Source organism: Carcharhinus amblyrhynchos, chromosome 2 (genome assembly GCF_965287045.1).
Source record: "Carcharhinus amblyrhynchos chromosome 2, sCarAmb.v2.hapA, whole genome shotgun sequence".
In the NCBI taxonomy this organism is placed as follows: domain Eukaryota; kingdom Metazoa; phylum Chordata; class Chondrichthyes; order Carcharhiniformes; family Carcharhinidae; genus Carcharhinus; species Carcharhinus amblyrhynchos.
Genome location: NC_137325.1, coordinates 149,314,713 through 149,436,608, shown reverse-complemented (window position 1 = coordinate 149,436,608; position 121,896 = coordinate 149,314,713). Strand labels below are relative to the sequence as shown.

At 47.7% G+C, this 121,896-nt stretch overlaps 1 protein-coding gene and 1 non-coding gene across 3 annotated transcripts; one reads left to right on the top strand and one right to left on the bottom strand.

Annotated features, from left to right (window-relative positions):
* The first annotated feature begins 733 nt into the window (after positions 1-733).
* fam83hb (family with sequence similarity 83 member Hb) lies at positions 734-60,284 on the top strand. Of its 2 annotated transcripts, none has more exons than XM_080214270.1 (5): positions 734-782; positions 19,136-19,606; positions 23,224-23,388; positions 52,178-52,302; positions 53,819-60,284. In XM_080214270.1, the coding sequence occupies exons 2-5, from the start codon at positions 19,160-19,162 to the stop codon at positions 56,745-56,747; spliced, it is 3,666 nt and encodes a 1,221-aa protein (XP_080070396.1). In that variant the 5' UTR covers positions 734-782; positions 19,136-19,159; the 3' UTR covers positions 56,748-60,284. The 2 variants fall into 2 exon arrangements, with proteins under 2 accessions (XP_080070396.1, XP_080070386.1); XM_080214260.1 differs by having other exon boundaries at positions 737-966.
* LOC145362113 (small nucleolar RNA SNORA3/SNORA45 family) lies at positions 9,994-10,124 on the bottom strand. Its single transcript, XR_013889942.1, has one exon. It is a non-coding gene; the product is annotated as a small nucleolar RNA SNORA3/SNORA45 family (small nucleolar RNA).
* Positions 60,285-121,896: the final 61,612 nt, after the last annotated feature.

The following is a 121,896-nucleotide window of genomic DNA, read 5'->3' as shown; positions in this document are numbered from 1 at the left end:
TACAATTTTATCTTTCAAAAAACATTTAGACAGTTACATGGGTACGATGGGTATAGAGGGATATGGGCCAAATGTGGGCAATTGGGATTAGCTTAGTGGTAAAAATTGGGTGGCATGGAGAAGTTGGGCCGAATGGCCTTTTTCCATGCTGTAAATCTCTATGGTTCCTCTGTGCCTCTAGTTCGGGAACCGCAGCAGGAAATTGGGATTGGATGGAATAGTGACAGGTTGGATTGGAATTTGGTTTCCTACAGGACTGAGCAAGGTGCTGGATGATTGAGTTTACATTCCTGCCACTGTGCCAGGCAGGTAACAACAGGCACCTTGGCAAAAACAGTTTGGGGAGCTTTAGAAAAACTTACTGCTGGTTTCTTGGAGTGTTGGAAACCTGCATGTCCCAGAAAACACACTCCCAATTCCCATTAAATTTCCTTAAATAATCAACATGTAAATGAAATGACACATTGTACAAAAATGTCTCCTCACCGTCCCGACAGCTCAGCACAGAGCCTGCAACCTGAATGTGAGATTACAGCCTAATCCCCAGCAGGATTGGTAAGGGTTTAATTCAGGCAGCAATGAAAGCTGGAAGAGGGGTTTTATTTGCTGTAATTTTTCAGGCAGTGGTTGTGGAGTTCCAGCAGCTTTGTATTGGGTGAAAGTTTGTTCAGAGTGAGTCCACCCTCCACACCCTTCTGGGAGGGACCAGCTCCCTGTACCGGATGTGAAGTTACAGGTTCCTCTGGAGTGGAGGCAGCTTTCCCTGGCTCTGAGTGGTGAAGGTAGGTGAGAACATTCCCTGTCGGATGTGAGCGCTGGAGTTTTGGAGCCGGGAAGCGACCCTGCGGCAGGTAGACAGACCGTGCGGCTCCCTCAGGAACAGGGGGGGCTCTCTGCAACTACCTGCACAGGAGCTACTGACCAGCGCAAAATCGAAACTTGCCACAGGGTAGAGCCGAGGGGTGGGTAAGTGACCCAGCTGTGTCTCTGTGACTGTCACTAATTCAGGGGGTTTGTGTACAGGAAAGTTCCTATCACTGCCTCTTGTTTATACAGGTCGGTGTCTCTGTTACTGTGACTTTTTATTGTTCATTTTACGGGACATGGACGTTGCTGGTAGGGCCAGTATTAATTACCCATCCCGAGCTCCCCCTTCACACAAAACACTGAAATGTTAACCACATTACTGTGAATCTGCAGAGACCTGTCAGACAGGATAAGGAGGGCAGGTTTCATTCTCTAAAGGACATTATTTGATTGGATTTATTAGTGTCACATGTATTAACACACAGTGAAGAGTATTGTTTTTTGCACGCTATACAGACAAAGCATACCGTTCATAGAGAGGGAAATGAGAATGCAGAATGTAGTGTTACAGTCATAGCTAGGGTGTAGAGAAAGATCAACTTAACACAAGTTAGACCCATTCAAAAGTCTGACAGCAGCAGGGAAGAAGTTCTTGATAGAATAGAATGATAGAACCCTACAGTGCAGAAAGAGGCCCTTCGGCCCATTGAGTCTGCACTGAACACAATCCCACCCAGGTCCTACCCTCATATTCCTATATATTTTACCCACTAATCCCTCTAACCTAAGCATCTTAGGACACTAAGGGGCAATTTTAGCATAGCCAATCAACCTAACCCACACATCTTTGGACTGTGGGAGGAAACCCACGCAGACACGAGGAGAATGTGCAAACTCCACACAGACAGTGACCCGAGCCGGGAATCGAACCCTGGAGCTGTGAAGCAACAGTGCTAACCACTGTGCTACTGTGTCGCCCAAATGTTCTTGAGTCAGTTGGTACGTGACCTCAGACTTTTGTATCTTTTTCCCAACGGAAGAAGGTGGAAGAGAGAATGTCCGGGGTGTGTGGGGTCCTTAACTCTGCTGGCTGCTTTGCTGAGGCAGCAGGAAGTGTAGACAGAGTCAATGGATGGGAGGCTGGTTTGTGTGATGGATTGGGCTACATTCACAACCTTTTGTAGTTCCTTGTGGTCTTGGGCAGAGCAGGAGCCCAGACCAAGCTGTGATACAACCAGAAAGAATGCTTTCTGTGGCGCATCTGTAAAAGTTGGTGAGAGTCGTAGCTGACATGCCAAATTTCCTTAGTCATCTGAGAAAATAACGATGTTGGTGAACCACAGGGGAGACAATGGCCTAGTGGTATTATCGCTAGACTATTAATCCAGAAACTCAGCTAATGTTCTGGGGACCTGGGTTCGAATCTCGCCACGGCAATGTTGAAATTTGAATTCAATAAGTATCTGGAATTAAGAATCGACTGATGATCATGAAACCATTGTGGATTGTCAGAAAAACCCATCTGGTTCGCTAATGTCCTTTAGGGAAGGAAATCTGCTGTCCTTATCTGGCCTGGCCTACGTGTGATTCCATGTTGCAATATAGTTGACTCTCAACTGCCCTCAGGCAACTAGGGAGGGGCAATGAATTCCAGCCCAGCCAGCGATAACACTTGAACAAACAAAAACAAAGATGGGTTTTGATGACAATCAGCAGTGGTTTCATGGTCATTCTTCAGACTTCCAGTTCCTACTATTTTTTATTGAATTCAAGTTTCACCATCGACCATGGTGGGATTTGAACTCAGTTCCCTAGAGTATTACCTTGGCTGTCTGGATTACTAGTCCAGTGAGAATACCACCACACCACTGCCTCCCCTGAGTGTCACTGATGCAAGGCTGTGTGTGTAGGAAAGTCCCTGTCAGTGTCACTGAGATGAAAATTACTTGCACTTGTGTTGTTCCTTTTACATCATGAGACAGGATTGGATGTGTGGTATGCTATCCTGCAGGTACAGCAGGTCATTCAGGAGGGAAATGGAATGTGGCTGGGATAGGGGGTTTTATAGAACAGTACAACACAGGAAACAGGCCCTTCGGCCCTCCAAGCCTGCGCCGCTCATTGGTCCAACTAGACCATTCTTCTGTATCCCTCCATTCCCAGTCTGCTCATGTGACTATCCAGATAAGTTTTAAACGATCCCAGCGTGTCCACCTCCACCACTCTGTTTGGCAGTGCATTCCAGTCCCCCACCACCTCTGTGTAAAATACATCCCTCTGATATCTGAGTTAAACCTCGCCCCTCTCACCTTGAACCTGTGACCACTCGTGATCGTCACCTCCGACCTGGGAAAAAGCTTCCCACTGTTCACCCTATCCATACCCCTCATAATTTTATACACCTCTATTAGGTCTCCCCTCATTCTCTGTCTTTCCAGGGAGAACAACCCCAGTTTACCCAATCTCTCCTCATAGCTAAGACCCTCCATACCAGGCAACATCCTGGTAAATCTTCTCTGCACTCGCTCCAAAGCCTCCACGTCCTTCTGGTAGTGCGGTGACCAGAACTGGACACAGTACTCCAAATGTGGCCTAACCAACATTCTATACAGCTGTAACATCAGACTCCAGTTTTTATGTTGGGGGGGGAGGAGTGGTTAGTGTATAAAAGTAGGGAAGCCATGTTACAAATGTAGAGAACATTGGGGAGAGCACGCCTGGAGTACTGTGTACAGTTTTGGTCACCTTACTCAAGGAGGGATGAAGCTGCATTGGAAGCAAGTTCAGAGAAAGTTCACTAGTCTGATAGCTGGGATGAGGAGATAGTTTTATGCAGAATGCCTGAGCAGGTTGGGCCTATCCTCATTGGTGTTTAGAAGAGTTAAAGGGGATTTCTGGTTCTGAGGGGGCTCCCAGTGTGGATGCTGGGAGGATGATTCTTATCCTGGGGAAATTACAGGGGACGAAAGTTTAAGTGTCAGGGGTCTGCCATTTAAGATGGACACGAGGGCTCGATGAGCTGATAGGCCTTCTCTGCCCTGTATGACTGCGAGGCAGTTTGTTCTCCAAGGGTCATTAACCTTTGGAATACTCTGTCCCAGTGAGCAGTGGGGGCTGTGGCTCATTTAAGGCAGATTTTGAGGGAGCTGAGGATTATGAGGGGACAGGCAGTAAAGTGGAAATAAAGCCTCTGTCTGATCAACCATGATCTTATTGAACATGCTCGAGGGGCCGAATGGTCTACTGCTCCTGCTTCTTATGATGCTATGAGCCAGGAAAGGTGACGTGAGCAGTCAGAGATCAGATACTCATGAGGAAAGGACGCACAAGAGACCAGTGTCAGTAGAATGCAGAGTTAATGGGGAAGGAAAGGATGTTACAGAATTACAATGGGACAAAACACCAGGCTGTAAATTTTAAATAGGAACAGGTGCCAGGAACAGATGCAAGGATAGGTGGTGAGGCTGGTCTTGGAAAGAGATAGGAGCTATCGTTGAAAGCACAGAAACCAAGACAGCGTTGGAACAGCTGGGTCTGCCAATGACGGTGTGAGCCACAGGGCAGCAACTGGACTGAGATCGGGACAATGTAGAGGTGCAAGTACACAAGCCTTGATGGAGGGAACATGGGGTCAAACTCTGATTTGGTTTGAGGAGGATGAAGTGGATGCAGATGCTCTTGTTCAGCCCCTGGCGGTGGAGAGCAGAGTGGAGATTCTTCAGAGCGGCTTCTCAGTCCCAACGATCTGTATCTCAATCAATAATACCCTTTCTTCCATCAGAAGATGGAAGAAAGAGAAGTGGCCGATGGACTTCAACACAGATAAATGTGTAGTGGTCCATTTTGGCAGGACCAATGGGATGAAGGAATACAATATCAAGGGTAGGAGTCTTAGTAGTGTTGAAGAGCAGAAGGATCTTGGGGTCCGGGTCCACAGGACTCTTAAATCGGCCTCGCAGGTGGAGGATGTGGTCAAGAAGGCATATGGTGTACTGGCCTTCGTTAATCGAGGGATTGAGTTTAGGAGTCAGGAGGTAATGCTGCAACTTTATAAGACCCTTGTCAGACCCCACTTGGAGTACTGTGCGCAGTTCTGGTCGCCTCACTACAGGAAGGATGTGGAAGCTATTGAAAGGGTGCAGAGGAGACTTACAAGGATGTTGCCTGGATTGGGAGGCATGCCTTATGAGGATAGGTTGAGGGAGCTGGGACTCTTCTCCCTGGAGAGACGAAGGTTGAGAGGCGACCTGATAGAGGTTTATAAAATGTTGAGAGGAATAGATAGGGTGGATTCTCAGAGGCTATTTCCCCAGGTTGAAATGGTCGCTACGAGAGGACACAGGTTTAAGGTGCTGGGAGGCAAGTACAGAGGAGATGTTAGGGGTAAGTTTTTCACTCAGAGGGTGGTGAGTGAGTGGAATCGGCTGCCGTCAGTGGTGGTGGAGGCGAACTTGCTGGGGTCTTTTAAGAGACTTCTGGATGAGTATATGGGATTTAATGGGATTGGGGGTTATAGATAGGTCTGGTAGGTATTGATGTGATCGGTGCAACTTGTGGGCCGAAGGGCCTGTTTGTGCTGTAGTGTTCTATGTTCTGTGTTCATAAGGTCAGAGCTGTCTGATGATGTCTGCACAATGTTCTATACCATCAATAATGAAGCAGTCAGTGCCTGCAGATAGCAAATAACCAGCTGGATTGAGGAGTGTGTGAGAGGGGGGACACTGGGACAGACAGCACATAGAACATTCCAGCGCAGTACAGGCCCTTTGGCCCTCGATGTTGCGCCGACCAGTGGAACCAATCTAATGACCCTCTAACCTAAACTATTCCAATGTTATCCATATGCCTATCCACTGACCATTTGAACGCCCTTAAAGTTGGCGAGTCCACAACTGCTGCAGGCAGGGCATTCCACGCCCTTACTAACCTCTGAGTAAAGAACCAACCTCTGACATCCGTCCTATAATTACCACCCCTTAATTTAAAGCTATGTCCCCTTGTGTTAGCCATCACCATCTGAGGTAAAAGGCTCTCACTGTCCACCCTATCTAACCCTCTGATCATCTTGTATGCCTCAATCAGGTCACCTCGTAACCTTCTTCTCTCCAATGAAAATAACCTCAAGTCCCTCAGCCTTTCCTCATAAGACCTTCCCACCATACCAGGCAACATCCTGGTAAACCTCCTCTGTACCCTTTCCAATGCCTCCACATCTTTCTTATAATGCAGCGACCAGAACTGTACGCAATACTCCAAGTGCGGCTGCACCAGAGTTTTGTACAGTTGTAACATGACCTCACGGCTCCGAAATTCAATCCCTCTACCAATAAAAGCTAACACACCATACACCTTCTTAACAACTTTATCAACCTGGGTGCCAACTTTCAGGGATCTATGAACATGTACCCCAAGATCTCTCTGCTCGTCAACACTACCAAGAGCCCTTCCATTAGCCCTATATTCTGTACTCCTGTTACTCTTACCAAAGTGAATCACCTCACACTTTTCCGTATTAAACTCCATCTGCCACCTCTCAGCCCAGCTCTGCAGCTTATCTATGTCCCTCTGCAAACTGTAACATCCATCCTCACTGTCTACAACTCCTCTGACTTTGGTGTCATCAGAAATTTACTAATCCATCCTTCTACACCCTCATCTAGGTCATTTATAAAAATGACAAACAACAGTGTCCCCAAAACAGATCCCTGAGGAACACCACTTGTAACTGAACTCCAGGTTGAATATTTCCCATCAACCACCACCCTCTGTCTTCTATCAGCTAGCCAATTCCTGATCCAAACTGCTAAATCACCCTCAATCCCATGCATCTGCATTTTCTGCAGTAGCCTACCATGGGGAACCTTATCAAACGCTTTGCTAAAATCCATATACACCACGTCAACTGCCTTACCCTTATCCACCTCTTTGGTCACCTTTTCAAAAAACTCGATAAGGTTTGTGAGGCACCACCTACCCTTCACAAAACCACATAGGGGAGAGCGTGAGAGGGAGACACTGGGGCAGACAGACAGCACCAAGGTGGGGACACTGGGACTCTCAGTGGCACCCAGAGGTGAGTGCGAGAGGAGGGGTGCTGCAGAGAGCAGTTTCAGATTCCAGCGCACAATGAGTTTTAGAGGGAAAGAAAGTCAAACAGTTTCCTTATAGGAAAACCATCCGTTGATTGGTTGGTGAGTGACTGATATTTGGGACCCATCTGAAAAGATCTGGAATTTAGGAAAACCTTACCAGCAGGAGCTCAGCCCTGTTCCTGTCTCCTCAGATACTGAAACAATCCGTGTGGAAATGCAGGAAGATCCGGACAATATCCAGGTTTGGGCTGACAAATATCAGTAACATTCCTGCCACACACATACCAGGCAATGACCATCACCAATAAGAGACACTCTAACCACCACCTCTTGACATTCAATGGTGTAACCATCACTGAATCTCCCACTGTCAACATCCCTGGGGTTACTGTAGGGACTAATCATATAAACACTGTGTCTACAGAGACCAGGACCTATGTGGAGAGTAACTCACCTCCTGACTCCCCAGGACTTGTCCAAGGTACAAGCCAGCAGTGTGATGGAACACTCCCCATTTGCCTGGATGGGTGCAGCTCCAACATTCCAGAAGCTCAACACCATCCAGGATAAAGCTTGATTGGAACCCCATCCACCACCTTCAAAGTTTGCTCCCTCAGGATTGAGACACAATGGTAGCCATGTCTACCATCAGCAAGATGCAGAAGATCCTTTGACAGCATCTTCCAAACTCTGACTAGTTCAGAGGTATTTGACAATTCATCCTGTTAATAAGAGCTATGATCAAAACATTAGTTTGGGAGGATTTTAGATCAGAAAATCAAAGATTTGGAGGAAAATGGACTGGTTGATGACAGGCAGCATGGTTTTGAATGGGGAAGGTCATGTCTTCGAATTTTTTGAAGAGGTGACAAAAGAAAATTGATGAAGGGAAGGCTGTGGATGTAGTTTATCTGGACTTTAGTAAGGCATTTGACAAGGTTCTCCATGGCAGACTGGTACAAAAACTGAAATCACATGGGATTTGGGGTGGGCTGGCCAGATGGATACAGAACTGGCTTGGTTATAGGAAGTAAAAAGTCTGACAACACCAGGTTTTAGTCCAACCTAAAACCTGGTGTTGTCAGACTTCTAACTGTGTTTACGCCAGTGCAACGCCGGCATACCCACATCTTGGTTATAGAAGACAGACAGTAGCAGTGGAAAGGTGTTTTTCAGAATGGAGACCTGTAGCTGGTGGTGTTCCACAGGGATCAGTGCTGGGACCTCTGTTGTTTGTTGTATACATAAATGATCTGGAGGGGAATGAGGGGGGTCTGATTAGTAAGTTTGTGGATGACACGAAGATTGGTGGAGTTGCTGATAGTGCTGGGGATTGCCAGAGGATACAACAGGATATCAATAGATTGGAGACTTGGGCACAGAAATGACAGATGGAGTTTAATCCAGACAAATGTGAGGTGATGCATTTTGGAGGATCAAATTAAGGTGTAAATTATACTATAAATGGCAGAACCCTTCGGAACATTAACATACTGAGGGATCTGGGCGTGCAGGTCCACAGTTCCCTAAAAGTGGCAACACAGGCGGCCAAGGTGATTAAGAAGGTATATGGCATGCTTTTCTTCATCAGCCGGGGCACTGAGTACAGGAGTTGGGAAATCATGTTGCAGCTATATAAAACATTGGTTAGGCTGCATTTGGAGCATTGTGTGCAGTTCTGGTCACCACACTACCAGGATGTGGAAGCTTTGGAGAGAGTGCAAAGAAGGTTCACCAGGTTGGTGCCTGGTCTCGAGGGTATTGGCTCTGAGGAGAGGTTGAATAAACGGGGATTGTTTTTACTGGAAAGACAGAGGCTGAGGGGAGACCTGATAGAGGTCTACAAAATGGTGAGAGGCACCGACAGGGTGGATAGTCAGAGGTTTCTTCCCAGAATGGAAGTGTCAATTACACAGGGGGACACAGGTTCAAGGTGAGGGGGGGGGAGTTTAAGGGAGATGTGCGGGGGAAGTTTTCACACAGAGAGTGGTGGGTGCCTGGAACGCAGGAGGCGGTAGAAGCAGGAACATTAGCAACGTTTAAGAGTTATCTGGATGGGTACATAAATAGGGAGGGAATAGAGGGATACAGGCTGAGTTAGGACAGAAGGGGTTTTTTTTAGCTTAGTTAGGACATCACGATTGGCACAGGTTTGGAGGGCCGAAGGGCCTGTTCCTATACTGTGATTTGTTCTTTGTTCTAAGATGTAGAATCATAACATAAGAACATAAGAAATAGGAGCAGGAGTAGGCCATCTAGCCCTTCGAGCCTGCCCCGCCATTCAGTAAGATCATGGCTGATCTGTCGTGGCTCAGTTCCACTTTCCCGCCCTCTCCCCATAACCCTTAATCCCCTCTCTTATCAAAAACCCATCAACCCGATTCACCACCCTTTGAGTGAAGAAGTTCCTCCTCAACTCCGTTCTAAACCGCCCCCCCCTTTATCTTGAGGCTGTGCCCCCTAGTCCTACTGTCCTTTCTGAGTGGGAAGAGTCTCTCCACCTCTATCCTATCCATCCCATTCATCATCTTATACGTCTCAATGAGATCTCCCCTCGTTCTTCTAAACTCTAACGAGTACAAGCCTAGTTTATTCAGCCTCTCCTCATAGCTCAACCCCCTCAACTCCGGGAGCAGCCTAGTAAACCTCCTCTGCACTCCCTCCAAGGCCAAAATATCCTTGCGTAAGTACGGCGCCCAAAACTGCACACAGTACTCCAGCTGCAGCCTCACCAATGCCCTATACAGCTGCAGCAAGACCTCCCTACTTTTATATTCAATCCCCCTCACTATGAAGGCCAGCATCCCATTCGCCTTCCTGACCACCTGCTGCACCTGCAGGCTGGGTTTTTGTGACTCATGCACAAGGACCCCGAGGTCCCTCTGCACCGCCGCCTGCTGCAGTTTTTCGCCACGTAAGTAATAGTCCTTCCTACCATTCTTCCTACCAAAGTGGACCACCTCACACTTGCCAACATTAAATTCCATTTGCCATTTCCTGGCCCATTTGCCCAGCCTATCTAGATCCTTCTGCATCACATTTAAAGAGACAATTCAGAATTATTAAAAACCTGACAACCGCGTCAAGTTGCAACAAATGTCACTAATTTGGTGACTGACTGCTGCCACAAAAAACTTCAGCCAGCGAATAAAACTAGTTTTCATTCTTCGAGAACAATAGCACACCAAAACAACAAAGTGTCAGGATGTGGCTCTTAGTCTCGTTATTTTGTCAATCTTGACTAAAGTTTGGGTGAACCTAAGAAACAGTGCAAACAATTTTGGGAGAAGCTGTTTACAAGTTACCAGATAACTGGCACCACTGGATAAATGTCAGGCACGATCTCAATCAGGAAATGTGAGAGACATGGTTTTAAAGTTGAGTTATTAGTGTCATAAGTAAGCTTGCATTAACGCTGCAATGACGTTATGTGAATATCTCCTACTTGCTACACTCCGGTTCACTGAGGGAGAATTTAGCACGGCCAATGCACCCTAACCAGCACATCTTTCAGACTGTGGGAGGAAATCAGAGCACCCGGAGGAAACCCACACAAACACGGGGAGAATGTGCAAACTCCACACAGTCACTCGAGGTTGAAATTGAACCCAGGTCTCTGGCGCCGTGAGGCAGCAGTGCTAACCGCTGTGCTGCCTGGTAATGAGGGTAATCCAGTAATCATGGTGTGTCTCAGAGTATAGACTGGGTAATTGTACATTCTGATGGATGAACTGGAGAAGGCCACTTGGCCCCTCGATCCTGCTCTTAATGAGGTCATAGCTGATCTGATCTTAACATCAACTTCGCATTCCTGCTTCTTTCAGTTTCCTTATCAAGAATTTATCTACCTCTATCTTAAAGATATTCAAAGAATCTGCCTGAACCACATTCTGAGAAAGAGAATCCCAAACACTCTCACTCTTCCGAGAGAATTTCTTCCCTCAACTCTCCTAAATGGGCGACCACTTAGTTTTGATAAGTGACTCTGAATTCTAAATTCTGTCAAATCCTCTCACAGCTTCTTCATGTAGAGATGTGGGCATCACTGATTGCCCTGGAACTGAGTGACATGTGTCAACCAGAACAGGTAACAATGACAGATTTCCTTCTCTAAAGGAACAATAATGAACTACATGAGTTTTTGTGACTTGTAATTCCAGATTTTTCCCCAGAGTTTAACTCACGGTGTCTGGATTACAATCCATTTTTTTTTATTCATTCCTGGGACATGGGTGTGGCTGGCTGGGCCAGTATTTACTGTCCATCCCTAGTTGCATGAGGACATTTGAGAGTCAACCACATTGCTGTGGCTCTGGATTCACATGTAGGCCAGACCGGGTAAGGACGGCAGATTTCCTTCTCTAAAGGATGTTAGTGACCCAGATGGGTTTTTCCGACAATGGTTTCACGGTCATCAGGAGACTCTTAATTCCAGATTTTTTAAATGAATTCAAATTCCACCATCTTCCGTGGCGGGATTCGAACCCGGGTCCCCAAAACATCAGCTGGGTTTCTGGATTAATGGTCTTGCAATAATACCGCTAGGTAGTTGTCACCCCATAAAGGTGTTATCACGGGGAGGCGATTGCCAAGTGGTATTACTGCCACACTAAGCACAAGAAAGCAGCAAAACTGGTCGTGATGCAGGCCAAGAGGGCAAAATTAAACCTCAGTACGGTTCTACTGGAGAGAGATGGCAAGAATGGCCAAACACTATCCACAGCTATCCTGGATGTGGAACAAACGGGAGCTGAATGAACCCCAGCTCGACCTGAATTTGACCTACAGCAGCTTCAGACGAAAACGGACCTGGGGCACCAGGGAGGGACCACAAGAGGAATGATCAGGATAAAGAGGAGTAGAACAAGAGCCCAGAACACCAAACTATTCCCCGAAATGGATGTGGGAGACCAACGGGTGAACCAGGACAGGGATGTGGGGGACCAGTGGAGAAACGGAAAAGGGGAAATACAAGGACAATAGGTCAGAGCAGGGGGATCTCCATGTTTACACTGAGAATAGCATCAGCAGGGAGAATCCAGGGGAAACACAGAAGGAGAAGGCAGCCAACAACCCAATCATATGGGGGCAAGGGAACACCGAAACATGGGGGGAGGAAAGTGAAGGGGGGGACGCGTTTACTCAGTATATTGGGAATTGGGGAGCACAGACAGGGCAGGGTGCGTTTCTGAATGGAGGGCTGTGACAAGTGGTGTTCCTCAGGGATCAGTGCTGGGACCTTTGCTGTTTGTAATATATATAAATGATTTGGAGGGAAATGTAACTGATTTGATTCGTAAGTTTGCAGATGACACAAAGGTTGGTGGATTTGTGGATAGCGATGAGGACCATCAGAGGATACAGCAGGATATAGATCAGTTGGAGACTTGGGCAGAGAGATGGCAGATGGAGTTTAATCCGGACAAATGTGAGGTAATGCATTTTGGAAGGTCTAATACAGATAAGAAATAAACAGTAAATGGCAGAACCCTTAAGAGTATTGATAGGCAGAGGGATCTGGGTGTACAGATACACAGGTCACTGAAAGTGGCAATGCAGGTGGAGAAGGTAGTCAAGAAGGCATACGGCATGCTTGCCTTCATCAGCCGGGCACTGAGTTTAAAAATTGGCAAGTCATATTGCAGCTTTATAGAACCTTAGTGAGGCCGCACTTGGAATATAGTGTTCAATTCTGGTCACCGCACTACCAGAAGGATGTGGAGGCTTTGGAGAGGGTACAGAAAAGATTTACCAGGATGTTGCCTGGTATGGAGGGTATTAGCTATGAGGAGAGGTTGGAGAAACTTGGTTTGTTCTCACTGGAGTGACGGAGGTTGAGGAGGGACCTGATAGAAGTCTACAAGATTGTGAGAGACATGGACAGAGTGGATAGTCAGAAGCTTTTTCCCAGGGTGGAAGAGTCAATTACTAGGGGGCACAGGTTTAAGGTGCGAGGGGCAAGGTTTAAAAGAGATGTACGAGGCAGATTTTTTACACAGAGGGTGGTGGGTGCCTGGAACTCGTTGCTGGGGGAGGGAGTGGAAGTGGATACGGTAGTGAGTTTTAAGGGGCGTCTTGACAAATCCATGAATAGGATGGGAATAGAGGGATATGGTCCCCAGAAGGGTAGGGGGTTTTAGTTCAGTCGGGCAGCATGGTCAGTGCAGGCTTGGAGGGCCGAAGGGCCTGTTCCTGTGCTGGAATTTTCTTTGTTCTTTGGAACACCCAAAAGTCAGGGGAGGAATTAAGGGACACGGGATGCCCTATTAGACAGCCTGGAATTCTGGGGAGACACAAATACAAGCTCCACGGGAACAGGGGGAACAAGATACAGATCTCCAGGGAAACATAACAGATCACAAAACCTATACAGCTCACACAGGGAAAGACCCCCCCATGGACACACGCAACCCCCAGTAGAAGACTAACCATCACAGGCCACGGGGAGGGAACACAAGAAACAAAATGGGGTAAAGATGGCTTTGGAACAGCAGTAAAAATAGCTTTCAAAATGACCCAGGCAGCACACCACCTAGTGCACCTTGAGTCGGAACCAGAGGGTCCCAGGGGAATCAGAAAATATCTAATGACACTAACTAAACCAGCAGACATAACAAGGGACGCAGAGAAACAGTGACAAGTAAATGCAGAAAATTGGACAAGATGCACAATGGAGATCCTAAAATCCGACTATGAAAATAATCGGGAAAGATGGAGCAAAGATTGGGAAGGGAGAGTATTTACAGATCGCACTGAGGGGGTCTTAGACACACCATTTAAGTGGAATAGAAAAAACATGGGGGACAGGGCGACACACACAACACTACAGAGAATCAGGGAACACATCCAACAGATTAAAAAAAATAATAATTGGATCAACGCAACACAAGAAGACACATGGGGGGAGACACTGAGAGTAACACAGTACATAACAGGGAGACAGAACAGAACGCGGCAAGGACATAGAAATCACGGTTAACACGGAGAGGGACACAACACAGGGTAACACTGACAAAATGGGACACGCCAACAACGTGGCGAAATGGGTATACAGAGAGAGGGGATGAAAATATTCCATCACTGACCATCCCACCAAACCAAAAACACCCCAATAACCCACTAACAAAAACAAACAGAACAACAACACGCGACTAGGAAAACACGGAACCCACCCCACTCAGCCCTCTGAGATACGGTCACAACGCCCCCCCCCCCCAAAAAAAAAGACCCCCGATAGAACAGGGAAACAACCAAGATAGAGACCAAAATTACAGGAACCCACAAAGGAGAAAACAGGCTTTAGGGAAATCCCAACCACCACAGGGAGAAAGAGAAGGGACACATTGAGAAAGGCAAACTCCCAATCTCACCAGGAATGGACGATTTAAGGCGATGATAAAAGAAAAATTACCGACAAATCAGAACGAAGGAAAGGGAAGAGATGAGGGAAACAGATGACTGGACAGAGGAGGAACAGGAAAGGGAATAGATAGATGGGAATTCAACAGCACGGAGCTGAAACAGGGATACCCTCACCCAGAAATCCATAACCAAACAGAAGCAAAACAGCAACACACTGACCCCTAGGAGGGAAAACAGGGACACGTGTAACACCACATGGGGCACCAACACCAGACCCGAAACACAATGGAGAACAAAAACTAGGAGGGTTAGGAGTATAGTGCAAAACACAACTCCAAATCTACATAGGGGCAGGGAGGCTTCTAGACATATAGAAAATCAGAATAATACCCCCTCCGCCCACCTCCGTGTAGGTCATAACCCAACACCCTCCAAGGAGGACTCTCAGGGAAGGAACCAGGGGGAGAGGACAGAAGAGAACCACAGCAGCCCACTCCAGCAGGGGAAGAACAGGGGGGGAGCAAACAATACAGGGATAGAGGGAAAATATATAGATAGGACCCTCCCACTACAGGGGAACAGCTCATAGAGGGAACACCAACACACAATCAAAGAAGAATGCTCAGAATGCCCAATGCAATAATAATAAGTCACCCAAACACAGACCGGAAAAACAGAGACTGGACCCTCTCACCAATAACATGGAGTCAAGATGGAGGTTTGATGTGCGGAGACCATATGATGGTTGTGGAGAGGAGAGTAAATCCAGAAGTTGCTTTGAGTTAACCTTGTGGTGGATAGCTTTTAGAACATAGAACATAGAACATTTTTGACAGAGGTTTGTCAGGAGACCATAGAACATAGAACACTACAGCACAAACAGGCCCTTCGGCCCACAAGTTGCGCCAATCACATCTATACCTATCAAGCCATAGAACTATCTGTAACTCCCAATCCCATTAGATCCCATATACTCATCCAGAAGTCTTTTAAAAGACCCCAGCGAGTTCACCTCCACCACCACTGACGGCAGCCGATTCCACTCACTCACCACCCTCTGAGTGAAAAACTTACCCCTAACATCACTTCTGTACTTTCCTCCCCACACCTTAAATCTGTGTCCTCTCGTAGCGACCATTTCAACCCGGGGAAATAGCCTCTGAGAATCCACCCTATCTATTCCTCTCAACATTTTATAAACCTCTATCAGGTCGCCTCTCAACCTTCGTCTCTCCAGGGAGAAGAGTCCCAGCTCCCTCAACCTATCTTCATAAGGCATGCCTCCCAATCCAGGCAACATCCTTGTAAATCTCCTCTGTACCCTTTCAATAGCTTCCACATCCTTCCTGTAGTGATTCTGTCTGAAATTGTCTAGCAAGTCACTTAGTTGTACCAAACTGCTACAGGAAAGTCATACCAGATGGATTACTGCAGTTCAAGAAGGTGGTTGACCAGCATCGACTAAAGGGCAATTAGGGATGGGCAATAAATGCTGGACTTTCCAGCAATGCCCAGATCACATGAAATGAATTTAATAAATAAATAACTCTTGCCTTAACCTTCTCTGCTCTGAGAACAATCCCAGCTTCTTCTTCCTATCCGTGTGATGAATCTTAGTATTATCTGGGTTAGGCCTTGTGGCACAGTGAGTAGATACCCCTGGTAAATTCTGTGTCCTTGGCATCCTTCCTAAATTGTCAATAATGCTCCAACTGGGGTCCAGTGAACGATTAGTGACTAATAAAGGAAATGCATGGCTTTCTTGTTTTTGAACTCAATATCTGTATTTACAAGGTCGTTTTCCACATTGTAATCATCTTCTCAACCTGAACCGCCACCTTCAGAGAGTTATAAATATGCACCCTGCCTGCTCCCTGAGGCACACCTCTGGTTACAGGTCTCCAGTTTGAAAAACAACTCTCTACAACCACCCTCTGGCTCTGTCAAAAAGCCAATTTTGTATCCATTTAGATACCTCCCCCTGGATCCTGTGAGATTTAACTTTATGCAACAACCTACCATGTGGTACCTTGTCAAAGGCCTTGCTAAAGTCCATGTAGGCAACATCAACTGCACTGCCCTCATCTACCTTCTTGGTTACCCCTTCAAAAAACTCAATCAAATTTGTGAGACATGATTTTCCACTCACAAAGCCATGCTGACTGTCCCTAATCAGTCCTTGTGTCTCTAAATGCCTGTAGATCCTGTCTCTCAAAATACGTTCCAACAATTTCCCCACCACAGATGTGAGGCTCACTGGCCTGTAGTTCCCAGGCTTTTCCCTGCAGCCCTTTTTAAACAAAGGCACAGCATTCACCACCCTCCAATCTTCAGGCACCTCACCCGTGACTATCGATGATTCAAATATCTCGGCTAGGGGACCCGCAATTTCCTCACTCACCTCCCACAACGTCCTGGGATACACTTCATCAGGTCCCGGGGATTTATCTACCTTGATGCACTTTAAGACTTCCAGCACCTCCTTCTCTGTAATGTGTACACTCCTCAAAACATCACTATTTATTTCCCCAAGTTCCCTAACATCCATAAGTTTCTCAACAGTAAAAACTGATGAGAAATATTCATTTAGGATCTCACCCATCTCTTGTGGATCCCTACATAGATGACCTTGTTGATCTTTAAGAGGCCCTCCTCTCTCCCTTGTTACTAATGCTAATTACTAATCAAAAGCTAATGTGCAAAATATGAGCTCATGGTCTGGGATAATCTATCAGCATGGATAGAGGATTGGCAGTCCGACAGGGCCATGATGTGAAGATATCGGCTTTGGACTTGGGTAAACACAGTAAGAAATCTCAGGACATAACCTGGTGTTCTGAGACTTCTTATCTGACAGGGAGCAGAGAGATGGGATTAATGGTTTTTTTCCAGGTGGCAACCCTGAGCCACAGGAATCAGCCACTGTGACCTCAACTATTTATAATCTACAACGGCAGGGTTCTGAGGAATGTGGAGGAACAGAGACATCTTGGGATTCATATCCACAGATCTCTGAAAGTTGCCACTCAAGTGGATAGAGCCGTGAAGAAGGCTTATAGTGTGTTAGTGTTTATTAACAGGGGGTTTGAGTTTAAGAGCCGTGGGATTATGCTGCAACTATACAGGACCTTGGTGAGAACACATTTGGAATATTGTGTCCAGTTCTGGTCACCTCACTATAAGAAGGATGTGGAAGCGTTGGAGAGAGTGCAGAGGAGATTTACCAGGATGCTGCCTGGTTTGGAGGGTAGGTCTTATGAGGAAAGGTTGAGGGAGCTGGGGCTTTTCTCTTTAGAGCGGAGGAGGATGAGAGGTGACTTAATAGAGGTTTATAGAGGATAGATATGAGTGGACGTTCAGAGACTATTTCCTCGGGTGGATGTAGCTGTTACTAGGGGGCATACCATGGTGGGAGATATAGGAGGGATGTCCGAGGTAGATTCTTTACTCAGAGAGTGGTTGGAGTGTGGAATACACTGCCTGCTGTGATAGTGGAGTCGGACACTTCAGGAACTTTCAAGTGGTTATTGGATAGGCACACGGAGCACACCAGAATGATAGGGAGTGGGATAGCTTGATCTTGGGTTTGGATAAAGCTCGGCACAACATTGAGGGCCGAAGGGCCTGTACTGTGCTGTACTGTTCTATGTTCTATATCAATGAATTAGATGCTGGGAATGAGTGAACAGCAGCTAAATTTTCTGATGACATAAAGATAGATAGAAGATTGAGTTGTGACAAGGACATGAGTTGTCTGTGAAGGGATATAGATACATCAAGTAAGTGGGAAAAATTTGGGAGCTGGGTGAATGTGTCCACTTTGACGAAAAGAATAGAAAAACAGCTGCTTATTAAAAATGGGAAGGGATTTCAGAAACCTGTGGTACAAAGGGATCTAGATAGGCTGGTTCATTCATCACAAAAGGTTAGTTTGCAGATATAGCAGATGGTCCAAGAAGGCAAATTGAATATTGGTGTTCATTGCAAGGGGAATGGAATAAAAAAGGCGGGAAATGTTGTTACAGTTGCTCCAGACGTTGGTCAAACCACATCTGGAATACTATTGGTCTCCTGATTTAAGAAAGGATGCAAGTGATCCAGGAACATAGAAGGTGAATTGTCTGATTCCCGGAATGAGGGGCACATTACAGTTTAGATGAATGAGAGGTGATCTTATGGAAACATATCTGATCTCGAGGGCACTTGACAGGTGGATGCTGAAAAAATGTTTCTCCTAATGAGAGAAATGACAACTAGGAGACAAAGCTTAAAAATAAGAGGTCTTTTTTCAAGGCAGGGATGAGGAGAGTTTATTTTCCCTGAGGATCATGAACCTGTGGATTTTTCTTCCCCAGAGAGTGGTGCAGGCAGGATTATTGAATATCTTTAAGGCTGAGTTGGGTAGGTTGTTGGCTGAGATGCAGTTAAAGGGTATGGGGGGTAGACAGGAGAATAGAGGTCAAGATCAGCCTTAATGTTATCGAGTGTTGGGCAGGATCAAGAGGCATGAACCTGAGTATTTCATTAACTGTATGGATATTTGTGTGCCATGCAAGTGGAATTTTGTAATGTTTTGTCCTTCTGTCTACTTGTGCTCCAATCTGTGTGTGTGTGTGTGTGTGTGTGTGTGTGTGTGTGTGTGTGTGTGTGTGTGTGTGTGTGTACATACACACAGGTCCTTCTATTCCCGGTTTCACTAAGTTAGCTGCATATTTACAGGTCCCTGTGTCACCCTGTGTATGTGTGTGCCTGCGTGTGGCTTTGTGTCTCCGACTGTTGCTAATTCCCTTGTGTATGAACAAGTCTCTGTGTGAGTAATTTGTATCCAGGTTGTTTTGTCCCTCAATATCTCTAACTGTGAGTTGTATCTGCAGGTTTGCTGCGGCAGTGAGTGTGAGATGGCACACCGTTCTCAATCTTCATCCTTGGGCAATGTGGACAATGACCCCAGCCATGTCCCTCCTCACTATAAGGAATATTACCGCATTGCCATTGACATCCTGACTGAGGAGGGAATCGATGCCTACTACCAATTCCTGGCAGATGAAAAGGAGGTGGATTTTCTCAGCAGCACTGAGATTGAGCACATTAATAAGCACATGAAAAAACCCGCCATAGCCATTGATGAGCTGGAGTTTATGCAAGGTGATTACACTGAATCAGACTCATCAGGAACCTACTGGCCGGTTCACACAGACATTGCTGCCCCAGCACTCGATCTTGGCTGGCCTGATGGTCACATGTGTTGGGGACCCTCTGATGTTACAATCTTTGTCCATCCACCAGCCCCGGACACTCTCAGCATCAAGGAAGAGGTCAGGAGACTCATCAGGTCAGCCACCCAGGTAAGAATATTAATGATAAAAGTGAATTACTGTGGCTGCTGGAACCTGAACAAAAACAGGAAATGGGGAAAGTTCTCAGCAGGTCTGACAGCCTCATTGGAGAGAACCAGAGCCAATGTTTCAAGTATGGATGGTAGTTCTGATGAAGGATCACCCAGACTCAAAACATTGGCTCTATTCTCTCCCCACAGATACTGTCAGAGTGGCTGAAATTTTACAGTATTTTCTGTTCTTGTTTTTTGAACAGTGAGAAGTCTCAACACCAGGGTGGCACAGTGGTTAGCGCTGCTGCCTCACAGCACCAGGGACCCAGTTTTGATTCCTGGCTTGGGTCACTGTCTGTGTGGAGTTTGCACATTCTCCCTGTGTCTGTGTGGGTTTCCTCCGGCTTCTCCAGTTTCCTCCCACAGTCCAAAGATGTGCGGGTTTTAGGGGGTTGGCCATGCTGAACTGTCCCTTAGTGTCAGGAAGACTAGCTAAGGTAAGTGCATGTAGTTATGGAGATAAAGTCTGGGTGGGATTGTGGTTGGTGCAGACTCAAGGGGCCGAATGGCCTCCTGCACTGTAGGGATTCTACGACCAGGTTAAAGTCTGTAAGAAGTCTCACAACACCAGGTTAAAATCCAACAGGTTTATTTGGTAGCAAAAGCCACTAGCTTTCGGAGCACTGTTCCTTCATCAGGTGAGTGGGAGTTGTGTTCACAAACATAGAACATAGAACACTACAGCACAAACAGGCCCTTCGGCCCACGAGTTGCGCCGATCACATCAACACCTACCAACCTACAGACCTATCTATAACCCTCAATCTCATTAAACCCCATATACTCATCCAGAAGTCTTTTAAAAGACCCCAGCGAGTTCGCCTCCACCACCACTGACGGCAGCCGATTCCATTCACTCACCACCCTCTGAGTGAAAAACTTACCCCTAACATCTCCTCTGAACTTCCCTCCCCGCACCTTAAATCTGTGTCCTCTTGTAGCAACCATTTCAACCCGGGGAAATAGCCTCTGAGAGTCCACCCTATCTATTCCTCTCAACATTTTGTAAACTTCTATCAGGTCGCCTCTCAACCTTCGTCTCTCCAGGGAAAAGAGTCCCAGCTCCCTCAACCTAACTTCATAAGGCATGCCTCCCAGTCCAGGCAACATCCTTGTAAATCTCCTCTGTACCCTCTCAATAGCTTCTACATCTTTCCTATAGTGAGGCGACCAGAACTGCGCACAATACTCTAAATGAGGCCTGACAAGGGTCTTATAAAGTTGCAGCATTACCTCCCGACTCCTAAACTCAATCCCTCGATTAATGAAGGCCAGTACACCATATGCCTTCTTGACCACCTCCTCCACCTGCGAGGCCGATTTAAGAGTCCTGTGGACCCGGACCCCAAGATCCTTCTGCTCTTCAACACTACTCAGACTTCTGCCCTTGATAGTGTACTCGTTCATCCCATTGGTTCTGCCAAAATGGACGACTACACATTTATCTGCGTTGAAGTCCATCTGCCACTTCTCTGCCCAGTCCTGCATCCTATCTAAGTCCTGCTGCAACTTTTGCCATCCTTCCAGACCATCCACAACACGATCGACCTTCGTGTCATCAGCGAACTTACTTACCCATCCCTCCACTTCCTCATCCAGGTCATTTATGAAAATGACAAACAACAAGGGTCCCAGAACAGATCCTTGAGGCACTCTGTGTTGTGAACTGTTCCCTTCCTGTTGGCGAACACTTCAGTGGTCACGGGCATTCAGCCTCTGACCTTCGGGTAAGCATTCTCCAAGGCGGCCTTCACGACACACGACAGCGCAGAGTCGCTGAACAGAGACTGATAGCCAAGTTCCGCGCACATGAGGACGGTCTCAACAGGGATCTTGGGTTCATGTCGCACTATCTGTAACCCCCGTGACTTGCCTGGGTTTGTAAAACCTCACTTACTGTCCTGTCTGGAGACAATACACATCTCTTTAACCTGTGCTTAACCCTCTCTCCACTCACATTGTCTGTATCTTTAAGACTTGATTACCTGTAAAGACTCACATTCCAACCATTATCTTGTAAATTGAGTTTGTGTCTTTATATATCCTGTTTGTGAACACAACTCCCACTCACCTGGCGAAGAGGCAGTGCTCCGAAAGCTAGGGGGTTTTACTACCAAATAAACCTGTTGGAATTTAACCTGGTGTTGTGAGACTTCTTACTGTGCTTACCCCAGTCCAACGCCAGCATCTCCACATCAGGTTGAAGTCCAACAGGTCAGTCACTTACCTGATGAAGGAACAGTGCTCGAAAGCTCATGATACCAAATTGAAGTCCTCCAGCTTTTACCTGGTGTCATGAGACTTTTTACTGAGCTTACCCGAGTTCAATGCTGGCATCTTAGAACAAAGAAAATTACAGCACAGGAACAGGCCCTTCGGCCCCTCCAAGCCTGCACCAACTGAACTAAAACCCCCTACCCTTCCGGGTACCATATCCCTCTATTCCCATCCTGTTCATGGATTTGTCAAGACGCCCCTTAAAACTCACTACCGTATCCCCTTCCACTCCCTCCCTCGGCAGCGAGTTCCAGGCACCCACCACCCTCTGTGTAAAAAATCTGCCTCATACATCTCCTTTAAACCTTGTCCCTCGCACCTTAAACCTGTGCCCCCTAGTAATTGACTCTTCCATCCTGGGAAAAAGCTTCTGACTATCCACTCTGTCCGTGCCTCTCATAATCTTGTAGACTTCTATCAGGTCTCCCCTCAACCTCCGTCGCTCCAGTGAGAACAAACCAAGTCTCTCCAATCTCTCCTCATAGCTAATGCCCTCCACACCAGGCAACACCCTGGTAAATCTTTTCTGTACCCTCTCCAAAGCCTCCACATCCTTCTGGTAGTGTGGTGACCAGAACTGAACACTATATTCCAAGTGCAGCCTCACTAAGGTTCTATAAAGCTGCAACATGACTTGCCAATTTTTAAACTCAATACCCCAGTCGATGAAGGCAAACATGCCGTATGCCTTCTTGACTACCTTCTCCGCCTGCATTGCCACTTTCAGTGACCTGTGTACCTGTACACCCAGATCCCTCTGCCTATCAATACTCTTAAGGATCCTGCCATTTACTGTACATTTCCTATCTGTATTAGACCTTCCAAAATGCATTACCTCACATTTGTCCGGATTAAACTCCGTCTGCCTAAAAGTCCTTTTTTGAAAGTCTTTATATCAGTATGTTATCCTCATCAGTCCTTCATTAAAGCACTTAATCAGGTGAGTTGATCATGATTTGTCTTCAATAAATGTGGCTGTAATTTATTAATCTACAGGTCTGTAAAGTTAATTTTCTGTCTGGTTGTTAAGTTTCCATACCATCACTGGCTGGCCTGTAGTTTCTGGCTTTCTGCCTCTTGCCTTTTATAAACAAGGTGTAACATTTACAATCTCCCATTGCTCTGTTGTGACTCTGATGCGCTCACATTGACCCACGAGAATTAATTTGCGACTTGGCATGTGATAGAATGTTGTAAGGTTAACCCTTCGCTATCCAGCGTTGTCTCCTCTTGTTGCCTCCTCTCTGCTGAGGAATGATGAATTTATGATTTGTTTTGGGTGTCTTTCTCCCACAGGTTATTGCGATTGTAATGGATGTTTTCACTGATATTGACCTGTTTGCTGAGGTGTTGGAAGCTGCGAGTCGTGGCATTCCTGTCTACCTCCTCCTTGATGAACTGTTCTCTCATCACTTTCTGGAGATGGTTAAGAAATGTAAAGTGAATCTGAGCTACATACAGGTAAGAACCAGTTAATTTTGGCTTGGTTTGTGATGGAGCGATGATGAACCTGGTTTTAAAGATCAGGGGATTGGCTGATGTACTGGTTTAGACGTGAATCTTTCACCTCAAATGAACCCAAATTTATGGGACGGTAGGCAAGTTGGAACAGCTCAGTTGGGAGTGAATTAGACTGAAGATTTAAAGGTTCCTGTTTCAGACCTGTGTTTAGGCATGAGCTCACATTTCTTTTGGGTGGCACACTGGTTACCACTGCTGCCTCACAGCGCCAGGGACCCAGGTTCAATTCCTGGCTTGGGTCACTGTCTGTGCAGAGTCTGCACATTCTCCCCATGTCTGTGTGGGTTTCCAATTTCCCCCCTCACTCCAAAGATGTGTGGGTTAAATCAGTTGGCCGTGTTAAATTGTCCGGGGCCGTGTAGGTTAAAGAGATTAGCCAGGCAAATGTGTGGGACTGCGGCCGGTGCTGACCCAGGGCAGGGGGGTGGGGCTGCGGCCAGCGCTGATTGTGGGGGGGGGGGGGCGGGGGTGGCTGCGGCCGGCACTGACCGGGGGAGGGGGGGGTGGTGCAGGGCTGCGGCCGGCACTGACCGGGGGGGGGGGCGGGTGGTGCAGGGCTGCGGCCGGCACTGACCGGGGGGGGGGTGGGGGGGGGCGGGTGGTGCAGGGCTGCGGCCGGCACTGACCGGGGGGGGGGGGGCGGGTGGTGCAGGGCTGCGGCCGGCACTGACCGGGGGGGGGGGGGGGGCGGGTGGTGCAGGGCTGCGGCCGGCACTGACCGGGGGAGGGGGGGGGTGGTGCAGGGCTGCGGCCGGCACTGACCGGGGGGCGGGGCTGCTGACCGGGGGCACACACACTTATCCTCCAGATTCAACGAAGCCTTTTGACAAATAGTCAGCAATAGTTGAGTCAATTGAGTTTTTTTTATTGTCACAAGTCGGCTTGTATTAACACTGCAATGAAGTTACTGTGAAAATCCCCTAGCCGTCACACTCTGGTGCCTGTTCGGGTTACACTGAGGGAGAATTTAGCACAGCCAATGCACCCTAACCAGCACAGCTTTCAGACTGTGGGAGGGGAAGACTTATAGTGTGTTAGTGTTTATTAACAGGGGGTTTGAGTTTAAGAGCCGTGGGGATATGCTGCAACGATACGGGACCTTGGTGAGACCACATTTGGAATATTGTGTTCAGTTCTGGTCACCTCACTATAAGAAGGATGTGGAAGCATTGGAGAGAGTGCAGAGGAGATTTACCAGGATGCTGCCTGGTTTGGAGGGTAGGTCTTATGGGGAAAGGTTGAGGGAGCTGGAGCTTTTCTCTTTAGAGCGGAGGAGGATGAGAGGCGACTTAATAGAGGTTTATAAGATGATGAGGGGGATTGATAGAGTGGACATTCAGAGACTATTTCCTCAGGTGGATGTAGCTGTTACTAGGGGGCATAACTATAAGGTTGATGGTGGGAGATATAGGAGGGATGTCCGAGGTAGATTCTTTACTCAGAGAGTGGTTGGAGTGTGGAATACACTGCCTGCTGTGATAGTGGAGTCGGACACTTTAGGAACTTTCAAGCTGTTATTGGATAGGCACATGGAGCACACCAGAATGATAGGGAGTGGGATAGACTGATCTTGGGTTTGGACATAGCTCGGCACAATATTGAGGGCCGAAGGGCCTGTACTGCTCTATGTTCTATGAAACCAGAGCCCCCTGAGGAAACCCAAGCAGACACAGGGAGAATGCGCAAACTCCACACAGACAGCGATCCAAATAGAGAATCAAACCCGGGTCCCTGGCGCTGTGAGACAGCAGTGCTAACCCACTGAAGTCAGCAGGCAATGGATTCAGTCCCTTCAGTTGAGTCTATACTCTAGGCTGATGTTGTGTGACAGTGCTAATGGAGCGATTGCTTAGGACTCTATGACAGTGCTAATGGGCTTGCCAGAGGTGCTGTCTTTGGATGGTGAAAATTCTGTTGTGTTGTTCTAGCAGTGCCTTGGCCTCCTTCCCCAGCAGCATCACAATAACTTGTTTATTCATCTCACTGTGTGAGCTGCCTGTGTGAAAATTGGGCCTGCGTGCTAACAGTACCTGATCGATAATCAATTCATTGCATGTTTGAGAATTTCCCTGATTTGTGAATAAGCTCCATTTAAATAATTTACATTGGCCGTAAAGGGCAAAAGAGTAACAAGGGAGAGAGTAGGGCCTCTTAAAGATCAACAAGATCATCTATGTGCAGATCCACAAGAGATGGTGAGATCCTAAATGAATATTTCTCATCAGTTTTTACTGTTGAGAAAAGCATGGGTGTTAAGGAACTTGGGGAAATAAATAGTAATGTCTTGAGGAGTGTACATATTACAGAGAAGGAGGTGCTGGAAGTCTTAAAGTGCGTCAAGGTAGATAAATCCCCAGGACCTGATGAAGTGTATCCCAAGACATTGTGGGAGGCTAGGGAGGAAATTGCGGGTCCCCTAGCTGAGATATTTGAATCATCGATAGTCACGGGTGAGGTGCCTGAAGAATGGAGAGTGGTGAATGTTGTGCCTTTGTTTAAAAAGGGCTGCAGGGAAAAGCCTGGGAACTACAGGCCAGTGAGTCTCACATCTGTGGTGGGGAAATTGTTGGAAGGTATTTTGAGAGACAGGATCTACAGGCATTTAGAGATGCAAGGACTGATTAGGGACAGTCAGCATGGCTTTGTGAGTGGAAAATCATGTCTCACAAATTTAATTGAGTTTTTTGAAGGGGTAACCAAGAAGGTAGATGAGGGCAGTGCAGTTGATGTTGTCTACATGGATTTTAATACGGAAAAGTGTAGAGTGATTCACTTTGGAAGGAGTAACAGGAATACAAAGGACTGGGCTAATGGTAAGTTACTTGGTAGTGTGGATGAGCAGAGAGATCTCGGGGTACATGTGCATAGATCCCTGAAAGTTGGCACCCAGGTTGATAAGGTTGTTAAGAAGGCGTACGGTGTGTTAGCTTTTATTGGTAGAGGGATTGAGTTTCGGAGCCGCGAGGTCATGTTACAACTGTACAAAACTCTGGTGCAGCCGCACTTGGAGTATTGTGTACAGTTCTGGTCGCCACATTATAAGAAAGATGTGGAGGCATTGGAAAGGGTGCAGAGGAGGTTTACCAGGATGTTGCCTGGCATGGGGGGAAGGTCTTATGAGGAAAGGCTGAGGGACTTGAGGTTATTTTCATTAGAGAGAAGAAGGTTAAGAGGTGACTTAACAGAGGCATATAAGATGATCAGAGGGTTAGATAGGGTGGACAGTGAGAGCCTTTTTCCTCGGATGGTGATGGCTAGCATGAGGTGACATACCTTTAAATTGAGGGGTGATAAATATAGGAGAGATGTCAGAGGTAGGTTCTTTACTCAGAGGACGTGGAATGCCCTGCCTGCAGCAGTTGTGGACTCGCCAACATTAAGGGCATTTAAATGGTCATTGGATAAACATATGGATGATACTGGAATTGTGTAGGTTAGATGGGCTTTAGATTGGTTCCACAGGTCGGCGCAACATCGAGGGCCAAAGGGCCTGTACTGCGCTGTAATGTTCTATGTTCTGAATGTGAGGTGATGCATTTTGGTAGGTTGAACCAGGGCAGGACTTACTCAGTTAATGGTAGGGTGTTGGGGAGAGTTACCGAACAAAGAGATCTGGGGGTACATAGCACATAGAACATTACCGCACAAACAGGCCCTTCGGCCCACAAGTTGCGCCGATCATATCCATACCCACCAGGCCTATCTATAACCCCCAATCCCATTAGATCCCATATACTCATCTAGAAGTCTCTTAAAAGACCCCAGCGAGTTCGCCTCCACCACCACCGAAGGCAGCCGATTCCATTCACTCACCACCCTCTGAGTGAATAACTTACCCCTAACATCACTTCTGTACTTTCCTCCCCAGCACCTTAAACCTGTGTCCTCTCGTAGTGACCATTTCAGCCCTGGGAAATAGCCTCTGAGAATCCACCCTATCTATTCCTCTCAACATTTTATAAACCTCTATCAGGTCGCCTCTCAACCTTCGCCTCTCCAGGGAGAAGAGACAGAGCTCCCTCAACCTATCCTCATAAGGCATGCCTCCCAGTCCAGGCAACATCCTTGTAAATCTCCTCTGCACCATTTCAATAGAGTTCGTGTTCATAGAGCTTGAATGTCAAGTCACAGGTGGACAGAGTGGTGAAGAAGGCGTTCGGCATGCTTGGTTTCATTGGTCAGAATATTGAATACAGGAGTTGGGACGTCTTGTTGAAGTTGTACAAGACATTGGTAAGGACACACTTGGAATACTGTGTACAATTCTGGTCACTCTCTATTATAGAAAGGATATTATTAAACTAGAAAGAGTGCAGAAAAGATTTACTAGGATGCTACCGGGACTTGATGGATTGAGTTATAAGGAGAGGTTGAATAGACTGGGACTTTTTTCTCTGGAGTGTAGGAGGCTGAGGGGTGACCTTATAGAGATCTATAAAATAATGAGGGACACAGATCAGCTAGATAGTCAATATCTTTTCCCAAAGGTAGGGGTGTCTAAAACTAGAGGGTATAGGTTTAAGGTGAGAGGGGAGAGATACAAAAGTGTCCAGAGGGGCAATTTTTTCACACAGAGGGTGGTGAGTGTCTGGAACAAGCTGCCAGAGGTAGTAGTAGAGGCGGGTACAATTTTGTCTTTTAAAAAGCATTTAGATAGTTACATGGGTAAGATGGGTATAGAGGGATATGGGCCAAATGTGGGCAATTGGGATTAGTTTAGGGGTTTAAAAAAAAGGGCAGCATGGAGAAGTTGGGCCGAAGGGCCTGTTTCCATGCTGTAAACTTCTATGACTCTATTCTTTAACATTGTTAGAGTGAGGGCTTTTCCCTGCGTGGTTTTGTGTTCTGGAACATTGTCATTATCATTTTGTGGGAATTAAAACAGCAAATTTTCAAATTCTAAATAGCTACAGTTTCTTGGAAGTAATGAATCACTCTGTGTGACACCTAAAATGATAAAAACACCCCAAACAAGCCTTATAAATAGGAACCCCACAAGGCAGTGTCACTAGGATTATTGACACACCTCTAGGAAACTCTGTAAATAATCTGTCACTCGGGAAATTTAAATAAACATGCAGATTCTCCGGGAGTTCCTCGTGTATCCCTTTGGGTTTGCAGCTCCTGTGTTGAAATGAGAAGGTAGACTATGAGCTGTTGTTAGTAAATGGAGGTGCTGTGTTATTATAAATTGCTTTGTAGAAATTCAGCCAGTGATCAGAGTGATGACTCACCACCTGCATTGGCCCTCCAGCTATTCCCTCCACCCAAGGTGTGTTCCCTGTCAGGGTAATTCAGTTTTAGGTGTAGCTGTTCTTCGATGAACAAGTGCTGGCACAGATTAGACCAGGAACATGCCTTTCTCATGAGAAGCAGGAAATAATTTTTGTGATACAGATGAGGTTAAATAAAAATTTCTAGAGTGAAGAAGAATCAGTTTCTAATGGAAACGAGGAATTGGACATAAAAGTAAGGGTGTTTTCCTTGAGATATACAGACTGCATCTTGAATACTGTGTGCAGTTTAGGTCTCCTTTAACAGAGGGGGTAAATGCATTCGAGTGGTTCAGAGGTGGTTTACTCGACTGATGTCTGGATTAAGCAGGTTATCTCATAGGTTGAACATAGGTTAAAGAGTTAGGCGGTGTCTTGATCGAAGTATATAAAATCCTGACCAGCGCTAACCAGCCAAACGTGGAAAGGATGTTTCCCCTGTGGTGGGGCTGGGGCGGGGGGGTGGGGGTGGGGGGGCGCTCTGTTTTAAAATTAGGGGTTGCTCTTTTAGGACTGAGATGTGGAGAAATTGTCCCATTGCTCTCTCAGAAGGTTGTGCGACTTTGGAACTCTGTTTCAGGGGGAGCTGGAAGCGGGGACTGATTATTTTCAAGGCCAGGTGGATAGATTCTTGTTAGGGAGGAAAATTTGAAGGTTACAGAATGAAATAATGTGACCAGAAGGAATGCCACATGTGCCTTTGATTCTGTCTCCATTCATAAACACAAGTTATTTTCACACTTTCCCCATCCCTTGAGTTTGTGCGTGTTAAGGCTACTTTGATACAGCTCCATTAGGGGAAGCCCAACACAGTTAGAGATTGCCATTTTAACATTCACTTACGGACTGTGGGCATTGCTGACAAGACTAACATTTATGACCCATCTCTCATTATCCTTCAGGTAGTGGAGGTTATTTGATTAAAGTGAGCAGGTTGTTGCTGAATAAGTGCCTGATGACCCTTTCCATCACTTTACTGAGAGGAGAACTGGGCAGTAATTGGCTGGGTTGGATTAGTCCTGCTTTTTGTGTACAGGACATACCTGGGCAATTGCCCACATTGTCAGGTAGATGCCAGTGTTGTAACCGTACTGGAACAGCTTAGCTACGAGTGCAGGAAATATGGAAGCACAATGACCCCGACCTCCACAGCCTTCAGTGGCAAAGAATTCCACAGATTCACCACCCTCTGGCTGAAGAAATTCCTCCTCATCGTGGTTCTAAAGGGCTTTACCTTTATTCTGAGGCTGTGCCCTCGGATCCCAGTCTCTCCCACTAATGGAGACATCTTCCCCATGTCCACTTTATCCAGCCCCTTCAGTATTCTGTTTCAAAACCAGCACAACACTTACAAGTTTATAATTAAAGTGATTTGCAGCACAGTCTGATTCATTGGTGTGTTTTTGGTTGCTATTAAGTATAGACACCTCTTCAATTCTAATTGATTTTAGTTGGTGGGGTGTGTTGGGGATGGGCTGCAAAAAGAGTGGCCCAGACGGTGAAACCCCACCAAGGTGGGGGCACTGGGAAGATCTTATTGATCAAGATTAATGTATAATAGATAGTTAATTTATAATGAAGAGGTCAGTGGGTGAAGTGAGCATGTCAGAGTGTTGTGTCTGCAGTTTGGGTAGGAGACAGGGTGATTAATCCGGATTTCAGTGTGGTGAGGAAGTTGGGAAGAGGACTGAGGTCAGGGGTAATGAGGAGCAGTTTCAGAACTGCACGCTGTTAGCCGTGGCATTTAATAAATGTTGGAAGTGGTGCAGGAACTGCCCGTCAGCTCTATTGCTTGCAGTTGGAAATCCCCTTTGATGATAAATGGTTTTTCTTTGGGGTTTTACTTCTCAGGAGTCAATGGGAATATTAGCGACACTGACTGGTTCAGTGAAACCTGGTTCCATTGAATTCTTTTTGTATGTTTGTGTTTAGATTTTCGAGGCTAAGATTACGTTGCTAGGTAACTCAGCACTGTTTAAATAGTAAACGGTTGACACAATCCCACTCTGACTAAATGTTAATCTTTAATGAGGATTCCTTTAAGGAGCCAATAGAAAGGCCACTTCCTGTGTGTAATACTTCACTTTGCAACTTCTTGGCCTCTGCCTCCTCACTATTTATCCATGGACTGTGTGACAGAGCACTTATACACAGTAAAGTCTTTATAGACGCTTGGTCAATAGTGTTATTACTCAATTCAATCTGTCTACTATTGGAACACAGGGCTTAGAAATTCTGAGTTGAAATAATATATATTGAGCCTGTTTGGCTCAACTTTAGGAAGTCAGAGATACCTCTCGATCTGGGAAAGCATCAGTATTTACAGGTTCTATTTTTTCATTAATTAACGGCATGTGGGTGTCACTGCCTCGACCAGCATTTGTTACTCAACTCCAATTACACTGGAAAAAGCACTGCTGAGCTGCCTTCACTGCCCATCCCTAATTGCCCCTTCAGAAGGTGCTGCTGAGCTGCCTTCACTGCCCATCCCTAATTGCCCCTTCAGAAGGTGCTGGGGAGCTGCCTTCACTGCCCATCCCTAATTGCCCCTTCAGAAGGTGCTGCTGAGCTGCCTTCTTGAGCCGCTGCAGTCCCTGAGGTGTAGGTACACCCACAGTGCTGTTAGGGAGGGAGTTCCAGGATTCTGACCCAGTGACAGTGAAGGAACGGCCGATATATTTCCAAATCAGGATAGTGAGTGACTCGGAGGGGAATCTCCAGGTGGGGGGTGTTCCCAGGTATCTGCTGCTCCTGTCCTTCTAGATGGAAGTGGTGGTGGGTTTGGAAGGTGCTGCCTAAGGAGCCTTGGTGAGTTGCTGCGGTGCATCTTGTAGATGGTACACACGGCTGTCACTGTGTGTCGGTGGATGGGGTGCCAATCGAGTGCCTGTTTTGTCCTGGATGGTATTGAGCTTCCTGAGTGTTAATGAAGCTGCGTTTATCCAGGCAGGTGAGACTATTCCATCGCTCTCCCGACTTATGCCTTGCAGGTGGTGGGAGCTGTGAGGGGGGCAGGAGGTAAAAATGTTCCTCAGGATTTTCAGCCTCCGTGACCTGCTCTTGTAGCCACCTTCTTTATTTTTAAAAATTCTTTCCTGGGATGTGGGTGTCACTGATAAGTATTTGTTGCTCCTCACTAACTGACCTTGATATGAATGGCCATTTCAGAGAACATTTACATACCTCATATATTTAGAAACCTGCCTCTGGGCTTTTCCATTATCTTCTCTGCCAATGATATTTTGTTGCCCTCCTTATTTCTTTTTAAGCGCCTCCCCCCCCCCCACCCCACCCACCTCCCCCCGCCCCCCCCCCCACCCCACACACCCCACCCCTGAAGGGCCTCCCCTGTTTTTAGACCTGCTGTAAGCCTTGAGCTTGGCGAAGGGCCTGTTTGTGTGCTGTACAACTCTGACTATAAAGCTGGAATTAAAAACTCATCTCGTTCGCTAATGTCCGTTAGGGAAGGGAATCTGCCGTCCTTACCCGGTCTGGCCTACATGTGACTCCAGAGTCACAGCAATGTGGATACCTGTTAATTGCCCTATCGAGCTGGTTGGGCAGGAAATGCCAGCCCAATCAGTGACGTGACATTAAAAAAAATAAAAATGGATGGGCTTAGGACGAGAATTCCTGCGGGTACAAACCTCGAACAACCTCAACGATCTTCCTCTGTTCCACCCGGTGGAGAATTTTCCCTTATTTCCATTGACTAGAATTTTCCTAGGACGCTTTGATGCCACTCTGTCAAATACTGCCCTAATGGCAAGAACGCTCACTCTTACTGCACCTCCTGGAGTTTAGCTCCACCAAGAACGTTTGAACCAAGGTTGTAAAGAAGTCAGGAGCTCAGTGACCCTGGTGGAACCCAGGATGTCCTTCCTATAGAGGGAGCACAGTGAAGGTTTACCAGGCTGATTCCTGGGGTGGCAGGTCTGTCATATGAGGAGAGACTGAGTCAGTTAGGATTATATTCACTGGAGTTCAGAGTGAGAGGGGATCTCATAGAAACGTGTAAAATTCTAACAGGGTTAGACTGGGTAGATTCAGAAAGAATGTTCCCAATGGTGGGGAGTCCAGAACTAGGGGTCATAGTTTGAGGATAAGGGATAAACCTTTTAGAACTGAGGTGAGGAGAAATTTCTTCACCCAGAGGGTGGTGAATGGGTGGAATTCACTCCCACAGAAAGTAGTTGAGGCCAAAACATTGTCTGATTTCAAGAAGAAATTCGATTTTGCTCTTGGGGCTAAAGGGATGGAGGGATATGGGGGGGTGGAATCAGGATATTGAATTTGATTATCAAAATAAATGGTGAAGTAGGCTTCTAGTTTCTAGAAACTGAGCGTGAATGGGTAGTTATTACTGAGTAGGTACTGCTTGGTAATGGTCTTAATGACTGCTTCCGACTTTACTTTAGGTAAGAAGAGTGATGAGATCCTGCAGCAGCAGCTTAGGGAGTTAGGTAGAAAGTTGAAAAGCAGGATCTCTCGGGTTATAATCTCAGGATTACTCCCTGTGCCACGTACCAGTGAGGCTAAGAATAGGAAGATGGTGCAGCTCAACATGTGGCAAAACAGCTGGTGTAGGAGGGAGGGTTTCAGATATCCGGACCACTGGGGTCTCTTCCGGGGCAGGTGGGACCTGTACAAGAAGGACGGGTTGCATCTAAACTGGAAGGGTATAAATATTCTGGCCGGGAGATTTGCTAGTGTCACACGGGGGGATTTAAACTAGTTTGGCCGGAGGATGGGAACCAGAGTAAAGGTGAATTAGCTGAAGGGGAACCAGAGAGTACATAGAACATAGAACACTACAGCACAAACAGGCCCTTCGGCCCACAAGTTGCGCCGATCACATCACCTACCAACCTACAGACCTATCTATAACCCTCAATCTCATTAAACCCCATATACTCATCCAGAAGTCTTTTAAAAGACCCCAGCGAGTTCGCCTCCACCACCACTGACGGCAGCCGATTCCATTCACTCACCACCCTCTGAGTGAAAAACTTACCCCTAACATCACTTCTGAACCTCCCTCCCCGCACCTTAAATCTGTGTCCTCTCGTAGCGACCATTTCAAACCGGGGAAATAGCCTCTGAGAGTCCACCCTATCCATTCCTTTCAACATTTTGTAAACTTCTATCAGGTCGCCTCTCAACCTTCGTCTCTCCAGGGAAAAGAGTCCCAGCTCCCTCAACCTAACTTCATAAGGCATGCCTCCCAGTCCAGGCAACATCCTTGTAAATCTCCTCTGCACCCTTTCAATAGCTTCTACATCTTTCCTATAGTGAGGCGACCAGAACTGCGCACAATACTCTAAATGAGGCCTGACAAGGGTCTTATAAAGTTCCAGCATTACCTCCCGACTCCTAAACTCAATCCCTCGATTAATGAAGGCCAGTACACCATACGCCTTCTTGACCACCTCCTCCACCTGCGAGGCCGATTTAAGAGTCCTGTGGACCCGGACCCCAAGATCCTTCTGCTCCTCAACACTACTCAGACTTCTGCCCTTGATAGTGTACTCGTTCATCCCGTTGGTTCTGCCAAAATGGACGACTACACATTTATCCGCGTTGAAGTCCATCTGCCACTTCTCCGCCCAGTCCTGCATCCTATCTATGTCCTGCTGCAACTTTTGCCATCCTTCCAGATCATCCACAACACCACCGACCTTCGTGTCATCAGCGAACTTACTTACCCATCCCTCCACTTCCTCATCCAGGTCATTTATGAAAATGACAAACAACAAGGGTCCCAGAACAGATCCTTGAGGCACTCCGCTGGTGACTGACCTCCATTCAGAAAAAGCCCCATCCACAACCACTCTCTGCCTTCTGCAGGCAAGCCAGTTCTGGATCCACAAGGCCAAAGGCCCTTGGATCCCATGCCCTCTCACCTTCTCAAGAAGTCTTGCATGGGGGACCTTATCAAACGCCTTGCTGAAGTCCATGTACACTACGTCCACGGCACTTCCTTCGTCAATGTGTGCAGTCACATTATCGAAGAACTCAACTAGGCTTGTAAGGCACGACCTGCCCTTGACAAATCCATGCTGACTATTCCTGATCATGTCAAACCTCTCCAAATGTTCGTAAATCTTGTCCCTCAGAAGCCTCTCCATCAGCTTACCAACCACTGAGGTCAGACTCACCGGTCGGTAATTTCCCGGGCTATCTCTGTTCCCTTTCTTAAAAATAGGAACTACATCCGCAATCCTCCAATCCTCTGGAACCTCTCCCGTCTCCATTGACGACGCAAAGATCATCGCCAGGGGCTCTGCAATCTCTTCCCTCGCCTCCCACAGTATCCTGGGGTACATCCCATCTGGTCCCGGCGACTTATCTACCTTGATAGAATTAAAGTAGGGGCAGTAAGATTCAGAGAAACAGCAGGCAGGGTGGGATTGCTAATCAGAGAGAGTCTGGTGGACTGAAGTGTATTTGTTTCAATGTGAGAAGTGAACAGGTAAGGCAGATGAACTTAGAGCTTGGATTAGTACTAGGAACTATGATGTTGTTGCCATTACAGAGACTTGGTTAAGGGAAGGACAGATTGACAGCTAAACATTCCAGGATACAGATGTTTCAGGTGGGATAGAGGGGGATGTAAAAGGGGTGAGGGAGTTACACTACTGGTTAAGGAGAATATCACAGCTTTACTCCGGGAGGACACCTCGGGTTCATACAGTGAAGCAATATGGATAGAGCTCAGGAATAGGAAGGGTGCAGTCACAATGTTGGGGGTTTACTATAGACCACCCGAGAGCCAGCGGGAGATAGAGGAACAGATATGTAGGCAGATTTTGGCAAAGTGTAAAAGTAACAGGGTTGTTGTGGTGGGAGATTTTAACTTCCCCGATATTGACTGGGACTCAGAGCTGGGGGTGTGGATGGGGCAGAGATTGTAAGGAGCATCCAGGAGGGCTCCCTGAAACAGTATGTAGATAGTCCAACGAGGGAAAGGGCCATACTGGACCTGGTATTGGGGAATGAGCCCGGCCAGGTGGTCGATGTTTCAGTAGGGGAGCAGCTTGGGAACAGTGACCACAATTCAGTAAGATTTAAGGTGCTGATGGATAAAGATAAGTGTAGACATAGAACATAGAACACTACAGCACAAACAGGCCCTTCGGCCCACAAGTTGCGCCGATCACATCATCACCTACCAACCTACAGACCTATCTATAACCCCCAATCTCATTAAACCCCATATACTCATCCAGAAGTCTTTTAAAAGACCCCAGCGAGTTCGCCTCCACCACCACTGACGGCAGCCGATTCCATTCACTCACCACCCTCTGAGTGAAAAACTTACCCCTAAACTTAGTCCTCAAGTGAAGGTGCTAAACTGGGGGAAGGATAATTACAACAATATTGGGCAGGAACTGAAGAATGTTGATTGGGGGCAGATGTCTGAGGGTGAATCAACATCTGGCATGTGGGAGGCTTTCAAGTGTAAGTTGATAGGGATTCAGGACTGGCACATTCCTGTAGGGATGAAGGATAAATATGACAAGTTTCAGGAACCTTGGATAATGAGAGATATTATGAGCCTAGTCAAAGAGAAAAAGGAAGCATTTGTCAAAACTAGGAGGCTGGGAACACACGAAGCAAGTGTGGAATACAAGGAAAGTAGAAAGAAACTTAAGCAAGGAGTAAGGAGGGCTAAAAGGGGTCATGAAAAAGCATTGGCCAGCAGGATTAAGGAAAATCCCAAGGCTTTTTACACATATATAAAGAGCAAGAGGGTAGCCAGGGAGAGGGTTGGCCCACTGAAGGACAAGGGAGAGAATCTGTGTGAAGCCAGAGGAAATGGGCGAGGTATTAAAGAAAGAACAAAGAACAATACAACACAGGAACAGGCCCTTCGGCCCTCCAAGCCTGCGCTGCTCACACGCCCAACTAGACCATTCTTCTGTATGCCTCCATTCCCAGTCTGTTCATGTAACTATCCAGAGAAGTCTTAAACGATCCCAGCGTGTCTGCCTTCACCACCCTGTTTGGCAGTGCATTCCAGGCCCCCACCACCCTCTGTGTAAAATAAATCCCTCTGATATCTGAGTTAAACCTCGCCCCTCTCACCTTGAACCTCTGACCCCTCGTGATCGTCACCTCCAACCTGGGAAAAAGCTTCCCACTGTTCACCCTATCTATACCCCTCATAATTTTGTACACCTCTATTAGGTCTCCCCTCATTCTCCATCTTTCCAGGGAGAACAACCCCAGTTTGCCCAATCTCTCATCATAGCTAAGACCCTCCATACCAGGCAACATCGTGGTAAACCTTCTCTGTACTCTCTCCAAAGCCTCCATGTCCTTCTGGTAGTGTGGCGACCAGAACTGGGTCCAGATGTATTCCAAATGTGGCCTAACCAACATTCTGTACAGTTGCAACATCAGATACCAATTTTTATACTCTATACCCTGTCCAATAAAGGCAAGCATGCCATATGCCTTCTTCACCACCTTCTCCACCTGTGCTGCCACCTTTAGGGATCTGTGGAGTGTGAGTACTTTGTGACAGTATTCACCAAAGAGAAGGACTTGGTGGATGATGCTTGAATCTATCATCAAGGAAGAAATAGCGAGACATCTGGTTATAAATTGTCCCATTGGTAAGACGCAGCATGGGTTCATGAAGGGCAGGTCATATTTGACTAATCTGGTGGGATTCTTTGAGAACATTACATTGTGCAGTGGAGAATGGGGAATCTGTGGATGTGGTGTATCTGGATTTCCAGAAGGCATTTGATGAGGTGCCACACCAAAGACTGTTACATAAGATAAAGGTGCACAGTGTTATGGGTAATGTATTAGCATGGATAGAGGATTGGTTAACTAACAGAAAGCAAAGAGTGGGGGCAAATGGGTGTTTTTCTGGTTGGTGATCAGTGACAAGTGGTGTGCCTCAGGGATCAGTGTTGGGACTGCAATTGTTTACGATTTACATAGATGATTTGGAGTTGGGGACCAAGTATAGTGTGTCAAAATTTGCAGATCACACTGAGATGAGTGGCAGAGCAAAGTGTGCAGAGGACGCTGAAAGTCTGCAAAGGGATATAGATAGTCTAAGTGAGTGGGCAAGGGTCTGACAGATGGAGTACAATGTTGGTAAATGTGAGGTCATCCATTTTGGTCAGAATAACAGCAAAATGGACGATTATTTAAATGATAAAAAATTGCAGCATGCTGCTGTGCAGAGGGACCTGGGTGTCCTTGTGCAGGAATCTCAAGGAGTTGGTTTGCAGATGCAGCAGGTAATTAAAAAGGCAAATGGAATTTTGTCCTTCATTGCTAGAGGGATGGAGTTTAAAAACAGGGAGGTTATGTTGCAGCTGTATAAGGTGCTGGTGAGGTCACACCTGGAGTACTGTGTACGGTTTTGGTCTCCTTACTTGAGAAAGGATATACTGGCACTGGAGGGGGTGCAGAGGAGATTCACTAGGTTGATTCCAGAGTTGAGAGAGTTGGTTTATGAGGAGAGACTGAGTAGACTGGGGCTATACTCATTAGAATTCAGAAGAATGAGGGGAGATCTTACAGAAAGATATAAGATTATGAAGGGAATGGATAAGATAGAAGCAAGGAAGTTGTTTCCACTGGCGGGTGAAACTAGAACTAGGGGGCATAGTCTCAAAATAAGGGGGAGCAGATTTGGGACTGAGTTGAGGAGGAACTTCTTAAAAAATTGTTGGGGGTAGGGTGTTAGCGTGGATAGAGGATTGGCTGTCAAATAGGAGGCAGAGAGTGGGGGTCAATGGGTGCTATTCGGATTGGCGGATGGTGACTAGTGGAGTGCCCCAGGGGTCGGTGCTGGGGCCTCAGCTTTTTACCATTTATATAGATGATCTGGAGGAGGGAACCGAGTGTAGAGTGTCGAAATTTGCTGATGACACCAAGATTGGGGGAACGGCAAATTGTGCGGAGGGTGTGGAGAGTCTGCAGAAGGATCTAGATAGGCTGGGCGAATGGGCCAGGAAATGGCAAATGGAATTTAATGTTGGCAAGTGTGAGATGGTCCACTTTGGTAGGAAAAATGGTAGAAAGGACTATTACTTACGAGGCGAAAAACTGCAGCAGGCGACGGTGCAGAGGGACCTCGGGGTCCTTGTGCATGAGTCGCAAAAACCCAGCTTGCAGGTGCAGCAGGTGGTCAGGAAGGCGAATGGGATGCTGGCCTTCATAGCGAGGGGGATTGAATATAAAAGTAGGGAGGTCTTGCTGCAGCTGTATAGGGCATTGGTGAGGCTGCAACTGGAGTACTGTGTGCATTTTTGGGCGCCGCACCTGCGCAAAGATATTTTGGCCTTGGAGGGAGTGCAGAGGAGGTTTACTAGGCTGATATCGGAGTTGAGGGGGTTGAGCTATGAGGAGAGGCTGAATAAACTGGGCTTGTACTCGTTAGAGTTTAGAAGAATGAGAGGAGATCTCATTGAGACGTATAAGATGATGAATGGGATGGATAGGATAGAGGTGGAAAGACTCTTCCCGCTCAAAAAAGACAATAGGACTAGGGGGCACAGCCTCAAGATAAAAGGGGGGCGGTTTAGAACGGAGTTGAGGAGGAACTTCTTCACTCAAAGGGTGGTGAATCTCTGGAATTCTCTGCCCGTTGAAGTGGTGGAGGCTGCCTCGCTAAATATTTTTAAGACGCGGGTTGATGGGTTTTTGATAGGAGAGGGGATTAAGGGTTATGGGGAGAGGGCGGGAAAGTGGAACTGAGCCACGACAGATCAGCCATGATCTTATTGAATGGCGGGGCAGGCTCGAAGGGCTAGATGGCCTACTCCTGCTCCTATTTCTTATGTTCTTATGTTCTTCACCCAAAGGGTTGTGAATCTGTGGAATTCCCTGCCCAGTGAAGCAGTTGAGCCTCATTGAATGTTTTTAAGGCAAGGATAGATAAATTTTTGAACAGTAAAGGAATTAAGGATTATGGTGAGCGGGCAGGTAAGTGGAGCTGATTCCACAAAAAGATCAGCCATGATCTTATTGAATGGCGGAGCAGACTCGAGAGGCCAGATGGCCCACTCCTGCTCCTAGTTCTTGTGTCCTTATCATGATGATTCTGGGGAAGGATGTGGAGATAGTTTGAGTCATGTTGAGATCAAAAAAGTGGAGGCCTTGGGGTTCTTGAGAAACATTAAGGTAGACAGGGTCTAATGGGATATACCCCAGAATACTGAGAAAGGCTAGGGAGGACATTGCTGGGGCCTTGAGAGAAATCTTTGTATCCTCACTGGCTACAGGGGAGGTACAGTAAAACATCTTACAAAAGCAGGTTAAAGGCCAATAGGTTTATTTCCTAGCGCAAGCTTTCAGGGCGCTGCTCCTTCATCAGGTGAGTGGGAGTTCTGTTCACAAACAGGGCATTTATAGACACAAACTCAATTTACAAAATAATGGTTGGATGCGAGTGTTTACAGGTAATGAAGTCTTAAAGATACAGACAATGTGAGTGGAGAGAGGGTTAAGCACAGGTTAAAGAGATGTGTATTGTCTCCAGACAGGACAGTTAGTGAGATTTTACAAACCCAGGCAAGTCATGGGGGGTTACAGATAGTGTGACATGAACCCAAGATCCCGGTTAAGGCCGTCCTCATGTGTGTGGGACTTGGCTATCAGTCTCTGCTCAGTGACTCTGCGCTGTCGTGTGTCGTGAAGGCTGCCTTGGAGAATGCTTACCCGAAGATCAGAGGCCGAATGCCCGTGACCACTGAAGTGTTCGCCAACAGGAAGGGAACAGTCTTGCCTGGTGATTGTCGAGCGATGTTCATTCATCTGTTGTTGTAGCGTCTGCATGGTCTCCCCAATGTACCAGGCCTCAGGACATCCTTTTCTGCAGCGCATCATAAGAACATAAGAAATAGGAGCAGGAGTAGGCCATCTAACCCTTCGAGCCTGCCCCGCCATTCAATAAGATCATGGCTGATCTGTCGTGGATCAGTTCCACTTTCCCGCTTTCTCCCCATAACCCTTAATTCCCCTTGTCTATCAAAAACCTATCTACCCATGACTCAAATATATTTAGCGAGGTAGCCTCCACCACTTCAACGGGCAGAGAATTCCAGAAATTCACCACCCTTTTGAGTGAAGAAGTTCCTCCTCAACTTCGTTCTAAACTGCCCCCCCTTATCTTGAGGCTGTGCCCTCTAGTCCTGCTGTCCTTTCTAAGCAGGAAGAATCTCTCTACCTCTACCCTATCCATCCCCTTCATTATCTTATACGTCTGTACCATAGCTGAATATATAGAGATAATTTCCTTAACCACTTAAACATATTTAGATGAGTGTAGGTGATTTATAGTTGTCACTTGATTTATCCTTCATTAAGGGAAGCATATTTCAACAATCTTTTAGTTGTCAGATAAAAGAACTCTGGCTTACAGGCACCTCTTTTGCAGCCACTTCTTATAGTTCTCATTTGTTTTATTTGCAATCACTGCAAATAAAATATTATATAATGTTGCTGTCAATTTACTCTGTTGTGGCCATCTCATTTGGTCACTTTATATATAATGTTTGTGCAATGAACCTTACACAGTTCATTACACAGTGCTATTTACAGCACATTTTAAATCAACCGTTTTGATTTTTACAATATTTTAATTTGACCATGGAATCCTTTTTATTTTCTCTGATCCGTATATATAGATGATCTGGAGGAGGGGGCTAAGTGTAGGGTGTCGAAATTTGCTGATGACACGAAGATGAGTGGAAAAGCAAATTGTGCGGAGGATGTGGAAAGTCTGCAGAGGGATCTGGATAGACTGAGTGAGTGGGCGAGGACCTGGCAGATGGAGTATAATGTTAGCAAGTGTGAGGTTATCCACTTTGGCAGGAATAATAGTAGGAGGGATTACTATTTAAAGGGCGAAAAGCTGCAGCATGCTACGGTGCAGAGGGACCTGGGGGTCCTTGTGCATGAGTCGCAAAAACCCAGTCTGCAGGTGCAGCAGGTGGTCAGGAAGGCGAATGGGATGTTGGCCTTCATAGCGAGGGGGATTGAATATAAAAGCAGGGAGGTCTTGCTGCAACTGTACAGGGCACTGGTGAGGCCGCAGCTGGAGTACTGTGTGCAGTTTTGGTCGCCACACTTGCGCAAGGATACTTTGGCCTTGGAGGGAGTGCAGAGGAGGTTCACTAGGCTGATACCGGAGATGAGGGGGTTGGACTATGAAGAGAGATTAAATAGACTGGGTCTGTACTCGTTGGAGTTTAGAAGGATGAGGGGGGATCTTATAGAGGCGTATAAGATAATGAAGGGGATGGACAGGGTAGAGGTAGAGAGATTCTTCCTGCTCATAAAGGACAGCAGGACTAGAGGGCACAGCCTCAAGATAAGGGGGGGAGGCAGTTTAGAACGGAGTTGAGGAGGAACTTCTTCACTCAAAGAACATAAGAACATGAGAAATAGGAGCAGGAGTAGGCCAACTAGCCCTTCGAGCCTGCCCCGCCATTTAATAAGATCATGGCTGATCTGTCGTGGCTCAGTTCCACATTCCCGCCCTCTCCCCATAACCCTTAATCCCCTCTCTTATCAAAAACCCATCAACCCGCGTCTTAAAAATATTTAGCGAGGTAGCCTCCACCACTTCAACGGGCAGAGAATTCCAAGAGATTCACCACCCTTTGAGTGAAGAAGTTCCTCCTCAACTCTGTTCTAAATCGCCCCCCCTTTATCTTGAGGCTGTGCCCCCTAGTCCTACTATCCTTTCTGAGCGGGAAGAGTCTCTCCACCTCTATCCTATCCATCCCATTCATCATCTTATATGTCTCAGTGAGATCTCCCCTCATTCTTCGAAACTCCAACGAGTACAAGCCTAATTTATTCAGCCTCTCCTCATAGCTCAACCCCCTCAACTCAAGCATTAGCTATGAGGAGAGGTTGGAGAAACTTGGTTTGTTCTCACTGGAGTGATGGAGGTTGAGGGGAGACCTGATAGAAGTCTACAAGATTATGAGAGGCATGGACAGAGTGGGATAGTCAGAAACTTTCTCCCAGGATGGAAGAATCAATTACTAGGGGGCATAGCAGTGTGGCGACTAGGGGATTTTCACAGTAACTACGTTGCAGTGTTAAGGTAAGCCTACTTGTGACTAATAAATAAACTTAAATTTGTGCTTTATAGATGGTGGACAGGTTCTGGGGAGTCAGGAGGTGAGTTACTCACCGCAGTATTCCGAGCTTCTGACCTGCTCTTGTAGCCAGTATTTAGATGGTGAATCCAGTTCAGTTTCTGGTCAGTGAGAATGCCCAGGACATTGATAATGGGGATTCAGTGATGGTAATGCCATTGGATGTCAAGAGGCGGTGGTTAGCGTGTCTCTTATTGGTGATGGTCATTGCCTGGTATTTGTGTGGCGTGAATGTTACTGATACTTGTTAGCTTAAGCCTGGATATTGTCCAGATCTTGCTGCATTTCCACATGGACTGTTTCAGTATCTGAGGAGTCGCGAACGGTGTTGAACATTGTGTAATCATCAGCGAACATCCCCACTTCTGACCTTGTTTCTCTGACCTTATGATCATTTATCAAACAGCTGAAGATCATTCTCCATATGTCAAGTTTTTCCACTCAGCTAACCTATCTATATTCCTTTGCAGACTCGATGCATCCTCCTCACGGCTCACTTTCCTACCAATCTTTGTGTCATTTCTGAGTTTGGCTACATTACACTCAATCCCTTCAGTCAATCATTAAGTTAATTTAGGAGAAATTACTTCACTCAAAGGGTTCTATATTCTTGGAATTCTCTATCCGAGAGGGATGTGGATGCTCCAACATTGAACACGTTCTCCCAGGGTATCAACAGGCAGGAAAGATGAATTAAAGGTTAAGGTCAGGCACGGTATTAGTGAATGGCTCAACAGCCACAGGTTGGAATCAGTCGTTTCTGTGGGTTTGGAGTCCAATGTAGGGCAGACTTGATGAGGACAGCAGATTTCCTTCTCTTTATAGAATCATAGAATCCCTGCAGTGTAGAAGGAGACCATTTGGCCCATCAGGACTGCACTGACCACCATCCCATTCAGGCCCTATCCCTATAACTACTCATATTTACATTGCTAATTCCCTTATACTGAGAAGCAGTTTAGCATGGCCAATCCACCTAACCCACATGTCTTTGAACTGCGGGAGGAAACCGGAGCACCCAGAGGAAACCCACGCAGACACGAGGAGAATGTGCAAATGCCACACACACACCCAAGGCCGGAATTGATCCGTGGCGCTGTGAGGCAGCAGTGCTAACCACTGTGCCACCCCTAACCATTGCTGAACCAGATGGGTCTGGAATCTGGAAGTTTCACAAGTAACAAAGTATTTATTCCAAATTTATTCATTAATTGAATTTAAATCCCCCAAATGCCTTCATGGGATTTGAAGTAATGTCTCTGGAATATTACGCCTCTGAGATACTGGCCCAGGAATATTACTAGAACCATAGAATCCCTACAGTGCAGAAAGAGGCCATTCGGCCCATTGAGTCTGCAAAAACTCTGACAGAATGTCTTACCCAGACCCCGTCCCCAACCCTATCCCAATAACCCCACTCCTTTCCCATGGCTAATCCACCTAACCTACACATCTTTAAAGTTAGAACATAGAACATTACAGCGCAGTACAGGCCCTTCAGCCCTCGATGTTGCGCCGACCTGTGAAACCAATCTAAAGCCCATCTAACCTACACTATTCCAGTATCATGCATATCCAATGACCATTTAAATGCCCTTAATGTTAGTGAGTTCTGAGAACTCCCAGCCACCTGACAAAGGGACAGTCTGTTCCGAAAGCTTGCGGTGTTTGCTACAAATAAACCTCTTGGACTTTAAGCTGGTGTTGTGGGATTTCTTTCTACTTTTGCTCCTATCCAGAATCATTTTTTCAATCCTTCCCTCTATATCCCTGGAACTTTTCGGAGGCCGATAGAAAACTCCCAGCAGGGTGACCTCTCCTTTCCTGTTTCTAATCTCAGCCCATACTACCTCAGTAGACGAGTCCTCATCAAACCTCCTTTCTGCCACCGTAATACTGTCCCTGACTAACAATGCCACACCTCCCCCTCTTTTACCACCTTCCCTGATCTTACTGAAACACCTAAACCCTGGAACCTGCAGCAACCATTCCTGTCCCTGCTCTATCCATGTCTCCGAAATGGCCACAACATCGAAGTCCCAGGTACCAACCTATGCTGCAAGTTCACCCACCTTATTCTGGATCTCCTGGCGCTGAAGTAGACACACTTCAAACCACCCTCCTGCCTGCTGGTACACTCCTGCGACCTTGAAACCTTATTCATGATCTCACTGCTCTCAACGTCCTGTCCACTCGAGCTACAATTCAGGTTCCCATCCCCCTGCTGAATTAGTTTGAACCCTCCCGAAGAGCATTAGCAAACTCCCCCCCCCAGGATATAGGTACCCCTCTGGTTCAGGTGAAGACCATCCCGTTTGTAGAGGTCCCACCTACTCCAGAACGAGCCCCAATTATCCAGGTATCTGAATCCCTCCCTCCTGCACCATCCCTGTAGCCATGTGTTCAACTGCTCTCTCTCCCTATTCCTCTCCTCGCTAGCACGTGGCACAGGTAACAAACCAGAGATAACAACTCTGTTTGTTCTAGCTCTAAGCTTCCATCCTAACTCCCTGAATTTCTGCCTTATATCCCCATCCCTTTTCCTGCCTAGGTCGTTGGTGCCTACCTGGACCACAACTTGGGGCTGGCCCCCCTTCCCCTTTAGGATCCCGAAAACAAGATCGGAGTGATCTAAGCCGGGAATTGAACCTGGGTCCTTGGCGCTGTGAGGCAGCAGTGCTAACCATTGTGCCCCTAGTCTGTCAGTGTATTACCGGTATACTACCATTTGCCAGCTTGCCTCCCAGGGTTGCACCCTCACAATGCCTCTGTGGTACTCTCCTGAAGTGTTATCCCTTAGTTTAAATTAATTAGCATTGATCTCCACTTCTCCATCTTCTCTCCACTCTCACCAGATTGTCATTTTAAAATCTTTGCTATTAATGCTCTGTGCTCATTCTACTGCAGTCTAGTTTTACTGACACACTTTCAATGTCCTATGTAAGACAACTTGTTTTTTGATCTGGCTTTTGCTGGAACAAAATGCCCGAATGTTTACAGTGTGTGTGCCTGGCAGTGAGATAGGAGAGGTGTTAGGGCAGGTGCCCCTATAGATAACCATGTCCCAGACCATTCAAATACTCAGTGGATGAGAGAAGAATTTACAGCACACAGGGGTGTGTCAGTTACCACACAGTCAGGAACCGACTTTGAATGATAAATGATTCAGCAATGAAATATTCATGGTGAATAACCCGTGGAACAAAAGATTCTGGCATTCAAAATGAACTCTCCCAGTTTAAGGTTCACATTAAGTGTTATCAAATAAGCTCCGTGAACCAAATGAGCGCTCAGTGGGAAGAGAGATGACTGTCAGTCCACAAGCACACTTGCCTGGGGTGTGAGTAGCTATGATTGTAATGTTGGCATTGTATAATCTAAAAATGGAACTCAGCGTGCAGTTTGTGGGAAGATAAAAACTTCCAGGTATTGCAAAAAAATAAAGCCAACATTTACAAACATTTCCGATTTTAAGAACCTTTTCTAAATACTCATACAATCTTGGTGACTCCCCAACCTCTGCCCTCCCTTCAATGTTGTCTTGCTAGCTACTCCCCTCAATTCATAGAATTATACAATGCCTACAGTGCGAGAGGAGGCCATTCAGCCCTTCGAGTCTGCGCCAACTGCAACCCCACCCAGGCTCTATCCTCATAACCCCATGTATTTACCCTAGCTAGTCCTCCTGACACTCGGGGACAATTTAACATGGCCAATCCACCTAACCAGCACATCTTTGGATTGTAGGAGGAAACTGGAGCACCCGGAGAAAACCCACGCAGACATGGGGAGAACGTGCAAACTCCACACAGACAGTGACCCAAGCTGGGAATCGAACCCGGGTCCCTGGTGCTGTGAGGCAGCAGCACCAACCACTGTGTTACTGTGCTGCTGGGAATCGAACCCGGGTCCCTGGTGCTGTGAGGCAGCAGCACCAACCACTGTGTTACTGTGCTGCTGGGAATCGAACCCGGGTCCCTGGTGCTGTGAGGCAGCAGCACCAACCACTGTGTTACTGTGCTGCTGGGAATCGAACCCGGGTCCCTGGTGCTGTGAGGCAGCAGCACCAACCACTGTGTTACTGTGCTGCTGGGAATCGAACCCGGGTCCCTGGCGCTGTGAGGCAGCAGCACCAACCACTGTGTTACTGTGCTGCTGGGAATCGAACCCAGGTCCCTGGTGCTGCGAGGCAGCAGTGCTAACCACTGTGTCACCGTGCCGCCATTAATAGTTCTGATGACTTTGATAAATATGTTTACATTATATATAAATGACTTGGATGAGGGAAGTGATTGTATTGTTGCTGGGTTTGCAGATGACACAGAAGATGGTGAGTGCTATTACATCCTTTATATTGCACTTAATGACAGGTGTCAAATTAACTCTGATTCCCTTTTGCATAAAGGTGTTACATTGCATAGCTCCCTGAAAGTTGGCACCCAGGTTGATAAGGTTGTTAAGAAGGTGTACGGTGTGTTAGCTTTTATTGGTAGAGGGATTGAGTTTCGGAGCCGTGAGGTCATGTTACATCTGTACAAAACTCTGGTGCGGCCGCACTTGGAGTATTGCGTACAGTTCTGGTTGCCGCATTATAAGAAAGATGTGGAGGCATTGGAAAGGGTGCAGAGGAGGTTTACCAGGATGTTGCCTGGTATGGTGGGAAGGTCTTATGAGGAAAGGCTGAGGGACTTGAGGTTGTTTTCATTGGAGAGAAGAAGGTTATGAGGTGACCTGATTGAGGCGTACAAGATGATCAGAGGGTTAGATAGGGTGGACAGTGAGAGCCTTTTTCCTCGGATGGTGATGGCTAACACGAGGGGACATAGCTTTAAATTAAGGGGTGGTAGTTATAGGGCAGATGTCAGAGGTAGGTTCTTTACTCAGAGGGTCGTAAGGGCGTGGAATGCCCTGCCTGCAGCAGTTGTGGATTTGCCAACATTAAGGGCATTTAAATGATCGTTGGATAAACATATGGATGATTTTGGAATAGTTTAGGTTAGATGGGCTTTAGATTGGTTTCACTGGTCAGCGCAACATCGAGGGCCGAAGGGCCTGTACTGTGCTGTAATGTTCTATGTTCTATTGGTACTTTTCCGGAACTTAATGATTCTTGCAACATTAGCAAAACTGGTATCAAGGGACAAACTAGGCTTACATTAACACCGCAATAAGTTTCTGTGAAAATCCACTAATTGCCACACTCCCGCATCTGTTTGGGTACACTAAGGGGCAATTTACCATGGCCAAATCACCTAACCAGCACATCTTGGCCTGTGGGAGGAAACCGGAGCATCCGGAGGAAACCCACGCCGACATGGGGAGAACATACAGATTCCACTCAGATGAGCACTCAGATCCTGCGTGGATCAGCTGGCAGGGGTATTTACAGACATCTTCAACCTCTCTTTACAACAATCTGAGGTCTTTGCCTGCTTTAAGAAGATGACCATCATCCCGGTACCTAAGGAAAACCAGGCAGTGTGGCCTTAATGACTGTTGGCCGGTGGCTCTGACATCCATCATTATGAAGTGCTTCGAAAGGTTAGTCATCTCACAAATCAATTCCAGCCTCCCGGACTACCTGGATCCACTACAGTTTACCTATCACCGCAACAGATCCACAGTAGACACCATCTCCCTGGCCCTGCACTCAACCCTGGAACACCCAGATAACAGGGACACCTATCTCAGACTCCATTGGTCATACTAAATTCTCCCTCAGTGTTTGCTTCCACAGTAACTTCATTCCAGTACTAATGTAAGCTTACTTATCCACCACACAGCACCTCCACCCCGCCCCCCCCCCCGCCAACATACACACACACACACACACACATATATATATATATATACACACACACACACAAGAAAAGATGAATATGAATGATTTTAAAAAAAGCGAAAACTCCAGGAGACGCGAAGACGACAAGCCACACTGTAAGAGTGAGACATCATAAGAGAGAACCAGGAACGGACGTGAGCCAAACGAAAACGGGCAGGCCAACAAAAGGAGTCACATCCTCCCCCTGTCTAACCCCAAATATCATATAAGATGATGAATGGGATGGATAGGATGGAGGTGGAGAGATTCTTCCCACTCAAAAAAGACAGTAGGACTAGGGGACACAGCCTCAAGATAAAGGGGAGGCGGTTTAGAACGGAGTTGAGGAGGAACTTCTTCACTCAAAGGGTGGTGAATCTCCGGAATTCTCTGCCCGTTGAAGTGGTGGAGGCTGCCTCGCTGAATATTTTTAAGACGCGGGTTGATAGGTTTTTGATAAGCGAGGGGATTAAGGGTTATGGGGAGAGGGCGGGAAAGTGGAACTGAGCCACGACAGATCAGCCATGATCTTATTGAATGGTGGGGCAGGCTCGAAGGGCTAGATGGCCTACTCCTGCTCCTATTTCTTATGTTCTTATGTTCTTATTGACTACAGCTCAGCCTTCACCACCATTATTCCCACAAAACTCATCTCCAAACTCCGTGGCCTGGGCCTCGGCACCTCCCTGTGACTGGATCCTGAACTTCCTAACTCACAGACCACAATCAGTAAGGATAGGGAACAACACCTACTCCACAATCATCCTCAACACCAGTGCCCCACAAGGCTGTGTTCTCAGCCCCCTACTATACTGGAGTTCTATGAGGATGTGTCTAGGGCGGTGGATAGAGGAGAGCCGGTGGATGTGGTCTTTCTGGATTTTCAGAAGGCGTTTGACAAAGTACCTCACAAGAGGTTATTGCAGAAGGTCAGGGGACATGGAGTTGGGGGTAGGGTGTTAGCGTGGATAGAGGATTGGTTGTCAAATAGGAGGCAGAGAGTGGGGGTCAATGGGTGCTATTCGGATTGGCGGATGGTGACTAGTGGAGTGCCCCAGGGGTCGGTGCTGGGGCCTCAGCTATTGACCATTTATATAGATGATCTGGAGGAGGGAACCGAGTGTAGGGTGTCGAAATTTGCTGATGACACCAAGATTGGGGGAACGGCAAATTGTGCGGAGGGTGTGGAGAGTCTGCAGAAGGATCTAGATAGGCTGGGCGAATGGGCCAGGAAATGGCAAATGGAATTTAATGTTGGCAAGTGTGAGGTGGTCCACTTTGGTAGGAAGAATGGTAGGAAGGACTATTACTTACGGGGCGAAAAACTGCAGCAGGCGACGGTGCAGAGGGACCTCGGGGTCCTTGTGCATGAGTCGCAAAAACCCAGCTTGCAGGTGCAGCAGGTGGTCAGGAAGGCGAATGGGATGCTGGCCTTCATAGCGAGGGGGATTGAATATAAAAGTAGGGAGGTCTTGCTGCAGCTGTATAGGGCATTGGTGAGGCCACAGCTGGAGTACTGTGTGCAGTTTTGGGCGCCGCACCTGCGCAAAGATATTTTGGCCTTGGAGGGAGTGCAGAGGAGGTTTACTAGGCTGCTCCCGGAGTTGAGGGGGTTGAACTATGAGGAGAGGCTGAATAAACTAGGCTTGTACTCATTGGAGTTTAGAAGAATGAGGGGAGATCTCATTGAGACATATAAGATGATGAATGGGATGGATAGGATAGAGGTGGAGAGACTCTTCCCACTGAAAAAAGACAGTAGGACTAGGGGGCACAGCCCCAAGATAAAGGGGGGGCGTTTTAAAACGGAGTTGAGGAGGAACTTCTTCACTCAAAGGGTGGTGAATCTCTGGAATTCTCTACCCATTGAAGTGGTGGAGGCTGCCTCGCTAAATATTTTCAAGAAGCGGGTTGATGGGTTTTTGATAAGAGAGGGGATTAAGGGTTATGGGGAGAGGGCGGGAATGTGGAACTGAGCCACGACAGATCAGCCATGATCTTATTGAATGGCGGGGCAGGCTCGAAGGGCCAGATGGCCTACTCCTGCTCCTATTTCTTATGCTCTTATGCTTATGCTTATGCTCTTATGCTTATGCTCTTATACTCCTATACACCTATGACTGTGCGGACAAATTCCCCTCCAATTGATTTTCAAGTTTGCTGATGACACCACCGTAGTGGGTCGGATCTCAAACAATGACGAGACAGAGTACAGGAATGAGATCGAGAATCTGGTGAACTGGTGTGGCAACAATAATCTCTCCCTCAATGTCAACAAAACAAAGGAGATTGTCATCATGCCCCTGTCTATGCCAGTTGGGATGTGGTGGAAACTCCAGGAGACTTAAAGTTTCTAGGTGTCCAGCTCACCAACAGCCTGTCCTGGTCCCTCCATACAGATGCTATAGTGAAGAAGTATGGGGTGGCACAGTGGTTAACACCGCTGCCACACAGCGCTAGGGACCTGGGTTCGAATCCTGGCTTGGGTCACTGTCTCTGTGAGTTTGTACTTTCTCCCCGTGTCTGAGTGGGTTTCCTCCGGGTGCTCCAGTTTCCCCCCACTGTCTGAAAGATATGCTGGTTAGATGCATTGACCCGAACAGGCACTGGAGTGTAGTGACTGGAGAAATTTCACTAACTTCATTGCGGTGTTAATGTAAGCCTTACTTGTGGACTAACGAATAAACTTTAACTTTAAAGAAAATCCACCAACGCCTCTACTTTCTCAGAAGACTAAGGAAATTTGACATGTCAGCTACGACTCTCACCAACTTTTACAGATGCACCATAGAAAGTATTCTTTCTGGTTGTATCACAGCTTGGTCTGGGATCCTGCTCTGCCCAAGACCACAAGGAACTACAAAAGGTTGTGAATGTAGCCCAATCCATCAGGCAAACCAGCCTCCCATCCATTGACTCTGTCTACACTTCCCGCTGCCTCGGGGAAAAGCAGCCAGCATAATTAAGGACCCCACGCACCCGGACATTCTCTCTTCCACCTTCTTCCTTAGGGAAAAAGATACGAAAGTCTGAGGTCTCGTACCAACTGACTCAAGAACAGCTTCTTCCCTGCTGCTGTCAGACTTTTGAATGGACCTAACTCACATTAAGCTGATCTTTCTCTACACCCTCGCTGTGACTGTAACACTACATTCTGCACTGTCTCATTTCCTTCTCTATGAACAGTATGCAAGAAACAATACTTTCCACTGTAAATACATGTGACAATAATAAATCAGTAAGCAGTGTTATTCCATATATGAAAAAGTTACTGAATGAGTGCCAGTGGAGTTTAGTGGTAGAGGTGCTGTTATTCTACAGTTCAGGTAAACAGAAATGGAGTTAACAGTCCTGTGTGTTTGTATGATGTAACCCAATAATCCCTGAAATGCTGTAGTGTTTGGATACACCCTCTCTGTTATGCTGCTGTGGGAATGCTTCTGTTCTTGTATAGCTTGGCTTCACGCCATCACTTTTATTTGTCTTCCCAGTTCCTGCGAGTGAGAACATTAACAGGATCTACCTATACCTGCAAATCTGGGATGTCCTTCACTGGAAATATGATTGAGCGTTTTATGTTGGTGGATTGTGATGCTGTCCTCTGTGGCTCCTACAGGTAAGTGACAGTCTCTGACAATCCTCTCTCTCAATACTTGTCCTCTGAAATACGCAGTGTGATTGTGCTGACTGATGCTATCTCATTCAATGCACACAGCCATCTCACAGGAACCACCTGTTTCTAATGGATAATTGAAGAGTTTACACTTTATCAATACCAATTTACCTTTCCTCAGTGCTGCTGCTTATTGGCTATTTATCTGGTCAGGGCCTCCCCAATGTGTTTATTCCTCTCTTCCCTTGAGTGGGGTTGTTGAACTGATCACCAGTGTGCAATTTGGTGCTGTTTAAAGGCAGCTCAGCTCATGGGATGAGAGTTTGCTTTAAGAATCCTCTCTGAATGAACGTGAGATGTGAGGATAATCCCTTCATAGAAATCAGCACCAACACAGTGGCTAAATCTCAAACTACAAAACTAGGGCAGCACGGTGACACCGTGGGTTAGCACTGCTGCTTCACAGCTCCAGGGTCCTGGGTTCGATTCCCGGCTCGGGTCACTGTCTGTGTGGAGTTTGCACGTTCTCCTCGTGTCTGCGTGGGTTTAGAACATAGAACATTCCAGCGCAGTACAGGCCCTTCGGCCCTCGATGTTGTGCCGACCAGTGGAACCAATCTAATGACCCTCTAACCTAAACTATTCCAATGTTATCCATGTTCCTATCCACTGACCATTTGAACGCCCTTAAAGTTGGCGAGTCCACAACTGCTGCAGGCAGGGCATTCCACGCCCTTACTACCCTCTGAGTAAAGAACCTACCTCTGACATCCGTCCTATAATTACCACCCCTTAATTTAAAGCTATGTCCCCTCCCACAGTCCAAAGATGTGTGGGTTAGGTTGATTGGCTGTGCTAAGAAATTGTCCCTTAGTGTCCAGGGATGTGTAGGTTAGAGGGATTAGTGGGTATAGTATGTAGGGATATGGGGGTAGGGCCTGGGTGGGATTGTGTTCGGTGCAGACTCGATGGGCCGAAGGGCCTCTTTCTGCACTGTAGGGATCTATGGTTAAAACGGAATGGGCAGGTGAACCAATTGGACAAGCCATAGCAAACAGAATCACTGGGGGATTGGGAGGATGCACAAAAGCCAAATTTGAACTAGTTTTAATGGCGAGAGGATAGGAGCTGAGGAGGACAAACATGATTTGGATGTCCATGTGCAAAAATGTCACCAGAAGCTCACATACAGTTTTAACATGTAATGAAGACGGTTAATGGAATTTTGGGTCATATTCATTCGTGGCAAATGCGGTAGATGTGGTTCGGACGGTGGTAAATAAGCTGGTTCTACCACACTTGTCTGTGGCCTGGTGACTAAAGATGAGGATGTAACACAGTCAGTTCACAGGTTTAGCTTTTAAATGTGGCTGTGGTACCTGTCCCCATATCCAACAGGTTTGATTGTGCTGCTACTCTGTGTTTGTGGAAGTGTTTTGGGTAACCGTACCTCTGCAGTGATTGATACTGAATGTTAATTCATACAAAAATGACTAATTTCTCATTCCTTACCCTGCAGCTTTATGTGGTCCTTTGAGAAGATTCACCGCAGTATTGTTCAACGGTTTCAGGGAGAGCTTGTAGCAATCTTTGATGAGGAATTTCGGATTCTGTTTGCCCAATCAAACCCTCTGCCAGGGGTGGAGAATCACATGCCAGATTTGGATAACTATTATACAGTGGCACCATACCAGCCCATTGACAGGAGACGACGCAAACAGAACCCAAGATACCTGCACCAAGAGGAAATACTTTCACAGCATTCGGGCTACTCCTGGGCAGACTCCGGTCCAGATCCCTTTCCTCTCAGTTTCAGGGAGAATGATGTCTACAGGCACTTCAGGGAGGAGGATGGGAGCATCAGAGGCAGCATGAAGCAGTTTACACATTTTCAGGAGAAAATTCAGTTTGATCCCACATCCAGTGCTATTCTGAGGGCAAAGAGGATGGAAATGAACACATTCAAACGGAGAAGTTATGCAGAGGGGACTTTGGAAAGCTATGACGGTATGGAACATCGATATGGGCGAATAAGTGAACACTATGATCAGTTAGATGCCAGATCCGAGCAATTATTCAGAGAAAAGATGAATCCTTTAGAGCCTGCATCAATAATGAATAGAATCAACTCCTTAAACACTCGGCATATAAGAGATGGCCAGGGAATGCTTGAACGATTTAAACAAAATAGGATAAGTAGGCAACAGTATGATGAATCAGTAGAAAAGTCAAGGCACAGATATGATTCAAGGAATTATGAAGAGACTTACCTGTCTGGTTTACCAATCCATCCACCTCAGATAAACTATGAGCCTTCCAACTCCTCCAAGGAAGTTCGGCATGGTTCAAGTGATCTGGAGGTGGTGAGTGGTGAAAGATTGGGTCAGAAAATACAGAAGCGCCCCAACATCGGCCAATCATATGCCTGCCAAAAATCTCCAACTCAGAAACAAGTTCTGGATCCAAAAATGTTTTTCACAGAGTCGAGTCTGGGTCGGAAATCTGAAGATCAGCCCACTAAACAAGGGCTGAGACGATGGAGAATTGGCTCCTATCTTAGTGCTTGTCCAGATGAGTACAGAGAACCGCTTGATGAGGGCCTTTCTGCACCCGATGAGCCTCAGGACAACAACGAGGTGCTTCAGGATTCAAGAAAAAACCCAGCCTTGTTGAGAAATCCTTCACAGAATGCAGGTTATAAACATTTGGATCTATGCAACACAAACCCCCCAAAAACTGATTTGTTTGATAGCCAGTCACCATCAGATAAAGATGGTGAGAAGCGAAATATGAAGCTGGCAAAACATGAGTCCATGCGTAGCAAGCTCAATCCAATGTTACAAAGAAGCTCTAGGCTGCGTTCTTCATTAATCTTCAATTCTTCAAAAACAGAGCAGCATAGTACACGAAAAGGGAAGATGAACCTGAGCATCAGGGAACAGGCTGAGAATGAAGAAAAGGAATCGGAAGAGATTCCGGAGCCCACAGCAGCTGCGGGCTTGCAGGAAAATACTACCAAGCAAGAGTTCAGCAATGACCAAACCAAACAAATCCAACAGTCAGTGCCTCCCAATAGCTCACCGAGCGAGACTGCCAAAACACCAGAACCAAATCTCAAAGAGGCGTTTGCTGGAAAGACACCAGGCTTGGACCTGAGTAAGCAGCAGAGTGCCTCTGGCTTGGCTAGTTGTGACCCAGATGTGCAATCCAGCACCCAACATAGGGCAGTGCCAAAATTAGACCTTCGACTGAGCAAAAAGGTGCAAGATGCCATTGATAAAATGACCCAGCGCACATCATTATCTGAAGAAATTAAACCTGTTATACAGGCAGAGAAAACTGAAAAGCAACCTCTGGAAACATTTGGAAAGATCTTTAATTCTGCATCTGGGCAGCAAGGACCCCAACCCTCTCCTCAGTCAAACCTCCAACCCTCTCAGCCAGCTGCCAGAGCTATTCCTCAACCTGGAGCCCAACCTTCTGAATCAGCTACTCCCAATAACGCTACCAGCCCCAAAGAGGTTCTGAGACACTCCACTGGTTTGATTGAAATTCAGAAAAGATCATCTTCTATGTCAACGTTAGCGGAGATTGATAGTAACTTAGCAGAGGTCAAGTGGCATTCCTCTGCAATGTGTCTGGACACAAGAGGGGATAAAGAGTATGAGACGGAAGTGGAATCTACAGTTTCAAATTTGATCTCCAAGAGCCTTTTGACAGGGAAAAGTTTACTTAACCTCCCAAGTGGGACAAAATTAAAAGAAACGTCCAGCAATATAGAGCCAGGGCAACATCTGACTCCAGCGAATGAGAAGAACCCTGAAAAACCAAAAACTGAGGTCCAAAGTGAAGCAATACCTTCCAACTCTGAGAAAGAGGACAAAGCACGCAGGCCTCCAGTCAGTTTCACAGCAACCAAAGCTTCACAAACTGTCCAGGGGAGCAGGTTCTCCACACCTACTTCCAACGCCCTGTACAGCAGCAACCTTCGAGATGACACCAAAGTCATCCTGGAGCAAATCTCAGCCAACAGTCAGAAGAACCGGGCCGAGAACATCAAAGTGCAGCAGCTTGCCATCAATGATGGTCCTGGAGTCTCAGCGGAGCAGAAAGCTACTCTCGAATCAGACAAAACAGATTCTGATAAAACGCAGCAGCTAGGTATCTCATCAAGGTTTGAAAACCTGATTAAAAACAAAGGCAAATCGCAGACATCAGCTGATCAGATAGACCCTCTGATTAAGAGAATGGATAGTTATCGAAAGGAGAAGCGGGTATACAGTAGGTTTGAAGTCTTCTATAAGAAAGATGAGTCTTTGAAAACAGAGAACACTTCTACACAGCAGCAAAGTGACATAACGCTAGGTTCCAAGGACATAGATGGTGGAGACAAAAAGAAATCTTCCAAATTTATTCCTAAGCTTCTTGATACACTCAGGAAGTTTTAATGCTCCCTGTGACTTATCAAAATAAATGTGGCTAAACCGTGAGTATTGGGACTGCTTGCTGCTGATATCGGTGACCGTTGTTTAAAGGTGCAGAGTATCGATTACTTTTCCAAACTGTAAGCAATAGCTACGCAAATAGAGATGCTTCAATTATCAAACTTTAGATAAGTGCAGTAGCATACAGCAAGGTTAGCAATATAACACTCTGCGATGGTCACTCTACTGAAAGTGTCTTTGAAATCTAACTCTAGGGCATTGAGGCTTTTTGATGGAGAGAAAAATGATGTGTACCAATATGGACCTTAAATAGCACCTTTCACTTTACAATCTCATTTGTGTGAGCAATTCATGGTGCTAGCAGAATATAAGCAATCTTATAAAGTCAATACCTGAAATGAGAGAGAATGATTAATAGCATTACAGAACACTCCTTTATCATAGCTGTGTGAGGGGAGGGAAAACTAATCAAGGAGATTGTTCAAAGGGGGAAAACAGAATATCAAGTTGGACAGAAAAGAATAACTCTTCATTTTTAGACTCACCAACCTGACTTAGAAATATATCGCCGTTCCTTCTCTGTCACTGGGTGATTATCTTGGAATTCCCTCTCTAACACCACATGGACTAAAACAGCTCAAGAAGACAGCTTGCCATCACCTTCCCGAGCGACGTTAGGGGTTGAGCAGTAAATGCTGGCCTAGCCAGTGAAGCTCACATCCTGTAGATTCATTGTTAAAAAATTTCAAGGGAAGAAGTGAGGTGCCAGTTTTCCCAAGATGCCAAACGTGTAGCAAGCCATATACAATCTTGCAGTTACAACCTGGAATTTTCATGGGGAGGAGGATCAACTTGTTTGTGCTTTAAAAATAAAAACTAGCAGTAGATAAAATTTACAATTAGTCAGACATATATAAGGCAAGCTCAGAGCTGTGCAGATGGATTGGCATTTTGTACCCAATAGTTTGTTACTAATTCCAGACTGACCAGTGTTAAAGCCATTTTTTTTTTAAACACTGACACAAGCCAGTTCATAACTTTAATTTCTCTTCCTGAAAATCAGGGGCTCATGTTTAAAATGTGACTTCGCACATGCTGGCCATTATTTTTGTCCTTCACCAGAAGCTATTATTTATCTGTAAGCTTTGACACTCTGTTATCTGATAGGCTTCATGCACGTGCACTTTCCAGCAAGTGAGATTGAATTGAGCACCCTGAGAGATTCTCTCTGCCTGAATCTCAGAACAGTAAGTAGTCTCACAACACCAGGTTACAGTCCAACGCGTTTATTTGGTACCACAAGCCACAGCGCTCTGAAAGCTTGTGGCTTATCCTACCAAATAAACCTGTTGGACTGTAACCTGGTGTTGTGAGACTTAGTGTGCCCACCCCAGTCCAACGCCAGCATCTCCACATCATGAATCTCAGAATGCAGAGGCTGAGTACTGTATCTTTGTTGTGTCTGAGCTGCAAAACAGCAGTGTGTGAGAAGCGAGCTTTACGTCTTTCAACATATATATGAAGTTTCATCATTTTTTCCCACAGAATATTTGCCATTCTTATGAAGAGATTTTGGTGATTATCTCCCATTGACAGGTCATGAACATGGTTGGATGAACAGTTGTTTTTGTTCTCAGTGAAAGTTGAATGCCAGTGTGTGAGTAACCTGATAGAGAGAATGAGAAGCTTTTCAGCCAGATTATTACTGCGTGCATTGTTCACAGTGTATATATTGTTGATATTGTGTGAGTCTGCTGCCTGTATATATTCAGAAAAGGCTTTTGCCTGAAGTAAGATGAGGGAAAGACTGTGTAATAAACTGAATCTGCTTTAATCTCCAACTCTAACCTTTACTTGCATTAGAGTAATTGATGAGACAGTGTAGAGGGAGCTTTACTCTGTATCTAACCCCTTGCTGTCCCTGTCCTGGGAGTGTTTGATGGGGGACAGTGTAGAGGGAGCTTTACTCTGTATCTAACCCCATGCTGTACCTGTCCTGGGAGTGTTTGATGGGGGACAGTGTAGAGGGAGCTTTACTCTGTATCTAACCCTGTGCTGTATCAGTTTCATACTGAGTGCCTGAAATCCCATTCTCTTGGCCAAGTTCTTCAACCGTCTCAAAACTAAGACCAGGGGAAGGAATCTATGAACTAGTAATATTGCTGGATAAGCAAATGGGGTGAAAGGTTATTGGGAATAGGTGGAAATCTGGGGTTGAAGTTAGAATCAGATCAGCCATGATCTTATTGAAATGCAGAGTGGGCTGAAGGGTATGGGACATATTTCTCCAAATTTGTGCAGATGAATGGAACAGATACTATAGCATCAGCCTCTTGTGAAATCGCAATGGAGAGCAGACCGAAACACTCAGTTTACCCATTTGTCTGGGCACCAAGACAAATGTGGGCTGAAGGGCCTGTTCTGCGCTGTAATGCTCTATGTTCTAAGACTGTCCAGGGCTCGAGGAAAGGTGTTTTTTTGTTTTGTTTTTAACCTGTATTTTTCTAACAGAAGAGAAAGAGGGCAATGTTTAAATTAAAATGATTTTAATATTGTGTGTGTGTGTGCGTGTGTATATTTACACCTAAAAGGGAATTCCTGTGGAGTTTTATTACTTTCAATGTTCATAACATTCCATGTCCATTGGACAAAACCTATTCCTCTGGGGAGATCATTTTGTGATCACTCTTATTCCATTCCCGTTTCCTGGCTCGTGTTGTGTGACTCCCCCATTGCCAAGTGCCCTCAGGCACACTCTCCAATTTGTCCATCCTTTGAGTGGATTCAAACAAACTAAGCTATAGAGGATATTGTAACCAAGCCAAAGCTCATTCAGCCACACTCGTGTTCTCCCAGACCAATTCTTCTGAGTTTATTTAGAGAGGATCTGGATGGGTGTGTGAATAGGGAGGGAATAGAGGGACTGAGTAAGGGCAGAAGGTTTTTTAGTTCAGGAATCATGATACCCACCATGATACACGCTAAGTTGCTGATACTGTGCTTAATCCAGGCTACACTGACATTAGTTTTCCTGCAGAAAGCTATGGGTAGAAGATGCCGGTGAAGCTGCCTAGTCCCTGTCTAAGAATGGACAATGATGGCAGGGACTAGGAATGCATCATTTACCCACAATCTTCAGCAGGAATAAAGGAGCCAAGTTAAAGGAGAGATCAGAGTAACCTGGCTGGGGTCATGAGAAATATCAGAGCAAGCGTATGTTTAAAATTACACTCAGCTCCATTTAATTTTTGGCCTCGAAGGGAAGCCATCCCCTCTAAGTGTATTTGTCAAGTCTGCAATAGGCGGGCTATCCAGGTTTGGAGGGGCAAGTGGTCTCCAGGGCCCAGATTACAAGAAGCAAACAATAAGGAAACTTTAGCAAATATGTAAATATTACTGGAACAAAAGTGCCATTTATTTGAAATGGGTCGGTTGATGAGGGTATTGTTCAGTTTAATCTGAGTACAATGTGTAAGATATCATTTTCTCCTGTATTTCTACCCAATGGAAACGAAATAAACAATACATGGTTTACACTGAGCCAATTCTCATTGCTTTGTGATTCTATCTGTATAAAACAGACAAACTTCCCTTCACTAGAGGGCACAGCCTTAAGATAAGGGGGGGGGGGGTTGCAGTTTAGAACGGAGTTGAGGAGGAACTTCTTCACTCAAAGGGTGGTGAATCTCTGGAATTCTCTACCTGTTGAAGTGGTGGAGGCTGCCTCGCTGAATATATTTAAGTCACGGGTAGATAGGTTTTTGACAGACAGGGGAATTAAGGATTATGGGGAGAAAGCGGGAAAGTGGAACTGATCCACTTCAGATCAGCCATGATCTTATTGAATGGCGGGGCAGGCTCGAAGGGCTAGATGGCCTACTCCTGCTCCTATTTCTTATGTTCACGTTGCATCTTTATCATAAAACCATTTTTCCATGGGGATTCATTTAATCGCAAAAACACTCAAGCTGGAGTGTTGGCAGGTGAGTAAAGTGAGAGTCCTGATGTTTAAAGAGGCAGGTCCAGAGAGTGATGCTGAAACAGATGGAGGCTCTGCTGAGATAATGGAAGGAAGGAGAGGGGTCATGTGCAGAAGGTTAGAGGAACAGTGCACTCAGAATCAGAGCAGAAGAATTATAGAATCTCAGTGGTATAGGAGGAGGTCACTCGGCCCATCGAGACTGCACCAATAACAATCCCACCCATGCCCAATCCCTGTAACCCCATGGATTTACCCTGCTAGTCCCCTGACACTAAGGGGCAATTTAGCATGGCCAATCCATCCATCCTGCACATCTTTGGAGCATGGGAGATAACTGGAGCAGCTGGAGGAAACCCATGCAGTCATAAGATACGAGAGCAGAATTAGGCCCATTGAGTCCACCCTGCCATTCGATCATGGCTGATGTGCTCCTTATCCCCATTTTCTTGCCTTCTCCCCATAACCCTTCAACCCCATTACCAATTAAAAATCTGTCAAACTCCTCCTTAAATTTACTCCCAGCATCCACCGCACTTTGGGGCAGTGAATTCCACAGATTCACATCCCTTTGGGAGAAGTGGTTTCTCCTCAATTCTGTTTTAAATTTGCTGCCCCTTATCCGAAGACTAGAATGTCCCACTGGAGGAACCATCCGCTCCACATCCACTTTATCTAGACCTTCTATCATCTTGTAGACCTCAATTTGATCTCCCCTCATTCTTCTAAATTCCAGAGAGTATTGGCCTAAACTGTTCAATCTCTCCTCATACGACAAACCCCTCATCTCTGGAATCAATCTAGTCAACCTCCCCTGAACTGCCCCCAATGCCAATACATCCTTCCTCAAACAAGGGGACCAAAACTGTGCACAATACTCCAGGTGGGGCCTCATCAATGCCTTGTATAGTTGCAGCATCACTTCCTTACCTTTATATTCTATTCCTTCAGCTATTATTCCCAACATTCCATTCACTTGCTTTAGTATCTGCTGTACCTGCATGCTGGTTTTCTGTGACTCATGAACAAGGACACCCTCTGCACCGGAAAAACCGGACGTTTTTCCCATTTCGATAATAAGTCACCTTCGTATTTTTCTGACCAAAATGCATGACCTCACACTTATCCACATTAAACTCCATGGACCTGATTTTACCATTGAGTTGGGCGCGATGAACGTGGTAAAGTAGGGTATGTGGCCATTAATGCCATCTGTGCCCGTGTCCACACAGATGCCCACTTTACTGAAACCTGGGAATGGCCGTGATCCAATTTGCGGCTGAAACGGGCACAATGCGATTTAAATACATTTGCATGTATTTAAATGGAATTAATGAGCTGCCTGCCCAACTTTACCAGTATTTCCCCCCTTTACCATCGCGTTCACCCCTGGACAGATTCAGCACAAAACAGACCTGCTCGGAAAAGGTCTGATTCCAACCCTCCAGCTTCTGAGGAGGAACTTCCAGCGGCTCCCTGACTCAGATCGGGGTGGGAGGAGAGGGAGGAGGGCCAGATCATTCTCTAGTGAGGGGGAGAAGGTGGGTCAGGTGTATCTCTGATGGGGGTGGGGTGGGAGGAGGGAGGCCAGATTATCCTTGGGGAGGTCCAGTCATTCTCGGGGGGGGGGGGGGGGGGGGGAAGAGGAGGCAGAGGGAGGCCAGATCACACTCTGGTGGGCGGGAGACCCGATCATTCTCTTGGGGGTGGGGGAAAGAGGCCACATTGTTGTATGGTGGGGGGAAGGGCAGATGGATCTTGGGAGGGGAGTGGGGGGCGCGGGAGTGTGCTGCCACTCTGCAGGATGCCCCAGGGATCTGTTCTAGGATCCTTGCTGTCTGTCATTTTCATAAATGACCTGGATGAGGAAGTGGAGGGATGGGTTAGTAAGTTCGCCGACGATACGAAGGTTGGTGGTGTTGTGGATAGCCTGGAGGGATGTCAGAAGTTGCAGCGAGACATTGATAGGATGCAAGACTGGGCGGAGAAGTGGCAGATGGACTTCAAAGCGGATAAATGAGTCGTGGTCCATTTTGGCAGGTCCAATGGGATGAAGGAATACAATATCAAGGGTAGGAGTCTTAGCTGTGTTGAAGAGCAGAAGGATCTTGGGGCCCGGGTCCATAGGACTCTTAAATCGGCCTCACAGGTGGAGGATGTGGTCAAGAAGGGGTATGGTGTACTGGCCTTCATTAATCGAGGGATTGAGTTTAGGAGTCGGGAGGTAATGCTGCAACTTTATAAGACCCTTGTCAGACCCCACTTGGAGTACTGTGCGCAGTTCTGGTCGCCTCACTACAGGAAGGATGTGGAAGCTATTGAGAGGGTGCAGAGGAGATTTACAAGGATGTTGCCTGGATTGGGAGGCATGCCATATGAAGATAGGTTGAGGGAGCTGGGACTGTTCTCCCTGGAGAGACGAAGGTTGAGAGGCGACCTGATAGAGGTTTATAAGATGTTGAGAGGTATAGATAGGGTGGATTCTCAGAGGCTATTTCCCAGGGCTGGGCACCTCAGAGACATGCTCATGACACAGTGGGCTGTGGCTGCAGCCCTCGAGTGTACGGCTCACTCTCAGAGGGTACTAGCTACGGGGATCCACATTCAGGGGCATCACTGAGGGCTCGCACACCATGGGGGTAGACACAGTTGGGCCTCCATGCCTGGAAGAGCAGCTGATGCAGAGGGCTCTGGAGCTTATTCCTGCTGTCCCACCATCCCATGGAGTCTCCCAATCAGCACCCTTTGGGGGGGGGTGAAGAAGGGGCTGGAGTGCATGCCAAGGCTGCCACCAGGGGACCCCAGCAGTCCCCAGCCCTTCCGAATCCCCCCTTCCTGACACCGGTGTATCACACCGGCAGAAGTTACATCCCAGCTTGGCTGGGGCTGTCCAGGTTACAGTCTCACAGGGGATACCCACCAACACCATCACAGAGCATTTCCTCCTCTGATACGCATCCTCGGTGGGGTGGGGGGGGTATTATACCGGTGTGCTCACCAACGAGATCTTTAAACCACCAGGATTCAGTTTTGACACAGGACCAGAAGCAGTGCAGGTTGTTCCCCCATCCCACCTTGTAGCCCTGCATAATGAGGATATTGCAGGATCGAGTCAGTGTCTGGAGCTTGGAGTAACGGAAGGAACACACAAAGGGATGTATTTCGTTAAAAACAAATGGCTGTTCCTGGATTTCAAAGGATACCAGGTGGAATTCACCTCAGTGCTCAGAAACTATCTCATTCCTGTCAGAGGAATAATAACAGAGTCAAAGAGGAATATAACAGCAAAGAGTAAACTCTAGGGTTAGTCACAAACTACAGATTATAACTCCAAATTATTGCCATCCGTGTAGTTGAGGTCAAAGCCTGAGCAGGATTGTTGAGCAGCTTTAAAGAACAAAAGCAGCCCGGGAAACAGGCCCTTCAGCCCAACGAGCCTGCGCTGCCACTTTAACACCACCAGTCCCCCCCCTCCACCCGTGACCCTTATCTAGTGTTTTATGACCATCCACATTGAGGGAAACTGACTTAGGGACAATTTATTACTTCCAATCAGCCTAACAGCACATCTTTGGGGTGTGGGAGGAAACCGGAGCACCCGGAGAAAACCCACGCAAGCACGGGGAGAATGCGCAAACTCTCACAGACACCGGCCCAAATCCACGTGTCTGCACAGCAATCAGCGATAGTCACTGAGCTGTCGCCTTGCCCAGTATCTGGTCCAGTTTAGGCACACACTAACGACATGAAGCACTAGGCCAATCTCAAACAGAGCAGTCAGATGTCACTCTCGGAGCAGCAGGATAAAGCCGGATAAACTGCATTCCGATAGCTTTCAGATACTTCCCATCTTTGTCAAAACCTCTGTGACCGAAACTACAAAATCACATGATCTCCAGACAAGGGTAAGGCCTGGGAAACTGGGTATAACATGCCCCTTCAGGGTTAATGAGTCAAGATTATGGAAGTACGGTAGCTGGTTCTGGAAATGTTTAGCTCATCCTCAGTTTGTTCTGGAGCTGGTTCTCTCCAAGGTTTGAAAGCCACAGCTGAAGAAGCTGCGTTCTCAAGAACAGGGATTCTATCCTCAGCCTCACCCGCTGGGACTCTGCAATATCAGTGCTGCAATTCTACCAGGGGATACTCCTGGAGTAACACGTGGTGTTGTTCTATAAGCTTGCCATTTAAAACTTCAGGCATATTGGCAGCCATCATCTACAATGCCTCCAGTGTCACTGGGTTGAGATCCTGTTTGTGTCCAAATCACCAGGTCGAGGACTCAGCTCCTGCTGCTTCTCTTCATCCAGGACTCTCATCACTTCACTCTGCATTTTCCCCAAAACTTAACCAGAGACCTCCCAGAGACACTTTTCACTCCAGGGTTAGGTATTTACAGGCTGCACACCAGGAGAAATGAAAGGATTAAAAGATGATTGGGTCAGAGTTCATGGGAAGGCAGCCATTCCCACTCCCACATCACCCCACCCCTCACAGACACATTCCCACTCCCACATCACCCCACCCCTCACAGACCGACCAGGTCAAAAGGTTTGCAGCTCCCAGAAAAATCGCCTTTTCTTGTAAAATGCGGTCTTTTCCAGGAACAGCAGAGACCAGAGTTGCTACATTAACACTCGCAGGTAACTTAAAACCACAAATTCTTCCAGAATGTTCTTGGTCCTTGAAGATGAACCACATTCTGTGATTGAATTGTTTCTATCAGTTACAAAGCACAATGCTGCCACTCACTGGCAGGAAAATCACACAATCACAAACTGCATTCTCCCCACTGGTGTTTTTCAGGAAAGAAAACTGTATTGTGTAATTCCTGCAATAATGCTCCTCCTTCTGGGTCAGGAGCTGCTATTCTAAACCCCACAGTAATACTCTGTCCTCACAGCCTGTTCATCTTTACAAAGCTGCTGAGGTTCGAAGGACCATCTGCTTCATTTTGGACAGCGCTGAGTCTCTCTGAGTGTGAGTCCCATTTCGGATTTGCTTTGACGAGATTGTTGCATATCCATTTTAAATTTGATTTATTATTGTCAGATGTACTAACATCCAGTGAAAAGTGTTGTTTCTTGCGCGCTTGTACAGACAAAACATATCATTCTGACTTCTGGTGCATTCTGGGTGAAATCGGACCAGCAACATTTACCAAGAAGCGGGAGATCTGGTGTCAAGGAGCGGGAAACCCCAAACACAACATTAGAGTTTCCCTCCTTCCTTCCTCCTCTTTTAAAAAATTGAAATGAAAAAAAGACATCAGCTGCTGCTGGAAGGTCATCAACTCGGTGAAGGACGCACTCTGGTCCGCCCGATACTTGCTGATCTTCCAGCTGAAAGAACTGTCCTCGACCGACTGTTGCAGACTGGCACATTCCAAGGTCCAGGACCACGTGCTGAGGGACGCGCTGAAGCTTGGGGCAGCCGCCCACAGAGGCACAATGGGGAAAGGCCACACTGTAAGGCCTTTTAACGGAAGCAGACCGAGGGCTCGGGAACAGCAGAACACCCTCGACCTGCGTAACTGTGTGCCAATCTGAGCAATAACGGCACACAGTAAAATCTGAGGCATGGATATAGTTTCAAGCAATGAAATATAATGAATTTAATATCATGTAAATCAGCTAAGTATTCAAAAAATGATTCTTTTTTGTACTATTTGTAATTTTTGGATCTGTCATTTTGCAAAAGCTTATTTGAGAGTTTTTTTTGTGAATAAAGTGTATTTTTGAAATTAAAAAAAAAGACCACTGTGAGACAGTAGAAGTGAAGAGTTTTATACATTTTCTTAAATCATTCACTTGGTGCTTGAAATGTCGGTCAGTGGGGTTAAATGATGCATTTGTGAGAAGTGGGAGATTCCTGATGCTTCCAGTCTTGGACAACTACGTCTGCAGGAATTGTACCCAATTGCAGCTCCTTACAGACAGCGTGGATTGGTTGGAGCAGTAGCTGGACGCACTTAGGAACATGAAGGTGTCGGAAAGCATCTTAGTAGGAGCTTTAGAGATATGGTAACACCCAAGGTGCAGGCAGATAGATGGGTGACCACCAGAAGGGACAGGCAGTCAGTGCAGGAATCCCCTGTGATCCTTCCCCTCTCTAACCATTTTTGGATACTGTTGGGGGGAGATGGCCTATTGGGGATAACAGCAGCAGCAGCCAAAGCAGTGGCATCATGGCTGGCTCTGTTGTTAAGCAGGGAGGGACAAAGAGGACTAGAGCAGTATTTATAGGGGACTCTATAGTTAGGGGTGCAGATAGGCGTTTCTGTGGATGTGAAAGAGACTCCAGGATGGTATGTTGCCTCCCCGGTGCCAGGGTCCAGGATATCTGTGAACGGACAAAGAACATTCTGAAGGGAGAGGGTGAACAGCCAGAGGTCGTGGTACATATCAGTATGAACGACATAGGCAGGAAGAGTGATGAGATCCTGCAGCAGCAGCTTAGGGAGTTAGGTAGAAAGTTAAAAAGCAGGATCTCTTGGGTTATAATCTCAGGATTACTCCCTGTGCCATGTGCCAGTGAGGCTAAGAATAGGAAGATGGTGCAGCTCAACATGTGGCTAAACAGCTGGTGTAGGAGGGAGGGTTTCAGATATCCGGACCACTGGGGTCTCTTCCGGGGCAGGTGGGACATGTACAAGAAGGACGGGTTGCATCTAAACTGGAAGGGTATAAATATTCTGGTCAGGAAGTTTGCTAGTGTCACACGGGGGGATTTAAACTAGTTTGACAGGAGTGTGGGAACCAGAGTAAAGATAAATTAGCTGAAGGGGAACCAGAGAGTAGGGGCAGTAAGATTCAGAGAAACAGCAAGCAGGGTGGGATTGCTAATCAGAGAGAGTCTGGTGGATTGAAGTGTATTTGTTTCAATGTGAGAAGTGTAACAGGTAAGGCAGATGAACTTAGAGCTTGGATTAGTACTAGGAACTATGATGTTGTTGCCATTACAGAGACTTGGTTAAGGGAAGGACAGGATTGGCAGCTAAACATTCCAGGATACAGATGTTTCAGGTGGGATAGAGGGGGATGTAAAAGGGGTGAGGGAGTTACACTACTGGTTAAGGAGAATATCACAGCTTTACTCCGGGAGGACACCTCGGAGGGTTCATACAGTGAGGCAAAATGGACAGAGCTCAGGAATAGGAAGGGTGCAGTCACAATGTTGAGGGTTTACTATAGACCACCCGAGAGCCAGCGGGAGATAGAGGAACAGATATGTAGGCAGATTTTGGCAAAGTGTAAAAGTAACAGGGTTGTTGTGGTGGGAGATTTTAACTTCCCCGATATTGACTGGGACTCAGTGCTGGGGGTGTGGATGGAGCAGAGTTTGTAAGGAGCATCCAGGAGGGCTCCCTGAAACAGTATGTAGATAGTCCAACTAGGGAAAGGGCCATACTGGACCTGGTATTGGGGAATGAGCCCGGCCAGGTGGTCGATGTTTCAGTAGGGGAGCAGCTCAGGAACAGTGACCACAATTCAGTAAGATTTAAGGTACTGATGGATAAAGATAAGTGTAGTCCTCAAGTGAACCAGCAGGAACCAGCCCGGAACCAGCAGGGCAAAGAATGACGAGATCATGCAGCTGAATGCATGGTTGAGGGACTGGTGTAGGGTAGAGGGCTTTACTTCTGTGGATCACTGGGAGGTGTTTAGGAGAGAAAGGCAATTGTACAGGAGGGGTGGGGAGAATTTGAATGGGAGAGGAACTAGTGTCTTAGCGGGGAGGTTAGCTGGGGTATTTTGGAATGGTTTAAACTAATAAGGAGGGGGGGTGGGGATGTGGCTGGGATAGTCAGATAAAAGGAAAATTATTAGAGAGAAGGAGGTTCCGAGGGACGCTTGTGGGTTGAACTGTGTCTGTTTCAATGCTAGGAGTGTGGCAGGGAAAACGGATGAGCTTAGGGCCTTGATGTTTGTGAGGCAGTTAGATGTGGTGGCTGTAACGGAGACGTGGTTACAGGAAGGGCAGGACTGGCAGCTGAATGTTCCTGGGTACAAGTGTTTTAGGTGTGACAGAGGAGGGTTGAAGAGAGGTGGAGGGGTGGCACTGTTAGTAAAGGAGAACATCACAGTAGTGCAGAGGGAGGACAGTATGGAAGAAATAGGGATTGAGTCACTATGGGTGGAGTTGAGGAATAAAAAGGGGGAGAGTACATTGCTAGGGGTGTACTATAGGCCACCCAATAGCCCGAGGTCAGTGGAGGAAGGCATTTAGAACATAGAACATAGAACACTACAGCACAAACAGGCCCTTCGGCCCACGAGCTGCGCCGATCACATCAACACCTACCAACCTACAGACCTATCTATAACCCTCAAGCTCATTAAACCCCATATACTCATCCAGAAGTCTTTTAAAAGACCCCAGCGAGTTCGCCTCCACCACCACTGACGGCAGCCGATTCCACTCACTCACCACCCTCTGAGTGAAAAACTTACCCCTAACATCACTTCTGAACTTCCCTCCTTGCACCTTAAATCTGTGTCCTCTCGTAGCGACCATTTCAACCCGGGGAAATAGCCTCTGAGAATCCACCCTATCTATTCCTCTCAACATCTTGTAAACTTCTATCAGGTCGCCTCTCAACCTTCGTCTCTCCAGGGAGAAGAGTCCCAGCTCCCTCAACCTAACTTCATAAGGCATGCCTCCCAGTCCAGGCAACATCCTTGTAAATCTCCTCTGCACCCTCTCAATAGCTTCTACATCTTTCCTATAGTGAGGCGACCAGAACTGCGCACAATACTCCAAATGAGGCCTGACAAGGGTCTTATAAATTTGCAGGGGCATTTTGGACAGGTGCAGGAAGAATAGAGTGATTGTAGTGGGTGACTTTAATCTTCCTGGAGTGAATTGGAAGGGGCCTAGAGCTGGGGGTACGGAGGGAGAGGAGTTTGTGAAATGTGTTTTGGAAGGGTCTGTAGAGCAGTATGTAACTAGCCCGACTAGGGGAGGGGCTATACTGGATTTAGTGTTGGGTAATGAGCTGGGGCAGGTGGGTGAGGTAGAGGTAGGCGAACATGTGGCTAACAGTGACCACAAGTCCGTCTACTTTAGGATAAAAATGGAAAGGGACGAGTGCCGGCCGAACGGGAGTGTGCTGAACAGGGGAAAGGCGCGCTATAGCAGGATTAGGAGGGAGCTGCAGGACACTGATTGGGAGGGACTGTTAGCTGGCAAGTCCACGGTTGGCAAGTGGGAGGCTTTTAAGGGCAAAATGAAATGGTTGCAGGGGAGGTATGTTCCGGTTAAGCGAAAGGATGGGAAAGGTAGGATTAGAGAGCCGTGGATTACAGGAGGTATTGAAGACTTGGTCAGGAAGAAGAGGGAGGCTTTTGTTAGGTCGAAACGACTGGGTACGGAGAGTGCGCTGGAGGAATATAGAGACAGTAGGAGGGAGCTAAAAAGGGGAATTAGAAGGGCGAAGAGAGGGCATGAAATGGCTTTGGCTGGTAGGATTAAGGAAAATCCAAAGGCATTTTATTCCTATATTAGGAGAAAGAGAGTAGTTAGAGGGAAAATTGGTCCTCTTAGGGACAAAAGTGGGGAGCTATGTGTTGAGTCGGAGGGAATGGGGGAGCTCCTGAATGAATACTTTGCGTCGGTATTCACGGAGGAGAGGGGTTCGGAATCGTGCGGTCTCTTGGAGGGAGCGGAGGATCAGTTGCAGGAAATATCTATTACGAGGGAGGAAGTGCTAGGGCTTTTAGGTAGCGTAAAGGCGGATAAAGCTCCGGGGCCTGATGGTATTTATCCCAGGCTGCTTAGGGAGGTGAAAGATGAAATTGCTGGGCCTCTGGCGCAAATCTTTGTCTCTTCTTTGGACACAGGTGAGGTCCCAGAGGACTGGAGGGTAGCTAATGTGGTACCGCTGTTCAAAAAAGGTAGTAGGGATAACCCTGGGAATTATAGGCCGGTGAGTTTGACATCGGTGGTAGGGAAATTAATGGAAAAAATACTTAGGGGTAGGATGTATGAGCATTTGGAGCGTTGCGATCTGATTAGGGATACGCAACATGGCTTTGTTAGAGGGAGGTCGTGCCTTACGAATCTTGTGGAATTCTTTGAGGAAGTGACAAAAACGGTTGACGATGGGAGAGCCGTTGATGTCATCTATATGGATTTCAGTAAGGCGTTTGACAAAGTCCCTCATGGTAGGCTGGTAGAAAAGGTTAAGGCGCATGGCATACGAGGTCAGGTAGCTAGGTGGATTGAGAACTGGCTGGGTAATAGGAGACAGAGGGTAGTTGTGGAGGGGACCTTTTCGGGCTGGAGGCCAGTGCCCAGTGGTGTGCCGCAGGGCTCAGTACTGGGACCTCTCCTCTTTGTAGTATACATAAATGACTTGGAAGAGAGCGTACGTGGTGTGATCAGCAAGTTTGCGGATGACACCAAGATGGCAGGATTGGCGGGTACTGAAGTGGAAAGTCAGGTGATACAACAGGATATAGATAGGTTGGTGCAGTGGGCAGATAGGTGGCAGATGGAATTTAATCCTGACAAATGCGAGGTGATGCATTTTGGAAGGAATAATGCAGAGAGGAGCTATGTGATTAAAGGTAGGCCGATTAGGAGTATAGACATACAGAGGGACCTGGGAGTGCAGGTTCACAAATCCATGACGTTTGCGACACAAGTGGAGAAGGTTGTTAGGAAGGCTTATGGAATGCTAGCCTTTATAGGAAGGGGTATAGAGTATAAAAGCTGCCGTCTAATGCTTCAGTTGTATAGAACGTTGGTAAGACCGCATTTGGAGTACTGCGTCCAGTTCTGGGCACCTTACTACAGGAAGGACGTGGAGTCTCTCGAAAGGGTGCAGAGGAGGTTTACCAGGATGTTGCCTGGAATGGAGGGGCTGGGTTACGAGGAAAGGTTGGAGAAACTGGGACTTTTCTCCTTGGAAAGGCGGAGATTGAGAGGGGACATGATAGAGGTATATAAGATACTGAAGGGAATAGATAGAGTGAATAGTGAGAAACTGTTCCCTAGACTAGGTACAAATACGAGAGGCCATGATTTAAGGGTGAGGGGGGAGAGGTATAATTTGGACGTGAGAGGAAGGTTCTTTACGCAGAGTTGTGGGGGTATGGAACGCGCTACCGAGTAGGGTGGTGGAGGCAGGAATGTTGGACTCGTTTAAGGTTCAGTTAGATAGACACATGAGTGAAACGAGGATGGAGGGTTATGGTAGGGGTTATTAAATAAGGTCAGAACCTCAGGAGACACCGGAAATGCAGATTTGTAAATTTACGTCTTTGTCTTTTTATCCCGCAGGTGGAGGTCCACCTTGTTGTCAAACGAGGGGCATGCACACGGTGGGTCGTGCGTGGGCTGCTCTTGGAGGTTCCGGGAGTGGCCTAGTACTTCGTGTCAGTGTGTGTGCTTGATCCTGGACCGGTAGACGGGCGCCGCAACAGCTCAGTGACTAGCACTGCTGGCTGTGCAGATACATGGATTTGGGCCTGTGTCTGTGGGAGTTTGCGCATTCTCCCTGTGGTTGCGTGGGTTTCCTCCGGGCGCTCCGGTTTCCTCCCACACCCCAAAGATGTGCTCTTAGGCTGATTGGTCTTACCAAATTGACACTATTCTCCCCTGAATCTGGCTAAGTTAGGGGTTCCAGTCGTAGACACGTAGGGTAAAATAGGTGTAGGGTGATGCGGCGGCATGGGCTCATTGGGCCAAAGGGCCTGTTTCCCGTGCTGGGTTGTTCTTTGTTCTTTGTGAAGGTGCTAAGCTGGGGGAAGGCTAATTACAACAATATTAGGTACGAACTGGTGAGGCTGCAGCTGGAGTACTGTGCACAGTTTTGGTCGCCGCACTTGCGCAAGGATATATTGGCCTTGGAGGGAGTGCAGAGGAGGTTTACTAGGCTGATACCGGAGATAAGGGAGTTGGACTATGAAGAGAGATTGAATAGACTGGGTCTGTACTCGTTGAAGTTTAGAAGGATGAGGGGGGATCTTATAGAGACGTATAAGATAATGAAGGGGATGGATAGGTTAGAGATAGAGATTCTTCCCACTTAGAAAGGATAGCAGGACTAGAGGGCACAGTCTCAAGATAAGGGGGGGCAGTTTAGATCAGAGTTGAGGAGGAACTTCTTCACTCAAAGGGTGGTGAATCTCTGGAATTCTCTGCCCGTTGAAGTGGTGAAGGCTACCTCGCTAAATATATTTAAGTCACGGGTAGATAGGTTTTTGATGGACAAGGGAATTAAGGGTTATGGAGAGAAAGCAGGAAAGTGGAACTGATCCACTTCAGATCAGCCATGATCTTATTGAACGGCGGGGCAGGCTCGAGAGGCTAGATGGCCCACTCCTGCTCCTATTTCTTATGTTCTTATGATACTTAGATAGGCACATGAGTGGGATGGAGATGGAGGGATACAGGAGACTTTTTTAAATAAGGTTCAGGAGCCTTGGGGAATCAATTGATTCCTATGGACCTTCCAACATATTTTCTGGCTCACTTGTTTTACTTTTGAGCTTCTGGGGATTCCCTTGAATGTTTGCATAAGATGTTCATGTTATTGATGTTTTTCTCTTTTAATCCACAGGAGATTCGGTCCGCCTTGTTGTCCAACAAGGGGCATACACACGGTGGGTCGTGCGAGGGCTGCTCTTGGATGTTTCAAGAGTAGCCTAGTGCTTCACATCATTAGTGTACGCTTAAACTGGACCAGCTGATGGGCAAGACGACAGCTCAGTGACTATCACTGTTTGCTATGCAGATGCATGGATTTGGGCCAGTGTCTGTGGGAGTTTGCGCATTCTCCCCGTGCTTGCGTGGGTTTTCTCCGGGTGCTCCGGTTTCCTCCCACACCCCAAAGATGTGCTGTTAGGCTGATTGGTGTAACAAATTGTCCCTAAATTATTCTCCCCTCAATCTGGTTTCCAATGTAGAGTGCCATAAGCATAGACAAAGGTCATGGGTGGAGAGGGAACTCGCAATGTTAAAATGGCGGCACGGGCTTGTTGGGCTGAAGGGCCTGTTTCCTGCGCTGTGTTGTTCTTTGTTCTTTGACCCGAGTCTTAGGGAGAGTTAGAGTGATGGCATCAAACTCTGGAAACCATGGGGAAAGTACATGCTCAGTGCAACCGTCATGATTCAGGGAAAGGGATTCCACAAGGTATTGGAGGTTTTGGGGGGCTTAAAGGTGGACAATCTCCAGGTCCGGATGAATTGTGTCCCAGACTGTTGTGGGAGGCAAGGGAGGAAATTGCAGGGCCCAAATTTTCAATTCCTCTTTGGCCACTGGGAGGTGCCAGAGGATTGGAGAACAGCTAATGTGGCTCTGCTGTTTAAGAATGGTTGTAGAGACAAGCCAGGGAACTACAGACCAGTGAGTCTCACATCTGTGGTTGGGAAACTACTGGAGAAGATTCTGAAGGAGAGAATCTATCTCCATTTGGAAAGGCAAGGTTTGATCAGGGATAGTCAGCATGGTTTTGTGAAGGGGAGATCATGCTTCTAACTTGATCGAGTTTTCAAAGAAATGGTGAAGATGATATTTGAGGGAAAGGCAGTGGATGTTGTTGACATGGACTTCAGTAAAGCCTTTGACAAGGTCCCTCATGGTAGACTGGTATGAAAGGTGAAGTCACACCAGATCAGAGGGAAGCTGGCAAGGTGGATACAGAACTGGCTTGGCCATAGAAGATAGAGGGTAGCAGCAGAGGGGGTGCTTTCCTGAATGGAAGGCTGTGACTAGTGGTGTTCCACAGGGATCAGTGCTGGGACCTTTGTTGTTTGTAGTAAATATAAATGATTTGGAGGAAAATGTAGCAGGTCTGATTGGTAAGTTCGCAGACAACACAAAAATTGGTGGAGTTGCGGACAGTGAAGAGGATTGTCAGAGGATACAGCAAGATATAGATTGGTTGGAGACTTGGGCAGAGAAATGGCAGATGGAGTTTAATCCGGACAAGTGTGATGTAATGCATTTTGGAAGCTCCAATAGAGTCATAGAGTCATAGAGGTTTACAGCATGGAAACAGGCCCTTCGGCCCAACTTGTCCATGCCGCCCTTTTTTTAAAAACAGCTTTAGCTTCAGCAAGTAAACATCAAGAAGAGATGGATGGCCTCTCTTATTTTGGTCATGGTGATTGCTTGGCACTTATGCTCAATGTATGCACTCATACATTGGAAGATACACTTGCTATACTTGATAGCACATAGTAGATGGTGGTCTCGTGCTAATGTCACTAGACTCAGAATCCAGAGGGCCAGGCTGTAGGTGGCACGGTGGCACAGTGGTCAGCACTGCTGCCTCTCAGCACCAAGGACCCACTATATGGAGTCTGCATGTTCTCACCGTATCCGCGCGGGCCTCCCGCAGGTGCTCCTTTTTCTCCCACAGTCCAAAGACGTGCAAGCTAGGCGGATTGGCCATGCTAAATTGTCCTTTCAGGTGGGACTTTACAGCCTCACTTGGGCAAGACCAGAAATTCCCACTTCGGGTCAATGTAGGTTCTTGGACACTTGCCCCATTCTGGGGTGGGAGAGATGGTAGACTTCCAGCCATAGTGTCCAAAGATTAGGTGGATTAGTCGTGAATGTGTGTGGCTATGTGCATACAGACTCTGCACAGTGAGAGGGCCTGGATAAGACAGGGGGATAAGACACTCTGTCAGATAGTCGGTGCAGATGGGCCAAATAGTCACTTTCCGCATTGTAGAGATTCTAGAGTGTTCTGGTGACTTGGGTTCAAATTCGACTAATACAGCTGGAATTGAAAAGCTAGTCTCAGGAATCGTGACCAAAACCATCCTTGACTTACATAAAAATCCATCCAGTTCACTTATGGTCTTTAGGGAAGGAAGTTTGCTATCCTTGCCTTGTCTGGTCTACGTGTGTCCCCAGAACCACAGCAATATGGTTCACTCGTACCTGGGTCTGACATGGCCTAGCAGGGCAGTTTGCTATAGAACATAGAACATAGAACACTACAGCACAAACAGGCCCTTCGGCCCACGAGTTGCGCCGATCACATCAACACCTATCTATAACCCCCAATCCCATAAAACCCCATATACTCATCCAGAAGTCTTTTAAAAGACCCCAGCGAGTTCGCCTCCACCACCACTGACGGCAGCCGATTCCATTCACTCACCACCCTCTGAGTGAAAAACTTACCCCTAACATCACTTCTGTACTTGCCTCCCCGCACCTTAAACCTGTGTCCTCTCGTAGCGACCATTTCAACCCGGGGAAATAGCCTCTGAGAATCCACCCTATCTATTCCTCTGAACATGTTATAAACCTCTATCAGGTCGCCTGGTAGAGGTTTATACTGTATAATTCCTACAATGTATGTAGGAATTATACAGTAAATGGTAGAACCCTTAGGAGTATTGACAGGCAGGGGGATCTGGGCATAAATGTCCACCAATCACTGAAAGTGGCAATGCCGGTGGAGAAGGTAGTCAAGAAGGCATACGGCATGCTTACCTTCATCGATCAGGGCACTGAATATAAAAATTGGCAGGTTATGCTGCAGCTGTACAGAATCTTAGTTAGGTCTCATTTAGAATATTGTGTACAATTCTGGTCACCACACTGCCAGAAGGATATGGAGGCTTTGGAGAGGGGACAGAAAAGGTTTACAATGATGTTGCCTGGTATGGAGGGTATTCACTATGAAGAGAGGTTGGATAAACTCGGTTTGTTCTCATTGGAATGATGGAGGTTAAGGGGTGACCTGATAGAGGTTTACAAGATTATGAGTGACATGGACAGAGTGGATAGTCAGGTAGTGGTTGGGGCGGACACGCTGGGATCGCTTAAGATTTATCTGGATAGCCACATGAACAGACTGGGAATAGAGGGATACAAACGAATGGTCTGGTTGGACCAATGAGCGGCTCAGGCTTGGAGGGCCGAAGGGCCTGTTTCCTGTGCTGTATTGTTCTTTGCTCTTTCCTTGGGTAGAAAAGTCAAGTACGAGGGGACAGATGTTTAAGGTGCGTGGGGAAAAGTTTAGAGGACACGTGGAATTATGAAATTCTAGCCATGAGTAAAACTTGGCTACAGGAGGGGCAGGACTGGCAGCTCAATGTTCCTGGGTTTCAATGCTTCAGACGTGATAGAGGCAGAGGGATGATGGGCATTGCTAGTCAGGGAAAATGTTGCAGCAGTGCTCAGGCAGGACAGATTAGAGGGTTTGTCTACTGAGGCCATATGGGTGGAGCTGAGAAATAGGAAAGGTATGACCACATTAATGGGGTTGTATTATAGACCATCAAATAGTCAGCGAGAATTGGAGGAGCAAATCTACAGAGAGATAGCAGCTAACTGCCGGAAACATAAAGTTGTGATAGTAGGGATTTTAATTTTCCACATATAGATTGGGACTCCCATACTCTTAAAGGTTTAGATGGGGTAGACAACGCCCACCCATACATCTTCACTGATCTCCACAGCTCTCCACACACACACACATGGGATTTGAACAAAAGAGAAAATGCTGGAAAATCTCAGCAGATCTAGTAGCATCTGTAAGGAGAGAGAAGAGCTGACGTTTTGAGTCCAGACGACCCTTTGTTAAAGCTGATTTGAGCGTATCAAGAGCAGCTCCCTGTATCCACAGTAAAAGCTCAGACAAGTATCTTCAAGAGAAATGTGAACAGGCCCATGCTGCACTCTGCCTGTGAAATCTATCATGACAGGAGCTGTCCTCAGTAACACAACAACTCTCTTCTACACACACCAGGATGACGATTCTTACTGCTCAGGATCTGCTGCAGACTAAACTTGGAACCAATATGAATGAAGCTCTCATGTAACCCTGATTGAGATGCCCTGATTCAGCTCCTATCTCTTAGGTTCTTATGTTCTTGTAGATGGAGTGGTCAAGTGAGAATGTGATGATATGGCTAATTAAGACGTTGTGTGGTGGGAATGTGGGAGGACATAAGAACATAAGAAATAGGAGCAGGAGTAGGCCATCTGGCCCTTCGAGCCTGCCCCGCCATTCAATAAGATCATGGCTGATCTGTCGTGGCTCAGTTCCACTTTCCCGCCCTCTCCCCATTACCCTTAATCCCCTTGCCTACCAAAAACCTATCAACCCGCTTCTTAAAAATATTTAGCGAGGCAGCCTCCACCACTTCAACGGGCAGAGAATTCCAGAGATTCACCACCCTGTGATTGAAGAAGTTCCTCCTCAACTCTGTTCTAAACTGCACCCCCCCTTATCTTGAGGTTGTGCCCTCTAGTCCTGCTGTCCCTTCTGAGTGGGAAGAACCTCTCCACCTCTACCCTATCCATCCCCTTCATCATCTTCTATGTCTCAATAAGATCCCCCCTCATCCTTCTAAACTCCAACGAGAAAAGACCCAGTCTATTTAATCTCTCTTCATAGCTCAACCCCCTCAACTCCGGTATCAGCCTAGTAAACCTCCTCTGCACTCCCTCTAAGGCCAAAATATCCTTGCGCAAGTGCGGCGACCAAAACTGCACACAGTACTCCAGCTGTGGCCTCACCAGTGCCCTGTACAGTTGCAGCGAGACCTCCCTACTTTTATATTCAATCCCCCTCGCTATAAAGGCCAGCATCCCATTCGCCTTCCTGACCACCTGCTGCACCTGCAGACTGGGTTTTTGCGGCTCATGCACAAGGACCCCCAGGTCCCTCTGCACCGTAGCACGCTGCAGCTTTTCGCCCTTTAAGTAGTAGTCCTTCCTACTATTAGTCCTGCCAAAGTGGATAACCTCATACTTGCCAACATTGTATTCCATCTGCCAGGTCCTCGCCCACTCGCTCAGCCGATTCAGATCCCTCTGCAGACTTTCCACACCCTCCGCACAATTTGCTTTTCCACTTACCTTTGTGTCATCAGCAAATTTCGACACCATACACTCGGTTCCCTCCTCCAGATCATCTATATAAATGGTAAATAGCTGAGGCCCCAGCACCGACCCCTGGGGCACTCCACTAGTCACCAACCACCAATCCGAATAGCACCCATTGACACCTACTCTCTGCCTCCTATTTGACAGCCAATCCCCTATCCACGCTAACACCTTACCCCCAACTCCGTGCACCCTAACCTTCTGTAACAACCTTTTGTGTGGCACTTTATCAAACGCCTTCTGAAAATCGAGAAACATCACATCCAGCGGTTCCCCTCCGTCTACCGCACTGGACACATCCTCACAGAACTCCAACAAATTCGTCAGACACGAATTCCCCTTAACGAATCTGTGCTGCGTCTGTTCTATCAAACCATTCCTTTCCAGGTGCCTTGCTATTTCTTCTTTGATGACGGATTCAAGCATTTTTCCTACAACAGACGTTAAACTAACCGGCCTATAATTCCCTGCCTTTTGCCTGCTACCCTTTTGAAACAATGGCGTAACATTAGCCGTTTTCCAATCTTCCGCCACTTCCCCGGAATCCAGCAAGGTTTGGAAAATAATCACCAAGGCATCCACTATCACCTCCGCCATTTCCTTCAGAACCCTTGGATGCATTCCATCTGGTCCTGGGGACTTGTCCACCATCAGTCCCTCTAGTCTGTCGAGCACTGCCTCTCTAGTAACCATGATCTCATTCAGGCCCTCCACTCCTACCATCTTTCCATCGTTAACACCCAGCAAACTATTCGCGTCCTCCTCCGTGAAGACCGAAACAAAAAAGTTATTCAAGGCCTCAGCCGTTTCCTCATCCCCCAACACTAAATCCCCCCTCCCATCCTCTAAGGGTCCAACATTCACCCTAGCCAGCCTCCTCCTTTTTATATATTTATAAAAACTCTTACTATCCTTTTTTATATTTAGCGCTAGCCCAGCTTCATAGTTTATCCTACCCTTCTTTATCAACTTCTTCATCATTCTTTGTTGATTTTTAAACCTCTCCCAATCCTCTACTTGCCCACTACTTTTAGCCACTCTAAACGCATCAGCTTTTAATTTAATACTCTCCTTTATCTCCTTCGTTATCCACAGCTGATTATCTCTCCTCCTACAATCCTTCTTTACCATCGGAATAAATTTCTGCTGAGCACCAAGAAAGATCTCCTTAAAGATCCTCCACTGTTCCTCAGCAGTCCTACTGCCCAATCTGCGCCCCCAATCTACATTCGCCAATTCCTCTCTCATCCTATCGTACTCCCCTCTGTTCAAACAAAGGACACAGGTCCAGGATCCTACTTTCTCCTCCTCCATCTGCATCAGAAACTCCACCATACAATGATCACTCTTCCCAAGAGGATCCCTCACAGGAGTCATTCCTGGGATCTTGGGCAGAGCACAAGTACAAATGGAACTGCTGAGCGGAGGAATAAACTTCTCCACAGTTGTTAGAAGTCCTTGATGTTGATGATCTGAGAAACCCACAACATTCTAACAACCTAAAAAGTGATCTAGTAACATTGCCTCACCAGGCGGCAGTGGCACAGCGGTTAGCACTGCTGCCTCATAGTGCCATGAACCCAGGATCGGCTCCAAGCTTGGCTCACTGTCTGTGAGACCTTGTACATTCTCCCAGTATATGCGTGGGTTTCTTCCGGGTGCTCCGGTTTCCTTTCACAGGCCAAAGGTGTGAAAGTTAGGTGCATTGGTCGTGCTAAATTCTCCCTCAGCGTACCTGAACAGGTGCTGGAGTGTGACGACTCGGGGATTTTCACAGTAACTTCATTGCAGTGTTAATGTAGCCTATATAGAACGTAGAACATAGGACGTTACGGCACAAACAGGCCCTTCGGCCCACAAGTTGCACCGATCATATCCCTACTTACCAGGCCTATCTATAACCCTCAATCCCATTAAATCCCATATACTCATCCAGAAGTCTCTTAAAAGATCCCAGCGAGTTCGCCTCCACCACCACCGACGGCAGCCGATTCCATTCACTCACCACCCTCTGAGTGAAAAACTTACCCCTAACATCTCCTCTGTACCTACTCCCCAGCACCTTAAACCTGTGTCCTCTCGTAGCGACCATTTCAGCCCTGAGAAATAGCCTCCGAGAATCCACCCTATCTATTCCTCTCAACATTTTATAAACCTCCATCAGGTCGCCTCTCAACCTTCGTCTCTCCAGGGAGAAGAGACCTAGCCCCCTCAACCTATCTTCATATGGCATGCCTCCCAATCCAAGCAACATCCTTGTAAATCTCCTCTGCACCCTTTCAATAGCTTCCACATCCTTCTTGTAGTGAGGCGACCAGAACTGCGCACAGTACTCCAAGTGGGGTCTGACAAGGGTCTTATAAAGTTGCAGCATTACCTCCCGATTCCTAATCTCAATCCCTCGATTAATGAAGGCCAGTACACCATACGCCTTCTTGACCACATCCTCCACCTGTGAGGCCGATTTAAGAGTCCTATGGACCCGGAACCCAATATATGACCCTAATAAATAAATAATGAGGCTCATAAATAACATGGCTAAACAGCTGGTGTAGGGGGGAGGGTTTCAGATATCTGGACAACTGGGGTCTCTTCCGGGACAGGTGGGACCTGTACAAGAAGGATGGGTTGCATCTAAACTGGAAGGGTATAAATATTCTGATAAGCTGCAGAGCTGGGCTGAGAGGTGCCAAATGGAGTTTAATGCGGAAAAGTGTGAGGTGATTCACTTTGGTAAGAGTAGCAGGAGTACAGAATATAGGGCTAATGGAAGGACTCTAATGGAGGGGTCCTTTTCTAGCTGGAGGTCTGTCACTAGTGGTGTGCCGCAGGGCTCAGTACTGGGACCTCTTCTCCTTGTAGTGTGTATAAATGATTTGGAAGAGGGAGTAGGTGGTGTGATCAGCAAATTTGCTGATGACACTAAGATGGCTGGATTGGCGGGCAGTGAGGAGCAGTATCTGGCAATACAACGGGATATTGATAGGCTGGTTGATTGGGCAGATACGTGGCAAATGGAGTTTAATCCGGATAAATGTGAGGTGATGCATTTTGGCCGGAATAATATAGGGGGGAGTTATATGATAAAGGGTAAGCCCGTAAGGAGTATAGAATCACAGCGAGACCTGGGGGTGCAAGTGCACAAGTCTTTGAAGGTGGCAGTGCAAGTGGAGAGTGTGGTGAAGAAAGCCTATGGTATGTTAGCCTTTATAGGAATAGATTCCAACATAAGAGCTGGAGTCTAATGTTGCAGTTGTATACAATGTTGGTTAGGCCGCATTTGGAGTACTGCGTCCAGTTCTGGTCGCCTTACTTCCGGAAGGACGTGGAGACTCTGGAGAGAGTGCAGAGGAGGTTTACCAGGATGCTGCCTGGTATGGAAGGACTGGGGTATGAGGAAAGATTGAAGAAATTGGGGCTCTTTTCCCTTGAAAGACGGCGACTGAGGGGGGGTCTAATAGAGGTATATAAGATTATGAAGGGTATAGATAGAGTAAACAGAGGTAAGCTGTTTCCTATGATAGAGACACGTAGGACAAGGGGCCACGGGCTTAAGGTGAAAGGGGAGAGGTATAACACAGATATTAGAGGGAGGTTTTTCCCACAGAGGGTAGTGGGGGTATGGAATGCTCTGCCAAGTAAGGTGGTGGAGGTAAACACGCTAGAGATGTTTAAGAGTAACTTAGACAGGCACATGAGTGGGTTGGAGATGGGTGGATATAGGAGATTGTTTTAAATAAGGGTCATTAGCATTGGGGCGTCCCTGGTAATGTAAATGGGTATAGTATGATAATAATGTTTTTTCTCTTTTTCATTCACAGGTTTTAAGTCAGTCCGCCTTGTTGTCCAACGAGGGGCATACACGCGATGGGTCGTACTGGGGCTGCTCTTGGTTGTTCGAGATTGGCCTAGTGCTTCATGTCGTTAGTGTGTGCCTAAACTGGACCAGATGCTGGGCAAGACGACAGCTCAGTGACTATCACTGATTGCTGTGCAGACACATGGATTTGGGCCGGTGTCTGTGGGAGTTTGCGCATTCTCCCCGTGCTTGCGTGGGTTTTCTCCGGGTGCTCCGGTTTCCTCCCACACCCCAAAGATGTGCTGTTAGAACATAGAACATAGAACACTACAGCACAAACAGGCCCTTCGGCCCACAAGTTGCGCCGATCACATCAACACCTACCAACCTACAGACCTATCTATAACCCTCAATCTCATTAAACCCCATATACTCATCCAGAAGTCTTTTAAAAGACCCCAACGAGTTCGCCTCCACAACCACTGACGGCAGCCGATTCCATTCACTCACCACCCTCTGAGTGAAAAACTTACCCCTAACATCACTTCTGAACTTCCCTCCCCGCACCTTAAATCTGTGTCCTCTCGTAGCGACCATTTCAACCCGGGGAAATAGCCTCTGAGAGTCCACCCTATCTATTCCTCTCAACATTTTATAAACTTCTATCAGGTCGCCTCTCAACCTTCGTCTCTCCAGGGAAAAGAGTCCCAGCTCCCTCAACCTAACTTCATAAGGCATGCCTCCCAGTCCAGGCAACATCCTTGTAAATCTCCTCTGTACCCTCTCAATAGCTTCTACATCTTTCCTATAGTGAGGCGACCAGAACTGCGCACAATACTCTAAATGAGGCCTGACAAGGGTCTTATAAAGTTGCAGCATTACCTCCCGACTCCTAAACTCAATCCCTCGATTAATGAAGGCCAGTACAGTTGCAGCATCATGATGCAACTGTACACAACTCTGGTGCGGCCGCACTTGGAGTATTGTGTGCAGTTCTGGTCCCCACATTACAGGAAGGATGTGGAGGCTTTGGAGAGAGTGCAGAGGAGGTTTACCAGGATGTTGCCTGGTATGGAGGGGAGATCCTATGAGGAGAGACTGAGAGATTTGGGGTTGTTTTCGCTGGAAAGAAGGCGGCTAAGAGGGGACCTTATTGAAACATATAAGATGATTAGACAGGGTAGATAGTGATAGCCTTTTTCCTCGGATGGAGAAAGCTAGCACGAGGGGGCACGACTTTAAATTAAGGGGGGGTAGTTATAGGACTGATGTCAGGGGTAGGTTCTTTACCCAGAGGGTGGTGAGGGACTGGAATGCCCTGCCAGCTGCAGTTGTAAATGCGCCTAGTTTGGGGGCGTTTAAGAGATCTGTGGATAGGTTTATGGACGAAATGGGATTGGTTTAGATTAGTGGGTTAGTGGGTTAGTGTTGTTTTTTTTTAAAAGCTGGTCGGCGCAACATCGTGGGCCGAAGGGCCTGTTCTGTGCTGTAATGTTCTATGTTCTATGTTCTAGTACACCATACGCCTTCTTGACCACCTCCTCCACCTGCGAGGCCGATTTAAGAGTCCTGTGGACCCGGACCCCAAGATCCTTCTGCTCTTCAACACTACTCAGACTCCTGCCCTTGATAGTGTACTCGTTCATCCCGTTGGTTCTGCCAAAATGGACGACTACACATTTATCCGCGTTGAAGTCCATCTGCCACTTCTCCGCCCAGTCCTGCATCCTATGGTGGTGAGTGAATGGAATCGGCTGCCGTCAGTGGTGGTGGAGGCGAACTCGCTGGGGTCTTTTAAAAGACTTCTGGATGAGTATATGGGGTTTAATGAGATTGAGGGTTATAGATAGGTCTGTAGGTTGGTAGGTGTTGATGTGATCGGCACAACTCGTGGGCCGAAGGGCCTGTTTGTGCTGTAGTGTTCTATGTTCTATGTTCTATCTATGTCCTGCTGCAACTTTTGCCATCCTTCCAGACCATCCACAACACCACCGACCTTCGTGTCATCAGCGAACTTACTTACCCATCCCTCCACTTCCTCATCCAGGTCATTTATGAAAATGACAAACAACAAGGGTCCCAGAACAGATCCTTGAGGCACTCCGCTGGTGACTGACCTCCATTCAGAAAAAGCCCCATCCACAACCACTCTCTGCCTTCTGCAGGCAAGCTAGTTCTGAATCCACAAGGCCAAAGGCCCTTGGATCCCATGCCCTCTCACCTTCTCAAGAAGTCTTGCATGGGGGACCTTATCAAACGCCTTGCTGAAGTCCATGTACACCACGTCCACTGCACTTCCTTCGTCAATGTGTTCAGTCACATTATCGAAGAACTCAACTAGGCTTGTAAGGCACGACCTGCCCTTGACAAATCCATGCTGACTATTCCTGATCATGTCAAACCTCTCCAAATGTTCGTAAATCTTGTCCCTCAGAAGCCTCTCCATCAGCTTACCAACCACTGAGGTCAGACTCACCGGTCGGTAATTTCCCGGGCTATCTCTGTTCCCTTTCTTGAAAATAGGAACTACATCCGCAATCCTCCAATCCTCCGGAACCTCTCCCGTCTCCATTGACGACGCAAAGATCATCGCCAGGGGCTCTGCAATCTCTTCCCTCGCCTCCCACAGTATCCTGGGGTACATCCCATCTGGTCCAGGCGATTTATCTACCTTGATAGAATTCAAAAGTTCTAACACATCCTCCTCCTTAATATTCACGTACTCAATCTTTTCCATCTGCTGCAAATCCATAACAAAATCTCCCAGATCAGCTTCCACTGTGAATACTGAGGCAAAGTACTCGTTAAGCACCTCTGCCATTTCTTCTGGTTCCACACAGACCTTTCCCCCCTCACCTTTTATAGGTCCTATCCCTTCTCTTCTTATCCTTTTACCTTTCACATATTTATAGAAGGCCTTGGGATTCTCCTTAATCTTACCCGCCAAGGTCTTCTCATGACCCCTTCTGGCTCTCCTAATTTCCCTTTTAAGTTCCTTCCTACAGTCCTTATACTCCTCAAGATCTTTAACCTCTCCTAATTCCCTGAACCTCTTGTACACCTTCCTTTTCCTCCTGACTAGGTTCAACACAGCCTTTGTGCACCACGGTTCCCGCGACCTACCAAAACCCCCTTCATCGGAACGTTGTCATTCAGAGCTCCAGACACGCATTCCTTGAATATCTGCCACCTTCCTTCGGTACTTTTCCCTAAGAACGCCTCCTTCCAGTTTATTTGTCCAAGTAACTTCCTGACTTCTTCGTATCTCCCCTTACCCCAGACAAACACCTTCCTAGCCTGCCTGATCCTATCTCGTTCCAATGCAATTGTGAAGGAGATAGAATTATGGTCACCATTTCCAAGATGCTCTCCTACCGAAAGATCCATCACCTGCCCTGGTTCATTCGCCAGTACCAGGTCAAGTACAGCCTCTCCCCTCGTAGGCTTGTCCACATACTGTGTCAGGAAACCTTCCTGAACACACCTAACAAACTCCTCCCCATCCAAACCCCTTACCCTAGGGATATTCCAGTCGATGTTTGGGAAATTGAAGTCTCCCATCACGACAACTCTGTTATTAAAACATCTCTCCAGAATCTGTTTCCCTATTTGCACTTCAACTTCCCTGTCACTATTGGGCGGCCTATAGAATACACCCAGCAAAGTTTTCGACCCTTTGCTGTTTGTAACTTCCACCCACAGAGATTCTGTAGACAGTCCCTCCACAACATCCTCTTTCTCTGCAGCCATGACACTGTCCCTGATCAACAGTGCCACTCCACCACCCCTTCTGCCACCCTCCCTGTCCTTCCTGAAGCACCTGAAGCCTGGCACCTGAAGTACCCAGTCCTGTCCCTGAGACATCCAAGTCTCCGTAATGGCCACCACATCACAATCCCAAACAACAATCCACGCCCTAAGCTCATCTACCTTATTCACTACACTCCTTGCATTAAAATATATACACTTCAGCCCCTCAGTCTGGACATTTCCCATCTCCACCGCCTGTCTAACCTCCCTCCCATACTGCCTGCAGTCCTCCCCTACCTGGGAGCGAACCTCCTCCGTCCCAGTTTCCCCATCACAGTTAGGCTGATTGACAGTAATACATTGTCCCTAAATTAGTTTCCCTCAATGTGGATGGCCATAAAATATTAGATAAGTGTCATGGGTGGAGGGGGGGACTAGTGGTGTTAAGATGGCGGCGTGGGCTCGTTGGGCCGAAGGGCCTGTTTCCCAGGCTATTTTTGTTCTTTGTTCTTTAGTGTTGGGGTTAGGTATGGATGGGAATTTGGTTGGGGTTGGGGTTAGGGTGAGGGTTAGGGGTTAGTTTGAGGGTTAGTGTTGGGGTTAGGCCCAGGGTTCGGGTTAGTGTTGGGGTTAGGCCCAGGGTTAGGGTTCGTGTTGGGGTTAAGGTTAGTGTTCGGGTTAGGGTTAGGACTAGGGTTAGGGTTTGGATTCGGGTTAGTGTTGGGGTTAGGGTTGGTGTTAAGGTAAGGGTTCAGATTAGGGTTAGGGTTAGGGCTACGGTTAGTGTTGGGGTTAGGGGTTATGGTTAGGGGTAGGTTAGGATTAGTCCCTCAGTACTGACCCAATGACAGTGTGGCATTCCCACAATATTGATGATCTGACAATGCGGCGCTCCCTCAGTACACTCCCTCTGACAGTGCAGCGCTCCCTCAGTACACTCCCTCTGACAGTGCAGCACTCCCTCAGTACTGACCCTTTGACCGCGCAGCACTCCCTCAGTACACTCCCTCTGACAGTGTGGCATTCCGTCAGTACTGACCCTCTGACAGTGCAGCAGTCCCTCAGCACTGACCCTCTGACAGCGCGGCGCTCCCTCAGAACTGACCCTCTGACAGTGAGGCGCTCCCTCAACACTGACCATCTGACAGTGCGGCACTCCCTCAGTACTGACCCTCTGACAGTGAGGCGCTCCCTCAACACTGACCCTCTGACAGTGCGGCGCTCCCTCAGAACTGACCCTCTGACAGTGCGGCACTCCCTCAGAACTGACCCTCTGACAGTGCGGCACTCCCTCAGCACTGACCCTCTGACAGTGCTGCACTCCCTCAGTGTGTGTTGGAGCCGACGAGGGAGCGAGCTATCTTGGATCTGCTATATAATGGGGCGGGTAGAATTAGGGAACTTGCGGTGAAGGATCTTCTTGGGGAGAGTGATCATTGTATGGTGGAGTTTCTGGTGCAGATGGAGGAGGAGAAAGTGGGTTCCCGGACACGTGTCCTTTGTTTGAACAGACGGGAGTACGGTAGGATGAGAGAAGAATTGGCGAATGTGGACTGGGGGAGCGCGTTGGAAGGTAGGTCTGCTGAGGAGCAGTGGAGGATCTTTAAGGAGATCTTTCTTGGTGCTCAGCAGAAATTTATTCCGATGGTCAAAAAGGACCGTAGGAGGAGAGGTAATCAGCCGTGGATAACGAAGGAGATGAAGGAAAGTGTTAAATTAAAAGCGGAGGCGTTTAGAGTAGCTAAGAGTAGTGGGCGAGAAGAGGATTGGGAGAGGTTTAAATGTCAACAAAGATTGACAAAGAAGTTGATAAAGAAGGGTAGGAGAAACTATGAAGCTGGGCTAGCGCTTAATATAAAAAAGGATAGCAAGAGTTTTTATAAATACATAAAAAGGAAGAGGCTGGGTAGGGTGAATGTTGGTCCCTTAGAGGATGAGAAGGGGGACTTAGTGGTAGGGGATGGGGAAATGGCTGAGGTCTTGAATAACTTTTCTGTTTCGGTCTTCACGGAGGAGGACGTGAATAATTTGCCGGATGTTAGAGATGGAAAGGTGGTAGGACTGGAGGGGATCAATGACATTACTGTTACTAGAGAGGCGGTGCTCGACAGACTGGAGGGGCTGATTGTGGACAAGTCCCCAGGACCGGATGGAATGCATCCGAGGGTTCTGAAAGAAATGGCGGAGGTGATAGTGGATGCCTTGGTGGTTATTTTCCAAACGTCGCTGGATTCCGGGGAAGTGCTGGAAGATTGGAAAATGGCTAATGTTACGCCATTGTTTAAGAAGGGTGCCAGGCAAAAGGCGGGGAATTATAGGCCGGTTAGTTTAACGTCTGTTGTAGGTAAAATGTTAGAATCCGTCATCAAGGAGGAAATAGTGAGGCATCTTGAGGGGAACTGCTTGATAGAGCAGACGCAGCACGGTTTCGTTAAAGGGAAGTAGTGTCTGACAAATTTACTGGAGTTCTATGAGGTTGTGTCTAGGGCGGTGGATAGAGGAGAGCCGGTGGATGTGGTCTTTCTTGATTTTCAGAAGGCGTTTGACAAGGTACCTCACAAGAGGTTATTGCAGAAGGTCGAGGGACATGGAGTTGGGGGTAGGGTGTTAGCGTGGATAGAGGATTGGTTGTCAAATAGGAGGCAGAGAGTGGGGGTCAATGGGTGCTTTTCGGATTGGCGGATGGTGACTAGTGGAGTGCCCCAGGGATCGGTGCTGAGGCCTCAGCTATTTACCATTTATATAGACGATCTGGAGGAGGGAACCGAGTGTAGGGTGTCGAAATTTGCTGATGACACCAAGATTGGTGGAAAGGCAAATTGTGCGGAGGGTGGGGAGAGTCTACAGAAGGATCTAGATAGGCTGGGCGAATGGGCCAGGAACTGGCAAATGGAATTTAATGTTGGCAAGTGCGAGGTGGTCCACTTTGGTAGGAATAATGGTAGGAAGGATTATTACTTACGTGGAGAAAAACTTCAGCAGGCGACGGTGCAGAGGGACCTCGGGGTCCTTGTGCATGAGTCGCAAAAACCCAGCTTGCAGGTGCAGCAGGTGGTCAGGAAGGCGAATGGGATGCTGGCCTTCATCGCGAGGGGGATTGAATATAAAAGTAGGGAGGTCTTGGTGTGGCTGTATAGGGCATTGGTGAGGCCGCAGCTGGAGTACTGTGTGCAGTTTTGGGCGCCATACGTACGCAAGGATATTTTGGCCTTGGAGGAAGTGCAGAGGAGGTTTACTAGGCTGATGCCGGAGTTCAGGGGGTTGAGCTATGAGGAGAGGCTGAATAAACTAGGCTTGTACTCGTTAGAGTTTAGAAGAATGAGGGGAGATCTCATTGAGACGTATAAGATAATGAATGGGATGGATAGGATAGAGGTGGGGAGACTCTTCCCGCTCAGAAAGGATAGTAGGACTAGGGGGCACAGCCTCAAGATAAAGGGGGGGCGGTTTAGAACGGAGTTGAGGAGGAACTTCTTCACTCAAAGGGTGGTGAATCTCTGGAATTCTCTGCCCGTTGAAGTGGTGGAGGCTGCCTCGCTAAATATTTTTAAGACGCGGGTTGATGGGTTTTTGATAAGCGAGGGGATTAAGGGTTATGGGGAGAGGGCGGGAATGTGGAACTGAGCCACGACAGATCAGCCATGATCTTATTGAATGGCGGGGCAGGCTCAAAGGGCTAGTTGGCCTACTCCTGCTCCTATTTCTTATGTTCTTATGACCCTCTGACAGTGCTGCACTCCCTTACTACTGACCCCCTGACAGTGCGGCACTCCCTCAGTACTGAACCTCTGGCAGTGCGTCACTCCCTCAGTACTGATCCTCTGACAGGGCTGCACTCCCTCAGCACTGACCCTCTGACAGTGCGGCGCTCCCTCAGCACTGACCCTCTGACAGTGCAGCACTCCCTCAGCACTGACCCGCTGACAGTGCGGCACTCCCTCAGTACTGACCCTCTGACAGTGCAGCACTCCCTCAGCACTGACCCGCTGACAGTGCGGCACTCCCTCAGCACTGACTCTCTGACAGTGCGGCGCTCCCTCAGCACTGACCCTCTGACAATGCAGCAATCCCTCAGTACTGACCCTCTGACAGTGCTGCGCTCCCTCAGCACTGACCCTCTGACAGTGCTGCACTCCCTCAGCACTGACCGTCTGACAGTGCTGCACTCCCTCAGCACTGACCCTCTGACAGTGCGGCACTCCCTCAGCACTGACCCTCTGACAGTGCTGCACTCCCTCAGCACTGCACTGTCCTGCCTGCTGAATCAAAATGCTGAAATTCAGTGGGATTTGGACACAACTTTGTGAGGTGAGGTTTTTATGAGCTGCTGGCTGTTTACAAAGGCAGCAGAATTCATTGTGATTTGTTCATAATATCCTGCTCTGCTCCTTGTCTCAGAAGTTGAATGAACTATCTGGCCGATTTCACCGGAAAATCAATCCAGCAAAACTGTTCCAGTGAGATTTCACAAGCAGTAATGTGCCAGCTCACCAAAGTGGAACCACCTGTTGTACGGTTCTTGGAATTTCTTTCCCTACCTGAGTTGCTGTGACTTGTTGTTCAAGCCATTAGGGATGGGCAATCATTGTTGTTTCTCTAGGCAGCAGAAATTGCTCAAGATGAAAGATTTTAGCACTTCTCTCATGAGCTCATAAGAACATAAGAAATAGGAGCAGGAGTAGGCCATCTAGCCCCTCGAGCCTGCCCCACCATTCAATAAGATCATGGCTGATCTGAAGTGGCTCTGTTCCACTTTCCCGCTTTCTCCCCATAACCCTTAATCCCCTTGCCTACCAAAAACCTATCTACCTGCGTCTTAAATATATTCAGCGAGGCAGCCTCCACCACTTCAACGGGCAGAGAATTCCAGAGATTCACTACCCTTTGAGTGAAGAAGTTCCTCCTCAACTCCGTTCTAAACTGCCCGCCCCCCTCATCTTGAGTCTGTGCCCTCTAGTCCTGCTGTCCTTTCTGAGCGGGAAGAACCTCTCCACCTCTATCCTATCCATCCCATTCATCATCTTATACATGTCAATGAGATCTCCCCTCATCCTTCTAAACTCTAATGAGTGCAAGCCCAGTCTATTCAGCCTCTCCTCATAGCTCAACCCCCTCAACTCCCGTATCAGCCCAGTGAACCTCCTCTGCACTCCCTCCAAGGCCAAAATATCCTTGCGCAGGTGCGGCACCCAAAACTGCACACAGTACTCCAGCTGCGGCCTCACCAATGCCCTGTACAGCTGCAGCAAGACCTCCCTACTTTTATATTCAATCCCCCGTCGCTATGAAGGCCAGCATCCCATTAGCCTTCCTGACCACCTGCTGCACCTGCAGGCTGGGTTTTTGCGACTCATGCACAAGGACCCCGAGGTCCCTCTGCACCGTCGCATGCTGCAGCTTTTCGCCCTGTAAGTAATAGTCCTTCCTCCCATTATTCCTACGAAAGTGGACAACCTCACATTTGCCAACATTGTATTCCATCTGCCATTTCCTGGCCCATTCGCCCAGCCTATCTAGATCCCTCTGCAGACTTTCCACATCCTCCACACAATTTGCCGTTCCACCAATCTTGGTGTCATCAGCAAATTTCGACACCATACACTCGGTTCCCTCCTCCAGATCATCTATATAAATGGTAAATAGCTGAGGCCCCAGCACCGACCCCTGGGACACTCCATTAGTCACCAACCGCCAATCCGAATAGCACCCATTTACCCCCACTCTCTGCCTCCTATTTGACAGCCAATCCCCTATCCACGTGAACACCCTACCCCCAACACCATGCCCCCTAACCTTCTGTAACAACCTTTTGTGCGGCACCTTATCAAACGCCTTCTGAAAATCAAGAAAGACCACATCCACCGGCTCTCCTCTATCCACCGCCCTAGACACATCCTCATAGAACTCCAATAAATTCGTCAGACACGACTTCCCCTTAACGAAACCGTGCTGCGTCTGCTCTATCAAACAGTTCACCTCAAGATGCCTCGCTATTTTCTCCTTGATTATGGATTCTAACATTTTACCTACAACAGACGTTAAACTAACCGGCCTATAATTCCCTGCCTTTTGCCTGCTACCCTTTTTAAACAGCGGCGTAACATTAACCGTTTTCCAATCTTTCGGCACTTCCGCGGAATCCAGCGAGGTTTGGAAAATAATCACCAAGGCATCCACCATCACCTCCCTCAGAACTGACCCTCTGACAGTGCGGCACTCCCTCAGCACTGAAACTCTGACTGCGCTGCACTCCCTCAGTACTGACCCTCTGACAGTGCGGCACTCCCTCAATACTGACCCTCTGACAGTGCGGCACTCCCTCAGTACTGACCCTCTGACAGTGCGTCACTCCCTCAGCACTGATCCTCTGACAGTGCGGCACTCACTCAGAACTGACCCTCTGACAGTGCTGCACTCCCTCAGTACTGACCCGCTGACAGTGCTGCACTCACTCAGAACTGACCCTCTGACAGTGCTGCACTCCCTCAGTACTGACCCGCTGACAGTGTTGCACTCCCTCAGCACTGACCCTCTGACTGTGCGGCACTCCCTCAGAACTGACCTTCTGACAGTGCAGCACTCCCTGAGCACTGACCCTCTGACAGTGCGGCACTCCCTCAGCACTGACCCTCTGACAGTGCGTCACTCCCTCAGCACTGACCCTCTGACAGTGCTGCACTCCCTCAGCACTGATCCTCTGACAGTGCGGCACTCCCTCAGCACTGACCCTCTGACAGTGCTGCACTCCCTCAGCACTGCACTGTCCTGCCTGCTGAATCAAAATGCTGAAATTCAGTGGGATTTGGACACAACTTTGTGAGGTGAGGTTTTTATGAGCTGCTGGCTGTTTACAAAGGCAGCAGAATTCATTGTGATTTGTTCATAATATCCTGCTCTGCTCCTTGTCTCAGAAGTTGAATGAACTATCTGGCCGATTTCACCGGAAAATCAATCCAGCAAAACTGTTCCAGTGAGATTTCACAAGCAGTAATGTGCCAGCTCACCAAAGTGGAACCACCTGTTGTACGGTTCTTGGAATTTCTTTCCCTACCTGAGTTGCTGTGACTTGTTGTTCAAGCCATTAGGGATGGGCAATCATTGTTGTTTCTCTAGGCAGCAGAAATTGCTCAAGATGAAAGATTTTAGCACTTCTCTCATGAGCTCATAAGAACATAAGAAATAGGAGCAGGAGTAGGCCATCTAGCCCCTCGAGCCTGCCCCACCATTCAATAAGATCATGGCTGATCTGAAGTGGCTCTGTTCCACTTTCCCGCTTTCTCCCCATAACCCTTAATCCCCTTGCCTACCAAGAACCTATCTTCCCGCGTCTTAAATATATTCAGCGAGGCAGCCTCCACCACTTCAACGGGCAGAGAATTCCAGAGATTCACTACCCTTTGAGTGAAGAAGTTCCTCCTCAACTCCGTTCTAAACTGCCCGCCCCCCCCCCCCATCTTGTGGCTGTGCCCCCTAGTCCTACTGTCCTTTCTGAGCGGGAAGAACCTCTCCACCTCTATCCTATCCATCCCCTTCATCAGCTTATACGTCTCAGTGAGATCTCCCCTCATCCTTCTAAACTCTAACGAGTACAAGCCCAGTCTATTCAGCCTCTCCTCATAGCTCAACCCCCTCTACTCCCGTATCAGCCTAGTGAACCTCCTCTGCACTCCCTCCAAGGCCAAAATATCCTTGCGCAAGTGCGGCGACCAAAACTGCACACAGTACTCCAGCTGCGGCCTCACCAATGCCCTGTACAGCTGCAGCAAGACCTCCCTACTTTTATATTCAATCCCCCGTCGCTATGAAGGCCAGCATCCCATTAGCCTTCCTGACCACCTGCTGCACCTGCAGGCTGGGTTTTTGCGACTCATGCACAAGGACCCCGAGGTCCCTCTGCACCGTCGCATGCTGCAGCTTTTCGCCCTGTAAGTAATAGTCCTTCCTCCCATTATTCCTACGAAAGTGGACAACCTCACATTTGCCAACATTGTATTCCATCTGCCAGGTCCTCGCCCACTCGCTCAGCCTATCTAGATCCCTCTGCAGACTTTTCACATCCTCCACACAATTTGCCATTCCACCAATCTTGGTGTCATCAGCAAATTTCGACACCATACACTGAGTTCCCTCCTCCAGATCATCTATATAAATGGTAAATAGCTGAGGCCCCAGCACCAATCCCTGGGACACTCCATTAGTCACCAACTGCCAATCCGAATAGCACCCATTGACCCCCACTCTCTGCCTCCTATTTGACATCGTATCCCCTATCCACGGTAACACCCTACCCCCAACTCCATGCCCCCTTACCTTCTGGAACAACCTTTTGTGCGGCACCTTGTCAAAAGCCTTCAGAAAATCGAGAAACACCACATCCGCCGGTTCCCCTCTATCCACCACCCTCGACACATTCTCATAGAATTCCAATAAATTCGTCAGACACGACTTCCCCCTTAACAAAACCGTGCTGCGTCTGCTTTGTCAAACAGTTCTCCTCAAGATGCCTCGCTATTTTCTCCTTGATTATGGATTCAAGCATTTTTCCTACAACAGACGTTAAACTAACCGGCCTATAATTCCCTGCCTTTTGCCTGCTACCCTTTTTAAACAGCGACGTAACATTAGCCGTTTTCCAATCTTTCGGCACTTCCGCGGAATCCAGCGAGGTTTGGAAAATAATCACCAAGGCATCCACCATCACCTCCGCCATTTCCTTCAGACCCTTGGCTGCATTCCATCTGGTCCTGGGGACTTGTCCACCATCAGTCCCTCCAGTCTGTCGAGCACTGCCTCTCTAGTAACAATAATCTCATTGAGACCCTCCACTCCTATCATCTTTCCATCGCTAACACACGGCAAATTATTCACGTCCTCCTCCGTGAAGACCGAAACAAAAAAGTTATTCAAGGCCTCAGCCATTTCCTCATCCCCTCCCACTAAATCCCCCCTCTCATCCTCTAAGGGTCCAACATTCACCCTAGCCAGCCTCTTCCTTTTTATATATTTATAAAAACTCTTACTTTCCTTTTTTATATTAAGCACTAGCCCAGCTTTATAGTTTATCCTACCCTTCTTTATCAACTTCTTCGTCATTCTTTGTTGATATTTAAACCTCTCCCAATCCTCTTCTCGCCCACTACTCTTAGCTACTCTAAACGCATCAGCTTTTAATTTAACACTCTCCTTTACCTCCTTCGTTATCCATGGCTGATTATCTCTCCTCCTACGTCCTTTTTCACCAGCGGAATAAATTTCTGCTGAGCACCAAGAAAGATCTCCTTAAAGGTCCTCCACTGTTCCTCAGCAGACCTACCTTCCAACGCACTCCTCCAATCAACATTCGTCAATTCCTCTCTCATCTTCTCGTACTCCCCTCTGTTCAAACAAAGGACACATGTCTGGGAACCCACTTTCTCCTCCTCCATCTGCATCAGAAACTCCACCATACAATGATCACTCTTCCCAAGAGGATCCTTCACCACAAGGTCCCTAATTCTACCCGCCTCATTACATAACACTGGATCCAAGATAGCTCGCTCCCTCGTCGGCTCCAACACACGCTGTTCAAGGAAACTATCCCGGCAGCATTCCAAGAACTCCTCCTCGAGCCCACCGCATCCAACATGGGTCGACCAATCAATATGTAGATTGAAATCCCCCATAATTATCGCCGTTCCATTCCTGCACGCAACATTTATTTGCGCGTTAACTGCCCGCCCCACCTCCAGATCATTATTTGGGGGCCTCTTGACGACACCCACCAGTGTCTTCCTCCCCTTGCTGTTCCTAATCTCCACCCACAACGATTCCACATTCTGCTCTTTGGCCCCTATATCATCCCTTACTACCACCCTGATACTATCGTTAATCATCGGTCTCACATCCTCAGTACTCATGCTCATCGTATTAGGCAGGACAGAATGAGGTCATTCACCCCACTGTCTCTGTGCTGCATCTTAAAGACCAACGTCATTCATTGCACTCTCCTGCTCATTCCGTCTAAATTATTGTTGTGACATTTATAACAGATTTAAGGGGAGCTTGTAATAATGGTACATAAAATAGCCACACGGTGCAATTCCCCATCAAATCTACAAGAGAATCCTCACTAGCTCGGTTCACTTCACATTTACAAGGGCGGCACAGTGGCACAGTGGTTAGCACTGCTGCCTCACAGCACCACGGACCCAGGTTCGATTCTGGTTTGAGTCACTGTCTGTGTGGAGTTTGCACGTTCTCCCCGTGTCTGTGTGGGCTTCCTCCCGGTGTTCTGGTTTCCTCCCACAGTCTGAAAGACGTGCTGGTTTGGTGCATTGATCCGAACAGGTGCTGGAGTGTGGCGACTAGAGGAATTTCAGAGTAACTTCATTGCAGTGTTAATGTAAGTCAAATTGTGACACTACTAAATAAACTTTGAAACTTTATCCAATTTAAAAGTTATGTGGCAATCGGAAGGAGTTAGAAAAGTGTTTCAGGAGGGATTTAGCCAGCTGTAACTGAAGCTGTTTGCGAGAGGGGATTTGGGGAGAAAGTGTTAGGGGGTTGGAGGGTTTAGGGCGTTTGGGGCGATGGGTTGGAGGGGGTTGGAGAGAGGGGGTTGGGTGTTCGGAAGGGGGGGCTTGGGGAGATGGGGTTGGGGGGAATTTGGGGAGGGGGGTTGGGGGGGTTGGGGGGATTTGGGGAGAGGGGTTTGGGGGGGCTTTGGGGAGAGGGGGTTGGGGGGATTTGGGGAGGGGGGTTTGGGGAGAGGGGGTTGGGGGGGCTTTGGGGAGAGGGGGTTGGGGGGGTTGGGGGCGTTTGGGGAGAGGGGGTTGGGGGGTTTGGGAGAGGGTGTTGGGGGGTGTTTGGGGAGGTTTGTGGTGGGGTTTGAACTGTGTTGTTGATTCACTGGGAGTTGTGACAATATTCTGATCAATCTCCAGTCCTGATATTTTAATGGCGAGGCTCAGTGCTGACAGATTAAGAACAAATCGGAATTCTGCATTCTGTTTGAAGTGTGAGGTAATTCACTTTGGTAGGAATAACAGATGTGTTGAGTATAGGGCTAACGGGAGGACTTTGAATAGTGTGGAGGAGCAGAGGGATCTAGGTGTATGTGTACATAGATCCCTGAAAGTTGGGAATCAAGTAGATAAGGTTGTTAAGAAGGCATACGGTGTCTTGGTGTTTATTGGTAGGGGGATTGAATTTAGGAGTCGTAGCGTTATGTTGCAACTGTACACAACTCTGGTGCGGCCGCACTTGGAGTATTGTGTGCAGTTCTGGTCCCCACATTATAGGAAGGATGTGGAGGCTTTGGAGAGGGTGCAGAGGAGGTTTACCAGGATGTTGCCTGGTATGGAGGGGAGATCCTATGAGGAGAGACTGAGGGATTTGGGGTTGTTTTCGCTGGAAAGAAGGCGGCTAAGAGGGGATCTTATTGAAACATATAAGATGATTAGAGGTTTAGATAGGGTGGATAGTGATAGCCTTTTTCCTCTGATGGAAAAATCTAGCACGAGGGGGCATGGCTTTAAACTAAGGGGGGGTAGTTATAGGACAGATGTCAGGGGTAGGTTCTTTACCCAGAGGGTGGTGAGGGATTGGAATGCCCTGCCTGCTGCAGTTGTAAATGCGCCTAGTTTGGGGGCGTTTAAGAGGTCTGTGGATAGGTTTATGGACGAAAAGGGATTGGTTTAGGTTAGTGGGTCATTGTTGTTTTTTTTTAACTGGTCGGCGCAACATCGTGGGCCGAAGGGCCTGTTCTGCGCTGTAATGTTCTATGTTCTATGTTCCCAATTCTTGGTGGGACTCCCTGCCTGTCTGCCTAAGGAGCTGTGGGGGGGAGAATCACTCAGACACCCAGCCAGGCTGGAAACTCTCAACTCTGAGTATACACCATCCTCAAACTGAAAAGCAACACAGGATATCTTAGGGTGGCACCGTAGCACAGTGGTTAGCACTGGTGCTTCACAGCTTCAGGGTCCTGGGTTCAATTCCTGGCTTGGGTCACTGTCTGTGTGGAGTTTGCATGTCCTCCTCATGTCTGCATGGGTTTCCTCCGGGTGCTCTGGTTTCCTCCCACAGTCCAAAGATGTGCGGGTCAGGTTGATTGGCCGTGCTAAAAATTGCCCCTTGGTGTCCAGGGATGTGTAGGTTAGAGGGATTAGTGGGTATAATGTGTGGGGATGGGGAGGGGTAGGAGCTGGGTAGGATTGTGTTCGGTGTGGACTCGATGGGCTGAAGGGCCTCTTTCTGCACTGTAGGGTTCTATGATATCAGCGTCAGGGTTAGGTTTTTGTGGTCAGACAGAGAAACATGTCCCCTCTCCTTCGTGCTCTGCCTCTTTCCTTTCAGTAAGAAGTCTCACAACACCAGATCAAAGTCCAACAGGTTTATTTGGTAGCAAACGCCACTAGCTTTCAGAGTGCTTGCTGCTCCTTCGTCAGGTGAGTGGGAGTTCTGTTCACAAACAGGGTACATAAAGGCACAAACTCACTTCACAGAAGAATGATTAGCATGCGAGTCTCTACAGGTAATCAATTCTTAAAGGTTCAGATAGTGTGAGTGGAGAGTGTTCAGCACAGATTAAAGAGACACGCATTGTCTCCAGACAGGACTGTTAGTGAGATTTTACAAACCCAGGCAAGGTGGGGTTACAGATAGTGTGACATGAACCCAAGATCCCTGTTGAGACCGTCCTCATGTGTGCGGAACTTGGCTATCAGTCTCTGCTCAGCGACTCTGCGCTGTTGTGTGTTGTGAAGGCCACCTTGGAGTATGCTTACCTTGGAGAATGCCCATGAATGCTGTCAGCAGTTACGGACATTCAGCCTCTGATCTTCGGGTAAGCGCTCTCCAAGGAGGCCTTCACGACTCACGACAGCACAGAGTCATAAGAACATAAGAACATAAATAGGAGCAGGAGTAGGCCATCTAGCCCCTCGAGCCTGCCCCGCCATTCAATAAGATCATGGCTGATCTGATAGTGGTTCACTTACCCGCCTGCTCCAGTTGTTGAGCAGAGACCGATAGCCAAGTTCCGCACACATGAGATCGGCCTGAACAGGGATCTTGGGTTCATGTCACACTATCTGTAACCCCCATGACTTGCCTGGGTTTGTAAAATCTCACTAATTGTCCTGTCTGGAGACAATACACATCTCTTTAACCTGTGCTTAACCCTCTCTCCACTCACATTGTCTGTACCTTTAAGACTTGATTACCTGTAAAGACTCACATTCCAACCATTATTCTGTAAATTGAGTTTGTGTCTTTATATATCCTGTTTGTGAACACAACTCCCACTCACCTGATGAAGGAGCAGTGCTCCGAAAGCTAGTGGCGTTGGCGCTCAAATAAACCTGTTGGACTTTAACCTGGTGTTGTAAGACTTCTTTCTGTGTTTACCCCAATCCAATGCTGGCACCTCCACATCATGACTCCCATCTTCTCTTTCAGCACATGTCCAGTCCTTGTTGTCCCTTTGGCGATTTGCTTTTATCTTCTGGCTTCTTGTCTCCTGGACCTTTTTCTTCGATACTATTACTCCAGTTCTTGTGCAGGGTGGTAAATGAGGGGGTGGGGTACCCTCGTATAGCAGAAGAAAAGGAGGGTTGTGGAGGGGAAAGGAAAGCAGGGTGCTGGTCTGCTTCTGCCATGTTTTAGGCGGTTGGGGGGAGGTGGTGTGTGTTAGGGGGAGGGGGCTATTAGGTTGGGGGATTATGTGTTTCTGGGGTGGATGTCAGGGTGGGGTGTGTGTTGGGAGAGTGTTTTGGGAGGTTTCCGTCCTGCGGAGGTTTTGTGTCTGTTGCTGAGTCAGACTCTGGTTTTTTGCGGGGTGGGGGGGAGAGGGTTGGCAGATGGGGTACGGGGGTCGGTCAGCCAGTGGGGGGCAAACCTGGGGGTTTCCTGATAGAGATATTGGTGAGTGGGTTGTGGCTTGAAGGGTGGTTTGTTGCCTTCCCATGTCTTGGCTCTTTCGCCTCCCGTGTGTGGCAGTTAAGGGAGGTGGGAGGAGATGGGGTGGGGGGGGGGCTCCTGGAGCTGGTGGGGATGGGGTGGGGTGGGGGGGGGGGGCTCCTGGAGCCGGTGGGATGGGGTGGGGTGGGGGGGGGGGCTCCTGGAGCCGGTAGGGATGGGGTGGGGTGGGGTGGGGGGGAGCTCCTGGAGCCGGTGGGATGGGGTGGGGTGGGGGGGGGGCTCCTGCAGCTGGTGGGGTGGGGTGGGGGGGGGGGGGCTCCTGGAGCTGGTGGGAGGGGATGGGGTGTGGGGGGGCTCCTGGAGCTGGTGGGAGGGGGTGGGGGGGGGCTCCTGGAGCCGGTGGGGTGGGGGGGGGGGTCTCCTGGAGCCGGTGGGATGGGGTGGGGTGGAGGGGGGGCTCCTGGAGCCGGTGGGATGGGGTGGGGGGGGTGCTCCTGGAGCTGGTGGGATGGGATGGGGTTGGGGGGGGCTCCTGGAGCCGGTGGGATGGGATGGGGTGGGGTGGGGGGGCTCCTGAAGCTGGTGGGATGGGGTGGGGGGGGGATTCCTGGAGCCGGTGGGATGGGATGGGATGGGATGGGGGGGGGGGTCTCGTGGAGCCGGTGGGATGAGATAGGGTGGGGGGGGGCTCCTGGAGCCGGTGGGATGGGATGGGGTGGGGGGGGGCTCCTGGAGCCGGTGGGATGGGATGGGATGGGGGGGAGCTCCTGGAGCCGGTGGGATGGGGTGGGGGGGGGTCTCCTGGAGCCGGTGGGATGGGGTGGGATGGGGGGGGGCTCCTGGAGCCGGTGGGATGGGGTGGGGGGGGGTCTAACCTAACAGTCTAACCTAACAGTGACCTGAGGCTGGAATCAAACCAGGTCCCTGGCGCTCTGAGGCAGCAGTGCCAAACACTGTGCCACCCAGGCAAGAACCTGCTCCCCTGTCGTCGGACAGCTGGAGATTTACACTGACCCAGATTAGTTTTTAAACCTCGTGTTTTATCAAAATTCGCTGGATTCCAGGGAAGTGCTGGAAGATTGGAAAACGGCTAATGTTACGCCGCTGTTTAAAAAAGGTAGCAGACAAAAGGCGGGGAATTATAGGCCGGTTAGTTTAACATCTGTAGTTGGAAAAATGCTAGAATCCGTCATCAAAGAAGAAATAGTGAGGCACCTAGATAAGAACGGTTTGATCGAGCAGACGCAGCACGGATTTGTTAAGGGGAAGTCGTGTTTGACGAATTTATTGGATTTCTATGAAGATTTGGCTAGTGCGGTAGACAGAGGGGAACCGGTGGATGTGGTGTTTTTAGATTTCCAAAAGGCGTTTGATAAGGTGCCTCACAAAAGGTTGCTGCAGAAGGTTAGGGTGCACGGAGTTGGGGGTAAGGTGTTAGTGTGGATTGAGGATTGGCTGTCTAATAGGAAGCAGAGAGTTGGTATCAATGGGTGCTATTCTGGTTGGCAGTTGGTGACCAGTGGAGTGCCGCAGGGATCAGTGCTGGGGCCTCAGCTATTTACCATTTATATAGATGATCTGGAGGAGGGGGCTGAGTGTAGGGTGATGAAATTTGCTGATGACATGAAGATGAGTGGAAAAGCAAATTACGTGGAAGGCGCGGAAAGTCTGCAGAGGGATCTGGATAGGCTGAGCGAGTGGGTGAGGACCTGGCAGATGGAGTACAATGTTAGCAAGTGTGAGGTTATCCACTTTGGCAGAAATAATAGTAGGAGGGATTACTATTTAAAAGGTGAAAAGCTGCAGCATGCTACGGTGCAGAGGGACCTGGGGGTCCTTGTGCATAAGTCGCAAAAACCCAGTCTGCAGGTGCATCAGGTGATCAAGAAGGCGAATGGGATGCTGGCCTTTATAGCGAGGGGGATAGAATATAAAAGCAGGGAGGTCTTGCTGCAACTGTACAGGGCACTGGTGAGGCCGCAGCTGGAGTACTGTGTGCAGTTTTGTTCACCGCACTTGCGGAAGGATATATTGGCCTTGGAGGGAGTGCAGAGGAGGTTCACTAGGCTGATACCGGAGATGAGAGGGTTGGACTATGAAGAAAGACTAAATAGACTGGGTCTGTACTTGTTGGAGTTTAGAAGGCTGAGGGGGGATCTTATAGAGACGTATAAGATAATGAAGGGGATGGATAGGGTAGAGATAGAGAGATTCTTCCCACTTAGAAAGGACAGCAGGACTCGAGGACGCAGTCTCAAGATAAGGGGGGCGCAGTTTAGATCAGAATTGAGGAGGAACTTCCTCACTCAAAGGGTGGTGAATCTCTGGAATTCTCTGCCCGTTGAAGTGGTGGAGGCTACCTCGCTAAATATATTTAAGTCACGGGTAGATAGGTTTTTGGTAAGCAAGAGGATTAAGGGTTATGGGGAGAAAGCGGGAAAGTGGAACTGATCCACTTCAGATCAGCCATGATCTTATTGAATGGCGGGGCAGGCTCGAAGGGCTGGATGGCCTACTCCTGCCCCTATTTCTTATGTTCTTATTATGTTCTTATGTGCGGGTTAGGGTTAGTGGATAGAGTTAGGGCTAGTGGATAGAGTTAGGGTTAGTGGATAGAGTTAGGGTTAGGGTTAGGGTTAAGGTTGGGGTTAGTGTTAGGGTTCGGGTTAGAGTTGGGTTAGTGTTAGGGATAGGGTTAAGGTTAGGTTTCGGGTTAAGTTGGGTTAGGGTTTGGGGTTCGGGTTAGAGTTAGAATTAGCGTTAGGGTTAGAGGTAGGGTTAGGTGTAAGGGTTAGGGGTTCGAGTTAAGGTTTGGTTTTGTGTTAGAGTTAGGGTTAGGGCTATGTTTAGGGTTAGGGTTAGGGTTAAGGTTAGGTTTCGGGTTAGGTTAGGTTCAGGTTTGGGGTTCGGGTTAGAGTTAGGATTAGTGTTTGAGGTAGGGTTAGACGTAAGGGTTAGAGTTAGGGTTTGGTTTCGTGTTGGGCTCGGGTTAGGGTTAGGGCTAGGTGTTAGGGCTCAGTGTTAGGTTTAGGGCTAGGGTTAGGGTGAAGGTTAGGTTTCGGGTTAGGTTTGGGTTAGGGGTTCGGGTTACAGTTAGGATTAGGATTAGGGTTAGTGTTAGAGGTTGGGTCAGGCGTTAGGGTCAGTGGTTATGGTTAAGGTTTGGTTTCGTGTTAGGGTTCGTGTTTGATTAGGGTTAGGGTTAGGGTTAGGTGTTTGGGTTGGGGTAAGGGTTAGGGCTAAGTTTAGGTTTAGGGTTAGGGTTAGGGCTAGGGTTAGGATTGGGGTTCGGGTTTGTGTTGGGGTTAAGGTTAATTTTGGGTTTAGGGTTAGGGTTAGGATTAGATTTAAGTTTAGGGCTAGGGTTGGGGTTCCTGTTAGGGTTATGGTTAGGGTTCGGGTTGGGGTTTGGGCTAGGGTTAACTGTGGATGGGTATTTGGTTGAGGTTAGGGGTGGTATTGGGGTTAGGGTTAGAGTTCGGGTTAGGGGTTAGGATTAGGGTTAGAGTTGGGATTAGAGTTAGGGTTCGGATTAGGGTTTGTGCTAGAGTCAGGGTTATGGTTAGAGTTAAGGTTAGGGTTATGGTTAGGGTTAGGGCTAGGGTTAGGTTTCAGATTAGGGTTAGGATTAGGTGTGGATGGGTTAGAGTTCGTGTTCAGTTAGGATTCAAGTTAGGGTTAGGGTTAATGTTGGATTAGGGTTAGTGTTAATGTTACGGTTGTGGTTCGGGCTCGGGTTAAGGTTCGGGTTCGGGTTAGTGTTTGGGTTCGGGGTTAGTGTTAGTGTTGGGGTTAGGATTAGGGTTAGAGTTGGGGTTAGGTTTAGGATTAGAGTTAGGGTTCGAATTAGTGTTCAGGTGAGGGCTAGCGTTAGGGTTAGGGTCAGGGCTAGGGTTAGGGTTGGGGTTAGGGTTAGTGTTGGTATTAGGGTTAGGGTGAGAGTTAGGGTTGAGGTTAGTGTTGGGGTTATGGTTCAGGTTAGAGTTAGTGTTCAGGTTTGGGTTGGAGTTAGGGTTCGGGTTGTGGTTAGGGTTAGTGTTGGGGTTCGGGTTTGGGTTGGGGTTAGGGTTAGTGTTAGGTTTCGGGTTAGGGTTAGGGTTAGATGTGAATGGGTGTTTGGTGTTTGTAGTTTGCTAAAGACTCCTGTTGAGACTGATTATGAAGTGTTTTTCTTGGCACTGATGTGGCAGAGCCTCTGGGCTGTTTGTGTTTTGAGCTGCTCTGATTTCTCTCTGCATTCCTTGAGGCAGGTTTGCACTGGTTTGCATCGGCCTCGCCTCCGCACCGGAATCCAAAACCTGTTGAGGCAAACTTTGCTCAAATACCAGGGCGGTGACTGCCCCTGCATAAAGCTCTAGTTCCTGAACAGACAGGGGTAGAGGGTTAGGGTTAGGGGGGCGGTGGGGTGGCGTCCCTGTCCCCCAAGGTGTCAGGTCCATAACAATCTGACTCTGTCTCCTTACTGAGCTGGAGCCTGTGACAGGCACACAAGGTGTCCAACTGCTCATTGAAGAACATGCTGGGGTCTCTGTCCTGGCTGGTGCTCTGGTCTCCCCAAGGCCAGTGCACAGACGTCTCCCTCCTCCTTCTCCTCCGCAGCCACAAGAATGACCACCAGGTCTATTGGCTCCATGCTGAAACCCATCTTTGCCCAGTGTGGAGCTGTGGGGCAGAGGGGGGGTGTAGAATCAGTCCACGAGCTTATCCATTCTGGGACCTGCATCCCATCCCAGCAATCCATGTCTCAAACGAGTGTGGACAACGGCAACCTGAGACCATCCCTGCTGCCATGCACCACCTGGATGAGTTGGTAACTATCACTGCACCTTCACAGAGAGCATATGGGTCCCCATTGGGAATTCCTGACATGGGGGGAACCAACTAGATGTCTGGTACCATGCTTTCCAGGAATGGCTTGCAGTTCAGACACATGCTGGAGACGTACCCTTGTGACTGGCACAAGATGGGTTCCCAGCAAGGGCAGCACTGCAGAGACCATCCAGTTAACACCTGCCAAACTCCATTGATTATTAGAGCAGGAGCTGACAGGTTACGGGTCCTGACAATATTCTGGCAACAGAACTGAAGACTTGTCCTCCAGAACTTGCCACTCCCTCAGTCAAGCTGTTCCAGGACATCGGACTCTTAAATCGGCCTCGCAGGTGGAGGAGGTGGTCAAGAAGGCGTATGGTGTACTGGCCTTCATTAATCGAGGGATTGAGTTTAGGAGTCGGGAGGTAATGCTGCAACTTTATAAGACCCTTGTCAGACCCCACTTGGAGTACTGTGCGCAGTTCTGGTCGCCTCATTATAGGAAGGACGTAGAAGCTATTGAGAGGGTACAGAGGAGATTTACAAGGATGTTGCCTGGATTGGGAGGCATGCCTTATGAACATAGGTTGAGGGAGCTGGGACTCTTCTCCCTGGAGAGACGAAGGTTGAGAGGCGACCTGATAGAGGTTTATAAAATGTTGTGGGGAATAGATAGGGTGGATTCTCGGAGGCTATTTCTCAGGGCTGAAATGGTCGCTACGAGAGGACACAGGTTTAAGGTGCAGGGAAGCAAGTACAGAGGTGATGTTAGGGGTAAGTTTTTCACTCAGAGGGTGGTGAGTGAATGGAATCGGCTGCTGTCGGTGGTGGTAGAGGCGAACTCGCTGGGGTCTTTTAAAAGACTTCTGGATGAGTATATGGGACCGAATGGGATTGGGAGTTATAGATAGGTCTATGGCTTTGTAGGTATAGATGTGATCGGTGCAACTTGTGGGCCGAAGGGCCTGTTTGTGTTGTAGTGTCCTGTGTTCTGTGTTCTGTGACAGCAATGTGGAAAATTGCCCAGGTACATCCTGTACAGAAAAAACAGAACAAATCCAACTCAGCCAATTATTGCCCAATCAGTCTACTCTTGATCATCAGCGCAGTGATGGAAGGGGTCATCAGCAGTGCTATCAAGCAGCACCTGCTCAGCAATAACCTGCTCAGTGACGCCCAGTTTGCGATGCTACAGTGATTCAAGAAGGCAGTTCACCACCACCTTCTGAACTAGGGATGGGCAATAAATGCCAAATTTAAGTTTATTTATTATTGTCGCAGGTAGGCTTACATTAATTTGATTTGATTTATTATTGTCACATGTATTAGTATACAGTGAAAAGTATTGTTCTTGTGCAATATACAAAGCATACCATTCATAGAGAAGGAAAGGAGTGCGGAATATAGTGATACGGTTATAGGGTGTAGAGAAAGATCAACTTAATGCAAGGTCAGTCCATTCAAAAATCTGATGGCAGCTGGCAAGAAACTGGTGGGGGAGTGAGTGGAATCGGCTGTCGTCGGTGGTGGTAGAGGCAAACTCGCTGGGGTCTTTTAAAAGACTTCTGGATGAGTATATGGGATCCAATGGGATTGGGAGTTACAGATAGGTCTATGGATTGGTAGGTATAGATGTGATCGGTGCAACTTGTGGGCCGAAGGGCCTGTTTGTGCTGTAGTGTTCTATGTTCTAAACTGTTTTTGAGTCAGTTGGTACGTGACCTCAGACTTTTGTATCTTTCTCCCAATGGAAGAAGGTGGAAGAGGGTATTTCCAGGGTGTGTGGGGTCCTTAGTTATGCTGGCTGCTTTGCTGAGGCAGCGGGAAGTGTAGTCAATGGATTTGAGGCTGGTTTGTGCGATGGATTGAGCTACATTCACAACCTTCTGTCGTTTCTTGCGGTCTTGGGCAGAGCAGGAGCTATACATATATATATTGACACTGCAATGAAGTTACAGAGAAAATAAATGCGAGGTGATGCATTTTGGCAGATTGAACCAGGGCAGGACTTATTCAGTTAATGGTAGGGCGTTGAGGAGAGTTACAGAACAAAGAGATCTCGGGGTACATGTTCATAGCTCCTTGAAAGTGGACAGTTATTAACCCCCACCTGCCCACAGTGTGAGTTATTAACCCAAACCTGCCCGCAGTGTGAGTTATTAACCCAAACCTGCCCACAGTATGAGCCATTAACCCGAACCTGCCCACAGTGTGAGCTATTAACCCCCACCAGCCCACAATGTGAGTTATTAACCCAAACCTGCCCGCAGTGTGAGCTATTAACCCAAACCTGCCCACAGTGTGAGCTATTAACCCAAACCTGCCCACAGTGTGAGCTATTAACCCGAATCTGCCCACAGTGTGAGCTGTTAACCCCCACCTGCTCACAGTGTGAGTTATTAACCTGAACCTGCCCACAGTGTGAGCTATTAACCCCCACCTGCCCACAGTGTGAGCTATTAACCCAAACCTGCCCACAGTGTGAGCTATTAACCCCCACCTGCTCACAGTGTGAGTTATTAACCCCCACCTGCCCACAGTGTGAGCTATTAACCCCCACCTGCCCACAGTGTGAGCTATTAACCTGAACCTGCCCACAGTGTGAGTTATTAACCCAAACCTGCCCACAGTGTGAGTTATTAACCCAAACCTGCCCACAGTGTGAGCTATTAACCCCCACCTGCCCACAGTGTGAGTTATTAACCCAAACCTGCCCACAGAGTGAGCTATTAACCTGAACCTGCCCACAGTGTGAGTTATTAACCCAAACCTGCCCACAGTGTGAGTTATTAACCCAAACCTGCCCACAGTGTGAGTTGTTAACTCAAACCGGCCCACAGTGTGAGCTGGACACAGGTGGACACAGTGGTGAAGAAGGCATTCGGCATGCTTGGTTTCACTGGTCAGAATATTGAATACAAGAATACAATTTTATTGGATAGGCACATGGAGTACACCAGAATGATAGGGAGTGGGATAGCTTGATCTTGGGTTTGGACATAGCTCGGCACAACATTGAGGGCTGAAGGGCCTGTACTGTGCTGTAATGTTCTATGTTCTATATAAGAGTTGGGACATCTTGTTGAAGTTGTAGAAGACATTGGTAAGGCCACACTTGGAATGTGTACAGTTCTGGTCACCCTATTATAGAAAGGATATTATTAAATTAGAAAGAGTGCAGAAGAGATTTACTTGGATGCTACTGGGACTGAGAACATAGAACATAGAACACAACAGCACAAACAGGCCCTTCGGCTTACAAGTTGCGCCGATCATATCCATACCTACCAGGCCTGTCTATAACTCTCAATCCCATTAAATCCCATGTACTCATCCAGAAGTCTCTTAAAAGACCCCAGCGAGTTCGCCTCTACCACGACTGAGGGCAGCCGATTCCACTCACTCACCACCCTCTGAGTGAAAAACTTACCCCTAACATCTCCTCTGTACCTACTCCCCAGCACCTCAAACCTGTGTCCTCTCGTAGCGACCATTTCAGCCCTGGGAAATAGCCTCTGAGAATCCACCCTATCTATTCCTCTCAACATTTTATAAACTTCTATCAGGTCACCTCTCAACCTTCGTCTCTCCAGGGAGAAGAGTCCCAGCTCCCTCAACCTATCTTCATAAGGCATGCCTCCCAATCCAGGCAACATCCTTGTAAATCTCCTCTGCACCCTCTCAATAGCTTCTACATCCTTCCTGTAGTGAGGCGACCAGAACTGCTCACAGTACTCCAAGTGGGGTCTGACAAGGGTCCTATAAAGTTGCAGCATTACCTCCTGACTCCTAAACTCAATCCCTCGCTTAGTGAAGGCTAGCACCCATCCCTCCAATTCCTCACGCAGGTCATTAATGAAAATGACAAACAGCAAGGGTCCTAGAACAGATCCCTGGGGCACTCCACTGGTGACTGACCTCCATTCAGAAAAAGACCCATCCACAACCACTCTCTGCCTTCTGCAGGCAAGCCAGTTCTGGATCCACAAGGCCAAAGCCCCCTGGATCCCATGCCCTCTCACCTTCTCAAGAAGCCACACTGTGGGCAGGTTCAGGTTAATAGCTCACACTGTGGGCAGGTGGGGGTTAATAGCTCACACTGTGGGCAGGTGGGGGTTAATAACTCACACTGCGGGCAGGTGGGGGTTAATAGCTCACACTGTGGGCAGGTGGGGGTTAATAGCTCACACTGCGGGCAGGTGGGGGTTAACAGCTCACACTGTGGGCAGGTGGGGGTTAATAGCTCACACTGTGGGCTGGTGGGGGTTAATAGCTCACACTGTGGACAGGTGGGGGTTAATAACTCACACTGTGGGCAGGTGGGGGTTAATAGCTCACACTGTGGGCAGGTGGGGGTTAATAACTCACACTGCGGGCAGGTGGGGGTTCATAGCTCACACTGTGGGCAGGTGGGGGTTAATAACTCACACTGCGGGCAGGTGGGAGTTAATAGCTCACACTGTGGGCAGGTGGGGGTTAATAGCTCACACTGTGGGCAGGTGGGGGTTAATAGCTCACACTGTGGGCAGGTGGGGGTTAATAGCTCACACTGTGGGCAGGTGGGGGTTAATAGCTCACACTGTGGGCAGGTGGGGGTTAATAACTCACACTGCAGGCAGGTGGGGGTTAATAGCTCACACTGCGGGCAGGTGGGTGGGTAATAACTCACCCTGAGGGCAGGTTCGGGGTAATACCTCACATTGTGGGTAGGTGGGGGTTAATAGCTCACACTGTGAGCAGGTGGGGGTTAATAAATCAGACTTTGGGCAGCTGGGGGTTAATAACTCACACTGTGGGCATGTGGGGGTTAATAGCTCACACTGTGGGCAGGTGGGGGTTAATAGCTCACACTGCGGGCAGGTGGGGGTTAATAACTCACACTGCGGGCAGGTGGGGGTTAATAACTCACACTGCGGGCAGGTGGGGGTTAATAACTCACACTGCGGGCAGGTTCGGGTTAATAACTCACACTGCGGGCAGGTGGGGGTTAATAACTCACACTGCGGGCAGGTGGGGGTTAATAGCTCACACTGCGGGCAGGTGGGGGTTAATAACTCACACTGCGGGCAGGTTCGGGTTAATAACTCACACTGCGGGCAGGTGGGGGTTAATAACTCACACTGCGGGCAGGTTCGGGTTAATAACTCACACTGCGGGCAGGTGGGGGTTAATAGCTCACACTGTGGGCTGGTGGGGGTTAATAACTCACACTGCGGGCAGGTGGGGGTTAATAGCTCACACTGCGGGCAGGTGGGGGTTAATAACTCACACTGCGGGCAGGTTCGGGTTAATAACTCACACTGCGGGCAGGTGGGGGTTAATAACTCACACTGTGGGCTGGTGGGGGTTAATAACACACTGTGGGCAGGTGGGGGTTAATAACTCACACTGTGGGCAGGTTCGGGTTAATAACTCACACTGCGGGCAGGTGGGGGTTAATAACTCACACTGCGGGCAGGTGGGGGTTAATAACTCACACTGCGGGCAGGTTCGGGTTAATAACTCACACTGCGGGCAGGTGGGGGTTAATAACTCACACTGTGGGCTGGTGGGGGTTAATAACACACTGTGGGCAGGTGGGGGTTAATAACTCACACTGTGGGCAGGTTCGGGTTAATAACTCACACTGCGGGCAGGTTCGGGTTAATAACTCACACTGCGGGCAGGTGGGGGTTAATAACTCACACTGCGGGCAGGTTCGGGTTAATAACTCACACTGCGGGCAGGTGGGGGTTAATAACTCACACTGCGGGCAGGTGGGGGTTAATAGCTCACACTGTGGGCTGGTGGGGGTTAATAGCTCACACTGTGGGCTGGTGGGGGTTAATAACACACTGTGGGCAGGTGGGGGTTAATAACACACTGTGGGCAGGTTCGGGTTAATAACTCACACTGCGGGCAGGTGGGGGTTAATAGCTCACACTGTGGGCAGGTGGGGGTTAATAGCTCACACTGTGGGCAGGTGGGGGTTAATAGCTCACACTGTGGGCAGGTGGGGGTTAATAGCTCACACTGCGGGCAGGTGGGGGTTAATAACTCACACTGCGGGCAGGTTCGGGTTAATAGCTCACACTGTGGGCAGGTGGGGGTTAATAACTCACACCGCGGGCAGGTTCGGGTTAATAACTCACACTGCGGGCAGGTGGGGGTTAATAACTCACACTGCGGGCAGGTGGGGGTTAATAGCTCACACTGCGGGCAGGTGGGGGTTAATAACTCACACTGCGGGCAGGTGGGGGTTAATAGCTCACACTGTGGGCAGGTGGGGGTTAATAGCTCCCACTGTGGGCAGGTGGGGGTTAATAGCTCACACTGTGGGCAGGTGGGGGTTAATAGCTCACACTGTGGGCAGGTGGGGGTTAATAGCTCACACTGGGAGCTGACAGATGAAAATTCTGAATTTATTCAATAAGCTCAGGTAAAATGCTGAGGCTTTGGAACTCAAACAAAGAGAATTGCAGCCAGAATGAAATGTTTGATAACTTAGTGATGTGGTTGAGCTGTATCAGAGAAAGTGTCAATGTGTACATTTGGCTCTCTATGGAGAGAAGAAAAATCTACTTCAATTTGTATTCCTGGCTTTTAAGATTGGAAATTTACTTTTATTCTGTAAGGTTTTATTTTAAGTCAATACATGGTATGTTTAAATTGTTTCATGTCAACTCACTCCAGTTCATATTTTGGAATGTTTCCAATAAGTTTACTGTGAAATGATTGATTTTGTTTGGGAGGGTGTGGAGATCCAATGGGTAGGATTTTAAGAATGGAGTTTGTTTGGTGCTGCCATGCTGAGAGATAATGGGTAACGCTCTCCCATCAATTCTCAAACTCCTGCTGCCATGTCACCCCTACCTGATAGCTGATTGGCAATCGGTGGGACTTCTGTCCACTCTGAATGGTCAACAGATGTCCAATCCGGCCAGGCAGGCACAGCACTGCAGTGGCCAGAATTGGTACTGCAGTGCTCTTCTGGCACTCATGGTAGGCCTTGATAGTGGAAAGATAGGGGGTAGCCTGTGTGTTAACCACTGCTGATGTTGAGGGGTATGAAGGTTGCGGGGGGGAGTTAGGGAGGCCCAGAGCTCCAAGTTCCCTTAGGCCCAGAGGTGAGGAAACATCTTCAGATTCAGGCCCCCTTCTTTCACCCTTCCTGCCTGAGATGGAGAGTTCTGCTTCCTGTTTCCCACCCTACCTGTCCTGCCAGCCTACAAATTCAGGCTGGCTGGTAAAAGTAGTCACTGAAGGACCGTAATTGGTGAAAGGGAGGGTGTCTTGCCTGAGATGGGGTTTTAGTTCATTCGGACAGCATGGTCGGTGCAGGCCTGTTCCTGTGCTGTCATTTTCTTTTCTCTTAGAGATCTGCCAGCTCAAGTGTGAAATTGGGTCTAGGTTTGGGTGTGCGGGTCCCGGGGAAATCCTGCCCATTCAATTTTACCCTCCCCCGCCTCAGAACATGCCTTGGGGAAAGTGTACAATTCTGTCCATTATCACAGAAAACTTTACCGTCCGGAAGGCCATTCGACCTATAAAGGCTGTACTGACTCTCTGAAAGAGCATTCTACCGAATCCGATTCCCCTGCCTTATCCCTGTGACATTGCACATTCATTCTTTTCAGATGGCAATTCCTTTTGAATACCTTATTCAAGCCTGACTTCACACAGGAAGTTTCTCTCAGGCTCCAACCTCTGGATGAGAAAAAAACACTTTCTCATCACATCTACTCTTCTTGCTGATTAGTTTGAATCTGTTGCCTCTTGAGAGGTTACTCTCTGTCCATACTCCTCAGGATTTTGAATCCTCTATCAAGTCTTCAATCAACCTTCTGTTCTCCAAGGAAAACAGACTCAACCTCATCAATCTATCCTCATTGCTACATTTCTTTAGCCCTGGAATCATTCCTCTGAATCTCTCCAATGCCTTCACATCTTTCCTCAAGTACGATGCTCAGAACCAGATGCAGTACTCCAGGTGAAGCCTAACTAGTGTCTTGTTCAATACAATCTCCCTATATTAGAGATGGAAAGGTGGTAGGACTGGAGGGTCTCGATGACATTACTGTTACTAGAGAGGCGGTGCTCGACAGACTGGAGGGGCTGATTGTGGACAATTCCCCAGGACCGGATGGAATGCATCCGAGGGTTCTGAAAGAAATGGCGGAGGTGATAGTGGATGCCGTGGTGGTTATTTTCCAGATGTCGCTGGATTCTGGGGAAGTGCCGGAAGATTGGAAAGCGGCTAATGTTACGCCGTTGTTTAAGAAGGGTGCCAGGCAAAAGGCGGGGAATTATAGGCCGGTTAGTTTAACGTCTGTTGTAGGTAAAATGTTAGAATCCGTCATCAAGGAGGAAATAGCGAGGCACCTTGAGGGGAATTGCTTGATAGAGCAGACGCAGCACGGTTTCGTTAAAGGGAAGTCATGTCTGATGAATTTACTGGAGTTCTATGAGGATGTGTCTAGGGCGGTGGATAGAGGAGAGCCGGTTGATGTGGTCTTTCTTGATTTTCAGAAGGCGCTTGACAAGGTACCTCACAAGAGGTTATTGCAGAAGGTCAGGGGGCATGGAGTTGGGGGTAGGGCGTTAGCGTGGATAGAGGATTGGTTGTCAAATAGGAGGCAGAGAGTGGGGGTCAATGGGTGCTATTCGGATTGGCGGTTGGTGACTAGTGGAGTGCCCCAGGGGTCGGTGCTGGGGCCTCAGCTATTTACCATTTATATAGATGATCTGGAGGAGGGAACCGAGTGTATGGTGTCGAAATTTGCTGATGACACCAAGATTGGTGGAACGGCAAATTGTGCGGAGGGTGGGGAGAGTCTGCAGAAGGATCTAGATCGGCTGGGCGAATGGGCCAGGAACTGGCAAACGGAATTTAATGTTGGCAAGTGCGAGGTGGTCCACTTTGGTAGGAATAATGGTAGGAAGGATTATTACTTACGTGGAGAAAAACTGCAGCATGCGATGGTGCAGAGGGACCTCGGGGTCCTTGTGCATGAGTCGCAAAAACCCAGCTTGCAGGTGCAGCAGGTGGTCAGGAAGGCGAATGGGATGCTGGCCTTCATAGCGAGGGGGATTGAATATAAAAGTAGGGAGGTCTTGTTGCGGCTATATAGGACATTGGTGAGGCCGCAGCTGGAGTACTGTGTGCAGTTTTGGGCGCCGTACTTACGCAAGGATATTTTGGCCTTGGAGGGAGTGCAGAGGAGGTTTACTAGGCTGATACCGGAGTTGAGGGGATTGAGCTATGAGGAGAGGCTGAATAAACTAGGCTTGTACTCGTTAGAGTTTAGAAGAATGAGGGGAGATTTCATTGAGACGTATAAGATGATGAATGGGATGGATAGGATAGAGGTGGAGAGACTCTTCCCGCTCAGAAAGGATAGTGGGACTAGGGGGCACAGTCTCAAGATAAAGGGGGGAGCGGTTTAGAACGGAGTTGAGGAAGAACTTCTTCACTCAAAGGGTGGTGAATCTCTGGAATTCTCTGCCCGTTGAAGTGGTGGAGGCTGCCTCGCTAAATATTTTTAAGACGCGGGTTGATGGGTTTTTGATAAGCGAGGGGATTAAGGGTTATGGGGAGAGGGCGGGAATGTGGAACTGAGCCACGACAGATCAGCCATGATCTTATTGAATGGCGGGGCAGGCTCGAAGGGCCAGATGGCCTACTCCTGCTCCTATTTCTTATGTTCTTGTACTCAATGCCCCTATTAATACAGAATAGAAAACTTTATACTTTCTAAAATGCTCTCTCTCACATGGCTGAACCTTCAATGAGTCGTGTACTGAGGTCCCTTTCTTCTTGAACCTCCTTTAGAGCTTCTCCCTTTAGTTTATTCTGCCTCGATATTCACCCTGTCAAATGAATCATTTCACACTTCTCTGGATTGAACTTCATCCGCTACTTATCCACAAATTGTGAAATCGTGCTTTGTGAAGAACAGTCTTGATCATTTATATCAGAAAGAACAAGGGATCCAAAACCTCCCCTTGAGACACTCTGCTACAAACAATGCCAGCTGCAGGGAGTGGCTATCTGGAGTGGAGGTAAATGTGGGAGTTTAGGGAAGTCGGGGAAGGATTTTTCTTGTTTCTCCTACTACGTCCACAGATCTGTCAGGGTAGGAGCAGACCAAGGCCAGAGGGCTGGGAGATAAACTGCTGCAGTCCAACGACATTAAGTGAACGCAATCGTATAATCTCACAGAAGCAGACCTAGTGAGTAATAACAGCGGGAAAGAGAGCTGTGGGGTATCACGGGAAAACCAGAAGTTGATTGGTGCTAAGTGACTGCTAGTTTAAAATATCTATTCTAAATTACTTTCAGATTGAAGTAAATCAGGCTTGAATGGCTGAAGGGCAAGTTCCTGTGCTATAACTTTATTTTTTCCCTGAATGAGCAGTTGGGGACTACTTTTAAAACGCAGAACCGAAAAGGTAATGAACTCAAGATTCAGTCACCAGCGGAGTGCCTCAAGGATCTGTTCTGGGACCCTTGTTGTTTGTCATTTTCATAAATGACCTGGATGAGGAAGTGGAGGGATGGGTAAGTAAGTTCGCTGATGACACTAAGGTCGGTGGTGTTGTGGATGGTCTGGAAGGATGGCAAAAGTTGCAGCAGGACATAGATAGGATGCAGGACTGGGCGGAGAAGTGGCAGATGGACTTCAACTCGGATAAATGTGTAGTCATCCATTTTGGCAGAACCAACGGGATGAACGAGTACACTATCAAGGGCAGAAGTCTGAGTAGTGTTGAAGAGCAGAAGGATCTTGGGGTCCGGGTCCACAGGACTCTTAAATCGGCCTCGCAGGTGGAGGAGGTGGTCAAGAAGGCGTATGGTGTACTGGCCTTCATTAATCGAGGGATTGAGTTTAGGAGTCGGGAGGTAATGCTGCAACTTTATAAGACCCTTGTCAGGCCTCATTTAGAGTATTGTGCGCAGTTCTGGTCGCCTCACTATAGGAAAGATGTAGAAGCTATTGAGAGGGTACAGAGGAGATTTACAAGGATGTTGCCTGGACTGGGAGGCATGCCTTATGAAGTTAGGTTGAGGGAGCTGGGACTCTTTTCCCTGGAGAGACGAAGGTTGAGAGGCGACCTGATAGAAGTTTACAAAATGTTGAGAGGAATAGATAGGGTGGACTCTCAGAGGCTATTTCCCCGGGTTGAAATGGTTGCTACGAGAGGACACAGATTTAAGGTGCAGGGAGGGAAGTTCAGAAGTGATGTTAGGGGTAAGTTTTTCACTCAGAGGGTGGTGAGTGAATGGAATCGGCTGCCGTCAGTGGTGGTGGAGGCGAACTCGCTGGGGTGTTTTAAAAGACTTCTGGATGAGTATATGGGGTTTAATGAGATTGAGGGTTATAGGTAGGTCTGTAGGTTGGTAGGTGTTGATGTGATCGGCGCAACTCGTGGGCCGAAGGGCCTGTTTGTGCTGTAGTGTTCTATGTTCTATGTTCTATTACTACCTGAGTCACAGGCTAATAACAGGGTCAATAAAATTGAAGAGGTAAATACATAGCTCAAAAGTTGATGTGGGTAAAATGGATTTGAATGAGTCTGCCATGACTGGCAGACGGATGCAGAAGGTGAAGTCACATGAGATCAGAGGTGAGCTGGCAAAGTTGATACAAAACTGACTCGGTCAAAGAAGTCATGATGTGGGTATGCTGGCGTTGGACTGGCGTAAACACAGTAAAAAGTCTGACAACACCAGGTTTTAGTCCAACCGATTTATTTGATAATAGACTCACAAGCTTTCGGGGTTAGCCCCTTCGTCAGGTGAATGGAGAGTTCTGGCCTCAGACAGAGCATATAAAGCACAGACAGTTTACAGATTACTGATTAGAATGTGAATCCTTACACCTAACCTGCTGTTCAAGACCTGAAGTGGCTGACAATGTGAGTGGAAGGAGCACTGATCACAGGTTACAGAGATGTGTATTGTCTCCAGACAGTACAGTAATGTCTTCACCTTCAACAACCAGTTTTTCATCCAGACACATGGAACAGCCATGGGGACCAAATTTGCACCTCTATATGCCAACATCTTCATGCACAGGTTCGAACAAGACTTCTTCACTGCACAGAATCTTCAACCAATGCTATACACTAGATACATCGATGACATTTTCATCCTTTGGCCTCATGGTGAACAATCACTGAAACAACTATATGATGATATCAACAAATTCCACCCCACCATCAGACTCACCATGGACTATTCCCTAGAATCAGTTGCATTCTTGGACACATGCATCTCCATTAAGGACGGTCACCTCAGCACCTCACTGTACCGCAAGCCCACAGACAATCTCACAATGCTCCACTTCTCCAGTTTCCACCCTAAGCATGTTAAAGAAGCCATTCCCTATGGACAAGCCCTCCGCATACACAGGATTTGCTCAGATGAGGAGGATCGTGACAGACACCTCCAGACTCTGAAAGATGCCCTCATAAGAACAGGATATGGTGCTCGACTCATAGATCGACAGTTCCGATGCGCCACAGCGAAAAACCGCACCGATCTCCTCAGAAGGCAAACACGGGACACAGTGGACAGCGTACCCTTCGTCGTCCAGTACTTCCCTGGAGCAGAGAAGCTACGACATCTTCTCCGGAGTCTTCAACATATCATTGATGAAGACGAGTATCTCGCCAGGGCCATCCCCACACCCCCACTTCTTGCCTTCAGACAACCGCACAACCTCAAACAGGCCATTGTTCGCAGCAAACTACCCGGCCTTCAGGAGAACAGTGACCACAATACCACACAACCCTGCCACAGCAACCTCTGCAAGACATGCCGGATCATCGACATGGATACCATCATCACACGTGAGAATACCATCCACCAGGTACACGGTAAATACTCTTGCAACTTGGCCAACATTGTCTACCTGATACGCTGCAAGAAAGGATGTCCCGAAGCATGGTACATTGGGGAGACCGTGCAGACGCTACGACAACGGATGAATGAACATCGCTCGACAATCACCAGACAAGACTGTTCCCTTGCTGTTGGCGAACACTTCAGTGGTCACGGGCATTCAGCCTCTGACCTTCGGGTAAGCATTCTCCAAGGCGGCCTTCACGACACACGACAGCGCAGAGTCGCTGAACAGAGACTGATAGCCAAGTTCCGCACACATGAGGACGTTCTCAACAGGGATCTTGGGTTCATGTCGCACTATCTGTAACCCCCGTGACTTGCCTGGGTTTGCAAAACCTCACTTACTGTACTGTCTGGAGACAATACACATCTCTTTAACCTGTGATCAGTGCTCCTTCCACTCACATTGTCAGCCACTTCAGGTCTTGAACAGCAGGTTAGGTGTAAAGATTCGCATTCTAATCAGTAATCTCTAAACTGTCTGTGCTTTATATGCTCTGTCTGAGGCCAGAACTCTCCATTCACCTGACGAAGGGGCTAACCCCAAAAGCTTGTGAGTCTATTATCAAATAAATCGGTTGGACTAAAACCTGGTGTTGTCAGACTTCTTACTCAGTCAAAGAAGACAGAGGGTAGCAGTGGAAGGATGTGTTACTGAATGGAGGGCTGTGACAAGTGGTGTTCCTCAGGGATCAGTGCTGGGATCTTTGCTGTTTGTAATATATATAAATGATTTGGAGGAAAATGTAACTGGTTTGCGGATGACATAAAGGTTGGTGGATTTGCGGATAGTGATGAGGACTGTTAGAGGATATAGCAGGATATAGATCAGTTGGAGACTTGGGCGGAGAGATGGCAGATGGAGTTTAATCTGGACAAATGTGAGGTAATGCATTTTGGAAGGTCTAATACAGATAGGAAATATATAGTAAATGGCAGAACCTTAAGAGTATTGACATGCAAAGGATCTGGGTGTACAGGTACAATTGTCACCGAAAGTGACAATGCAGGTGGAGAAGGTAGTCAAGAAGGCATAAGGCATGCTTGCCTTCATCGGCTGGGGCACTGAGTTTAAAAATTGACAAGTCATGTTGCAGCTTTATAGAACCTTAGTGAGGCCGCACTTGGAATATAGTGTTCAATTCTGGTCACCACATACCAGAAAGATGTGGAGGATTTGGAGAGGGTACAGAAAAGATTTATCAGGATGTTGCCTGGTATGGAGGGCATTAGCTATGAGGAGAGGTTGGAGAAATTTGATTTGTTCTCACTGGAGTGACGGAGGTTGAGGAGGGACCTGATAGAAGTCTACAAGATTATGAGAGGCATGGACAGAGTGGATAGTCAGAAGCTTTTTCCCAGGATGGAAGGGTCAATTACTAGGGGGCACAGGTTTAAGGTGCGAGGGGCAAGGTTTAAAGGAGGTGTACAAGGCAGATTTTTTACACAGAGGGTGGTGGGTGCCTGGAACTCGTTGTCGGGGGAGGGAGTGGAAGCGAATACTGTAGTTACTTTTAAGGGGCATCTTGACAAATATATGGATGGGATGGGAATAGACGGATCTGGTCCCCCGAAGAGTAGGGCGTTTGAGTTTAGTTCTTTGACTTCATGGGACGTTGTCACCAACTGGAGATGGAGGGACCTGTTCCAATGGGATAGGCTCCACATGCTGGGACCAGAGTCATGGTGAATCATGTAACTTGGGCTGTAGATAGGACCTTAAACTAAAGAATAGAGAGTTCAATTGCATGGAAAATTAATTCGAGGAGATGGTAAGAGTGCAGATTAGTAATGAGGCTAATGGTTACCAAAATGTAAAAAGGACGGAACGGAAGATGTGAATGTCATATTACATTAATCTGGAATGAAAAGTCTAATGATGTCCATTAGTGTGTCTTTAAGAATGTTGTGTGCAGTTATGAACAGCTTTGGTATTTTCCATTATTGCCGAGCTCTCTGTTAGAAGTTCTTTTATTGCTGCTTCAGTGGTTTAAATGGGATTTTGGTTACTTTTACTCTGGAATTTTTTATAACCTGAAATCTTGGAGAGCGAGGGATTGACAGGTCAGGTGACAGGAGTTCTTTCACATTTGGGCTGCTGGCTGAGGTTTTAGTTTAGACGGGTTTGGACATCAGACTGAAAAGCATGTTTCTGCTTTTCTCTCTCCCTTGTATTGTGAATTCTGCTGAGTAGCTGGAAACAAGACTTTCTGCCTTCCTGGAGTGAATACCAAACTGGGTGGGAGGGTGAACTGTGACGAGGATGCAGAGATCCTTCAGAATGATCTGGACAGGTTGGGAGAGTGGGCTAATCAATGGCAGATGCAGTATAATTTGGATAAATGTGAGGTTATTCACTTTGGATGCAAAAACATGAGTCGGATAGATTCACTGAAAGAACAAAACACTGACTGAATTCTCTCACACCATGATTCCCACATTGACGGATTTCACTGCAGGAAATGTGGAGCAAACTGTCCATCCCAGAGCTACTAGAGTCATAGAGGTTTACAGCATGGAAACAGGCCTTTGGCCCAACTTGTCAATGCTGCCCTTTTTTTTTAAACTCCTAAGCTAATCCCAATTGTCCACATTTGACCCATATCCCTCTATACCCATCTTACCCATGGAACTATCTAAATACTTTTTAAAAGACAAAATTGTACCCACCTCTACTACTACCCCGGCAGCTTGTTCCAGACACTCACCATCCTGTGTGTGAAAAAATTGCCCGTCTGGACACTTTTGTATCTCTCCCCTCTCACCTTAAACCTATACCCTCTAGTTTTAGACTCCTGTACCTTTGGGAAAAGATATTGACTATCTATCTTGTCTACGTCCCTCATTATTTTATAGACTTCTATAAAGTCCCACCTCAACCTGCTACACCCCAGAGAAAAAAGTCCCAGTCTATTCATCCTCTCCTTATAACTCAATCCATCAAGTCCTGGTAGCATCCTAGTAAATCTTTTCTACACTCTTTCTAGTTTAATAATATCCTTTCTACAATAGGGTGATCAGAGTTGCACACACAATTCCAAGTGTGGCCTTACCAATGTCTTGTACAACTTCAACAAGACGTCCCAACTCCTGTCTTCAATATTCTGACCAATGAAACCAAGCATGCCGAATGCCTTCTTTACCACTCTGTCCAACTGTCACTCCACTTTCAAGGAGCTATGAACCTGTACCCCTAGATCTCTTTGTTCTGTAACTCTCCCCAACGCCCTACCATTAACTGAGTAAGTCCTGCCCTGGTTCAATCTACCAAAATGCATCATCTCGCATTTATCTAAATTAAACTCCATCTGCCATTCGTCAGCCCACTGGCCCAGTTGATCAAGATCCCGTTGCAATTGGAGATAACTTTCTTCACTGTCCACTATGCCACCAATCTTGTTGTCATCTGCAAACTTACTAACCATGTCTCCTATATTCTCATCCAAATCATTAATATAAATGACAAATAACATAAGAACATAAGAAAGAGGAGCAGGAATAGGCCATTTAGCCCCTCGAGCCCACCCCGCCATTCAATAAGATCATGGCTGATCTGAAGTGATCAGTTCCACTTACCTGCCTGCTCCCCATAACCCTTAATTCCCCTATCTATCAGAAATCTATCTACTCGTGATTTAAACATATTCAACGAGGTAGCTTCCACCATTTCAATGGGCAGAGAATTCCAGAGATTCACTACCCTCTGAGAGAAGAAGTTCCTCCTCAACTCTGTTCTAAATTAACCCATCCCCCACCTTATTTTGAGGCTGTGCCCTCTAATTCTTGTTTCCTTTCTAAGTGTAAAGAATCACTCTACCTCGACCCTATCTAGCCCCTTCATTATTCAATGTTACGACGCAGTTTAAAAAAGGTAGCAGGCAAAAGGCGGGGAATTATAGGCCGGTTAGTTTAACGTCTGTAGTTGGAAAAATGCTTGAATCTGTCATCAAAGAAGAAATAGCGAGGCACCTGGAAAGGAATGGTTTGATAGAGCAGACGCAGCACGGATTAGTTAAGGGGAAGTCGTGTTTGACGAATTGATCGGATTTCTATGAGGATGTGACTAGTGCGATAGACAGAGGGGAACCGGTGGATGTGGTGTTTCTCAATTTTCAAAAGGCATTTGATAAGGTGCCTCACAAAAGGTTGCTTCAGAAG

Coding starts and splice junctions, on each gene's coding strand:
- fam83hb (XM_080214270.1), top strand. CDS start 19,160: ATGGCACACCGTTCTCAATCTTCATCCTTGGGCAATGTGGACAATGAC. Junction 19,607..23,223: donor TCATCAGGTCAGCCACCCAG/GTAAGAATATTA, acceptor TTTCTCCCACAG/GTTATTGCGATTGTAATGGA. Junction 23,389..52,177: donor TGAATCTGAGCTACATACAG/GTAAGAACCAGT, acceptor TTGTCTTCCCAG/TTCCTGCGAGTGAGAACATT.